The 139,785-nt window shown below is 34.2% G+C and overlaps 4 protein-coding genes, 1 long non-coding RNA gene and 1 pseudogene across 20 annotated transcripts; 2 read left to right on the top strand and 4 right to left on the bottom strand.

Annotated features, from left to right (window-relative positions):
* The first annotated feature begins 5,505 nt into the window (after positions 1-5,505).
* LOC106056239 (39S ribosomal protein L12, mitochondrial-like) lies at positions 5,506-16,461 on the top strand. Its single transcript, XM_056019535.1, has 5 exons — positions 5,506-5,670; positions 11,021-11,216; positions 13,792-13,860; positions 15,292-15,432; positions 16,224-16,461. Exons 1-5 carry the CDS (start codon positions 5,615-5,617, stop codon positions 16,338-16,340), a joined length of 579 nt encoding a protein of 192 aa, XP_055875510.1. The 5' UTR covers positions 5,506-5,614; the 3' UTR covers positions 16,341-16,461.
* A 3,374-nt stretch (positions 16,462-19,835) lies between these two features.
* Positions 19,836-28,132, bottom strand: LOC106056247 (serine hydroxymethyltransferase-like). Of its 2 annotated transcripts, none has more exons than XM_013212878.2 (8): positions 28,004-28,132; positions 25,105-25,337; positions 24,420-24,778; positions 23,954-24,166; positions 23,254-23,367; positions 22,693-22,815; positions 21,283-21,510; positions 19,836-20,828 (listed from the first exon to the last, which is right to left on the bottom strand). In XM_013212878.2, exons 2-8 carry the CDS (start codon positions 25,299-25,301, stop codon positions 20,665-20,667), a joined length of 1,398 nt encoding a protein of 465 aa, XP_013068332.2. In that variant the 5' UTR covers positions 25,302-25,337; positions 28,004-28,132; the 3' UTR covers positions 19,836-20,664. The 2 variants fall into 2 exon arrangements, with proteins under 2 accessions (XP_013068332.2, XP_055875509.1); XM_056019534.1 differs by lacking the exon at positions 28,004-28,132 and adding an exon at positions 25,795-25,850.
* A 7,839-nt stretch (positions 28,133-35,971) lies between these two features.
* On the bottom strand, positions 35,972-45,555 carry LOC106056248 (clusterin-associated protein 1-like). 3 transcript variants are annotated; one of them, XM_013212880.2, is made up of 13 exons: positions 45,305-45,555; positions 44,351-44,462; positions 43,075-43,159; positions 41,173-41,352; positions 40,668-40,763; positions 40,307-40,390; positions 40,054-40,187; positions 39,051-39,192; positions 38,828-38,930; positions 38,668-38,736; positions 38,392-38,421; positions 37,458-37,516; positions 35,972-36,248 (listed from the first exon to the last, which is right to left on the bottom strand). In XM_013212880.2, the coding sequence occupies exons 1-13, from the start codon at positions 45,324-45,326 to the stop codon at positions 36,066-36,068; spliced, it is 1,299 nt and encodes a 432-aa protein (XP_013068334.2). In that variant the 5' UTR covers positions 45,327-45,555; the 3' UTR covers positions 35,972-36,065. The 3 variants fall into 3 exon arrangements, 2 of the variants coding, with proteins under 2 accessions (XP_013068334.2, XP_013068335.2); XR_001215681.2 differs by having other exon boundaries at positions 36,148-36,248; positions 38,327-38,421; XM_013212881.2 differs by lacking the exon at positions 38,392-38,421.
* A 73-nt stretch (positions 45,556-45,628) lies between these two features.
* LOC106056252 (uncharacterized) lies at positions 45,629-49,780 on the top strand. Of its 7 annotated transcripts, none has more exons than XR_008776456.1 (4): positions 45,629-46,092; positions 46,600-47,836; positions 47,969-48,467; positions 48,637-49,710. It is a non-coding gene; the product is annotated as an uncharacterized LOC106056252 (long non-coding RNA). The 7 variants fall into 7 exon arrangements; XR_008776458.1 differs by having other exon boundaries at positions 45,632-47,836; positions 48,637-49,226; positions 49,645-49,780; XR_008776460.1 differs by having other exon boundaries at positions 45,632-46,092; positions 47,744-47,836.
* Positions 49,781-49,817: 37 nt separating this feature from the next.
* Positions 49,818-89,096, bottom strand: LOC106056240 (cholesterol transporter ABCA5-like; annotated as a pseudogene).
* A 2,691-nt stretch (positions 89,097-91,787) lies between these two features.
* LOC106056249 (cholesterol transporter ABCA5-like) lies at positions 91,788-132,898 on the bottom strand. Of its 7 annotated transcripts, none has more exons than XM_056019526.1 (37): positions 132,417-132,898; positions 127,887-127,987; positions 124,732-124,861; positions 122,313-122,477; positions 120,921-121,140; positions 119,217-119,329; positions 118,313-118,533; positions 117,273-117,624; positions 116,828-116,978; positions 115,995-116,163; positions 115,834-115,892; positions 115,011-115,144; positions 113,799-113,951; positions 113,213-113,332; positions 112,173-112,311; positions 111,664-111,754; positions 110,943-111,082; positions 109,191-109,286; positions 108,033-108,208; positions 106,607-106,820; positions 106,249-106,391; positions 105,222-105,476; positions 104,210-104,341; positions 103,781-103,933; positions 102,676-102,813; positions 102,425-102,514; positions 102,028-102,234; positions 100,891-100,932; positions 100,546-100,767; positions 99,439-99,611; positions 96,953-97,028; positions 96,717-96,811; positions 95,580-95,699; positions 95,079-95,218; positions 94,682-94,780; positions 94,060-94,115; positions 91,788-93,593 (listed from the first exon to the last, which is right to left on the bottom strand). In XM_056019526.1, coding segments are annotated over exons 2-37 (5,082 nt in total). In that variant the 5' UTR covers positions 127,889-127,987; positions 132,417-132,898; the 3' UTR covers positions 91,788-93,497. The 7 variants fall into 7 exon arrangements, with proteins under 7 accessions (XP_055875501.1, XP_055875502.1, XP_055875503.1 ...); XM_056019527.1 differs by having other exon boundaries at positions 132,567-132,898; XM_056019528.1 differs by lacking the exon at positions 127,887-127,987.
* Positions 132,899-139,785: the final 6,887 nt, after the last annotated feature.

Genomic DNA, 139,785 nt, shown 5'->3' with positions numbered 1-139,785 from the left:
ATCCATAAAGTGCGTTGGTCCGACCACATAGCCTACCAGACACATAATAGTATTATATGTACATTTGCACACTAGCGCGTCAGTGCAACACCGCTTGTGTTTACGTAATAAATGGAGTTTCTAATATGTCTTCCCTCTTAAACACTAGTTTGTTATTTGTGTAATACAAATATTCTACATGGTGTCAGAGTAAAACTTATAAAGCTGTCCAGACAAAGGTTTTTATTAATCTAATAATGGCTTATTTTTATTTTGAGCAACCAATCTTGAATTGGAATGCTATAGATCTGTATAAAGAGTTTTTAAGGTTTCAACAACAGGTGAGCTTTTGTTTCAAAGGACCGTTAGCTGGTGCCGATAGTAAACAAAAAACCGGATGGCTGGGAATGTGGATAGGTCAACAAGGCCGTGAAGTTTACAAAACTCTAAATATTACTGAGAGTGAAGAGGGAGATCCGCAATTGGTATTAAAGAAAATAGAAGACTACATAAGCCCAAGACAAAATAAAAGAGTGTCTAGATTTAGAGCACATCAGAGAAACCAGATAGAAGGAGAAAGTTTTGATAACTTTGTTAAAGATTTAAAGCTTCTCATTATGGACTGTGAGTATGACAACCCAGACGATGTGCTTATTGATTTGATCATTAGTGGAGTCATACACGAAAAGATACAATTAAGACTACTTGATCAAGGACAGAAGTTGACCCTTAGCAAGGCTATAGAAATTGGACAACAATATGAGATGTCACAAAGCCAAGTGAAAATGTTTAGGGGCCAAGAAGTTCTAGCAATCAAGAGACAGTCACACAATGTACTCAAGCAGAAGTCTAAAGACAACTCAGAAAGGTTATGTAGTAAATGCGACAAGAACCACGAAAAGGGAAAATGTCCAGAAATAGGAACCACATGCAATTTCTGCAAGAAGAAAAACCACTGGTTTCAAATGTGCAGAAAAAGACGAAACATTAATCTGGTAGAAGATGACAGCCACAGTGATGAAAATATTGTACCTATTAGCACTGCAAGTAGCCAGTATAAAAAGGGTAATATTGAGAATATCAATGTCCTTGAAGACAAGTGGACTGTAAAACTAGTAGTACATGGCAAGACATTAATTTTTCGAATTGACACTGGTGCAAGGTGTAACATTCTTGTCAAGTCAGAGTTTGAAAAGCTCAAAGACAAAGTAAAACTTGCTTATTCAGCAAAGTCGCTCAAGTCTTACTCTAATCATGTTATTAAGACTTTAGGAGCAGTGGTGCTACCTTTGAAAAATAATATCCAAGAGGTGAAAGCAAGGTTTGAAGTAGTAGACATTAGCCAAGAGAACATTTTGAGTGCTGACACAGCAGAATGTTTAGGACTACTACAACGGATAGACAGCATAGAATCCAAGGCAGAAGACGAGTTACAAAGAGAATTTCCTGAAATGTTGAAAACAACTGGAACACTGCCAGGAGAATGCAAGATTCAGTTACAGGAAAATGCTAAAGGAGTTATCCATCCAACACGTCGCTTAGCAGCATCGCTACGCAAGAAAGTGGAAGAAAAACTTAAAGAAATGCAAGCTGATGGATTTATTATTCGAGTACATGAACCTACTGAATGGGTTAGCTCCATGGTTGTTTTGTTCAGGAATGACAAAGTGATAATATGTATTGATCCAAAAGATCTCAATAAAGCTATCAGACGGGAACATCACCCGATGAAAACTATTGAAGATGTGATCTCGATGCCAAGTCAGGGTTTATGCAAATAAAGCTTGAAAGAGAATCTTCATTTCTCACAACTTTCAACACACCTCTGAGAAGATATAGATGGTTACGATTACCTTTTGGAATCAAATCAGCGCCAGAAATTTACCAAAGAATTATGGATGAAATGCTTCAAGGTATTGAAGGAGCATATGTCATCATAGACGACATTCTGATAGCTGGTAGAGATGTTGAGCATCATGATCACATTTTGAAACAAGTCATGCAAAGAGCAACGGAGTACAATCTAAAGCTGAACTATGACAAGTGCAAGATAAGGCAAAACAGAGTATCTTATATGGGCCATATCTTGTCAGAGAAAGGTTTAGAACCAGATCCAGCAAAAATAAAGGCAATTATTGACATGCTAGCTCCTCAAGACAAAGATGGAATCAGAAGATTTCTAGGTTTAATTCAGTACCTCGCAAAATTTATTCCTAATCTAAGTCAAGCAGATGCTCCAATACGAAAGCTTCTAAAAGATGATGTAGAATTTCAATGGAATCATGAACAAAACAAGAGTTTTGAAGAATTGAAACATCTTTGTACAAACCCTCCAGTTTTAGCATATTATGATGTCAACAAGAAAGTAGAGATAGAATGTGATGCAAGTAAAGATGGACTGGGAGCAGTATTACTCCAGGAAGGTCGTATAATTGCATAGGCATCAAGAGCTCTTACGGATACAGAAACAAGATATGCTCAGATTGAGAAGGAAATGCTCTCAATTGTGTATTGTACAAGCAAATTTCACTGCTACATATTTGGTAAGGAAGTAATAGTTTATAACGATCACAAACCTCTGGAGCAAATCTTCAAGAAACCTCTATTGTCAGCACCAATGAGAATACAGAAGATGCTAATAAGACTACAGTGGTATGATCTGAAAGTCTGTTACAGAAAAGGCAAGGAAATGTTTATCTCCGATACACTTTCTCGTGCACATCTACCAAATACTGATATACAGACATGTGAATTTACAGATGATTCAATGCATATGATCTCTGTAAGTGATTCGAAATACAGTGAAATTCAAGACTGTACTTGCAAAGAACTTTCAATGCTTCGGGAAGTAATTATGACTGGTTGGCCAGACACAAGAAGCGAGACTCCAATTGAAGTCAGGCCATATTGGGATTCAAGAGACCAGTTATCAACTTCGGATGGTATTATATACAAAGGTCTGAGAATAGTCATGCCACCAAGCTTACGTAAATACATGCTAAATCTGATTCACAAGTCTCACTTAGGAATAGTCAAGTGTAAGCAGAGAGCCAGAGAAGTCATGTATTGGCCAGGCATGAATGCAGACATTGAAGTGACAGTTAGGGATTGTAGCAGGTGTGCTGAACACCAGAATCAAAATGTGTCAGAACCGCTAATGCCTACCAAGACACCAGACCTTCCATACAGCATGGTTGGGTGTGATCTGTTTAACTTTGAGGGTAAAAAGTATGTGCTTCTAGTTGACTACTTCTCAAAGTTTATTGATGTCAAAGAACTGTCACAGGAAACTACTCAGATATCATCGAAGCAATGAAGAGTATATTCGCATGCCATGGAATACCTAGAAGGTTAAGGTCAGATAGCGGGCCACAGTTCTCTTCAAGGGAATTCCTGAATTTTTGTAAATCATACGGAATAGAGCATGAAATGTCGAGTCCTCATTTTCAGAGTTCTAATGGCGAGGCTGAAAGAGCTATTCAGACAGTGAAGAAACTTTGGAAGAAAAGCGAAGACAAATTTCTGTCGCTATTAGACTACAGAACTACTCCACTGAGTAATATTAATTTGTCGCCAGCACAATTACTCATGGGACGCCGACCCAGAAATTTGTTACCTTCGAGTGAGGAAATACTCACACCTAAGACACCAGATCTCAAGGTGGTGAAGAAACACTTTTGACTACGAGAAACAGTCTCAGAAACATTATTATGATAAGAGGAAAGGAGTTAAGAGTCATAATCCACTACAAGACGGAACGGCAGTCAGAATGCAACTTAATTCTAAGTGGAAACCAGGAACAGTAGTTTCGAAGCATTCTAAGCCTAGATCATATAATGTCAAAAGTGGAAATAAGGTCTACAGAAGAAACAGAAAACACATCAGAAAGTCTTCTGATAAAGCAAACAGATTTGACAATAATTATGACTTTCCAGATGACATCTCAGAACAACCAGAACCACTAGATCTAGAGAGTCCAAGATTACAAACTACACTAGATTTTGAGCCGCCACTACACACTGCTTCTTCTAACACCTCTGGACCACATGAACCTTATGTAACACGCTCAGGCAGAATAGTTAACAAACCCAAGAGACTTGATTTGTGATGAACTGAATTGACTTTTTAGTTGACTAATTTGTTAGTTATTCTGATAAATAGATTTTCTGAATTAAAGAAGAGAGATGTAACATAATAGTATTATATGTACATTTGCACACTAGCGCGTCAGTGCAACACCGGTTGTGTTTACGTAATAAATGGAGTTCCTGATATGTCTTCCCTCTTAAACACTAGTTTGTTATTTGTGTAATACAAATATTCTACAGAAATCTTAAAGCTGTCCAACATGAACATCAATATTAATGCGACAGTAAAAAGGTCACAACTTCGATGGGCGGGATATGTAGTCCGCATGCAAGACAATCGCCTTCCCGAACGACACTCTCAAGAGCTCCTTCAAGGAGTGCGATATCGACATTCACGGCTGGGAAGCACTCGTTCTCGATCGCTCCTCAAAGCGTGAAACTATGAGTCTTCATTGAAGTCTCGAGATTTGAAGCAAGAACAGTGGCCAGGGTAAAAGAGCGCCGAAACAACAAAAGGCTGAGAGGAGAAGCAGGCCTATCTGAAACTGACCAAACCTAACCATGCCACGTGTACGTAATCGGCCAGCTTTTTAAAGCGAGGATTGGACTTAATAGTCATTTTCAAGTCCATAGGATATGAGAAATGTTCTCATCTTCGATCACGAAAGCCAATATAGATCTAGATTTATTTACTTAATTTGATTTGTAACGCACTTCTAAATATATAAATCAAGTAGGCCTATATGTGCGTTGTATGCACATGTTTATTTTACACTATAACTATATTTGCAAATATTTTTTAACTTGTAGAAAACCGCATTGTTATATAGGTTTTTTTATATTATATTTTTATCTTTAAATAATGTATTTACTAAGTCTATAAACTGCGCGAAGCGGTTGGTCTTATCATTTCTAACATTATTTATTGCTTCTAAATTAAAAAATTAATCACACAATAAAAATGGCTGCTTTGTGCGGTTTGCGCACTGGACTGCTATTCCTTATCTTATCTTATCTTATATAATACAGACGTTACTTCAAAAAAGAAGATGATTACGTCCTACGCGTCATGCATTTAGTCATGCATATTAACCAATGACTTAAATTCTGCCAAGTCACTGGTTTTCCTGGCTAGCTCAGGCAACCCATTCCATGCTCTAATAGCACTAGGGAAGAAGGAGTATTTGTACAAATTCGGACTTATCAATGGACCTGGGTTAAAACCCTGCCCGCTCCTACACCCCGTCGTCTAGCGGGAGGTTTGGACTAGGAAGTAAATTATATTAAACTCTGAAGGAACATCCCTACAGTACATGTATAAAGCATTTTACAAGCAAGCAAAAGTTAGTGGTGGTTTCTTAACTTCTATATTTGCTAATGTAATAAATTTACTAAATCGGCAAAAGAGAAAATAAAGATCTTCTTGAGTCTAAAGTTACTTTCATTAACCTGAAGAGTTCTACTTTCGCCAAAGGCAAAAGTGTCATGCCGAAACGTTTAATTTCATAATATAAACTTGATAATCTAACTAGATCTATATAAGAATAATGAGGACTGCATGTGCACTAATACGGCACTCACAAATTTTAAATCATTGTAGAAGGTAGACTCTAGATTTACATTTATTGATATTCATCTCATTCAATTAATCTGATAATGATAATCTACCTCACTCCTCAGTACCTGGACTTGGAGTTGGACTGCTGGAGACGGAGTCAGCCTGGACTCGACTCAGTCACTGTGACTGTACTGTACTGTGAATCAGTGCACTTACTAAACTGATAACTCACTTCACTCAGAGTAAAGACTACTATAAAGAGTACTCAGACTGTGAGACTGTCTTAACGCTTTGACTGCTGTGTTTTGTTTTCAAAAAAATGCTACTTTTTTTTAAAAAATAAGAAAATGTTCCAAACATGGCTAAAACAAAAATTTATTGTTTAAGTACCAATGATGCTATAGTAACAAATTTGGTATCAAAGTAAAGGTAAATGAATGGAGAATGTGAAAATGTAAACATCTTTCTATTTAAATATAAGATACAAATTATAATCTAAATAATATGACACTCAGAAAAAAAAATGGATGCCAACTTTAGAACTTTTGAGACCTAAATTTAGATTTTGTTCTTTGTATTACTGTTGAAACAGCATATTTAGACTATTTACAGCATTTTCAAAAAGAAATGTGATAAAACAGTCAATAAAAGATGATGAATCATTGATTATATTATTATTTTTACCTGTTTTTTTAGTCAGAAAAAAAAGTGAAAATTATTGCGCTTTTCATTACTACCAATAACAATAGATACCAGCACTAAATCTATCAACCAAATGCACTCAAATATTATGTACATTTGAATCAATGGGATATAGATCTAGATTTGTCTTCTTTTTATTTGCATAGAACATCTTTCATTCTAATACTAGACCAGTGCAAGACATAGGCTAGCGAGAGATCAAAGCCTAAATCTCTAACTAGATGAAGGACAATAAAAATCCTAATTCATTTTACCTAAGATTTAGACATCGAATAGATCATTATTACTGTTCCTTTGTGATAAATTATGGATTTAGAATAGTTTTATATTTTACTTTTATTTAGTAGTAAACCTTTTGGAGTGCAACTTGAACCAGTATAGTGATGGTGATGATTTTTACCAAAAAACAATACTAAAAAAATTGCTAGAAAATATACCAAGAAAAGGCCCAGCATGGTGGATGAATATTGGATTTAGATCTGCCATTTCTGTTGTTTTCATTTATCTAAGGGTTAGATCTATAGGAATCTACAAAGGTGTAAAGATAAAAGCATAGATCTAGTCAACCTTGATCTACATTCAAGACCTAGCCCTAGTCTAAGGCTAAGGCCTAAGCCTAAGCATACAAGGCAATACTAGATCTAGATCTAAATCTAAATGCTAATAATGTCCAAGTCTGCTTCATCCTATGCTAAATCTTGATCAAGATCTTCATTATTACAATTCATAGAAGTATAAATAAAACAATAATAAAGCTTCTTCAGTAGTAAACATTGTGGGTGTGTCTTGGACAAGCATAGCCATGATGTTGTAGATTTTTACAGATAAACAATACTAAAAAAAAAAAAAGAAAATGGGGAAAAAATGCCCACAGTGGATGATTATTTGATGTAGATCTACCATTTCCTTTCTTTTTATTTACCAGAAGCTTAGATCTAAAGATATATCTAGATCTAGAGTCCAAGTCTAGAGATAAAAGATTAGATCTAGTCAATCTCGATCTACAGACTACACCTAGCCTACTGACAATAATAGATTTAGATCTAAATACTAATAATATAGATATAATCATATAAATACGCTAAATTTAGACCTACCTGAATCTAATCTAGATCAAATTCTTCATTATTACTATTTATTTGTGATAATTTTTAGAATAATTATAAAGTTTCTTCAGTAGTCAACATTGTGGGTGTGTCTTGGACTAGCGTAGTCATGGCGACGTTTTTTTACATTGTAAAAAAAGTAATAAATAAATGTCTAAATAAAGCCAAAAGCTTCTAATTTCTATGTAAACAAAGGATGAAGAACTCTTTTATAAATTAAAAATAGTTCCACTGTTGTTAGTTAAAATTTTTAATTTAAAAATGCAACGAAACAAAGGTAGGGTAAGAACGTCTATGGGATAGACGTTCCGTGCGTTTAGGGCAGACAGACCGTCTATGGGATAGATGCTCCGCACTCATTGAGTTAACAGTCTTTTAATCAATTAATCATAATTAATGTCACTAATGACTAAACTCTAAAACAAATCGTCAAATGAAAAATGTCTTAGTTAGAACTTCTTAACTGAATAACTCTTAAGACTAAACGGTGTAGTAAACCTACGTCAGACTCAGTTACAGATTACAGTTGTCTCAGTGTCGGGGTACTGCCACAACTGAGTTAACCTGACTATCATAAGACAAGTATCAATGCAGTTTGGTAAATTTAAAAATTGGGGGGGGGGGGGGGATTTTCTACACTTTGTGTCAACGTTTCGGCAGACGGATGGAACCACTTCGTGGGTCGGATTTTTAGCATCACTGTTATAGACAATATATATATTAATAAAAAAATTGCAGAAAGTCTCCTAAAATTTTGTCCACACTCCTAAAATTTTACCCAATATTTTTTTAAAAATATAATTTTGCTAATTTCTTGCTAAAAATGCGGGGGGAAAAAAACAACAGCGTAACTAGGCATTCTGATCGCATGACCTTGCGGGCTGACTGTGTTAATGAGCTGACCAATGACGCTTATACACCGCCTTTCACCCACGTGAAGCGTGACCTTGTGATTGAAGATGGCCTGGGTTCAAGCAAGCATTTCACCTGGCAGTATTTTTCTGAAGTCAGCCTAGAAATGTTTGTTTCCATTTATTGTTACCACTAAAGACGCACTAGATCTAGTCTGTAGTGACTATTGTCTATAATTAGATCAATTACCAGACTAATTTGTAGGCCATCCCTCATCTAAAATCTTCTTGTAAGTGTAAGAGTGACTTTGCGTGGAAAGTCAGTAAATCTTCTAGATCTAGCTAGTATCTAGTAATAGTATCTGATTTAGATTTAGATCTAAGTTAGATCTAGTGAAGATAATTCGCACCTAACATGAAAAATCAGTGAATTTTAGTCAATTTAATGATCTCAATACATCTGGATGGCTGCCTGGTCGTGCGGTTTGTGCGCTGGACTGTCGTTCGGATTTATCTATGTTCGAGGGTTCAAATACTGCCCGCTCCCATCCCCCGTCGTCCTGCGGGACTCTGAAAGAACATCCGAAATATGTAAAACATTTTACAAACATCTAATGTCTAGATTACTCTAGAAATACGCTAGATTGTAGATTTACGCTAGATTGTAGATTTACGCTAAATCACTTAGAATCTAGTGGAGATAATTAGCACAAAGAAGTGAAAAGCCCGCAAATTTAGTGACTTAGATCTAGACTCTAGATCTACGGTATATTCAGTGAAGATAATTCGCATATTGGCCGCGAAAAGTCCACGAATTTTAGTGACTTATATCTAGACTCTAGATTTACTCGAAATCACTAGAATCTAGTGAAGATAATTCTCACACAGCCATGAAAAGTCCGCAAAATTTAGTGACTTAGAGTTAAAGTACGCGAATTTTCTCGACTTTGATCTAGACTCTAGATTTATGCTAAATCACTAGAATATATACAGTGAAGATATTTCTCTCACAGTACTGAAAAGTCCGCGAATTTTAGTCTAGATCTACAGTAAATTCAGTGAAGATAATTCTCTCACAGCCTTGAAAAAATCCGCGCATTTTAGTGACTTAGATCAAGAGTCTAGATCCACTGTAGATTTAACAAAAATATTTCGCATGCAGCTGTGAATAGTCCGGAAAAATTATTTCACTCGTAAAAGCCAGGAAAACTAAATGGTTGAAAAAGATTCTGCTAGGAAAAAAAAACGCGAATAGGTCGAAATACCCCCCACCCCATCCAAAAGCCATTTTTTAGTAAGTAAATGTCAACTAAACATTCAAATAGACCTATATTGCCCTATATATTACTGGCTCTGTTTATGAGAAAGATTTAAGTTAGCTAATAAAAGAGTAAAACATTACCTCAAATGCACACCATGACTCTAGTATCTATAAGATACACATAGGAACTAATAATGTACATTTCCACCACAGAGAATACACATTATGATAGCATCTCTAAGAATGTTTCTTATTTTAAAAAATTGAAAAGCAACCATTTGTAATGTTTTTAAATAAATCTTTGAAAAAAAAAATGGTTGTTTGAGGTTTTGGTATGACAGTCAAGTTGTTACTTGATTAAAAGATAACTTTCATTACATTTTCTGTGGACACACCACAGCTTATAACATTGTTTCTGTGACATATTGGCAATATATTTATTTATTTTTAAATCAAATAACAATAATTGATTTGATAAATGCTTAGTTTTGTGTATGTTTTACTATGTATCACACAAATGGATAGGACACACACACACACATCATACATTTCATCCTTAAAAAACCTCCTAAAATCTCCTAAAATTTTGTCAAAGTGCTACTAACCCTGTGATAGCCATCACATTTCAAAATACTACTGAAAGATGTAGATAGCCATCACATTTCAAAATACTATGAAAGATGTTGAGGAAGATCCTCATTTTTTCTCCTGCAAAATCTGAATCATAAAACGATAATGAGTGGCTTTCAGTATGACGAATATTCATTGTCTCAGCAAGAATTTAAATAGATTTAGTTGATTTTATTATTATTATTATTTAAAGTTGCAATTTTTACAAACAAAGTCCTAAAATATAATTATCAAATGGCAGATAAATAAATCAATCCTCTTAAAACACAAAAAGGGACATTTTACACTCCTGTACTTAGAAAAAAACAGACAATATTCAGTCTCAAAGTATTTGTAGCCTACAGTGTATCAGTATTTTGCCTGGCTAGCACAATCATCCATAGTTAGAAGTTAAAAATTTCAACTGATTTCAGTTCATTATTAGCATTTAGCCTTCTTAGACTTAGGAACATCCTAATTATAAAGTAATAAAGTAAAGTTCCCCTGTCAGATCATGGGCTATATGGGGCAGATGATATAAAGGTCATCTGTTTTTGTGGCCTACAGTTAACAAGTGTCATGTGGCCAGCACAATGACCAACCTCCTTTACTTTTCCCCAACTTATGCCAGGTACCCATTAGAGCTAGGTAGATTCAGAGCCCCCCTAAATATCCAGAAATGAAAAATCTCAATCTCAATAGGATTCAAACCCAGGATTACTCAGTTAAGAAGCCAATTGCTTTACTTCTCAGCTACTGTTCATCAATATAAATGGAATATCCTAAATGTCCACCACAAATCAAACCCAAAAACTCTAACTAAATGTTTTTTGTTGTTTGTTTTTTTACTTATTCTGACTAAACAGGAAATTACAGCCACTGGCATCAACCAAACTCGTACATGTACAAAATGAGAATAGCTATAGTACTTCTACAGAGGTCCTGCCCCCACCTCCTGCCAACATTGCCATGAAAACCTACTCTCCGAAAATTGAAAAACTTGTCAGTGACATTGGGCAGCTCACTTTACTGGAAGTTTCAGACTTAAATGAATTACTAAAGGTATTATTTTTTTTCAAAGCTTATATCAACCTACTCTGTCTATCTGGTAAAAAGGTTAGACGTTATATCTCCCATCTTTAATTTCAGATCAAGTTGAGATTTTGCACAAAACAAGAATCAATTTAAAAAATTAGCTAATCAGTTAACTATTGGTAGCTAATTATTTTGTTTGGTATTGAACTAGGGAAAAGTAAATCCTACTTGACAGATGTGCTGCTATAAGTTGAATTAGTCCCCTTGAGGAGGCTTGAGCCCTGAGTTTGAATTCAAGTCTACTTTTTTTATGCATTTAAAAAGCAATGATGGTAACATTCACACAGATACCAGTTTCCATCCCCCCCCCCCAAACCTTTTCCCAACTAGTCTAGACAACTGATAAGATAGCTAAAAGCATGAAATTGCACTAAACAAAAACAATTGGTGAATATATTTCTAATTGCACAGATTTATTAATGTTAGTCTAGATCAAATACATATTTAATTGTATGACTGATCCAAACTAATTGATGAGTGTTTCTCCAGTACTGGTTACAACTAGGTGTTGGTTCACTAAAAAGTCCGTATTTCATAAGATTGTTATTCAAATGTGACAATTTGCATTACATTGCATTAAGAAATGGTTAATCTATAAATTTTGATATTTTGAGCTCATAAGGTGCTTGGGAAATATTGAAATTGTAAAAAATGTGTGAAATTACTACCCAAAATGGCGGCTTTTGATGTAACACGGAACACCATGGTATGATTGAATTAATATCGTACTAAAACCAAGGGGCATAAAACTTCCATCTTTGTTGGAATATGTTAACAAGATCCTCATATTTCAATGTCATTATTTAGTTTTTCTCAAGGTTATCAAAATATTGATTAAACACGGCCACAAAAAGGCGTTTGAGGCGCATCGCGATGTGTCCCACTTTATACGGAATTACAATCCTCTATGAATTGTAAACAAGAAATAAATAATATGCTCAACATTGCATTTCTGTTACAGCAAGCATTAAAGATTTCTTTTAAAGTTTTTTTTTGTTAAAAGCTTTCTAAACATGCATAACGAGCTTAAAATAGGTCGAGGTGTCCCAGATGAAGCGCCTGTGCTGCGTGTGTTAAGAATGGGATTATTTTTCCCACGACACTACTTTTTATGAATCTTTTTTTGTTTAAGTATTTTTTTTTTGTTTTGTTTTTCTTGTTTATCTTTTCATTCCTTTAGACTATCTATAGGAGTCTGGTGCTTCAAAGCTTACTGGGCAAGTTTCACAATGATGTTTTACTGACATCATGCCCCCCAAAAAATGTCATATGACTCTAACTGCAGAATGTACTCAAGAAGTTTAGTGAAACTTCATCACAGCAGCCAAATGCTGAAATTACTTTACCGCCACAATAGATAAATCTGTACAAAGCTTGTATCAACTTGCTCTGTCTGCACCAATTTTTGTACAGGTTATTTCTCCCACTTCCCATTCTCGAATCAAGATGACACTTTGCACAAATATTCATTGCCCCTAACAAAACATGAATCAATTGAAAAATTGACATTTTTTTTTTTACAATTACTCATAATTAATTAATTTTGTTTTTAAATAGAATATATTTTTAAAAAATCATCAGGAATAAGATATCTCAGATAATGGGAGATGAGCTTTAGTCAGTCATTAAGAATTGAAAAGTAGAGTAAAATAAAATACTGTAATTAAATGTTAGTGTTAAGATTACCGGTATATCTAAGATGTAAGTTGATTCAAAGATTTTAACGACTGTATATATATTAATCAATTATAAAGAAAACTTTGTATAGGATTTGTTAATTATTGTTGTCTTAATCACTATTTTCACAAATGATTTCCTTTCTTCTACAAAAATGTATGGACCAACTTACAATTGTTTCTTAATTTTAACTGAAAAAAAAAAGCCAAAGGTTTAATAAGACAACAGTTTATAGCAGTCTTCAGTAATTCAATATAAGCTTTTTTTTTTTTTTTAAGTATTTTTTTTATATTTTACTTGTTTTGACCATAGATAGATATCTTGACTTTCAACAAAGAGAGAGAACTCAAAAAAAAAATTTTTTTATATAGAATAAGAAAAAAAAAATAGAACAAATGAATTACTTCAATACCTTTAGAAGACGAAAAAGCTTTTTAAAAAAAAAAAACAAAATTTTTCTGGTCTTTATAAGCTGCAGTATTGACACTAAAAATTATTTTTTTAAATTCTTTAGGCAGAAAAGAGCTATTCTCATAAGGTATTCATAAAAAAAACAACAGATAAGCAAAGTATTTCTACTTGTTCATGTTTTAAACCATATTTAAAGAAAAAATTGGTAATTTCCTGTCACATTGAACCACCTTAGGAATAAACTATAAACCCTTCATTCTGTTCACAGTAAGAGTTAATGTGCTAATGCAAATGCAAATTGAATTAAAAGAGATAAAATGTAAACAGTAGTCACATGTGCTTAAGACCAAAAAAAAAATCTGTATCTTAATTGTAATTCTCTATAACATTCCTTTATTTTAATTATGTACATCTTTATTATGTCTTCCTTGTTCTAGTTGTTGTTGTTTTTCAGAAAACATTGAACATTAAGGAAGCTCCAATGATGGCTATGGGCTCAGCCCCTGCTGCAGTGGCTCAGAAGGTAACCATTGTGAATGAAACTAATTTTATCAGGCTTCTTCTTATGTGGAGAACACTGCTCTGATCAATTCTGTCTTTACAATCCTTGAAAGTTCTAGATATTCCAATGCACTACCCAAATCCCCATTGCTTTCCAATAAAAATGTATCTTACCCTCTCTCGTACTTTTATTTTTAATAGCTATTTATTGAACTTAAACAGTTTTAATAGAACTTAAGAATACATTTACCAATAAAAAATTATTAACAGAAAGATATAAGAAGTTGAGAGGTTATTGGGCTTTTTTCACAAAAGCTGTCTAATCAATCTATTGACAGGATGTGTTGTCAACATAATTTTTCTTTGATTGATAACATTCTTTTAACTACTCTACAATAATTTATTTTATCTTCCTATTTCTACCCCTAGGGCTTTAATTTTATAATTATTTTGACTTTATTTGACCATCACATTATGGCTCTGATATCACCAGCCTAACCATTACGTCAACTTTTAGACTAGATAAAAGCTTTATAAGAAAATCAAGAGGAACCACAACTTTAAGACTTTGCAAGCTTTATGTCCATCAGTTAAGACTTCTGCAATAGTCCCAAGTCAGAGTAGTGCAAACAGAGAAAACTTTACTATTCTGTTACTGAGTGAACTGAGTCCCAAGCCAAGAGTAGTGCAAACTTCTGATAAAACTAGAAAATGTTCATAATTTAATTTATGTCAACCCATACCAAATCTAGAAGCTGGTTATGACTCAGGATAATCTCTAAAACATGTCATTCTTTTAAGATAGGAATTTTTTTCTAAAATTACTTGTTCTTATAAAGAATATCACATTCCAAATCTGTTAACGCTCCTGCATCCAACGCTAAACTGTTTAGGTTGCCAAACAGTGTATTGTTTTCCCTCTTTCTTTGTTAATAGCTTAAATCCTAAGCTTTAGACCTACTTTTAGTTTAAGAACTTGGACCATAAAATGTATTTAGCCTACCTTTAGTTTAAGAACTTAACCATAAAACATATTTAGTTAATTGCACTTATCTTACAAGTATTACTTGTGGGCTTTGGTATCAAATCAATACAATGTCAGACAATAAATGGTTCTGTGTGTTGACAATATGCATTTTGATTCTTTTATGAATAAAACTAAAATAAATGTTGACTGCATGTGATAAAGAATTTATTTTTATTTTTTTACAAAATTTTGGTGAACACAAACTATTTTAGACTCATTGAGTTGATCAATGAGGTAAGATTATGATAAAACGTAATAAGTGATATACTGTAGGCTAAAAAGTCAGTGTAATCCTAGTAAGTACATTGATCACCAATTCAAATATGTCTGGTGATTACTAAAAGTTATTTCAAGCTACAAACTTTTCTTTTAGTGTTTTTTGCTACTGATTGGGCTTTCTTTTATTTCTACTACTTTCATTTCAAGGCTCCAGAAGAGGAGGAAGATGTTGCCCCCAAGAGAGAAAAAGTCAACTTCACTGTCAAACTGATGAAATTTGATGCAGGAAAGAAAGTACAACTTATTAAAGAAATCAAAAATTTAATTGAAGGACTCAATCTTGTTCAGGTAGTCACATTATATACCTTAAGGAAAGTAGCTTTAGAAAAAAACATTAAAACTTTTGTAACACACTTTGCATAACTTTGAACAAGGAATTATGAATAGACATTTTAAAAAGTAGAATGACAAAGGGTTAAAGTTGAAAATTTTGAAACCATAGGATATCCTTATTGTTCATTGAATTATTATTGTAAGAACTTCCAGATTTGCATTATTATTGTGATCATAATGTTTCCAAATACTGGTATTGCATAAAATTGTGGATTTAGCATCAATTGTCTGTTACATTTTTTTTTCAAAAACTTGTATCTGTATGTGTAATTTAATTCTTTTGTTTGAAAAGTGCAGACTTTGACAAATACCGAAACTTTATATATTACATAATGTTACACTATTACCTTTTTTTTTTTTTTTACATGCTTTTGGTCAGTCTACATAAATTGATACTGCATATAAAACAAAATGCAGGTTGTTTATGATATATTAATTTCCCACTTATTCAATTATTTCTTCAGGTTGTATTTCAACAATTCTAATATCTTCTAATTAATGCATATTGTATTGTAGTAAATGAAAGCTAATCTCCAGGATAGATTATTACTCTATTCTTTTGTGGTCTGAACTTATCCCATATGTCAACCTGGCATTGGTTGGGAAAACACCATTATCAAACAGTAATCTTTTCAATGCCTTTACTGCATAGAGATCAATATTTTTACATATTTTTAATATTTGAGAGAATAAAATAGTCCAGGTAGAAGTGTGTTCATTAATCTAATCATTGATCTCTTTTCTAGGCCAAAAAATTTGTTGAGTCCATCCCACAGATTGTGAAAGCAGATATCCCCAAAGAAGAAGCAGAAAAGTTGAAAGAAGCATTGACAGCAGCTGGAGCAGATATAGAAATTGAATAATGTTGAACACTTTATAGTATGAACAATTTTTGTGTTTATCATTCATCATATTGTTTGTATTGTTAGACTGAGACGTGTGAAAGTTGATTTCCAATAAAGGATTTATACATTTCAAGTAGAACATTTGTTTGTTTGTTCTTGCTTTTTTTATGCATGGAATGAAATTGTTACTTGTGTTCACTAAATATTTCTCTGTCCTCCATCATGTTTTTTTTTTTTTGTGGAATTAAAGAGGGAAAGTCTATTAATGTTATACAATTATCTGTTGTCACAATCTTTCTCTTTTAAATTTCATATCAATTCCAGATCTGATAAGATAATTTAGTTCAAGCTTGCTAAATCGATTTAGATTTTGTTTCACAAGTGAAGCTTACAGCTCTAGATGGTATATAAAATGTTTCAATAATCTAGTCTTGTTAATTACAGACGTTTCTTTGAAGGAGAAGATAATTGATTGTGTGCCTACATTTTAATTAAATTTTTTTTTTAAATTACGGTATAGGATTTATTGTTGTTGGTATTGCACAGAATGCTGATATTTTAGTTAGCGTTTATTTATAAGCCATCATGCATTTGACTGCAGTGGGAAAGGGAGCTAACATCTTGTTATAACTATAGTGGTCACGAAGCTAGGGGTAACCATATGTAATCCGTCAACACATAAGAAAGGCGAGCGGTTAACCATGGCGACGCTTCAGGAAACTACTGTGCTATGAACACTACTAGTACAAATCACCCGTTGCATGGACATGTGATAATCGAGAACTGAAGGCCTTCGGAGACCCTATATAAAGAGCGAAAGAGTCAAGACTATTCAAATAGAGTCCAGTGTAAAGTAGGTTCGGTACAGTAGAATCCAGGACAAAACGGATGCCGTTAGAGTTTGTTACAGCAGTACAGAGTTTATAGGGAAGTGTTGTTATCCACAGTGAAGCATTTGTGCTGTCAGTGTATTCATATGACAGCATTGGATGTGAATTTTGTAAAAGAATAACGTTATCTGGAGCCAGAGTTGTCAAGTTCTTTGAGTTGGTTGTGTAGTGTTTACAGAAAGCCTGATATAGAATCGTTGCAATGTATTATTTTACAGCTATATCTATTGTTTAACAAAATGTTTAACGTGTTTCAAATGTTCCTGCAGTTCAAACGATCTTATTTAAAAGTACTGATGCACCGCTAGTCTAGTGTTGTCAGGTCAACTGCAAATCACCCAGTGCAGCAGCTTGGGTGCATTATCTACGGTCAGACATTATTTTGTGTGTGTGTGCTTTGGCACACGATATGCCTTTTTAAGGAAACTAATTTCATTTTCAATAGGGCAGCAAACAGAACAATAGAGAGTTAGATCTTTTTCGCAGTATTTTCAAGATAGAGATATTAGTTATGACGTGTTTTTTGTTTTTTTAATTCTCGATTAAAAGTAAAAAGGTTATGCTAAATTTAAATCGATACGTTTTCTGCCTATATTTTTAAAGGGGGAGGGTTGGGTACGGTATGACATATCAACTAGACTCTATCATATTTATGTTGGCCCTATTTATACATTTTCACGTTAAAAAAAAATAAGAAAAAGGTGAAAGAAAACGATAAGAAAGACATGAGAAAGATAATAAGAGTGCAACAAAGTCATTGAACTATTGCCTGAGGTTTTTGTGAACTTTTGTGGGCTATCTTTGTGTCTCCTGTGCGCTAGTTTAGTAAGACACACACACGGAAAAGACTATATTGTAACCCAATGAACTGAACTCTCGAGTCTAAAATTAACTGAAACTAAGAATCGGACTATCGAAATACAACGCAGGGCCGGATTTACCATAGTGCAAACTGTGCGGCCGCCCGAAGCCTCACTATTCAAATGGAAACTCCACAAACTCAGAACTATAAACAGTTGTAACTAATGATGCATATTAAATATACGGGAAATGAGAATATATATATAAGTAAGCCATATAGTAATCTAGGGCCTACTCTACTTCTTTCTTTACAAATAGGCCTATATGTTTTTAGGCTACATATAGCCTACTAATATTGGATATATCTTGGAATTTTGTAAATAGAGTTTGGATTTTCACAAAAATGTTGCCTATAGGCTCTCCACTTAACAAAATCTAGCCATGAGACAGCACACAGGCTAACGATAGGCCTGTCTGAATCTTGACACATTTAACCTTATCTTAAGAATAAACTAAATGAACGTGGACATGATATTTGTGGAAAGCTGCGCAATTTATTATCTTATACATTACTGACGGACGGTATATGTTAAAACGTTTCCACTCCACAGTAAACTAAAAGAGTATGCCTACGCCCACTAAGGTGCTACGGAGTCTTGTAATTGAGTCAAATAATTTGAAATTTTCTACTGTACAAACTGGTACACAAAAAAAGTCTACAATAATTGAATCCTCTTCACTTTAATACAAAATCTCAGCTCAAATCAGTCACCCAATAGGATGGACGTACTCTAAAACCTAGATTGAATCCACGAACTACATAAAAACCTAGACTGCACCATGTTACACGAATGATCTTGGTTACAGTCGTTTAATGATTTTTTTTTTAAATACTCTTGTTACTGCACGCATACTGATATGCACTATTGCGTAGCTAATCATTTTTGACCGGGAAATTTGTTATCAACAAAAAAGCGTAGTATGTCCCCTTTGTTTTTATTTGTAGCTGCTTCTCTACACCTCCATTTCGGGCCCGAAAATTCTACCATTTTTCTAGTATCACTTAGGCCTATATCTTTAAAAAAAAAATTAATCCTACATCACCCTTAATAGATAAAAATCTAAGCAACAGAACTTATGACTTTGCACGAGAAATATGGGACCTCTTTTATAATTTTTTTCTTTACACAGCTCATATCAACTCACTTTGTCTGGTACAAATTTCTCCCACACTCTTTCTCGGATCAAGATGAAACTTTTCACAATTATTTATTGTACCTAACATAACGTGATTAGCCAATCGGTCAATTATTGGAAATTATTTTGTTTTAATACTGAAAAAGGGAAATAAATGATAGATTCCATTGGATTAGTTGTTTGTTTTTAATAAAGTATTTATATTTAGCTTGTTTGAAGTAAATGTAAGCTTATGTTAGTATAGCTAGTACACTTTGGATCACAAACATTCATAGTTTTGAAATCCAAGAATTAATACAGAAAGCATTTCTTTAATTTGTATAGACAGTTTTTAACCCATAAAATGAATCTTAATTTTTGTCTTTGTCACAGAATTTTGTGTATTCTGTAGAAAATGTATATATATATATGTTTAAATTTGATTTCCAAATACCTGAGTGATGTTGACAATTCACAGTGAACTTATTTTTGTTTGCAGCTTGTAATAAAGAGTAGAATTACTAATACTAATTGCTTGTACACATTTTATCAGTGTGGTCAAACAGTTTTTAGCTATGACAAGATGCTATAGAATAAAATAATACAGCTATACAAACATGAATATACTATAATGAAGGAAAAACAATTCAAAGTTTTACATGTTTTATTATTGGTCCATAACAGTAGCGCAACATTGAGATTTCATTTGTCTAAGCTCGCTCATACTGCATTACTCCACAGCTTACCACAAACACATTCATAACACATTAACACACCCTGACTGGTCTAAATATGTAGTGTTATCAAATCTACATAGACTTTAATATCATGTCACTTAATTCAATCATAAAAATGATACTATATATATCATATTACAATCAAAATGTAGAAATAGAAAGACAAACATTTGTTAGGGTCATTTGTCTTTAAATCTGAGGAGGAATTATTTGTAATCTTTGTAAAAATATTGTATTGGCCTATGAATGGGTTCCCACAAGAAATCTCAAAAGAGATTCAAACATAACATGTATTCATAAAAATTGTTGAAGTTACATTAATATTCTAATAATATCATTATTTTTGTAAATTGTAACACATATATAAAGAAAAATAATAACATATCAACATCAAACAGCTTTAAATTTCAAACTTACGCTAAATGTGGAATTATTATTTGTATTCATTTTTTATAAACTAAAATATCAAATATAAGTTTTTTTAGAGCTAAATATTTTCACAATAAAACTTACATAGCTGGCATTTCAGAAGATGTTTCAAGGAGTTAATTTAAATGCTTTAAGTTTATAACAATCACTGAAATATAGTTCTCTAAATAAATCAATTTAATTGGTCAGTAAATATTTACCCATACTATTTAAATAAAATCCATAGTGTGGAACAAAAATAATAGTAACTGAACCTAAATAACCCACTGAATAATAATCACCAAAAGACAAACTATATTTTTTTTTAAACTACCAATCCTCAAAGCCAGGTAATGGAAAGGCAATGGCAAAATTTTCCACTCTTTCTTTCAGACTTACAACTCTGTCTTTGAATTCAGGGGAGTGTAGTTTTGCTTTATAATCTTTTAGCAGTGGTCCACAGTCTTTATTAGCTTCTTGAGCAAGATGAATAGCTGCAATGACAATATGCATTCAGCTAAAATCTACTGGATATACTTTCAAAAATACACTTTTAGCAAAACCTCAATATGGGACCAAATTACATTATTCTTCATTCAAATCCATCTACTTAATATACTTTAAGATAATGTTAGCTCTAGCACTTTTAGCAAAACCTCATTGAGACTAAATTAGATTATATCTACAGATCTGAGTAGAAATTTTTTGACTTGACAGTATCCTGTAGGGAATTTGTAATTCTGTTCACCAGAACAAGTCTCATTCTAAGAACGTCTTAATTATACATTAAAGTTTTTAATTACAAAGAACTTGGGACAGCGACTGAGAATATGTAATATTTTGGCAGTAATAATTTGAAAGATAAACCTTAATTGTAATTATTTCATTTCTGTATTTTAACTATGCCCAACTGACTAGAGATTTGAAGATATTTTTAAAATAACTTACCGTCATCAAAAAACTCCATGACCTTTACAAAGTCATCATCTTTTAAGTTACGAGATGTGAGGGGTGGTGTGCCTAGCCTAAGACCACTTGGTTTCAAAGCACTTTTGTCACCTGGGCAAGTGTTTTTGTTAACAGCAATACCTATCTCTTCCAATATGTATTCACCTCTGGGCCCATCTAAACCTTTGTTCCTTAGATCCACAAGGACAAGATGATTATCTGTTCCACCTGTGGACATTTAAGAAATGTGATTAATACTAATAATAACCTTTGGTCCTTGCACTGAAAAAGCCAGCAAACTTTAACTTTTGAGGGAGAAATGTGCACAACAATAGAATTTTAGTTCAAGAGCACAAGGCTTTCTGAGGGGCTTATGGAGTGATCAGCTCACTAAGGTACAAGGGCATTTCTTTGTTGTAGATGCAATGATTACAAAAAGTGGCAACCTTGTAGTCTATTCTTGCCTTCACTGAAAGCCAATGAAGTGTACGCAAGAGAGCAGTAGCAAATCTCTTCTTGTTTTTCGTAGGACTATTTGTGTAGCATTGTTCTGAATTCACTGTAGCTTAGCGATTTTGTCATCAAGTATACCTCCTAGCATAGCATTGCTGTAGTAAAGGGGGTGGAGTATGAATGTATGAAAGCCACTGCTAGCGTTTTGTTGACTAATATGGTCAAATATGGCTTAATTTACAGATAGAGACCCTTGCAGAGCTGACTTAACTTTGGGTCAAAAGAAAGTTGTCAAAGAAAACTCAAAGATTGAAAAAAAAACAAAAAAAAACATGGACATAAGAACTCAGCATTGAAATTCTTTTTCTATTAAAAATCTTGTATTGCATCCACACATGTATATATATGGCCTTCTTCAGTGGCAAAGCAACTATGGATCATCTCATAGAAATTAATGCCTGGGCATTAACTTTAGTCAAAACAATGTTGCCCACACAGCAATTGCTTGCCTAATGAGCTGTATGTCTGGTTTCACCATATATTTTTGTGTGTGCTAAAGATTTGACAGCCATTAGTTATTGTGATGGGCAAATTATGTGTTCAGAAATTCTCAAAAAGACAATTATAAGCCCTAAGGTCTCAAATGTTCCTTTTTTTTTCTATTCAACATATTTAGAGACTTAACATTTCTAATTTAATTTAGACATTTCCAGTCCTAGAAAGAAACATTAAGTAAAATACCTGAACTAAACATTAAAATAGCAGTTCAAGAGTTTTTTTTCTTATTTTAAGATCACTGGGGTCTTTTTTATATTAAACAAAAATATATTTAACTTAACACAAACACTGCCTTCTTAACATTTGGCAGTGAAAATTTTTTAATTGAATTTCATTTTTCCTATTTTCAAAAAAAAAAAATACATTACTAAAGGAGCAAGTAAAAACAAAAATGTATACCTGATACAACTGTGTAGCCTTTCTCTAATAAAAACTTGCACATGGTCTGTGCATTGCTCTTTACTTGCTGTTGATAGGCTTTAAACTCTGGGGTAGCTGCTTGCTTTAGTGCAACTGCCACAGCTGATATAAAGTCAAAAAAATATTTCTTACATTTTATAGGCTACAATAAATTAAATCCAACTTTGCAGACTTGAATAGATTCTCTACAAATAAATTCACTTAATAAATACCTAGACATTTGATTTCAGCTGTTTATAATCAGCTTTTAGATCACTGACTAATATGCTTGGTTCAAAGCGTATAATGAGAATGTTAAGCTTGTAAAAAATATGTTTAACAAGTTTCAAAGTGTGTAAGGCACAATATAGCTCAAAGTAAGTAGCATATATGAAACAAAAAAAACAAACTTTCATAACAGTAAGGAATCATTGAAGATGTCAAGTCTTTAAAATAAGAAATGTTAAATTTAATGAATTTTGATAAGATTAAAGGTATAATAAAATAAACTGAATGTGATACTAAACTAAAAGTTCATAAATTTTTTATTGCTTAATTTACCTGCTATTTGATGATTGTGTGGGCCACCTTGTAGACCAGGAAACACAGCCTCGTTTATTTTTTTCTCTAAGTCATACATTACTTTTGTTCCATCTTTTGCTACTCTTCGTACCCCTGTAGTGTTTTTTTTTAAGTTGTGATATTAGAATAGAAACTAATAATAATTTTCTATTTTTTTAAATATTCATAAATTACATCCAATGCATCAAACTATACCAGAACATGTATACAACAAATATCTCTTTTGATACTCTTTGAATACTATTTTAATTAGATTTGACTTTGTTGCTTAGTCAATTTCAATGCTGAGTTTGCAAGCTAGATCATCAACTGCTTAATCTTGTCTGCTTTTGCCCATCTTAAAATGTAAATAATGACTTTCCAACTAGTGTGATGATCAGTTTTGTGTCCTGGATATTAAATATAATTTCTAAGTTGTCAGATATTGTATTTAGCTTTATATAAATAAATGGATGACTACATAATGTAAATGACTATGTCACATTTTTCAAGTCAAGCAAATCCTTTCAATGTGTTAAGTAAAATATGTTAGAAAGATTCTTTAAAATAAAAGAGAAAGAAGAGACATGGGCTAAAATAAAAATCAATAACCTAATTTTTAAATTTTTGGTTTTAACCTGTAATTAAATTCAGATAGAAAGAACTTATGTTCTTTTTTATTTAAAAAAAAAATTAATACCTTTTCTAAAAAAAATCATGCCAGATCTGGGTCCTCTCAAAGTTTTGTGTGTAGTAGTTGACACAACATCGCAATACTCAAATGGATTAGGAGCCACACCAGCAGCCACCAAACCACTGACATGAGCCATGTCTGCTAGCAAATAAGCTCCTACTTCATCAGCTATCTGACGGAATCGTTTGTAATCAAGATCTCTCGAATAACAACTGATGCCTTAAGAAAATAAAATTAAATGTTTGAAACATTATTGAAAACTAAGAGATGAAAAAAAAAAGGAATTGTCAGCTAAACAAGTATTACAAACAAATTCTATCTATCAACCTCTGCTTACCTTTTGAGCAATAGGTTTAGGAATTAGGTTGCACTATATTATTTACACTGTAACGTACAAGACAGTTGCCAAAGTAAATACTATATAACCTAACAAGAATGACTTGTAAATGTGAACAAAAGGTAAAAGACCAACCTGCAATAATGACTTTTGGCAGAAACATTTTGGCATTGGCTTCAAGCTCATCATAGTTGATCAAACCAGTTTTAGGGTCAATTTTATAAGGGAATGATTCAAAATATACAGATGTGGCAGACACTCTCTTTTGGTTAGTCATGAAACCATGGCTTAGATGACCACCATCAGGTAGATGGAGCCCCATGATTCGACCATGAGGCTCAACTAGGGCAGTATAAACAGCAAAGTTTGCTGGTGACCCAGAAAGTGGCTGGACATTTACTCCCCATTCATCAGGCTTTAAACCATAAGCAGCCAAAGCTCTTGCTTGACACAGACGTTCTACCTGGTCAATGATGTGGTTACCTCCATAGTATCTAGAATTATTTTTAGAATAATCATAAATATCAGAACTATTCTAAATTAATGTAATAAGTTAACACATTTAAAGGAAATTACATTATACAGTAACTTAAGCTTGGAAGAAATATGAAAATTAAGTGGTGATGACAGAAAGAATCTAGATAATATTTCGCAAAACAAAAGAAGTTTTCTCAGTGAAAATAATGTTAGTATCACTCAAGTATATTAAAATTAAATGGATATTTGTTGTCAGAAATTAAGTCTTCAACTTCACTCTCTTTATAAACCCCAATAAATCCAAAGGAATTCTTAGTTATAAAATTTTAAATCCAAATCTTACCGTTGACCTGGTTGACCTTCTGAGTATTTATTGTTGAGACAAGAGCCTAGAGCTTGGAGTACTGATTTACTTGCAAAGTTCTCAGATGCAATCATTTCCAAGCCTCGCCTCTGCCTATCTTTTTCTTTTTTTATGAGCTCATAAATTTCTGGGTCATCAACAGAAATATCATCTTGGAGATTCCAGTTGTCAGACATGATGATTTAATCTCAGCCTGTTTAGTTTTTTTTTAACTGTTGATATTGATATTTAAAACATTTTAATTTTAATTATAAATTTTCTCTTTTCTTACAACAGAAGTACTTTAAAATAAGATCATTAAGTCTACAATACAGTAATTATCCATTTCTGAGGCCGCTAAACCAGGTAGAGGGTATCTGACATGTCTGTGACACTATGTACACTTAGGTTATGTCAAACCTAGCATGTGAAGTCTGGACTTGGCGGCCTGTGCAAAACGTCACACAACTAGACAAATTGTGATTGACACTGACTTTTCGAATTGTCCTAAAAATGTATCTCAGCAGTTAAAGTAACTTAAAGAGATTCTCTAATCTTAAGATCAATTTGATCAAGACAATCTAATCTAGTAGTTGATCTATATATTCTAAATAGATATAGAAATGTATAGATCCAATACATCTAGATCTACAAGATTTAGATCTAGTTACAAAGCTTATATCAACTCACTCTGTCTGGTAAAAAGTTTGTACACATTTTTCTTCCACACCTTATCTCAAATCAAACTGAAATTTTGCATAATATAATTATTTGTTTCTTTTACCTGAAAATTTAAATCAAGAATCAATAGAAAAAAATTAATCTATTAGTTAACTATTGGTAATTAATTATTTTGTTTGGTATGAAATTTTACTTTACTGATGTGGTGGTATAAGTTGAATTCGTCCCCTTTATACTTTGAAGAGAAAAAAGTTTTGACCTAATAATAGATAACTATAAAACATTCTATTTTCATAAGCACTTTCCTGTCACAGTAGTTAGTGTATTGGCTTGAGGAGGCTTAGAGTTTGAATTAATATTATTCAACATAAAAAAAAAAACAAATTCAAATTATATAAATTATATCAGATACCACATTCTTTATCGCCCACCCCTTTCCCAACTGGTGCAGACAAGTGATAGGATTATCATGGCATAATGAGAAAGCTAAAAGCATGAAATTGCACTATGAGAAACAAAAACAATTGGTACAATTATAATCACACAGATTTATTATTGTTACTATTGATGCATTACAAATGTACTTACATAACTGATCCAAACTAATTGATATAAAAAGAAAATTAAAAAAATATATAAAAAAACTTATTAATGTTGTAACCCTGCCTTGCACCAGTGCTTGAGGTGCGCACTAGCGAACGTAAACTGGAAGACACTAGGATAGAGAGAATAACAGTGCATCAGGGATAGTGAAGAGTCTGAATGTTTGGAAACTAAGAAGCCAGCTTTTGGTGCTGCCTGAAGGTTGTAGAAGGGACCTGGAACGAAGCGGGGAAGGCTGTCGTTGGACCACATTCGGGTTGCTGTCTAAAGGACTGGTAAATTAGTAGCAAGACTCTGTTATGTGTTTGTCCTAGTGAATAAACACCTGTATTTATTTCCTGTTAAACTGTGTTAAGTTGTCTGCCTTTACGTTGAGTGCCTACCCTAGAGTTGCAACATTAAGCATATATGTCATATCATTAAATTTATAATAGAAATAGATCTAGACTAACATTAATAAAAGCATATCTATATTTCTACAAATTTTTTAATAAGGGGGATCGACCTGAATTTGAACTCATGGCTCAAACCTTCTCAAGCCAACATGTCCATGATGGTAACCACTCTGCTAGTGGAGAGCTTATGAATGAACAAGGAAGATTGTATAGTTATCCATTGTTTCTATAAATAATATCTTATTTTTCATGATAACAACATGACATAGATCTATAAAGTAGGTGACTACTTCAGCTAATACCACCACTTCCGTCAATTACAATTTCTCTCCATTGTTCAAGATACCAAACAAAATTTATTACCAATGGTTAATTAACTAATTGATGAATTTCTTTTATTGTGCTGTCAGGTAAAAGAAATAATTTAATAATTTTGCAGAATTTCAGCTTAAGTTAATCCAAGATTGGGTGTGAGACAAATATCATGTACTACACAATATTTTTACCAGACAGATGGTGAGTTGTTTTTTCTTGTTTATCTAGATTCTATATCTATTTATTCATTATAGTAAGAATACTAGACACTAGAGTCTAGATCTACATAGATCTAGATTAGAATAATCTAGCTCTATAGTTTAACAAAATGTCTTATTGAGTTACTCTTTAACTTTAGACTTTTTTTATGTGGTGACAACTTAAAAAAAAACAAAAACTGAACTAACAAAGGACTAGACTTGAGTTACTATAGTGCTATACTTAGACTTAGACTGACATGAGTCTAGAATCTAGACTAGTCTGACTAGTGACTAGAACACTTGTAACAAGTCACACAAGTAGAATCAGTAAAATCAGTTTGATTAGTGTGTTAATGCATAAGAATGTACTCAGTACTGTTAATAAATAGATATCTATCAATAAAAAATAGATCTATAGACTAATCAATCATCAACATTGAGACTTAAAAGGAAAGGTAAAGGTTGCGCCGCGCGGATGGGATTAGCCGCAATTACTCAGATTAGCGCGCGTATTTGCTTTTGACGTAGACTTCCAAGTTCAGATCTAGAATTAGAATAGAATACTAGATCATTATCAAGATTTATTTAACACAAGTTTTTCAAATAATTAGAAGTCTAGATATAAACATTATTTTTTTTTTTAAATAATGCACCATGAATAAATCTACAGTAACAGGATTAAATACACTATAGTCATATGTTTACTTTTTTTTTAACAGACACTCTTTTGTTGCCCGTCAGAGGTAAACAGAAGCGTGCACAAAATGAGACCCGTAAGCTGGAGAGTATAAAGTATTATATAAGTTTTTGTCCAATCAAAAATATCGGCAGAAAATTTTACTAGAGTAACCAATCATTATTTCTGTATTAAATTAGTGAAGGTGTTGTCAACTACAAAACCGAAACAAACTAAGTCTGCTAAGTCTATCGTTCCTCTTTCTGTGCTGATCCAGCTATGTATGTTCACGAGAATTGAGGACGTTCCTTATAAAAAACAAATAACACGTACTGTCACGTAGGCTTATATAAAAGCTTTTCACACACAACACTATCTGGTCTGGATGAAAAAGAAAAAAGGGGTGTGTGGAGGGCGCAAAAGGGGGGGGGGGGGGCTTTTTTTTTTTCAAGGGACAAATCTATACAAAAATCATCTCAACTTTTTTTTCCCCGCCAGTATTGGTTTGAGTTCTTAAGGTTTCAAGATTTCTGGAATGAAGCATGTAAAAAGCGAGTGGTTAAATATGTGTGAGAAACTTTAAGATATTGTATGACCCACTAGCTCACTATTATAGTCGTTAGCGGATCCAGAACCCTGCCCACTCCGAAAGCTGGAGAAGCGCTGAAAGCTCCGCAAACGGGGTTAGCTAAGCGTTTTGTAGCATTTTTAGATATAAAAATCTAACATTCCACTTATTTCAACGGGACCAGAAGTTGTAACATTCAGCCTACTCTTCTGAATCGTATAAGCAAGTGACGGTAGTTCATCATCAGTCACAGTTGGATTGATCTAGGTTTTTCCAGAGTGATGAGAATTTCTAGTAGTGTGTCATTTAAACAGATGTGTAGATTACTTCATTTGTTAGCCAACGTCACCTCGTCTTCCACAAGTAGTCATTCTTTTATTGAGGTACAGCGTTGAGCGTTCCACATCCTGTTTTTACAAACTAGAAGTTGAAACGACGTCACTTAAATTACTCTTTTTATTAAAATGTATTTTTACTTTACCTAATTCTTAAATATGAACGTATAACTATAATTCAAATACAAACATTTTTGGTTCGTCCTTTATAAAAAAAAAAAAAACGCTTTTGCGCCCCAGTTTGACCCTTTGCCTTAACAGAATTCCAGAACGTCGTGCATTTATGTTGCGCGCCCCACATTTTTAGAGACGCTGCCCTATTTTTTTAAAAATAGTACTTAGTCGCAACGTCTAGCTGCTTTTTGTGTTTTTAGCAAAATAAAAATAAAACAATTACCTATTTAGAGTTATCTTTTATTTGAGTGAAGCTGACTTTGTTTACTCTATAGGATGCTCTGTAATATTTTGCAGGGCCGGCCTTAGGCCACTGCAACCTATGCGACCGCAGTGGGCCCGCACGTTCAAAAGACCCGCGCTAATTCTAGGTGTATAAATTGTTAAATTAAACCATTTTATAACTTATAACAGATTTCCCGTGGCCTCCTGTCGATTTACCAGGAACTCCTGGAAATCTCCTGAAATTGCAAAATATACGAAAAAGTCCTGGAAATCTCCGGAAATTATTAAAATCTTTAGAAAGCTCATACAAATCTCCTGAAATATATAGAAAAAAAATGTCATTTTGGGGTGTCATTCGATATGGAAAACGACAATCCTACGCCCGATAAAAAAAAACGGCATTATCCCGTAATTTTGGAATCTGGTGAAAGAAGCTTCTCGCGCCTCAAACTAATGAAGAATTACTTGAGGTCAACAATTCTCGTAGATAGATTGAAATTCTTGCTATTGAGCGTGATCTATGTAGGAAATAGAAATTTTATGTATAGGCCTACTGTATGACTTCGCTACACGCAAGGCTCGTAAAGTAATTCTGTACGTAGTAAAGAATGAATAAAATGCAAAAACGAATGTATTTTTTCTAATATAAACTCTTAATTTTCACTTATAATCCGTATCCCTACCCAAACTGGGCCCCGCGAATTCCGTTTCTCCTAGGGCCCTACAATGGTTAAGTCCGGCCCTGCTATTTTATAGTGACGGGTGAATACAGAGTAGATTACTTGTTCTCCCCCCTCCTACTTTTTTCGCTTCTAAATTTACGTGAGGTAGAAATTAAAAAAAAAGATCTTTCTTGGACACAACGGTCCGGCCCTGCTATTTTGTGACGAGTGAATACCTACTACTTGTTCCCCCCCCCCTCTTTTTTTTTCGTAGGGTAACTCTAGTTCGTCCGACTTGCAGAAATAAAAGAGTGATCTTTCTTTTACTTCTTCTTGCATGTCCTAACTCTTGAGCCATGAAGAGGATTATATAGATAACATAGCCGACATTGGGCCTATAGATCTAATCTTAGAATTCAAAGGACAGTTAAATCGACCTACAATAATGTTGGAGTTGCTGTCACTGAGCGGTAAAGCGAAGCTCCTGAACCGGAGGACCCGGTTTTGAATATTAATGAAGACTGGGATTTTTAATTTCAGCATCTTTGGGCGCCCAGCTCTAATGGGCATCTGACGTCATTAGTAGGGTAAAAGTACCTTAAAAATAAAGGCGGTTGGTCGTTGTGCTGGCCACATGACACCGTCGTTAACCGTGGGCCATAGAAACAAATGACCTTTACCTTATAGATCACAAGGTCTGAAAGGGGAACTTTTTTACAATAATATGTTGACAATATTTATACATCAATATTGCATTCTTAAAAAAACAACAACTATCAAAATAAAATTGTGTATTCTTATCTAGCGTAGAACTGAAGCCTACTAAATTGTTATTGCTATGAACATAAGAAAAAACAATTAAAGCAAGATGAATGAGATAAATCTGGATATGTTACAATAAGTAAGGCTCCAGCTAGAACCATTCAAACCAATCCTGGCCTTTTGTCCTATTCTTATCAAATGCAATTTTAGGTGTACTGAAGATTTAAGCATTTAAATTACGTTGATTACAAGATAAAGACACATCAATCGACACATAATAGATGGAATAATTTAAATGATGGTTTAAATGCCCATTCATGATTGCAGATTAACCTATGACACGGGAAAGTTAATTAATGTGCATAATGTGCTGCTAGATTTAGAATACAATGAATACCAACAATGGGGGAAGGGGGGGGGGAATAAAGGGAAGTAACAGGCTACTCTAGAGTGGGACGTACAGACCACAGCACAGAACCTATCTAGAGTCCCTCCCCCAGATCGGTCTGTGTGGTTGTCTTTGCCCGTTGGCTATTTGTGGACTTCGCTCAATCAGTGTTGAACATTTCTTACCAGTGGTGTCATTACGCTTTATGATAATTGTTTGCATTCGTGTCAATGAACTTATATAGCTTGTTGCATCATTATAGACTAAGTTAAGCGTTTTCATAGGCACACAAACATTTTGTTTTATACAGCACAACGAGAGAGAGAGATAGAGAGAGAGGTGGTAGGAAGAGAGGGAGAGAAAGAGGGAAAAGTCGAAATAGTAAACAGAGAGAGAGAGAGAAAGTGAGATACGACGTGTGCGACGAAGCAGTGTGTGTGTATGTGTGTGTGTATCAAGGTATTTTCAGGGAAACGTGGGTATTAGTTATATTGTCTATGGTTAATGAGTTTTTAAAAGAAATAACTAGATCTGATTTTGTTTAGTATGCTAAATGCACACGTGTACATAGGCTACACGCAAGAGTAGTTCTTTGGTCCTACTTTGTAAAGCATGACACTGAAATCTGCTGATCCAAAACAAATCCACGTGATCATAATGTACTGGTAAAACAAAATAGTCTTAACGTTTAGACGCATAGTCCGCTGTAGGCCTGCTTAGGCTATTCTAGGCCGAAACCAAATGCAAACAAGCGTCACACGACCGAGTACATTTATCTTAAGTTAGATGTAACTGTAGGCCCAGGTCTAATTAATTGAAACAAGAGTGAAGCAAAAGAAAAATAAATAGATGGAGTGAAGCATTATTATTCTAGATTTAATAAAGATATAACAAAGAATATCTGGTACACAATTTGTTAGAATGTGTAACTTTCTTTTCAAACACAGCATAGTTCTGAGAAACAAAACAAAATAATGGAATAGCGTAAGACGTAAATTATATCTAATTATATATATTTTTTTAAAGAAACGTCTGCAATTTATAAGATATATCCAATGACATTGGCTAGCAATAAGCTTCTACTTTCAGTTGACCTTGAATCAAATAAAACTAAAAACAACCTACTAAATTTAGATGTAGTCTAGGCCTATATCATAACAACGATTTAAAAAACAAACACAATTCATAAACAAAAACAGATAATAAATAATGTTGTCAAAAAACAACAACAACTACTGAACCATTTAATGTTATGTGGCTTATCAATACTATAGCATGTAAAAATGCTTTGGATTCTTTTTAAGATGTAACAACAATATCAATAGGTCTACAATACATAGGACACAAACAAAACACAACAATACTAATATAGCATATAGATGTAATAAAATAAAAGAGAGGAAGTGAAACTCCAAATATTTGTGGAGCGAAAGCGTTCCACGTGCTTATTATTGGGTTTAAATAGAACACACTTAGATTTGTTAGAGCTTTTAACATTTTTGACGTTAGTAGGCCTACATCGCAATGCACACACAATCTGCACACAATGTAGGCCTACACACACACACTTATTTAAATAACTGCAGGCTTTCTGAAACGTTTTCTAAGATAGATCATCTAAAAGCATTAATTACTAGTCGAATCAGCCGCTTCTCTCTCACTGGGATACTCGGCAACATTTTCGTAAAAGTTTACGCTAGTCTCTGCTACATCACTTTGTTTTAATGAAATAACACGCGTCTACCAAACAGAAAGTCGCATACGTAGGTCCAACTCCTTTGTCGAGAAATCTTTTCAAGTTTTCTTGCTTCGTGCTTTCTGAAGCAATTTGTCAGTGGAAGAAGATACTTCAAGAACACTGAGATTCTGTCCCTCAATAATGTTAATAAACAGGTTTTGCAAGGAATCAGTTACAATAAACAAAATTAGAGAATGTTGAAAATAATTGGTTGTCTTCAGTTCACTTGATTCTTACCTATAACAGCTGGGTGTTCAAGTGATGTATATAGTTCCTCCTCCGTAATCGAAGATGAGCACATTTCTCATATCCTATGGACTCGACGATGACTGTCAAGTCCAATCCTCGCTTTAAAAAATCGGCCACATACGTGGCATGGGTAGGTATGGTCAGTTGCAGATAGGCCTGCTCCTTTCAGCTTTTTGTTGGTTCGGCGCTCATTCACCCTAGCCACTCTTCAAGCTTGAAATCTCGTGACTCCGAGACTCACAGCTTCACGCCATTAGGAGCGATCGAGAGCTAGCACTTCCCAGCCGTGAATGTCGATATCGCACTCCTTGTAGGAGCTCTTGAGAGTGTCTTTGTAGCGCTTGTAGTGACTTCCCTGGAAGCGCTTTCCTGCACATAACTCCCCGTAAAGAAGTCGTTTAAGAAGGCGATTATCTGGCATACGGACTACATGTCCCGCCCATCGAAGTTGGGACCTATTTACTGTCGCATTGATACTGTACATGTTGGAGAGCTTTAAGATTTCTGTGACTGGTATATGGCCAGACCAACGCACCTTATGGATACTCCTGTAGACTTTCAGTTTTGTGGATATGCTGAGTCCTCTCCATTGCCACACTTGTCCTTGAAGTCTGGCACGTGCAACACGTAAGTCTACCTCATCACCTAGATTGGCGTTTGTTGATATGGTGCTTCCAGATAGACAAACATTTTGACGTTTGCTAATTTCTGGCCATCTATAAGAATGTCTGAATCTGTGACAGATTTATTTGGAGAAGGTTGGTGCAGCACTTCTGTCTTTTTTACATTAATGGTGAGGCCAAAAGTTTTGCAGACGTTGGCGAAGAGGGACAGGCTCTTTTGAACGTCATCTTCATTTGAGGCATTTAGGGCACAGTCATCTGCAAATAGCCGGTTTCTGATGCAGTCGTATTTTACTTTAGTCCTTGCCTTGAGTCTTTGAGCGTTGAATAGACTTGCATCAGTGCGAAATCGTATACCAACTCCAATGCTTTCTGTGCGAAAGGCATCTTTCAGCATAGCGGTGAACATTATGCTGAAAAGCGTTGGAGCCAGCACACAGCCCTGCTTCACGCCATTTGAAACAGGAAAAGGCTTGGAGTAGTCTCTGTTGTCTTGGACTCTTGCTTGCATGGTATCATGGAGTTGGCGCACCATTGTTATGAATTGATCCGGGCAGCCAAATTTGGACATGATTTGGCAAAGGCCTCCACGACTGACGTTATCTAAAGCTTTAGTCAAATCTATGAGTGTAGTATAGAGATTTGAATTTTGCTCTCTACATTTCTCTTGGAGTTGGCGGACTGCAAATATCATGTCAACCTTGCCTCTACCCTGGCTGAAGCCGCACTGACTCTCCGGTAGTAGGCCAGTTTCTAGGTGGTGTTGTAGTCTGTTTAATAGCACCCTTGCCAGAATCTTGCCAGCAATGTATAGGAGGGATATGCCACGATGGTTATCGCATAACTGCCTATTTCTCTTTCTCTTGTAGATATGAATGATGGAGGCGTCTTTGAACTGTTATGGTAGTTTCTTTTGTTCCCACATTATCTGGTAGATTTCAGTTAGTTTAGCTGTCAGCTCTGAACTGCCAAGTTAGTATATTTCAGCAGGGATGGAGTCTAGTCCCCGTGCCTTGCCAGTTGAGAGGTTGGATATTGCAGTCATTACTTCATTGAGCCGGGGAGGGTCAACGAGTGAATGGTTTATTAGGAGTTTCAGGCTTGCAATGGCTTCGGCGCTAATGCTAGATGGGCAAGGACTGTACTGAAGTGTTCAGCCTAGCGAACAAGTATTTCCTCCTTGTCTGTGAGAAATTTGTTTCCACCAGCACTGAATATGGGGGATGAGCCATTTTGCTGAGGACCATAAAAGTTTTGATTCAATAAAAAAAACATTTTTGCATTTTTATTGTCAGCGTAGGACTGGATTTCTACTGCCTTTTTGTTAAACCATGACTCCTTCATTAGTCTCAGATTCAGCTTGACCTCTCCTTTGATGTAAGTGTAGCGTTCTGAGCTTTGAAAGGCATTAAAGCAGTGTTGCTTGTGTGTTAAAAGCTGTTGGATTTGCAGATTGTTTTTGTCAAACCAATCTTGGTGCTTGTGTTTTGACTGACCGAGTGAAATATATGTATGATTGTACTATTTATAAGTGTTTTAAATCTATTTCAACAAGAGATATGGAAGCCTGGGTCGAGACCAAACGTTATAGAAGGCCTGTACACTGACCTGCAACGTCACAACCTATGGGCTATGGAGACCAATCGCTTGTTGCCACGTCTGACATGGCAACGAGCTATTGGTCTCTACTGCCCACAGGCTGTGATGTCGCAGATCAGTGTTCAGGCCTAGTATAACGATTGGTCTTGGTGGTATGCACTATGGACTGTCGTCTCCATGGTCCCTGGCTTGAACTCTACTAGCCATCCTGTGGGAGGGGGCTGGGCAACAATCTTCAATTCTAAAGAACAACCAAAACATGTAAAGACAAAATACAAACAATATTATAAAATATGCATAGTTCCATTTGGTTCAAGTGAAACAAACTCACAACTTAAGATTTGTATTCTTTACTATGGTATGGGGGGGGGGGGAGGTAACAATTGCCTAGCAGCAAAGACTTAGTAGCCTTAATGGGCATTTTGACTTATGTGAAGGTTGAAATGTTTCGATTCTGCATTTCCAGACATCCCTCATAGTTTAACCCTAGAAGCAGGTATTTACCTCACTGACATATAAATCCTTACGTTTCAGAACCTCTGTACTTAATGAAGAGAACACAATGTCCAGTTTCCTTGCTTCAAACATCATTTGTCAACAACTATTTACAGCAATCAATTACCTTATATAGCAGGTGTATCAACATTTATTAAATAAATAGAAAACATGCTCAGTCTATATTGCATTGTAAATTTAATTACAGAACATTAGAATTAATAATAAATATATACAACTTAATATTTCAATAATTTATGAAAACAATTTTTCTCAGAAGTCACTATCATCCATTTCATCAGGTGGTGGCTGATTTCTGGCTTTCTGAGAGGGCATACCACTAATTGCTTTAAAGTCTTCATCATCATCATCATCGTCATCATCATCCACCTCATCATCATCATCATCGTCATCTAAATCAATGTCAGAATCACCAGAACCTTCAGAGCCACTTTCCTTAAAAAGAAAAATAAAACATTAAAACTCATTCACATAAAAAAAAATACTAGATAGCTTTTTTTTTTGTAGCTGTTAAAAACTAATGATAACTTTAATTAACTAAGTACAATCAATTGAATACAATTTTTTATAAATATAATTTTCTTCAATCAAATATTTGTAAAATGTCCTAATGAGCAGTCTACCTCTAGAAAAGGGTGTACCGTAGAATGAGGCTATATATGTTATTTAAAATAGAAACTATTGGAAAGTTGTCACTTAAACTTGAAAGTGGCAGCAGAAAACATAACTAAGGCAAGCCACAAGAAGGAATGGATCAAGGGGGATGCAATATGAGTTTGAGTTTTGAGTTAAGGCACATCGGCAAAATTTAGGCCATGTCGTGCCCGTAATCCTTTAAGGATCACTCTTCCTTTATATAACAAGGGCTAAATTCTATACAGTTAAATCATTAAAAACAAGGTCTATTCACAGTTAAAATAGTAAAGGTAGTAAAAATTTAATAATTTGGTAAAAATCTTATGTAAATATTATATGTTCACAATTCATAAATCAGATCTTCGTAGACAACCCCACCTCTTGGACAAAGCCCAGTACAATATGACATCAAGTTTTTAATCCTTTGAGCAAGTACCACATTAATCATGACAAGTGTGACCTAGACAGTGTCTAACTCACTGTAATTTTGATGCCAGGTAACCTGGCTGAACCCCAAACACTTGTCACTGTGATCTGTTGTACAAGGCTTTGAGCTTAGTGTCATCATTTCAGGTGCTGAGCATTCTGCAGCACCTTTTACTTTGAGAAATCTATTTCTTTTCTTAAATTTTTTCTTTCTTTAAGGCTTCATCAAATCTTTTATGAGATTTTTTTTATTCCGTCGGAAAGGAAGTAATATATAAGACCTTTCTGTTAAATTTAGTTTTACATTTTCATTTCTCTGTGGTAGACTGCTCACTTGGACATCATTAAAACATTCACTTCTATTGGGATAGGATTTGGTGAACTCTCAGTGATGTAGGCCTACTATGTCACATAAACAGAAGTTTATTAAAATTTGTTTTAGAAGAGCTCTTCATGTCCATACAGAAAGAGAAGATGTGCTTATCTGATATTCAGACAACTCATGACAGCGATACATAATTCATGCAAAACAAACATGATATATCAGCTTCCCTTCAAGAGCCATCATAAATTTTTTAATACCTCACTAATTTCTGGATTCATACCGCCAGCAATTTTCCCACCTTTCTGTGGCCCAGGCGCTGAAAGTAAGAAAGAAAAAAAAAAAAACAGAAATAGAATTTTTGTACGTTGATTAGATGTATATTAATAATAAAATAATAGTTATCTATATTTTAATGAAATGATGAAAATACTTTGTGTGTATTGTAGTTATAGATTGTAAAAATGTCTTTCCTAGAGACACAATATAAATACCATTAGGATTGATTTAAATGTTTCAAACATTGTAAAACAGCTTTGTTTAAATTTCTTGGGGTTTCAGTTAGAAAAAAAAATTACATAACAACTAATTTTTCAATAATGCAGACTCGTTAGCAATAACTGAAGTGAATTACATATGTATAGGATTAACTATTAAAGTAGTACTAAAGAATTTTCTTTTATCTAAGAAAGAACATTACTAAAATGACCAAAATAACTTGAAATTATTTTTTCTGTAATGAATTCAAACAACTGAAATGAAAATCTAAATGACAATAAAAATGTATTCTCAATAGGAAGTATGTTAAAAAATAACTTGAAATAAATTTAGGAGGATGTGAATTAAAACATTCATTAAAGAGAAATGAGAGAAATCACTAAAGTTAGTTAGGTGGGTAGTGCCAGAAACATTAATTGATTGATTACTTAAGAGCTTTGCAAATACATCTTAATACATTTCTATAAAAAATAATTCTGTTGTGATAAACTTCAATTAGTCGCATTTGTGTTTAACTTTACTTTTTTGTTGTTATATGATATCTTCAGTCACCTTTACTTTTTAAATGCGCATTCAAAAAATATTATTACGTGTAAAGGCTAGATTATTAAATGCTTATGATTTTAAGTACATTTATGAATTACTAAAAGTTGCCGTCATCATCTGACGTGTCAAATGCATCACAAACAAGGGTACCTAAGTTCCTAGCAGGAGCAGTATTACTTGCTGGAAATTAAAGGTAAAAAAAAATTAAATGCAATGTAAAGAATTATATTAGGAGGATAAAAAATCATAACTGCCGGAATGACATTGATGTATTATAAAACTTGAATATCTGTTTAAGAATGTGTGATGGTGGAGGGTGAATGGGACTAAATATAGATTTGTAAAATTTATTTATTCTTCAAAACATAATAATGTGAACATTTACATAGAGCTTTTTGTGTAGAATATTCATTAAAAATGTTATACCTTCAGTTCTGAAGCGATCAGCAACTCTGGCTCTTTTGGGCAATTCTTCTTCAGAGTCTTTATCATCATCTGATCAAATTATTTTGGTAAACATTTTTAGAGTACAAATTTTCAAACACACAAATATAATATACAAAATGTGAAAACAATTTTTATGTACCAAAAATATTTGTGTCATCTTCATCGTCTGGTGAAATCTGTTGATGTTTTCTTTCTTCTGTTTTGATCTTATCAGCCATAACTTTAAGTTGCTGTTCAGTTTCCTAAAAATAAAAGCAAATAATTCATGCTCATATTTCAAATCGACATTTAGAATCTATGTTTTGTAACAATTTATTAGAATTCAAAATAAATGTTTGAATTAGCCTATAAAAAAATTCTACCTCTAATTTGTCTTGTTCAACTTTGTTCTGTTCTTCAAGCTGTGTCTCCAAAAATGCTAAATTTCTAAACTTGATCATGTAAGCATCATAGAGTTTCTCTAAGTCTTCTTCCAGGCGTTCATATTCATCCATATAAGCAGGCCTTGAGGAAAGAAAGGAAATTACAGTTATATTTTACTAGCATCTTATCCCAATCAAACTTTATTGCACTTTATATAGTTTTTACAGCAAAAATCAACACAACATAGGAACAGACTGAGGTGCCAGTCAGAAAGAGCCAGCAGAGAGAGCATGGAAATCAATGGTCAAAAAGAAAAGGATGTTAAGTAGTTTGTGTCATGTCTAATTCTTGTTTTTGTGAGCATCAGTTTGAATAAAAAATATATCACTTTTTACAAAGCTTATATCAACTCACTCTGTCTGCCTGGTAAAAAGTTTGCACATGTTATTTTTCCCATTCCAAATCACGAATCAAGCTGAAATTTTGCACAATTATTTCTTTTACCTGACAACATAAGAATTAGTTTAAAAAAAACAACAAAAATTAGTTAATTTACAATTGGTAATTAATTATTTAGTTTGGTATGTCAAACAAGGGAATGAATTTGTACTTGACTGAAGTGGTGGTATCTTATCTTATAAAATACAGACGTTACTTGAAAAAAGAAGATGATTACATCCTACCCGTCATGCATCTAGTGATGCATGTTAACTGATGACTTAAATTCTGCCAAGTCATTGATTTTCCTGGCCGGCTCAGGCAACCCATTCCATACTTTAATAGTAGTGTTATTACTTAGCTTAAATATAGTCTATAGACAGATAATTAGCCTTTAGGGCCTCCCACTGCTATCAGACAGACAGTGTGAATTGATATAAGCTTTGTAAAAATCATAATTAAATTTTGAAATGAAGGATGCTGAAAGATAACAAATGTACTAAACATGGTATCTATCTGCTGGTTGTTTAACTACAATTTTAGCCAATAGACTTATCAACTTACCTAACACTCTGTAATGTTTGAAGACGTTTGTTATTTCTTTCAAGCTCACTCTTTTTCTTTTCAATCTTTATTTCTAGATTGGCTTCATCAGATGCAACATTGTCAAGCATGGTTTTTGTTTTTTGAATTTCATTCTAAATATTCAACAGATGGGAGACAAGATAAAAATATTTTCCATTTAGCACAAAAAAACAAAAAACAAAAAAAAACTAAAAGAGACCAGATCAAAAATTAAGTGAAAGAGATACCATACCCTGACAGCTTCAATGGATGCTTGAAGACCATGTTCCACTTCATTTATCTCTAGTGCTTTTGCTACAACCATAGCTCGCTGTTCCTATATAATATCAAACAGAAAACCTTAATCATTTAAACAATATACACCATAGCTCGCTGTTCCTATATAATATCAAACAGAAAACCTTTATATCTTAAACAATATACACCATAGCTCGCTGTTCCTTTATAATATCAAACAGAAAACCTTAATCATTGAAACAATATACAATCTTAACTAGACTAATAGTAAGTAAAGAAAAAAAAGAAATGATTTATATACATAATTTAAAGGCAAAAAACAGTTGTTCTAAATAAAAACTACAAAGAAATGTTACCCTGAGATCAACTTCTTTTCCTAAAAGATCATACAACTGTGCTCCTTTTACTGTGATTTCTGAAGCCAATCTTCTTGCCTCTTTAAGTTCATTTATCTATTAAAAAATAAATTGAGGCATTATATTTGAATCTGACAGAAACAAACGACACAAAAGCTAATTATGTTAATGTTTAACAATCATAGACAAAATAATACACTAATGCTATACACCTTTTTTTTCAATTCCTTCTTTCTTCATGGTGGTGAAAAGGTGGAATTTGAAGTTGGATGTAAAACTAAAAGTTAGCACATAGAAATATGGTTGGTTAGCTCAGTTGTTAGAGCATTGCACTAATAGTGTGAGTTTGATCCTCATACTGGCCATTTTTTCTCTCTTTATTTTTCATTGACAAATAAAATATGAATGTTTAGTGACTAGATTATTTGAACATTAAATAGGAATAAAAAAAAATGTGTTATGATCATAGACACATAAAAAGAAATGACACAAATTTCTCTACTACCCTTGAGGAAACATCAAAAGCAACACTGGAAACATCTCCAGCCCCTGATTCCAGTTTACCAGCTACATTACTTTTGGTGGCATTGTACAGGACATTTGTGACTTTAAGCATTTCTTTCACAGCATAGCCATCAGCTCCATAAAGCTTTTTGGTGTTTAACTTTATATGAGCCTTTGTTGCCTGAAGAGAAGACAGTGATTAATATTAAGTTTTTAAGTCTACAGAATACAAAGTGTTTATGAATTATACAAATAATAGGTAAACGTTTGCAAGAAGATTATAACAACTTGAATTTCAAGTGTCCTGGGCATGCTACCCTGCCTCATAGTGGTGGAAATGATCGTAAGAGGAAATGATTAGGCTAAAGGGTAGCAAAACAAGACTCCCATGGGGGTGCCTAAGGGGGTGCGAGAGCATCCTCATAGCACTAGGCGGAGTTGTAAAAAAGCTCCCACAACCTTGTCACAATCCAGACGCTGTTCCTCAAGGGGCCGTTACATAATAAATGGCGTGTCCTGCACGGTTAGCCTGGTATAGAAAAAAAAAATGGCGGGGGTCTTAGTAGATCTATACGCAGCCTCTTGCCGTGAGTCTGACCCACCCGCCAGACAAAACAGTGTACACTGTTTTCATACAGGCCGGTGAGAGGGAGTTCTTGTTCACTTTTGCTGACCTAGAGTTCCAAGAGCCGAAGGCTCAAGTCTACCTGACAGTTTAAGAAGAAAAAGAAGACTTTCAAGTGTCCATTAGAAATGATTTTTTCCTACTAGCCCAAACCTCTCAGAGGAGGATAGTGGATAATAGAGGGTAGGGTTTAAACTCAGGACCATGTTGATGATCATCCAAGAAGTTTACCACAGAAGCAGAATTTTTTGTTCAAGAAAGAAATAATAATAGTTTGGTATGCAAACTGGACTGTTGTTTGAATATACCCTTCCATCCCCCAATCCCCCATCATCCTCAAGAGAGGTTTAGGCTAGGATAAAATTACCTTCAAATCTGAATGCTGTGAATATGTATACTTATATCGATTTTAACCCAAAATGTTTGTTTATATTTGTGAACTCAAGTGAGATTGTGTACTAACAATCATCTGTACTATGTGTGACCAACAGCTGTAAGGAAAAAAATCTCAAGTCTAGCAGATGTCAGGAACTAGACTCAAACCTAACAGTAGCAGATGTCATGAACTAGATTCAAATCTAAATGTAGCTGATGTCAGGAACTAGACTCAAACCTAACAGTATTAGATGTCAGGAACTAGATCCAAACCTAACAGTAGCAGATGTCAGGAACTAGACTCAAACCTAACAGTGGCAGATGTCAGGAAGTAGACTCAAACCTAACAGTAGCAGATGTCAGGAACTAGACTCAAACCTAACAAATGTCAGGATCAAGATTCAAGTCTAACAGATGTCAGGAACATCAGACTTATAACGAGTTTAATGGAGCCATGAACATCCTGAAAATCAAAATGAATGTGAGTAACATGAACAAATAAATCCCTGATCTATACTTTGACTCAAATTTTGGATTTGTAACTCAGAACTCTCAAATTTAACCACACTGTCTTGCTGCTACCACAAACTACCAGAACTATCTATTTTGTTAACCTCTATTTTAATACACATTTTAAAATAATATTAATTATCTTTAAAGAAAGTATAGTATGTTAAGAGTTAACCATGTCAAGAGAAATACATTAAATTAAAACCATGCTGGACCAAAATGAAAACAAAAAACATTAAGGCCTTGGGGCCATCAGATACAAACAAAGGCTTAAAGATTATATATTATAACAATTGTCCAGTAGGTCTCCTCTATCAATGTTTATTGTATCGCACAATATACATTTACCCATCCAGCACAAAATCTTTATGTCAACCATGTCAAAATACTTACTAAGAACTCTGCAACAGTTTTAATAAATATCACACGATCTTGTTCTGTATCAATGTCGATTGCAAGATCAGCATTAGGATCATATCTAGATTTTTTCAAGAAAAAATGATATTTATAAATAGCATATAAAAAAAATACTTCACATCAAAAATAAATTAAATATCTTAAAATCCTTTTATAAGTGAAATCTCTATCTAATCTACTGAAAAAAAAATTATTGGGCCCCGTGTATTTTATGTGTTAATCTAGCCATACACACTAATAATTTAATTAATTACTTTAGAGCTGTTTAGAACAATGGTTCTCAAACTGTGTTCTGATGGGGCTTCACAGAAAGATGAAAATTGAATGCAATTAAAATAACTTCTCTGCTAAAAGCTAGTTTATCCAATTGAATAATTTGAATGATAATTTACTTGCCCCTTACTTCTGTTTATCTTATCTTATATAATACAGACATACTTCAAAAAAAAGATGATTACGTCATGTATCTAGTCATGCATGTTAACCAATGACTTAAATTCTATCATTTAATATGTCTATTACATACTCAAACTAAAGATTTGAAAATATTCTTCACTTGGATACTACCTACTGGGTATTGAATCCTTTTGCACAAGAATAAACTTAAATCCCAATCACAGCTTCTTCTTCCTCTTCATTCTCATTTATATGTTGGAAAGCTCAAACAAGTAGTCCTATATTTGTGATGAACTGCTCAGTGGTTTTTCAGATCTGGCAGCTCTCCATATATTTTTTGTTCTATTGTGTGGGGGTGCGGAGTTTGGGGCCAGTGTCTTGCTCAGGCCTCTCAAGAATATGCAGCTTTGAAGACATGGTCGGCATTCCCTAGTGAAGCTCCATAAAGGCAAATCTTACTAGTCCCTATTTTTAGCTTCTGGAACATGTGTTGTCTCTACTGTGTCCAGTTCTAAGATGCAATATTATGTGTTCGTTATGTTTGGACAGCTTCTAATAGGCATTTTTTCTCCTTGAACTTTGTGTGAGAGCTGGTCTATTACTCGTTTATTCAACTCTATTTTTTAAATTTCTTTGGATTGTTGTCACATATATAATATGCATTAATGTAGCTTTTTCACTTAGTGGTCCATAGCAAAATTTAGCTAGGTATAAAGGGGTCCCCTGGCCAAAAAAGTTTGAAAACCTCTGGTCTAGAACATCATATAAACTTTAAGTAAATATGTAGCTGTTAGAACTAACATTGATAAAAATTACAATATTTATTTTACTTCATTAAAAAAAAGGAAAATGATACCTCTTCATCAGCCAAATAAGACATTCATAAACTAATTTAAAGTTTGGGGTTCTAAAATTTTCCATAGAGATAAGACGATGGAATCCTAAAGCTCTCATCATTTCTGTAAAATCTGGATGCAAAAGAATAGCATTTGTCATGGCAATAATATAAAATACCGGTATCAAATGTTTTGCATGTTTCTGATGTTCCTTCAGAGTTGAAGATAATCTAAATCCTAGTCCAATATATAATACTAGGGCGTGGTGGCTGAGTGGTTGAGCATTAGGCTTATGAACCTGGGGTCCTGGGTTCAAATCTTGGTGAAGAATGGGACTTTTAATTTCTGGATTTTTAGGGCATCCCTGAGTCCACCCAACTCTAATAGGCTTTAGTTTGGGAAAGTAAAGGAGGTTGGTCATTGTGCTGCCTACACCACACCCTGGTCATTAACTGTTGGCCAAAGCTATCTGCATAGCCATGTAGATCTATAACTAGATCTAGACTTCTACCATGGAGGGGAGTATAGTCAAAAAGTCAGTATTGTACGTCAATCTAGTGCTAGATCTAGATTCTAGTATTTAAGAGTGTAATAGCTAGAGCATGTAATTACAATTATTTTAAATATTGAATAAAATGAATAATTAGATCAATATAACAAAATATGTTCATCATATAATATTGACATATTGTCAATTATTGATATTCAATATTAATTATTATATTATATACTATATACCGGTAAATCTAATATTGTCATTATGATTATTGACAATATTATGAATAATCAATAATGAATTAATAATATTTATATTGACAATATTGTCATTGTCACATTCACATTATGACTGATTGTCTGTGATAGTGATAGATAATCATAATGATATAGACTATTATAATTATAATAAATAAACTATAAACTTGTCTTTTATGACATTTATTATTATTTATGTCTTATCTCTCTTATAAACTCACTTCTCAGATCTCTGTAGCTCATTTTGAATTATTGTGCTGTCTTTACTTGCAGAGTTTAGTAGAAAACGTATTTCTAGATCTAAGAGGTGTAAATCTAGATTTAGTTACTGTTAAAAATAATATTGATAGATAGTAGGTTAGATCAGGAAATCTAGTCTAGTCTAGAGTTATAACTTCAAAAAATTAAAACCTATCGCAGTATCGGCATTTGACTACAGCGCCATCTATAAACATTTTACTTGTACCATGGTGAAATTTCAAGGGAAAGAACTCTAATGAGACGTTGAAGTAAAAAGTTTTATAGATACGAAACAATCTAGATCTAATTTTTTTTTTTAAATCCAAAATTAGATCTAGAGTAAAGAGTCTACTCAGCGACTCAGCTACTGTCTACACTTCTCTCATCCTTTTTCAACTATTTCAACCTAATTTAAAATACAATGGCCATTTTCTTTATCAGATCTTTATAGTAGTATAGACTTCTGATTCGTTGCTTGCAGTGGCACTGGATGATCCACATGGAGAGAGAGCATATATTTAATTATAATATTTTTTATAAGTGGCTCAAGGGTGAAAATGCAACGGCGACTGGTGATTACATATGATATGCCCAACCTGTGACGGCAGCTGTGTATCAAGGATTGGCCTCTTTTGTCACACAAGAAGTTGCAAAGGGAAAAGATCGTCTCTCGAGTCGTAAAATATCACAGAGTTGAATGGACTCTATGGAGTCATTTTTGTCTTTTCCCGATATGACGGACTTATCAACTTTTTTTTTAGTACAGTCAGTGAGTCACAGTCTACAGTATTCTACACTCAACAGTACCTTGCCTTTAGCCTTACCATATGGTTGTTTTAGTGCAGTGGCAGTAGTACTTGCCAGTACCGTAGGCCTAATTTTTCTACGTTACCATTTGAAAACTTTCTTGGCAGGTTAAAACGATAAATTAGAAAACCAAGTTTCCCACTTTCTTATAATAGTTAATTTCTAGATTGTTGGAAATATAGCATGCATTATATGCCTTATTGTCTTACATTTGAAACACTTAGTTTACATCAGAAATTTAGTCTTAAAAAGGAACATTCTAATGGCCCATTAGTTGCTGGAGATATATGTAGATCTTGTTCTCAGTTTAAGCAGGAAACTATTAATATTTGTATTGGCATTGGTTTAGATTACTTTTGTGTACAGATAGAAAAGTTGTAATAAATTGATATATGTAATTTATCAAATGTTTTGATATTGAAGTTTTTTTTATATCCTAAAGATTATAATTATATCTTATATCCATTAGAGGTGCGGTGGCTGAGCAGTAAAGTGCTTGGCTTCTGAACTGAGGATCCTTGGTTTGAATCCTGGTGAAGACTGGGATTTCTAATTTCGGGATCTTTAGGGTGCTTCTGGATCCACCCAGCTCTAACATGACACTGGTTGGGGGAAAGTCAAAGCAGTTGACGTTGTGCTTGTTAACGGTGGGTCGAAAAAAAGATGACCTTTACATCATCTGCCCCATAGATTGCAAGGTCTGAAAGGGAAACTTTACTTTACATTAGATTCTGCTTTATTGGATTTTTTTGTTGCTTCTGATCTTGACAAACATCTTAATATAGCCAGTCCAGAATCCATTGCTTGTTAATATGTTAGACTAACATATACAAATAAACATGTGTTTTTTCCATTAAGGCACACTTTGTGTGAATCAGCATCATGTTCTTGATCTAGTAGGCCTTAGATTTATAATAGTTTTAGTGTCATTAAAGAAATAAGTTCATACTTGCTTAATAAAAGTAAATGTTCAGGATTGAAAACACATACAATATGCAACAAAAGGAAAATTTAATGCACACAAAATTGAAGTTTTTGAACAGTCAAAATATAACTTAAATAATTGCTTTCTTAAATGCTATACATTCTAGACATAAAAAATGTTTATTGCACATGTGCAAAGGTATTTCAACTAATTTATTTGTAAGCTGAATTTTTTGTTATATGGTTAAATAAAAATAAGTTAAAATAAAATATTTCTTAAGATGTATGTAGAACACTAATATTTTATTGTAGAAATAAATTAGGCTAGGAGCAGCAAATATGCATATTTATTAAACACTAATTTAAATATTATTTAGAATGTTGGCTGTGGCTATTTTTAAGGAAGTAGAGGCTGTGCCTATATTACCTGGCTGTCACCATTCCAGACCATTGTGTCAAGGCTACCTTTTAAAGCGCCGAAAGTATCAAAATGTGTTAAAGAGCAGCAGCCTGCTGATAAAGCATGGCCAACCTATCACGTTAGGATCCTGAGATGCTATGGCAATTATTTAAACATGTTTCAACTAAGTAACACATTTAATTTATATCAATAATAGTAAATCTATAGTTTTGAATGACTAAATATTTTAGCATTGCCTTTTTTTAAATCTTGAAAGTGAATTTTGCAGAAAACTATGAGGATGCCAAGAAAAGATCCATTCTGACAAAAGAAACATCTGATTTGAATGACATCTCTCTTCTACATTAAGTAAGAAGGGCAGGTATGTACATTTTTAGTTGTATGACATTTTAATTTTTAAAACAATTAAAATTATTTGAAGCAATCCTTTTTCATATAGCCAATATATTTAATACATTTGTGTATGTAAATGTTTGTATTTATTTTGTTCCAGACTAAAAAGGACCTTTTTAAGTTCTGAGGAAGAAACTCTGCTGTTAAAAAAGGCTGAGAAAGCCACAGCATCTTTGCCCCTCAAGGTTTCTAAGGACTTAAGACTTCTGGGCAAAGCCTGTCAAACAAGAATTGAAAATGGAAAGATTGTTATAATCATTTAATGAATATGTTATAATCATTTAATGAATAGATGTTTTAGTTGAGATGATAAAACATCATTGCTTATTTTAAAACTATATTTTCTTCTTCAGAATCTACAATCACTATTTTGAAAACCCTGGTGAAAGTTATAAAGCACCAGGTGATGTCACTTTCTGGATTACGTGACACCATCCAGCAACTTAGGGATGAAATAGCACAGTGGGCGCATGTGATAACCTCACTGCAACCTCCACTAGTGGAAGAAAATGTTGCAGTGAGCCTGCCTCTTTCTAGCTTGAAAGAATTTGATAGCCATGAGGAGAAGTTATCTTATAATAATGTACAGAAAGTTTATGGTAGGTCATTTGATTCTATATTTATAAATGTTAGTTGACTAAATTGATAACCTTTTTTTTTTTATAACTGTTTAAAATTTTTTGTAAATGGTTTGTTTACATATTTATAAATGCTAGTTGATAGTACTGTTTTTGTTTTTTATAACTGGTCTAAAAAATGCTTTTGCAGATTGGCGAATAGTCTCATTTTGGCGGACTTTACATAAAACTCATGGTAAATAAACTATTGGACAAGGTTATGACCACAACACTCCAATGTGAATTCAATTGGGCAAGAAAACCAGGCTGGACAGAGAATGGAATGGCAAGGAGACAGAGAATGAAATGGCAAGGAGAGGGTTTCAAAAGTGTCAACTGTTATGCATTATAATTACAGGTCAGTGTAATCTACTATATCCCTATATTTTGTCAGCTTATTAGTAAAAGTAATGAAAGCATTTCAATGCAGTACTTAAACATGTTGTAAAGAATTGTTTTGTACATTTCAAGCAGAAGTATTATTTTAGTTTGTAATTTAGACACTTTATTTGTAAATATCTAATTAGTGGTAGAAATAAAAATGTCATATTCTTACATCAAATAGCTGATGCCATTGTTTCTTTTCTGGGTAGGAAGCTTGCTAAATATTTTAATGACTTCCGTAATTCAATCATAACATTTTGAAGCTAGCTCGAATGAAGAAAATATTTTCATGCATAAAAGTATATCTAAGGAACGCACATGACAGGCAAGGTGGTAGACATAGAAGAATGGAGACAGGTATGGCAATTTTTAAATTCATTTTTATATAAGCGTGGTCGAGAAGCCAAGTACACTTGAAATTGGCTTGGCTACCTAGAAGGGGGCTCGAGGTTCGACAGCCGACTCAGGCAGAGTTGTGTTTACTGAGCGCCCAAAGGCAGCACGGAAAACCAACTCCTAGATACTCCCTCCCCCCACTGGTCCACAAATGAGATTGGACTGCAGCGCTCTGAGCATGCTATAAGCATGAAAGTAGCGCTATATAAAAGCTATAATAATAATAAATTATGCCAACAAAATTTTTTTTTTACTACTTTGCAGTATGAGATTTATTGATGCTTTAGCTTTAAATTTACTTGTAAATTCCTTTTTATGAGTATATGTATATGCAAAAAAAATATTTTCTTTATCTTCCTTTTTTAATTTTTTTTTTCAGCAGCTTTTGGAGAGATGATTCAAGTGTGAAAATATGTAAAAGACTAGTACTATATTACAAACAAATACCCATTAGTCAAGTGCATTATTTAGCCTGAAAAATCATAAGGAAATATAACAAAATTCAGAGGACATCCAAAAATAATCAGAATTATAAGAACAATACAAATATGAAATTTTTAAAAATGTCTTTATTTCTGAACATTTACCAATTTCTATAAATCCAAACATCACTTTATTTTTATCCATAAAATGTGTGTTTATCCATAAAATATATGTTATTCATAAAGGCATGGTGGATTTTTAGAAAATACTCAACCTTAGATTGAGATTAATGACCTTTAAACTTAGCAGTCAAAAAATAATCTACTAACAAAACATGTCCCCCTATGATCATAAATTAGTAATAATATATATATAATATTTTTTTTTAAAGAAAATGTATTCTATGCCTTTATGATTTTAAAATGTACAAGAATATCAATGTTAAAATCTAATCTCATATCTCATTAGATTTTAACATTGATACTCTGTTATCAACTAGATAACTTATTCATGTCCCTTTTAAAAAAAATGCATGAATTAAAGTAAAGTTCCCCTTTTAGACCTTTTGGTCTATAAGGGCAGATGATGTAAAGGTCATCAGTTTATTATTAAAATAAAATAAAAATAAACGTTGAATATTTGTTGCAAAGTTATTTCTAAGTGTCTAATCTTTGATTCCATTCTCTTCATCTTATTGCTTCTTGGCAAAGTAAAGAAATACCTATTAAAAAAAACAAAACAGATTTAAAAAGCCATTTGAGTAAAAACCAAAAAAAATAAAATAAAAAATAAAATAGATTGATTACAGGTAAAAATACAATCTACAATAATATTAAAGAGTTAAAGGATTTTAATAAATATATAAAAACAAGTATTTTGAAATGACATATAAAAATTAAACAATTATATTATTAAAAAAAAACGAATACTGCTTAGTTGTTTACTGTAGAAAAATATGATAGTTCTATGTTTATAATGAAGTTGTATTTTAATAAAATATTAAACCTTGAATAATGTACAGTTGTGAGGATATAAGAATTGTACCATTATATGCTATACAATCTTTCATATGATTTTAAACTTAGTGTAAAAAAAAATCAACATGAGGTCAAGTATGCAACTGCACTGACCTGTTCCAGTGTACTCTGACTAAAACTGTACTCTTCTAGGTTGTGAGTCTCTTTACCTGTTAAAAGCACATCATTAAAATTATTTTAAACTTCCTTGATACCAAGGGCAAACTTCCTTAATCTACAGCATGCTAGCAATAAGTCATTAGTTACAGAAAATGAATGTAATAAATCTTTCAGAATGCACCACAGACTTGATCTTAAGGATCCTTATTTTACAATGTTAAAGAGCTTAACATAAAATATCACTTTACAAAATTCTGCTAGGAAAGCTGAACAGTTTTTCAGAAGTTGCAACCGTTGAATCTTACATAATCAACATAAAACTAATTGAATCTAACAAAATTTTATGTTTATACACTACAGAAACAAGTATCTTACATTTTTCTAAGTTTGAAAAAGTTACTCCTAAAGATTTGACATCATCTTTGGGTATGGCATACTGAGCTCTCTCTTGAAATCTTTCAACTTTTTGTAAGCCTGAAAATGTAAAATCATTTTTCCTTGATTACCATTTATGTTAAAACTATTTAATATTTTTGGGTAATATCTAAGCCAATGATTTAATAAAGTACACTTATACATGTATGATAACAAAACTCTCTGAAGTATCGTCAATTATATTTAGATATATAGTATATATAAAAACACATCTCCAGTTTTTTAGGATATTGTGACCTAGTAAAAAATTTGACCAATAACAGTGGTTCAGTAATGAGGCTGGAATATGATATATTAATTAAAAATGGTTATTTCAGCACAACAGACTATCTAATAAACAATGACTGATTATAAAATACTTTGTGACCTGGAAACAATTGGTTCAAATGTTCCTCCAGACTATCCATCGATAATTCCAACTGAGTTGACTCAGTGTATCGCAGCTTGACCTCTAGAATATAGCCACTTCCATATTTCGATTTTAAATGCTGAGTTGAGCCAAGACATCTAAATGACAATATTATATTATGATATAATTTTGGGAAGTGATAAAAAATAATACAGTTAAGATAGAATGAAATAAAAAAGGTCATTGATTAGTAAATAAGACAAGAAAAAAGGACACTAGATTTTTTAATCTTAAGGAGTACAACTGGGTCAATTGATGCCTTTAAAAATAAAGAAGCAGACATGTAGATAGCAAAGTCTGAAAGGGGAACTTTCTACAAATAATTTGAGATGTTAATTTAATTTAAAATAATGAACAAAATTGAAACTTTTAACTGATTATAGGTAAAGTGAAAAGAATCACCAGCAGAATAAACACATAGGAATTAAGTGTGGTCATAAACTAAAAGCCTTTACGAATACTGTCTAACCATTTAATATAGGGTACTCTTTGATACTTCAAACTAGTACAATTACTTATTACTTACTCTAACTGACCATTCACCATAATTCCTACTCTGTCACACAAAGCATCAGCTTCCTCCATGTAATGTGTGGTCAGAATAGCTCCTCTCTCTGTTTTCTTAAAACTTGCAGATATAGTGTCCCTGTTGATGAAATAGAACATGAACAGTTTAGAATAAATATCTGAAAAAACATGACTTCATTAGAGAAAACAAAATGCGTGTATGAAGTAATGAAATGTAAGACTGAAGTTGCAATTTCTGCTCTAGTTTACTTCATGACTCTGGTGCTAATTTATTGCTTTGCTCAGGGGAAGGTTAAAGTTGTTACTGCTCTCATAATGTTCTGTTTTCATCCCAATGTTTTGTCCATTTAAGAGTCTTAAATCTTTACTAAGGGAGTTGCAATTAAAGATTGCTACATTGTGTCATTAAAATGTTTGATGGTCTGACATTCCTAATAATGCTTAGATAATGTCAGAATCCACAACTATTGGATAACACCAAGGTTTTTGGCCACATATTTACAAAGCTTATATCAACTCACTGTTTGTCTCTCTGGTAAAAAGTTTGTACATGTCATTTCTCCGACACCCATCTCGGCTCAAGTTGAAATTTTGCACAACTATTTCTTTTCCCTGACGACACAAGAATAAAAAAAATTAACCAATTAGTTGATTAATTTAATTATTGATAATTAATTATTTTGTTTTGGTATTTTGAGCAAGTGAAAGATATTGTACTTGGCTGAAGTGGTGGTATAAGCTGAATTAGTCCCCATTATTGGTCGGTGCTTTAAAGTAAGTTTGAAACAAACAATACATAACCATACATCTATAGTCACAGGCACCTCCCTAGCAGAGTGGTTAGAGTGTCAGCTTGAAGAGAGGTGAGCCATATTATGAGTATGAATTCAGGTTGTTCCCTTTTTTTTAACTAATTGGTTCAATTACACATTATATAATAAGCTTTATTTTTTAAAATGTATTTTTTAAAATGTTTTTCTGGTTTTTATGACACACACTATAATGTGTTAAGCCAAGATAGGGTTCAAGATAAACTTCATTTAGTGATGAAAGAAAACTTAAAACTTAAGGAAAGCTAATTAAGCTGGTCAATGATGAAAATAAGAGCATTTAGCTAAGGTTCTAATGCTTACCAGAGGAAACGTTTTGATTGAGGATCCATTCCAGTGGAAGGTTCATCTAGCAGTACCAGCCGAGGTGACCCCAGTATGCTCATTATGTAACTCAGCTGTAATATAATAATAATAATTTAATTTATAGAGCGCTGTAACAAACAAAGTTTAGGCTCAAGGCGCTGTGATAACATTACAAACATAAACACGAGAGCTAAAATGACAAACTAATCTTAAAAAAAGTTTTGAACAGATAGGTTTTAATGTTTTTCTTGAATGCAATGAAGCATGTTGCCTGTCTGAGATCAATGGGGAGTGAGTTCCAAACCTTTAGCCTGTGTACTGAAAACAATATATTCACCAAAGAACACAACTTTTATGAATTGTATATAAAGATGACAAAAATTAAAAAAAAAGGTGATACAGGTGGTTGAAACAAACAAAAAATGTCCTGAGCAGACTTACTTTTCTTTTGGTTCCACCTGATAATGTTTTAGCACACTTTTTTCTATGTTCTTCTAGCTTTAGACTTGAAACATAGCTAACAAAGCAGGAAATTTTTTTTAACATAATGCTAAATCTAATTATGAATGTTTTTGTATGATTAAGTAGGCCTCTTCATTGTTTAAAATAAAATAGTATATTGAAAAACGATTTATATATAAGAAACATACATGTGCGTATATTATATTATTAATATATAAAGTTTGTATTTTATACTACTACACTTTGTATACACTTTTTTTTTTATAGCAAATAGCTTATATTTTTAACTTATATTTTAACTACACTGGTTGTATTCGACTCTGAAGTGAGTGGTATCATGTTTAGTAAGAGATGGGGGTAGGACATTCATACTGCCATTGTTTATTGCTCCAAAACACTAAAAATATTCCATCACATTAATAGTGATGCACTTAATTCTAGACAATGCTGACCATGAAATGTGCTTTGTGCCAAAAGATTGTTAAGAAACTATCATCTAAGGCTACCAAAGGCCATTTTTTCCTAATTATTGACTATTGTACATTTAGTTACTTCTAGTTATTACTGCTATTGAACTTATTTGACCTCCCCTGACCCAACTAATGTTCTTTAATTAAGAATGGAAATAATACATACTAATCTATCACTGCATTTAAGTGTTTAGGATCTACTCCCTTAATGGCAGCAAAGCACCTGATATGCTCCTCCAGGGTGATGTTCTCCCACAGAGCATCGTACTGTGGACAGTATCCCAGGAACTCAAGTACAGACAACATGTGACTGCGGTTGTTGTAACCAGACACAATTACCTTTGAAAATGACATAGAGATGGACATTAAATAATTTCAGAGATTAGAAGTCAAGTGCTTAAACACTTCACCAACCATCAATTACAGAAATATTGACATACTATTATAATTTTTATTCTCTAAACAATTATCTATACATACAATTTAATTCACAGGAAAAATGGTGATCTATAATTTACATACTGACTTACCCAAGTAAATTCACTGTCACAAGGGTAAACATAAGCTTTTTTAACATAAGATGTATAGTCAACTATGACATTATGTAATAAGGTTTGACAAAAGTAGCTAGTCTACATGGTAACAAAGTTTAAAATTGAACTTATGATTATTGTACATCTGTTATATTCTGATCAATTGTGTCTTTATTTCAATTAGATTAGATGGCTCAATGTCACTACTTTTTGTATGGGTCCTTAGTTTAAGTTCATAATTATAATAAATAGAACTAATATAAAAACATAAAAATAAAAGAACTTACACCAAGTGACAGAGAAAAGTACATACATATATTACATTATACCACATAACATTAACTGTGACCAATGGCACAGAAAGATAGCTTTTTGTAAGATGTTGTGGCTCATAAGTTTGGCATAGAATTAAGGATATCTACATGACCTGTCAGATCATTATCCAAAATCCAGTTTTGGTTGTTTTTATTTTGAAAAGAGACATTTTGATTTCTAAAAATAATGAGATATTTTTATATATGGAGTCTCCTGTGCCCCCTGGTTTACAAAATACAGAAATATTGATAAAATAGGTATTTTAGCACACAATTTTTTTGTACTTTTTAGCACTGCAGAATAGAATTTCTACATTGTTGCAAAAAAGTAATTTGTATTATTTAGTTTGCAAATGACCTTTTTATATGAAGCTTTAGCCCTTTATTTTGATTTCATCTCTCCCCATCTTCCATTTTAAAATGTTTCTTGTTTTTCTTTAAGTTTCATTACATTGCCTACATGCTTCTCCATATTGTTTTCTCTTCATTTTCTCTGTTTTATTGTTATGAATGTAGAATGGATCTTAAAAAGCAAATTGTAAACAAAGAACAGTTTATTTCTTTTTTACTCTAATTAATCTTAGAATAACATTTCCAATAAAGCGTATAAGTCAAAATGTTTAATTTTAAATCGAAAAGAATGAAATTAACCTTCTACATAAACTTTTAAATGACAATTTAAGTATTTTATAATTAAAACAAACTGAAACAATACAACTGGCATAAAGAATGTCCTACCTGGCCACATGTTGGTTCTGTCTCAGTTACGATCATACTCAAAACGGTTGTCTTGCCAGCACCATTGGGTCCAAGTAGCCCTATCACCTCCCCATCATTTACAGCAAGACTTAAATTTCTCACTGCCACGTTAAATAGAAAAGCAGAAGGCTGAAAACAATTGGCTTTCTTGATGCGTACATAATAAACTTTTCTCAATCCTTGTGTGTATGCTACTGGGGTCTAAATAGAAGAGATTATGTTGATATTGTCAAAGAAAATACAACATGAAGCTAATTTTGTTGTCGTCATACTGAGAATTTAATTTATAAAGCACAGTGAACAAACATAATGTAGGCTCAAGGACTATAACAGCATAACAAAACATAATGTAGGCTCAAGGCACTATGACAGCATAACAAAACATAGTGTAGGCTCAAGGCACTATGACAGCATAACAAAACATAATATAGGCTCAAGGTGCTATGACAGCATAACAAAACATAATATAGGCTCAAGGTGCTATGACAGCATAACAAAACATAATATAGGCTCAAGGTGCTATGACAGCATAACAAAACATAGCATAACAAAACATGACAGCATAACAAAACATAATATAGACTCAAGGCGCTATGACAGCATAACAAAACATAATATAGGCTCAAGGCGCTATGACAGCATAACAAAACATAATATAGGCTCAAGGTGCTATGACAGCATAACAAAACATAATATAGGCTCAAGGTGCTATGACAGCATAACAAAACATAGCATAACAAAACATGACAGCATAACAAAACATAATATAGACTCAAGGTGCTATGACAGCATAACAAAACATAGCATAACAAAACATGACAGCATAACAAAACATAATATAGACTCAAGGCGCTATGACAGCATAACAAAACATAATATAGGCTCAAGGTGCTATGACAGCATAACAAAACATAAATTATGTAGGCTCAAGATTCTATGCAAGCATAAACAAACATGATAGCTAATAAGACAAAATAATCTAAAAACATTTTGAACAGTATAGCATTATCTATTGATAACTTTGCAGTGGGTACTGAGTCACATAGGTGTCATTAGCAACAGCCTTGCAGATTCATTGGACCACCAGGGAGGGCTATCACCAGTACCAATCAGCCTGTGCATTTCCATCATGACTCTGGCGACAATCCAAATGATAAGAAATGGAAAAATGGTTTATGTGCTGAGCCAAGCCCTAAAAAAGCAGTAGAATCTGGGAGCTGATGAGGTGCCCTGACCAATCCTTGCTGTGGTGGAGGCTGCCCAGGTCTGAATATGCTGGATGGGCCACGTACTGTTGATTTGTTCTTAGCATGATTCACATCATGGTGCTCTTGCTAAGCGGAGGAGGAATAAACTGACTAATCTCCACTGTTCCAGAGTGTACGTGACGATCTCTTGTGAAGAAGGAAGCAATATTTTATCTCTGTTCCTACGCTGGTGTGCACTAGAGCACCAATTAAGATGAGTGATGAACAGAGAGTAGAGACAAGATGGTTGACTATTGATTCTGGCTAAGTAGATGGAGAAGCAGAATTAGAAATAGGTTAGAACTGCCTGAGTTGTAGAAGGGATCATTGCCAGTGTGGTCAGCATGTGAGAAGTAGTGTATGTTTTCTGGTCAGGAATAAGTCTTGTGAGGAAACCATGGAAAGGGTCATTCCTGTTAGTGGAAGACCTGCTAATCTCTGTCTTGACAGGTCTGGGGAGCCACAAGTACTTGACATGTATGGTGACATACATGCAGTACACACAACAGCAAGCAAGGGTTTGATGATGATGATAATTTATACTACAGAGGTGTGTATTTTCAAGGTCCTCATGAAAACTTTTCAATGTATTCAGGGCCAAAACCAAAGTGAAAAAAATGTTAATTAGGGAACTGCTTTACACTAATAATGCAGTTGGTGCTGCTGAATCTGCTACTCAGCTTCAGACTCTAACTGATGGCATGTCTGATGCTTGCCAGAAATTTGGCTTAAAGAATAGTCCTATGAAGAGGAGGATGCCAGGACATCTGCACTGTTACCAGAAACAGACGGCTTGGACATTATAGTGAATGCCACAAGACATTTTGTATAATGATATAATAAGGAGCTGCAGGTGCCCACTCTTAAGATACAATAATGTATGTAAGTTCACACCAAAAAAAAACAACACAGAACAGGCCCATATGATGCCAAGCATAAGGAGGGATTCTGGATCAAAAATGGTCACCACACCAAAAGTAGACAAAAGGCTGAAAACGCTGCAGTGTCAGGTGATTACAAATTCATAACCTGTGGCAATGGATGTATATCAAGGATTGGCCTCTTTAGTCAAATGTGAAGTTGCAAATGATAAAGATTGATTTTGGAGATGTAAAATGCCACACACTTAATCAATTATTCCAAAGTCATTCATTGTATGATGTTTAAAGCTTAATCCTATGCAGTTACTAAAGAAGAATAAAACTAGCAACTAGTTAAAATTTACAATTAACAATGATGAAAACAGCAGCTTACAGGATTATTAGAACTGTGTAAATTTTCCACATGAGTTCTCTCTAGTTTAACATCATCATCTTCCACCTCAATAATATCTGGGTTTATATTATTTGAGCCATCCACTGACTTTGCAAGACATGGGAAGGCGTCTTTGACTTTGCCTCCAGTTTTCTTTATATCCAGGACTCGAAGCAGCCAATACATCCAAACAAAATGTAGTACTGGCTAAAAATAGGAAATAAAATGAACACACAAGTCAATTTATTATTTAAAAAGTGTTGAAGTAATAGGTTTCAATATCAGTTTTAAATTATAACAGAAATTTTAAAATATTCATTTACAAAAATAAGTAAAAGAAAAATTAAAATGAAAAATTAAATTTATAATTGCTTGTAAAAGCCAAAGAAAAAACTTATTTATTTTAAATGCTATTTAACAAAAATAGATACCAATATTATGGTAATGATAAAGTGATTGTCCCATTGGAAGTAGTCACTGGTTGTTACTTGCAGTCCACTCCGAACAGCTATCACATTGATCTACAGACAAAAGGAAATCTGAGAGATCAAATAAACTTTGAATGAAAACTTTGTTCCTAAAAGTTTCCTGAACATTTCAAACACTCAATTATAAACTAAAAGCTCTTTAAATAAAACATAAACATACAAAACTGGTTCCACTTTGAGACATAAAAAATCAGAGAAAGTAGTTGTTTACCCTTAAGATGAAATAGATTCCTCCAAAAATTATGTAAGGTGGGTCCACAATACAGGCAACATAGTGAATAATAATGGCATTCTTACTTCTGGTAGACATGTCCAAGAATAAAACTGCTATCAAAGGCATCACTGCAGCCTAAGGAAATTAGATGAAGTTTAAAAAAGGAAAAAGATGGAATGGGAGAGGAATTCCTCTTTAGAACTCTTAGTAAATGGAGCTAAAAAATTTTGAGTAGTGATTGTTAACAAGAAAAAAAAATTAATATTGAGTATAGAAAACATGTTTATGTTAAACTTCTAAGATTTTAAAGTGCAAACAAGATAATGTTTCATTCTAGTTCAAACATGATAATTTCTAATTATGGTCCAAAAAATATAAGTCTCAATCTGGTCCAAAAGATAATGTCTCATTTAGTCCAAAAAAGATAATGCCTCAATCTGGTCCAAAAAAGATAATGTCTCATTCTAGTCCAAACATGATAATAAACATGTACACAAGTGGACTTACAAAATTCAAAAAACTACTCAGGTATGAGACACAAGTTGCTTTTTTATCAAAGATGAAGGACAGCACCAAAGCCAGCATTAAGTAGAATGGCATGTTGATAGTTAACAGTAAGATGAAGGTGCCAACTGCACCAGGGGAACTTAAAAAAGCATTCTAGATAAAAAAAACATTTTAATTATTTTTTTTTCTCTTAATTTATTAAGTATTCTGTTGTTTAGTGATAGGTTCTTGTGCAGAGTTACAGAGATAGCTATAGGGTTTAGGAAAGGCCTTATATTTTTGCCAACATTTAACAAAAGTTTGAATGTATGTGCTCCTAATACATTTTCTTAAACTTTTCTAAGTGGTGCCCTTCCAAATGAATACAAAAAATTCATTTGAGCACCCATTAACCAGCTGGGGTCAATATATACAATGTTTGGAAATCATACATAAAGAATGTTCATTAAAGTTAGTAAATTTATTCCTTTTTTCTTTGGAAAAATTGTGAAATAAAAAAAAATTTTTTTTAATACTGGAAAAAAAAATGTTTCCTGGGATATTGGAAAAAAAACACAAAAACAGCAGGTTCCTCCTCTGGCCAGTAATAAGAATGCTGGTCAAAAGAATTAATTAAAAAGGGATGGGACAGGCTTAAACAAATTAAATCTAATAAAGTAGTAGGCATCACTGGCCAATACTAGTATGCAAGGGATATTTGAGTTAAATATAGCATAGGTAAGTCTGTAATGGAGGTGACCGCCTAAGATCATCTTTATGGTAGGTAAAATGCTCCGTTGAGAACCTTTTTTGTTATATAAAAGCCTCAATATAACAATGTAAAACAGTTGGAAAAAAATTTGACCATTTAACATATCAACGTGAAGCGGAGAGGTTTCGAAATGTTTTCAGAAAGATATAGCTTTCACAAAAACAATTAAACGATACAACTTAGAAGATGGAAAAAGCTCGCTTACTTAAAATACTTTTTTTTTGAAATATTGGTAGTTATGTTATTTTACAAATAAATTTCTTTAATAAATAAAATGACCCGCCATGCCCTCGGGTCAGAGCGTCGGGGTTGGGGTGGAAAGGTGGTCTTTTGCCCTTGCCCTACTCTGTGGAATGGCTATACCCTTCACAATGACCTTTTGTAAGGCCACTAAACAGTTCTAAAATCTTTTTGGATAGAAGTGCCCTAAAGAGAAAGTAGCAATAAAACTGTGAAAATAATCTAAGAACTTTGTTTATTATAACACCTTGGTATTTTCTGTAGAGTAACAATTAGAAAATACATTTTTAACAAGAATATGTCTGTAAATAATTTAGGTATGTTACATAGTTTATTTTCTGACATTCAAAATCTAGAGTGTTAGTCTTATTTAATCTGCAAACTGGAAGAATTATAACCTAAAAATAAAAACTTGCATTACAATTATTCCATTTTCACTAAAAATAAAAAACATTTTTCAAAATGTACTTATTAATTACAAATATAAACTTAATAATAAAATATTATGTTTCACTATTTTGTTCTAACACAAACCTCCATCACTGGAACAATGATCAAAACAAGAATGAGAGGAATCAAGTATACTATGATGTCAGCAGCATAGATGGAAGCCCAATACTCCTTGAATGATACACCTGATATACGCAGCTGACCTCTTAACTTAAGCTGTTTCAGAAGGATAAACAACATAAGTTACACCTAATGAGTGGATCTTTCAAATGTTGCATATTAATACTTTAGATCTCAACATAAAAACATGTTCCAGTAAGGGCAAAGAAAATCATTTTTCTTACATTTATCATAATTATTTCCAAGGTGTTATTTATCATTCATTCTGCAATGTCATTGGTTTTCCTGGTAGGTTCAGGCAAACCATTTCATGCACTAATAATAATAATTTTATTTATAAAGCGCTGTTAACAAACAAAATATAGGCTCAAGGCGCTGTAATAACATTATAAACACAAACACGACAGCTAAAATGACAAACTAATAGCACTAGGGAAGAAGAAGAACTTAAACAAATTTGTTCTTGCATATGGAATAAGAAATATTCCTTATCTTTGTGTCTGAGTATACATTCCTATGTTACTTATTGAGCTTCATAAAACTGACTCCATTTGTTCCTATCTAATGTTCAACATAACCAACAGTAAAAGGTAAACATATATGTGCTCATACATTGGAACCATTGATTACACAGCACCATACAAATAATTCAATCTTCCTTTCTGTTAGCTGTAAATGAATAGCAGTCAATGAACCAAGGGATCTCAGGGTTTAAATCTCATTAAAGACAGATTTTGAATTTCCAAGATTTTTAGTCCAGTCAACTCTTATGGTTACCTGACATTAGTTGGGAAAGTAAAGGAAGTTGTTCATTGTGCTGGCAACATGACACCATTGTTTACCATTCTGGCATACAAACAAGTTTATCTGCACTTAAGTCTATAAGGGTCGCTTTACTTATGGCTGTATGCTATCTAGTATAATATTATAATATAATACAAGTGGATTAAAATATTTGATTGCAATTGAAGTAGAAAGCAAATGAGAAAACTAAAATGCTAAATTACCTCCCTGTCCTGAACTATTTCCCCAGCAAAGCTTGGAATGATGAAAACAAATGCTAATCCAACATAAAATAAAGCCATGAGGCTCCCAGAATTGAATTTCATACCAGATTCTACCACAGGCCATGGGAGACTACTGATGTTTATAGAGGCAGATGCGTTGAAGAAGGACAGCACTGTCTGAGTGAGCAGATTTATGGCTGCTGGTACACTGTGCAGTGCTGAATCATTGTACAGGATTACTATGTCGTTCAAGGTCTGAAAACATAAAAAAATCTTCAACTATTTACACAAATTAATTTTAAAATATAGGAAGTCGTAACTACAGTGTTAAAGAATCCTGCTGCTAAGCATAATGTAAAGGTGTGAGGTAATTGTGCTGTCCAGACAATGTCCAGTTAACTAAAAACCAGATTAACTTGACCATCATGATAGGCCTAACGTTTAAAAATAGGGTTCTTCTTTGAAAAATGTAAATTAAAAAAATGATGCTTAGTATGCACATAGTTGAATATTTCATCATCAGCAACGTTATGTGAACAAGAGATTGAGAAGCTCAAATCCTTTCATCCAAAAGCCAGGTACCAAAACCTTGTGATTGTTTATAAAGCATGCATATCTCTTAACAATACAAGAGCATATTGCTAACCAGGCCTGTTCAGATTTCACAGTCAAAAAAAAAGAGACATGGATTCCTCTTCCTCTCTGCAGTGGGGGAACTGTGAGTTGAACTTTTTCTGGCCTGGTGACCTTCAATATGAGGTGCCCCAGTTTGTGCTCTGAGAATCCATGAGCTTTATGGATTTTGTCCTGAACAAAAACCATTGATCTGTTACTGTCTTTTGTATTGTTGCTGGAGCATAATGAAGGAACACAATCTGTTCACTGAGTGGTATTTTCCTTCCCTGGTGGGCCAATGGAGTCTCCAATGGTATTACATGTCACACCTATGTGACTTGGTACCCTCTGCATTATAACCATGGTGCCAGAGTGTTGGCCTATGACTGTGATGGGGACTTTGTAAATCTGTAGTACAGATTGTGAGGCCGTTTATAACTATGTGTGTCACTATCAGGCATCCCTAGCTGAGTCAGTCAATGGTTTTCAGAGCTTCACTTGATTGCCATGACTTCTCCATTTAAGTTGCAGATGTTACCACAGGAACCATGGAGTTTTCTTGAGTCAAAAGGAAATTGTTACTCCACAATTAGCTATTCCGAAGTCTACTCATGCAATCAGTATATGTAAAGGTAACACTAAGTGGGAAGGAATAGATGGTCTCAGTAGATACATGATTAAGCTTAGTGGTGTCAGCTCTACTAGTTTCAAGAAAATATCTGGGGCTGTGGAAAGACATCAATGGGGTTTATAGTGGAAAGTTTAGATGTTTTACTTATTGGTAGAGAGCTGGCATTGTCAGAAAGTTTAGTAGCAAGATGCATAAATAACTGCATCTAGATCTATCTTCTGATCTCCATCATCTAGTTCTCTAGCTGGCAGTTATGCATCTAGTCATTTGTACTGTTCAAAGTAAGTTAGTACAGATAATTCCCTTCTAAGGGTTTAGTGGACCTACATGTACAATTATTTCAGCAACATTCACTGGACTTATCTTGAAAGTTCCACAAACCTCAGTGCTTGGGACTGAATATCATCAAGCTATGCAAGGGCTATCCTAGAGCCATAATTTTGCACAGGAAGACAGTAGTCAATTCTGTGCTTGGATTGCTCACAAATAGTGATCTTTATATCAAAGTAAATCCAAAAAGCAAAGTATAGCAATAAGTATCAAAAAAATATTTAAAGAAGATTGGATCTTGAAGGACTTTTTCTGAATAATTAGTATTTATTGTAAGGAATAATCTCAAAAATACATATGAACACCAACTGGGTGGGGTAATTCAATTATATATAGATTCAATGTATATTTGGAAGAACGGGAGAACATTAATATTATTTACAAGAAAAATGTAAACTTCAAAATTAACACAAAGAAAAAAAAATCTAATTGACCAAAATCATCTATCAATACCTTTCCAGAGATGTTCTGAACTTGTATGCCCAAATAATGAGGTGCTAGCTGACTTGTTGTATTGATACCAGCTTTGTAGACATCCAGTTTCAAATTGTAATGATTTCTCCATACATTGAACAATGCTAATGAGTCTGTTGTGTCTGTAGAAAGAAGTTAGTAATTCATTTTTTGTTCTTCCAAATGTGACTAATGTGCTATTATCACTCAACTACAGACTATCATTTAAAGCTTCAAACTTTCATCTTGCCATTCACTTTTATTGTAGGGGTCTTGTGACAATTCACATAACCGAATCACTCCACTTTTCCCGGTCTACAGCTGTTCTTAGCAGAGAATCAGGAAACTGGGAAAATCAGTTCTTTCATATTGTTCGACCTGCTTTTTTTTGACAAATCTTCATGCTCCCTCTGCTATACCTTGAAGGATGACTTTTGATTATGATTATGTTTCCTCAGCTTTTGTCTCTTCACAGTATTGAAGAGTTCCTCTAATTGCCAGCCAGAGTGTTGACTTGTAAAAGTTATCTGTAGCAATTGCTTTCGAAGACTTGAATTCTTCTATTAGCATCAACATTCAGGGTCCTATCGTATAGGAGTACAGAGATCTCGAACAAAGAATACAGTTTTAATTTTACTTGGAAACTGATTTTACTCTTCCAGATTTTCCCCAATTTATTTAATGACAGCAGATGCAAGGCTCAAAACTTTAGCCAATACAAATATTTTAATTTTATACAGCCACTCAGTGTCACTCACACAAAAAATCTTTTATTCACACAATACTTTATTTCTCAAACTTACTGACTGCATCAAAGGTTAAAAGGGGTGTTAACCCTGAAGGCTTAGTGGAAGACTCCACATAAAGGTGTGGATTGATCTCTAAAGGCTGAGGATTCTGAACTGGGTTAGCTTTGTATACTTTATCAAGAATAAAACCCATTATTAACAACATATTAGGTAAAAATATCTGTAAAAATAGAACTTGAATATTTCTTCTGATCATCAGATATCTAATCTGAAACAAAGTAGAGTCAAAGTTTCAAAAGTCAAATCAATTAAATTGCACATATGAACAATACCCTAAAAACTCAATGGTAACTATTTCTTTGTATTTCTATAGATTTTAGGGCATAAGGGGGTATTGGAAAGGGGTAGTACCTTTGATGGTCCGGCATGCTGCACCTTTAGGTGGACGGCCTCACTGGTCCCCTTCCAACCCCTAAATCTCTCACATGTGGCTCCAAGCGCCATGCCCTGGAAAACCGCTTCAGCTGGCGGACTAAACCATGTGAGGGGGTGGTGATAACATGGCACCACTGGGCGAAAGGCCTTCTAGATTAAGGTCACCGGCCAGGGCGGAAGAGTCCCAGGATGGACTACAACGGCCACGTGTTCAGGACCAAGGCGATCCACCTAATTGGAGGCATTCGGCTGTGGTCAGCATGGAGAGGGATGGGCGCCGCCATGCAAGTAAATAGCCCTTGTTACACCAAATGAGATGATGACCGTTAATAAACCCATACCGGCTCGGCCGTCGCCCGGGTTACCAAGGGCCGCGCCTACCGTTACAGACCAGGGCGGGGGTGAGAAGTATACTACTGGTCCATGCAAAACTAAAATAAATACCAGAAATAAAATCACCATAGGAACATGGAATGTGAGATCACTAAGAGACGAAGGAAAAGTTGAAGAGCTCACACATGAACTTAACCGACTCCGTTTCAACATCATAGGACTCTCTGAAATGCGATGGAAAAACATAGGTGAAACAACAACAGAAGATGGCCATAAACTGTACTACAGTGGACTACCAGATTGAGGAACAAGGAGTATGATTTCTTATACACAGGAACTACAACAACTGCGTTGTGAATTGTTACCCTATATCCAGCCGACTCATCTCCATACGTTTAAAGGCATCACCCTTCAATATCACCATCATTCAAGCCTACGCTCCTACATCAACATATGACGATGAGGCAGTAGAAGAGTTTTATGATCAATTACAGGAAGTGGTCAATAAGGTCCCGAAAAAGGACATCCTTGTTGTACAAGGAGACTGGAATGCCAAAGTAGGAAGTGACTCCTATCAAACCTGGAAAGGCACTTGTGGAAAATACAGTAACCTCTCAACCAATGAACGAGGTCGAAGACTGTTAGAATTTGCGAAATACAACAATCTCTTACTGGCTAACACACTAGGATGCCACAAAAAATCGCGTATAACCACATGGCACAGTCCGAACGGAGAGCACCACAACCAGATCGACTATATCATGGTGCAACAGCGCTTTAAGACAAGCATCCATACAGCTAAAACAAGAAGTTTTCCTGGAGCTGACATTGGAAGCGACCATGACCTTGTTATGACGACCCTTAAAGTACACCTAAAAAAGGTAACAAAACAAGGACCTACCAGGATAAAATTTGACCTGGACAAGCTGAAAGACCCCCAAGTAGCTGCCATATTCGAGGCACAAGTAGGAGGACGCTTTGCAGCCCTCAACATCTTGGACTCCAATGACCAGGATATCGATACGCAAGTCAATATGCTAAACACAGCAGTCACAGATACAGCCCTGGAAATATTAGGGAAGCTCCGCCCGCCCAAAAAACCCTGGGTAACAGAGGATATACTCCAACTCTGTGACAAGCGACGGGAGCTTAAAGGGAAAAAGCTGTCCGACCCAAAATATGTCCAAGAATACAAAAGCGTCAACAAACGGATTAGAAAGGGAATGAAAGAAGCGAAGAAAAAATGGATAGAGAATAAGTGTCAAGAAATTGAACAGGGACTTAATAGAAACAACAGCAAAAAAGCGTACCAATTAGTAAATGACCTCACTACTTCAAAGCATGGAAAAACCAACACAATACAAGACAAAAACAACAAATGCTTAACCGAGGACAAAGATGTGTTGAAAAGATGGACGGAATACTGTTCAGAGTTGTATAACTTTGAAATCTCAGGAGATCCAGAGATACTAAATGTCCCGACAGTTTCCAACATTGACGACTATCCGATTCTTCGCTCGGAAGTAGCAGCAGCAGTAAAAGACCTGAAAAAGGGAAAATCGGCCGGAGTTGACAACATTCCTGGTGAACTTCTTCAGGCGGGGGGAGAAACTATGATAAACGCACTCTATATGATTTGCAACAAGATCTGGCAATCAGGAGATTGGCCCAAACCCTGGACCCAATCACTCATAATAACCCTTCCAAAGAAAGGCAACTTACAACTCTGTCAAAACTATCGCACCATCAGCCTCATAAGTCATCCCAGCAAAGTACTGTTAAAAATCATATTAAACCGGCTAAAACCGATAGCAGACAACATCATATCAGAAGAACAAGCAGGTTTTAGACAAGGTCGCAGCACAACAGAGCAAATCCTAAACCTCAGAATACTCTGTGAGAAATATCTCCAACACCAAGAGAATCTTTTCCATGTCTTTATTGATTTCAAGAAAGCTTTCGATCGAGTATGGCACGGAGCACTCTGGGCGACAATGGAAAAGTACAACATTAATAAAAACATAATCAAAGTTATCCAGAACCTCTACAAGGAGGCCACCAGTGCGGTGTACTTCAACAATAATATTGGGGACTGGTTCAAAACCACAGTTGGAGTAAGACAAGGCTGCCTACTGTCACCAACACTCTTCAATATCTTCCTTGAAAGGATAATGGAAGATGCCCTCGAGGGCTATGAAGGTACTGTTAGCATTGGAGGAAGAAGAATTACTAACTTGCGCTTCGCAGATGACATTGACGGCCTAGCAGGGACAGAAGAAGAACTAGCTGACCTGGTGATGCGCATTGACAAGACTTCCGCAGCATATGGCATGCAAATAAATGCCGAAAAAACTCAAATTATGACCAATAGCCATCAGGGCTTTAAAAGAGGCATCAGTATTGGAGGTGAAAAGCTAACTAGTGTTAACAGCTTCAAATACCTCGGAGCTATTGTCTCAGATGAGGGAACAAAACCCGAATTATTGGCCCGAATAGCACAGTCCACAGCAGCCCTTTCAAAACTTAAAATAATATGGAAAGATAAGGGCTTAGCCCTCGGCACCAAAATTAGACTGATGCGCTCTCTGGTCATGGCCACATTTTTATATGCTTGTGAGTCGTGGACGTTGAATGCAGAGCTTGAGAGGAGGATCCTAGCAATGGAATTGAGATGCTACAGAAGGATCCTAGGCATCACATTCAAAGACCGCATCACAAACCAAGAAATCAGAGACAGGGTTACTGTAGCGATCGGAGCTCATGACGACCTGCTTACTATTGTGAAAAAACGAAAGCTTAAAACATTTGGCCACATTACGAGATCTACGGGGCTCGCAAAGACCTTTCTTCAGGGAACAGTGCCAGGGAAAAGAAGAAGAGGCAGACAGAAAAAGCGATGGGAGGACAACATTAAAGAATGGACAGGCCTGCCATTGAGAGAGGTTCTGAACAAGGCAAAAAAAAGGGAGGAATGGAGAAAGACGGTCGACAAATCTTGCCTGGTGCCCCAACGGTCCAACAGACTAAGGGATAGGTAAAAGGTAAAGGTAAAAAAGATTTTAAAATGTCAGGGATAAATATGAGGATAAGTTATTAAGAAGGTCATCTGAAATGTTATAATGATAAATGAATGATCAAATAGCTATCTGTATGTTGCTAAGGTTCTTATGTTATCTTATTAATTACAGAACTCTTCTAAACAGATGATAATTATGTCCAATCCATGTGCAAATCTAGTCATGCATAAGTCATTGGTTTTCCTGGCTGATTTAGTAGCCTGTTCTAAGCTCTAATGGCACTAGGGAAGAATGAGCACTTGTATGAATTAATCCTAGCATATGGAATGAGGAATGTGCCTTTATCTTTGTGTTTCTGAGTAGTTTATTAGGTTTTGTTTTTGTATTTGTAAATTATGATTTAGCATTATTGCTAATTTACTTTTTAGTTTTTACATACTCAAGTATCTGAATGTAAACATATTAATAACAATTTATTCTTATCCATAGAGTTAACATACATTGTGCCAGATTTTCACTTTCTTATACATTAAAAATATTAAAATGAAAACATCATCACCCTCTAACATGGCATCACACCTTCTGTCCTGGACTTCTGTCCTGAAAGCCCTAGGCATTAGCTGTTGTGCACTAGAGGTTGTGGAAGACTGATCTCTGAGGATAGATATTGGCATCCTATGCACCTTACAGCGCAGGAGCATCTAAGTCTAAATGAGCCCGGGCATGCTACCCTGCCACATAGTGGTGCCTGGGTGGAAACGATCATAGGAGGAATTGATTAGGCCAAAGGGTAGCAAAGCAAGACTCCTGTTGGGGTGCCTAAAGGGGTGCAAGAGCATCCTTATTGCACTGTGCAGGGTTGTAAAAGAGCTCCCACAACCTTGTCACAATCCGCTCCTCAAGGGGCTGTTACATAAATTGAGTGTCCCACACAGTTAGCCTGGTATAGAAAATGAAAATGGCGGTGATCTTGTGTATGCGGCCTCTGGCTGTGAGTCTGACCCCCCCCCCCCCCACCAGACAGAACAGTGCACACTATTCTCATTCAGGCCGGCAAGAGGGAGCTCTTCTCCGTTTTTGCTGGCCTAGAGTTCCAAAACCAAAGGCTCAACTCTACCTGACAGTTTCAAGAAGAAGTCTGAGTGTGTATGCATCATGCCTTATGACATGAGAAGCTTGTTCTAGATTATTCTAAAAGATCAAAGGGTAGAAATATGTTGAATATAGTTTCCACCCACCTCAAACCTTTTCTTTTTCCAATAATATTCTAAGCATGGACAGTGAATTTTTGTTTACCCAAAGCAATGTTTTAAATCTCTGTCTTGACAATTTGGCTCCAGTCAGTACAGAGTTTCCTAGTGATGTAATAGCTTGAACTGGTGCAGGCACATTTACACCAGCCAGCTTAGAGTTGGTAGCAAAGGTCATGATTTCGTCAGTCTCTGATTCAATTTCACTCAATTCTTCTGATTGTTGTGTAAGGATCAGTTGAGAAAATAAACTATTACAATGATAATATAAAGAACTAAATAAAAATGTAAGACAAGATTTGGAAGATTTAATATAGTACAAAAAGTAATGAGAAAAAGTAAAGTTTCCTTTGAGATCCAGCAGTGTATGGATTATGTAAATAATAAGTCAATATTAGAAATATGTGAAACACCTTAAATTTCTATGGAGCACTGAAATCTTTAGTTAATCCCAACTGACATTTAGATTCAAACTCAGGAAATAAGTAATTTAAAGAAAATGTAACATTTACAGATTTGTACAAATAAAAATTCAATATATTTTTTTGAAAGATTACAAAACAAATTAGCTTTGCTACTAAGTTTCTATCAAACTTCATCATAAATGCTTCATTATATTTTTTGGATGATATGTCAGTTTTGTATCTAATCCTATTTCCTGGAAACCTTCATCAGATTCATCAGGAAAGTTGAATTAATTTCTAAGCTAAATTCATATTACAATAGTTGTATGTTTCTGTCAAAATCTCCAAAAAAAAACAACCAACAAACTAACCCAGTTTGAGGAACACTTCTTCAAGTGTTGCCATGGAAACACCATAGCTTTTAATCCCAAGATTATTTGACTCTTGATCAAGATGAGCAAACAAATCTGGAAGAATTAATGCAATTTTAAAAAATAGTTTGTTTTTAAGTATACAATTTATTAAAGTTAGAGCTAATATATAAATTATATTTTTATACATTCATGATAAGCAAAAAAAACAACAGAAAACAAATTCAGATCTCATCATTCTCTCCAATATCTTCTAAGCTCTTCCTTTTGGTACAACCCCCCCCCCTCCTCTATTTGTTAGGTATGTGGTTTCATGTGAAACCAAGAGAATTAAGAGGAAAGAATGCAAGAGCTGATATTTTTCAGCCAAACAAATATGAGAGTGAATCTGATTTGAAAAGCACTATCTGTTTTTGAGATAGTTACAAGAGACCTATTACACACAAATGTAACTGCACTACATTTATCAAACATGTGAGTGTGTTGGTGTGCATGGTGAGTATGGTGGAGGGAGGGAGAGACAAAAGACAAAATTGTTTGATAATTTCCCTTTGGGTTAAAACACCGCCTACTTAGAGTCTACAGTATACAACTTTCTATAAATGCTCTAAGTGCATGAAAAAAGAGTTTGCATAATTAATTTTAAAACAAAAAGATTCTATTTGAGATGACAACATGTAAAATATAAAAAAATACTTTAAAAAAACAACAACAAAGCTTACATTGATTGAAATTGCATCATTATTTTGAATTAATTATGTAATTAATTTTTACTTGGTCCAGACTAAAAATAATAAACTTTTGCAATTGGAAATATATTTATTAATAGTTTTTGTTAAGTGCAACTTGTATGCTTACAAGATGCTCAGTGCACTATGAATCAATAACTTTTATGAACCAGTTGGGGCGGGGGGTATCTGGGAGCAGGTTTCTGTGGTGCATACGTTACTTGAGTCTGAATTTGAACTTGAGATTTCAAGCCTCCATGATGGAAGGCTGACATGTTTAGACACTGAGCTATAAAAAAATGTATAATAATAGAAGATTTTGTAGTTTATTGCTATTTTACAAGTTTTTGCAAATTATCAAATTTTTTCTATTCAAGGCTTATCTCCCCTTAGTTTTTGCAAAGTTTCAATTTGATCAAAGAATGGCAAGTGAGAGAAATAAGGTATAAAAGATTCCACCCAGACAAAACGGACAAACAGTGTGAGTTGATAATAAGCTTCATAAAAAGTAGCAGCATTACTTATTTTTGGTACAGCCCTTTAAGGATTTCAATATCAAATATGATAAACAGATAGATTGATAGCTATCACAAAAGCAATATTGATTTTGTTTATACATATTTTGATCCATTCATTAAAATTCATCCAATTCAGCAGAATAAGAGACAAAGAAAAAACTGAATATCACATCCAATTATGTAGGCTTACCTCATACTATGGCAGATCCACAGAAGATATAATCTTAGAAGATATAATCTTAGAAGATAATATGTACAGAAATAGCTGAAAATGAACTATTCACCTCTTTTTTGAGTTTATGTCTTTGATATGCATACATGACTAGATTGACACATGAAATGAGTCGGACATAATTATTTTTGAGGTAACATCTTTAATACATAAGATATAAGAAGAAGATAAGATATATCTGTGACAACACAGCTTTTAAATTTTAAATTAAAATAATATGGAAAAAAAAGATAATATATTTGCACCTGTCACAGCTTTCCTATTATATTTATAATTATAACTCGATAGAATCTACCTTAGGTCTTGATAAGTCTAGGTGTCCCTGGTTCAGTTCTAGTTAACGAAATAAAACAATGAAACCACTAGATCAAACACATAAACTTTAATCATCTTTACTGCATATCACACACGCTGGTCTCTCTCTGACAACAAAACACACTTCCGGTCATTCGAGCAGATTGTAAAAATAGATTATACATACATACACACATTCATCCGTGACATCTCGCCCCTCCTAAAATTATAATCAATTTTTACAAAGATACTTAAAAACACAATTATAAAACAAGTATAAAACATTAAAACACAATACAACAAAAATGTTAATTCAATAGGCCACAAAGGCTCTGAATATGCCACAAGGCGTTTATGTAGTCATACAGACTTAAACATAGTCACAAAGACTTCAATGTAGTCATACAGACTTCAATGTAATAGGCACACAGTCTATAGTTAAGACACACAGTCTTAGTATAAGAACCAAACCAGTCTTAGTTGAAGACACACAGTCTTAGAAGATGAAGACACAGTCTTAGAAGAGGAAGACACAGTCTTAGAAGATGAAGACACAAAGTCTTTGATGAAGCAACACATGTTTGTGAGAAGCCACATAGGCTTATATCTATGATAAGCGTGACAGAATGTCCGCTACGACGTTTCCTTTACCTGGAATATGCTGCACTTCGAACTGAAAGTCCTGAAGCATCAGGGCCCAGCGAGTTACAATGGTATTCACCGACTTACGTGTGTTTAAACAGCGTAAGGGTGCGTGATCTGTGCGGAGTACGAATGTTCTGCCCAACAGGTATCTGGCCAACTTGGTTACTGCCCAAACAACTGCCAAGCACTCTCTTTCTACGGTGCTGTATCGTTGTTCTGCTGAAGACAACTTTCTACTGACGTACATAACGGGATGTAGAATGCCCTGTGATTCCTGTGTTAGGCATCCCCTGATAGCAACAGCAGATGCATCAGTAGCTAGTATGAATTCCTTCTGACAGTCAGGTAGACGCAGGATCGGCTCCTCTGCAAATGCCTTCTTTATCTTCTGCAGTGATACTTCACAGTCATGTGACCATCTGATCACGTTGGGTGCTCCCTTTCTGTTCAGGTTTGTGAGTGGCTCAGTCATCTCTGCAAAATCCGCTATAAACCTTTGATAGAAGTTGCAGAGTCCTAATAAACTATGGACCTGTCTCTTGGTTGTTGGCTGACGAAGATTCATAATCCGTTGTCGCAGTTCAGGTTGTGGTTTCAGTGAGTGTCCTCCAATTACATATCCTAGAAAGGAAATGTTCTTGCAACCAATCTCCACTTTAGATGGTCTCACGGGTAAACCATTTTTCATTTTAAATTTACTGGTGGGACGCTTCGCCAATTCAAAAAGTTTAACCAATGTTTGGTCCTCCTTTTGTTTCAATGCATAACTGGATGTTAAATCTGATTCTGGCTGTTCAATCTGACTATGTAGGATCGGTTGTCCCATGTTATCTATTACGCTAGATTGAGATCTAGTTACCACATTTGTAACTTCTGACATTGCTGACCTTTGCCACTTTTAGATATCTGTGATGGTAGGCTCAGTTATGCCAGTCACGTTTATGTGTGTAGCATCAAATATAAACAATACAAATTACTTTGTCACTGTGTTTGACCTAGTTTCGTCTCGGCTGATTGACTAGTTTTTTTCCCCACCGTTGCACGTGAGCACACACACTTCACGACCTTCTTGGTCCTTGACCTTTTCACAATGGCAAACCGCAGTTCTGCCTAATGTCTTCCAAGACTAAGTCAAGTAACTAGATAGACGAGCCTCCAAATATGTCACAGCTTTCCTATTATATTTATAATTATAAATCGATAGAATCTACCTTAGATCTCGATACGTCTAGGTGTCCCTGGTTCAGTTCTAGTTAACGAAATAAAACAATGAAACCACTAGATCAAACACATAAACTTTAATCATCTTTACTGCATATCAAACCCGCTGGTCTCTCTCTGACAACAAAACACACTTCCGGTCATTCGAGCAGATTGTAAAAATAGATTATACATACATACACACATTCATCGGTGACAGCACCTTTGATGTTAAAGAAAAAAAAAGCTAATTAGCCACACCATGAAAACTAATTAGCCACACCATAAAGACTAATTAGCCACACCATGAAAACTAATTAGCCACACCATGAAAACCAGGGCTGGACATAGGCCACTGCAATCTATGCGGCCGCAGTGGGCCCCGCACTTTCATAGGGCCCGCAAATTCTATGTGTAAATTATTAAATTAAACCATTTTAACTTATTATCAAAGGGTTCCTGAAATTCTTCTGAAATTGTAAAATTTATGAAAAAGTCATAAAAATTATTTATTATTATAATAAAAATGTAATAATAAGGCGAATTTTAACCAAAACAAGAAGTTCAAATTCTTAATTTACTTTAATAGTCACTGGCATATAAATATCGACCTTTTTTAAAAAAAAAGCAATATTTTGCTAGTCAATAGTAAATTTGAAACGCAATCAGAATGTTTATCGGCTTTTTGTTGGAAAACTACTATCTACTGTAGATGGCTCATAAAGTTAATTTGACAGTGATTTTGTACATAGTAAAGTATGAATAAAATGCAAAGATGAATATATTTTCTAATACAAAATCTTAATTTTCACTTAGGCTTTATCACAACCCAGAATAGGCCCTGTGAAATCCGTTTCGCATAGGGCCCTGCAATCTGTAGGACCAGTCCTGATGAAAACTAATTAGCCACACCATGAAAACTAATTAGTCAGACCATGAAAACTAATTAGCCACACCATAAAAACTAATTAACCACAACATAAAAACTAATTAACCACACCATGACAACTCAGATTGAAACTGTTACTTACCAGAAAATTTTGAGACGTCTTTGAGAGGGATGGTGTAGGATACTTCTTTCCCATGAGACCTCTGTAGTATGACATCTGGTATTTTAGATTGTAAGAGAGAGGTCACTAGACTTACCTCACAGTCAGGGGTGACAACCATTCTGAAACAACAAGTTAAACAGTATATTATTAGTCCTGAGGTGACAGGCTTTAAGTCCACCCCCCCACCCCCCTAAGTTTAAACAATTTGTGCGCATATGTTAAGGGATACTTATTATGTCATCATAGCTGGCAGAACCTGTGACTCTATTGATCCCCAAATGTATCAGATATTTACCATTCATTTGGACACATGAGCTGAATGGAGTGGGGGGGGGAACGGTGTGGGTGACATCAATGTGACCAAAACTTAGTCGAAGGCTTTCATCTCATTATTCTTATTAACATATTATTATGAGAAGAGAAGGAAAACTGGTAAACGAACCAAACCTAGAACAAAACTAGAACCTTACTTATGACTAAACTGATAGCTACAAACAGAACCAAACAAACAGTCCTCACACTAATCAATTGGATTTGACATAGCCGTTGTGCAAATTTGCAATATGCACATTCTCTAAAATAGCCTACATTTCACATTACTTCATACTAAAAAGAGTCAATAGACATTAATAACATTTTAATTAACAATTTTCTTTGATTTTGTATAATACAAATTGATAATTATGTTGTGTAATCTATTTCAAAAAGTTGCCAAAGAGTTTGCTATGTGTAAGCAATGTGAATCATGGTTTTCAGTGCCCATTGGTCACACTCCAACTTAATGCATCACACATCAAAGTGATCAATGCAGAACTTGGACAATTTAAAGTTACAAGCTTTTTACCTAACAATGTGTCATCTGTCATACTAATGGTTCAGGCAGTGACAGTATGCATGATTTCAAGGCAGCTTTTCTCTCCAGCTTAGAGGAAAAAATATTATTCATCCTTTGTACCAACTTTCAACACTTTTTGTGTTGTGTTACAAATATTTTGTCCTTTAAGAATGCAGAAGACCATGAATTTTTTATTCTTAGATAATGATTAGGTCTTTTTCAACACATCAGGTGCACTCATATAGTGCACATATAGACAGTCATGAATGCAGTCATTTGGATCAAGAGACTCTTTCCTATAACAATAGAGTTGATCATGAATCAGTTGATTTACTGCATCAATGTTTTCTGTACTCTGACGGCAGCAGTTTGAATGTTTGAAGTACCAATAGCTAGTACATATAGACTATATCGATTGTTACAATACTATTGTTTTAGGGCCATTGTCAGTGTGGCTTGAAACCCTGTATATTGACTCAAGACGTGAGGAACTAGAGATTGTAGTGTGAGAAGCAGTTGATACATGTACAGCCATATACTTTCATTAAAAGAGCATCGAGTTACTACATTGATGATGATAAATTTTGAATGTTCTCTATATTCAAGTATACTTTTTTTTTCTGTAATTTTGCAAAACTGTTGAACTAATTCATATTGCTATTTATAGAATACATAAAATTTTTTTATATATTTATTTCATGTAAATAAACTTATTTTACATTCATAGAAAAACCCCTGGATGTCAGTTGTTACTACAGTAATTAGTTCCTGACACCTAACCTATCATACCAAACTAAACCCTAACTCTAACGAAACCAAATTTTATATGATGGGTTCAATTCCCATCTCTGTGTTTCTATGATTGAAGGGGACCAACAATAGAGACTAGACTTTGTAACAAACATTTTTTTCCCCATAAAATACTTACACACTCTTAAAAGAAAAATGAATCCTATCCATATTCAACCATCTTTTATTTAGGTACAACTGAAAAAGCAATATGTTCAGAAAGCAGGAATATTACACAGAACAAGGATTTCTGCTTACGTTAAATGGTAGCCAATTCCAAACTTATTTTTCAAAAACAATGACGAGCCACAACATCTTAATTTGCCTTTACTCATGAAAGCTTTTCTATCTTGGGAATGCAACAGAAAAAAGACAAAAATTTATCTCTGAGAAACTATTTGAAAACATCAATGTTTTATAGGTTGAAATTAAATAAAATATTAGCCCCTGAACAGTAACAAAGTTAATTTCTAGCTTTAGACAAATCATGTGAAAAGAGCATTTCATGTTATTTATTCATGTCATAATAACTTTAAATGAATTTAGATCTAGTTCTAATTGTCACATGAATTAACATACTAGCTAAAAGGGGGGGGGGAGATTTTTATAAGATACAATTGGAAAAAAATGTATTTAGCTTATTTAAGAAGAAACATGCCAAATTTTAGTAAAAATAAATGGAAAGATCCACTCCATTAAAATAATATCAATTGAAGCAAAAATAATTCTCGAAATTCTAGAAGAATAAAATTGTGATAGTACACAAAGGAAAAACTAGTGAGTCAGGAGAGGTCAGTAATCTTGATTTTCACTTAAATATTTGCATTTAAGGTTTTTTTACACTGTTTTATTACTGCATACCAGCGTACTGGCAATAAATATTTGTATTTGGATTGTGTCTCCTGTTCAAGTTAATTAAAACTGAAGTCATCATCTATTGCCTGTGCTCTGGTGCTTCTAAACAAACCTCTGTAGATTACAATTCAAGACAACAATAAAAGTCATTCTCTCATAGGCTTGCAGCATATAGTCTGCACCTATATTCTTTCTTTCTTTTTTTTTTTTAAGAAAGATAAAATACCTGCTGTACAAATATTAAATAACAAAACAAATCTTTAATACAGAACTTAATTGTTACCCCAAATTTTCAGTTGAACTACAATATTAACATAAACAAATGTTCATATGTATGACTTTTTACTATATTTTTCAAAGTTAGATGGACTTTCACTATTTAAGTATGGATGTAACTGAAAAAAAATATTTGTAAGTCACTTATATATTAGAAAATTGTATACCATTCAAAGGGTCTTAGTCACAAAGATTTATTTGGCTTACTAAGTAAAATAAATTCATCTAATACCAGCAAGAATATCAGCTTCATCCATAAAATGAGTTGTTAATAAGATAGCCCTTCCAGCTTTCATTTTCTTCAACAATGACCACAGGTGTCTACGAGAGAGAGGATCCATACCAGCTGTAGGCTCATCTAGAAATATCAACTGCAGAGAGAAGTGTTAGGTTCAGAGCTTTAGTTTATCTGTCAATTATGAGTTGAAAATCTCCATTTTTTGTTTTCACAATATTTGTATAGAAGAGAAACAATTATGGTCTGAATAGTTTAAAATACAATCTCATCAAAATTATTTTTGAGATAACAAAAAAAAATAACAGAGCAGGTGAAGTGGGACTTGCCAATCAATATTTGTTTAAAGACAACAGCCAATACAAAGAATACAAATTGATAATTGTAAAACAAAGGAACTCTTTTTCAATTTAATATTCCTCTATTAATCAAAAGTCCATCTAAATATGATCAGATTTGAAGTTAATCAAACTTATGTGCAAGCAGATTATATATTGGACTGCACAAATATGTCTTGATTACTTTTGGATGTCCAATCAGTGCTATTGCAACAGAAAGTTTTCGTCTCTGTCCACCGCTCAGGTCTTTTGCAAACATTCCTGCTTGAAGGGTCAAGTCAACATCTTGTAATACTGCTTCTATCTACCAGAGAAAAGACATAAATGTAGTGTTTACATACAAAGCCAATACTTACCAATAAGAATTTAAATGAGATGTAAAACTTTATTTACAAACAATGAATGAATATATTTATAATATCATAGATCTAAAAAGAAGATCTATTTTCTAACAAGTAAAGTAATGTAACTAAAATTGATGTAACACTTCATTTTATTGACAATGTTGGGTTACTTCCTGTTTGATGTTGTTTGGTGAAACACCCTTGATATTTGCAAACAATTTTAAGTGTTCAATGCAAGAGAAAGCATCATACAGTAGGTTGTGCTGTGGACATATGCCACATTGGCTTCTGATTTTTTCCAAATCTGATGTGTTTGTGATGTCCTAAAAACAAACAGCAAACAATTCATTTTTTTTTTAATGAAAGACAAGCTTAGACTAACTACAGGTTAACTCTAGTATTCAATATTCATAATGACTCTTTAAATCACAGCACTGATAGGAATTGGCATGGCTCAATCAAAACAATACAATTCTTATTCAACACAAGAAAAAAAACTACAGGGTTTTAGCCAGATTTCAAGGCAAACTTCAAATTAATTGGGCAATTTAATATAAAAAACATTATATAATCATCAAACTTTTTCAAAAACAGACATTGACATTTTCTGAAAGACTTTTCATTTCTCACACATTTATTTATTTTTATAAAATTAAGACCATTTTGAGTGGAACAGGTCAATCTAAATCAAGATCTATAAAGAAATTATTCTTGAATCTGACCTACTTTACCAAACAGACTGGTTTTAACAGACAAAAACACAATGATCTAGTTACCAGCTGCAATAATTTGGCAGTTCCTGAAGTAGGGGGAACAAAACCTGTCAACATGTTGAATAGAGTTGTTTTTCCTGCTCCATTGTGTCCAAGTAGACATGTAATATGATTTTCATAGATGTTCAAACAAAAGCCTACAAATAGTCATTGACAAACTGCTTACTGAAAATAAACTTGATATTGAAGTTGTTTTTTTTAATTTAAATTATTGGGGGGCACAAAATCTTTACAAAGCTAGACTTAACTGAAGGATACTGGCAGGTCCACAAAACTGTTGATTAACAAGACAAATAGTAGGTTTCAACATTTTCAGCTTTCTAAAGACTACCAGTCACTTCTAAACTTTGAAAGTCACAAATTATTTCAATAGCTTTTCTAGTTTTGGAGTTCTAAATGTGACAGATTTACAAACTACACATACTAAATGTGGCTTTTCCCCCTTTTGGGGAATTAAAAAAAACAACAACACATTTCCACAGTCTCTAAAACAACATACCATCAACAGCATTGAAAGTTTGACCACCTTGTTTAAATGTTTTTGTCAAGTGTGAAATTCTGAAAAGAAAATAATTTCTTTCTTGGAAAATAATATAACAACATACAAACTTTTAGATCTTATTAATTTTTTCTTAAATTTTATGTTTACATTGCTAAAAAAAACAAGCAAACAAACAACAACAACCAAACAGCTTTGGAAGCATTTCTTATCAATATAATTATGTTTCACCTCATAGCTATTTTGTCTTCTATTTCTTTAGGCACAGCTTCAACATCAGAAGTCTGAGAAAAACTCATTTGTGGACTTGTTAAGTGTATCATTTCATCACTCTTTCTTGACTTGAACCAATAGGAGCATTGCAGGAAATAATAAGGTTTGTATCGTATACCATATTCCCCTGAAACAAAATAAATACTAAGATTTTTTTAAAAGTTCAGAAAGGATATTCAATAAAATGATAAAATGTAAAGAATTAAAACTAATATACCTGGAATTACATGATCAAAATAAACTGTCAAGAGAGCATATAGTATAGTATCTACAGCAAGCATTAGGATTGGTGCATAGAGGGGAAATTTGCCGTATGTCAAGGAACTATCAAAACCAAAACCGGTTCTATGAACATCTAGAAAGATTCCCTGAAAAGAAATAATGAAAATGAAATATCTGTTTAAAATTTTTCTTTTTAATATAACAATAAAAAATAACTTTAATAGCATTTTGATCTTAGGTTATTTTAATCATTATCATTAAAGGATGTTTTAATGATTTAGGCAGCAATAAAAAACTAAACAAAATTTAGCAATTTTAAAAGCAAAACATTTGCAACAAATGTTACCTGAGATATTACAGTTGAAAATGCTATTGTCGAAATTAAGCACATCAACCACTGACCAGCTATTGGGATATTGGCATCATAGCTTCCTTCTTCCCTGGTCTGGCTGACTGCAAGGTTTACCAAGCTGATGATGACTGGGGAATACCCTGCTATGACTCCTGCCAGAGCTGCCTTTTTGAAGAATGGTGTTATCATAAATGCAAAAGTAATGGAGGACCAGCCATAAAGTACAAACATCAAGAAAAGGAGAAACATGTTGCTTTGACTAAAGAGTTTGTTAGCCACAATGACGACAATCATAAGTCCTGAAGCTACAACCACCATAGAAAAATAAATGAGAGTCCATGACAGCCTGAAATAGAGACCAAAAGGTTTGAAGTAGGACTTCTATAATTATTTTTATTTACTAGAGTATGACATAATCAACTGTAACCAATTAGCTAAAATGGAAAAACACAAGAACTCGAATTAGCTAAAATGGAAAAACACAAGAACTCTTCAAGGGCTGTACGATTGGAATATGTCCACATAATACTGAGTTTATAATTTGTTTAAAATGTTTAATAAGAACATCTGTTTTTCTTAAGAACAAATCTAATTTCATAACACATACTAATAAAACTGGTGTATATCTTTAGGTTGATGCATGCAAGTTATTTGTATAAGACTTAAAGAGAACAAAAGTTTTAATATATAAAAGTAAATTTCAAATAAACTGTTTTTTTCAACTTACCAAAATACAGAGCTTCTCAAACCCATCATGAGCATCCCTTCTTTGATCTTGTTCTCCTTCTCAGCCACAATGTTCACAGCCAAAAAATTGGCTAAGACAGAGAATGATAGGACAAAGTAAACTGATGAATGGGTTTGAATGTTATTCGTTTTAGGGGAGAGCTCTGGTTTATCCATCAGCTGCACTGAGATTGCTGGATTTGTTGTGTTCATTTTCAGCTCCTAAAAATGCAAGCAATGAGATTACAGAAAAAAAAATTATTGATCATCATGCAATTAAAATAAAGTCATTCCAGAGGCGCGGTGGCTGAACAGTAAAGCGCTTGGCTTCCAAACTGGTGGTCCCAGGTTCAAATCCTGGTTTCCTGGTGAAAACTTGGTTTCTAATTTTTGCATCTTTGGCTGCCTCTGAGTCAACCCAGCTCTAATGGGTACCTGACATTAGTTGGGGAAAAGTAAAGGCGGTTGGTCATTGTGCTGGCCACATGACACCCTTGTTAACCATAGGCCACAGAAAAAGATGACCTTTACATCATCTGTCCTATAGACCACAAGGTCTGAAAGGGGAACTTTTTTTTATTCCAGAACTATCATCAGTCAAATACTCTACATCTAAGCTACCATGTAGCTTTAAGTGAAATTTACACTGGATTCATTATGAAGATCTAGTTAGACGCAAACAAATTTACAGTATTTTTTTTTTCACAATAAGTAAAAGTTGAAAAATAAATTAAAATTGTTACCTTCATTAGGATTTTATCTATTGCCAACTGCAAGGATGTAAATCCATTGTGCATGTAGGTGTTCACATCACAATAAGAAGTAGCTGTCCCATTTTTATCAGAGCGACAAGTTTCTGACACAAAATTTAATGTAATTGTTAAAGACATTGTTGTGATTTCTTGGATCAAAAGGATTGTCATGATATTAAACAAAACAAACGAGGTCAAAAGTTCTGTAATATTACATAAAGATGCCATGGCAAATGTTCCTAAAAAAAATTACCAATTCTATTTCTCTAAAAAATCATTATCTGACCAAATTATGACATTTTAAATTACTATTTAAAAATACACAATCTTCACAAGTCAATTCATTAATACAATGGTTTTTAATTGATTTTACTTCTAAAACATTGTGATTCAAACAACATGCCTACATTGTATTTTCTAACAAACCTTTCTTAGTCTTCAAACTTTCAACTCTACTTACAATCTTGGTTGTAGAAACATTAGGACATCTATAGCTTACCTGGGATGTTGTTAAAAAGCACTTTAGTATCAGGCACATAAATAGAATTCATTCTAATGGCATAAGAGTTTGAATTTTGATCATAGTCAAATATGATACCAGCAGCCACTCTGCTGGTGTTTGATTTATATTTAGCTTCAGCTGCCTTTGATGATGAGAACATTTCATAGGAAATGGGTCGTTGCAGCTCTGCTAAAATGGAATCCATTCTATTTTTAACCTGAAATAGCCAGACAAATAGATAAACAGGTAAAGTTTCTTTAAGTGGAAGTTGAGGATGCTGACAAGTCACGCATCGATGATGAGCACCTGGCATTTGTCTTTGTTTTACATTTCAGGTCTTCATATTTGAAGATAATTAAATGGTAGCCCATACCTCCTTCAGGATGGGGGTGGTGGTGACAGGCAGGGTTCAAATCCAGGACAATTAAATGACAGTCAGAGCAATACCCCATGACAAGGCAGCCCTTTTTGTGTGGAAGTGTAAAGGCAGTTGAACAATGAGATGATTATATAAAGATAAAGTAGGCTTAGCATGACCCAAGTATTAACAATAATTTTAAAATAATTTAATTTATAAAGTGCTGTTAACAAACATAATGTAGGCTCAGGGAGCTGTGATAGCATAGCAAACAAAAACAAGAAATGACTAAGAAATCTAAAAGAGTTTTGATAGGTCTTAATGTTCTTCTTCAATGTAGTGAAGCATGTTTTCTGCTAGGGATCAATGGGGAGACAGCTCCAAACCTTTGGTCCATGCACTGAAAAAGCCCACAAACCGTAACTTGGGAGGGAAAAATGTGGCACCACTAAAAGCGTTGAGTCCATGGAACTCTCTAAGGGACATATGGAGTGATCAGTTCACTAAGGTACAAAGGCATTTCTTAGCTGCAGATGCAATGATGACAATGTGTGGCCACCTTGTAGTCAATTCTTGCATTCACAGTAAGCCAATGGAATGTACACAAGAGAGCAGTAGCAAAATTAAATATTGTTTTTCATAGGACTATTTGTGTAGCAATGTTCTGAATTAGCTACAACTTAAAAATTTTGTCATCGGGCATACATGCTAGAAAAGCATTGCAGTATACAGGGCAGGGAGTATATATGCCACAGCTAACTTTTTGTTGACTCCATTATCAAATATGGCCTCATCTATGCAGCTGGAGAGCTGACATATGTGTGGTTCAAAAGACAGCTAAGTCAAGGAAAAATCCAAAACTGCAAACTACATGGACAAAAAGAACCTGGCAGTTCATGGTAAAAAATGAATCTGTTCTCTCTACTTTTGTCTTGTTGTTTCATTAACCACAACACTGTGGTAACATTCAGTCAGGTAGAATCCAAGCTATTTAGTACGATTCCTCAGAAACAAAAAGTAGCAGAGAATCTGGCCATCATGGTGTAGCGAAAGCAGCGGACGTCCAACATGGAATGGAAAGGACTGATATGTGACCTAGGTGGAAGTAGGTCAGTTAGTACCCTGAACCACTATTGTCTCTGTGCACTTCCGGTATGCAGGTTGAAATTCTTCCAAGAGACAGTATTGGGCTTCAGAAGCTTTGAAGGAAGGGATTATTTGATACCAAGGGATAGATTTATAGATTCTCTGGGTCAAGATTTGATTTCTTTAGTAAAGGCGTGACAAGAGCATGCTTGAATTGCAGTGGCACAATGCCTTAATTCAGTGAACAGTTTATATCTTAACTGTTGAAACAAATTTGTCCATACATTCGAGCACGGAAGTTGGAATGGGATCAAGGTCACATCACATATTTGGCATCTTTAAATAAGACTCTAACATAATCTTCAGAGACACATTGAAATTACTCGCAAAAAGGAGTATTTCAAAAGATTGTAGCGTGATCAAGCTGTGATGAAAAGGATGTCATTTCTTATCTGTTCAATCTTGCCGATGTAAAATTGATTAAAAGAGCTAGAGAGCTCAGAGACTTGGATAGATGAGGGCAAAGATTCTTTATCTGCTACACCAAACATTTCAGCACTGATCCTATATAGCTCCTTGCATGGCTATCTAGCAACTTTTCCCAGCTAAAGTTGTAACTGTTCAGCATGTGTTGCTCTGATGTAACAGCAAAGAGTCCACATTAAGCTTACAAGAGGCAATGTCTAAATCTTTTAGTTTATGGGAACTCACATTTTTCTTGGGCCTTCTTGGTTTTGATAGGCGCATTTCTAAGCATATAAGAAAATGATCTGACGAGCCCTGGCGTAGGATGTTGAGTTTGGTTATAAGTTAAGTTCACTTGTATTTGTGAATAGCTAATCAAGAGTATGGCCATTCATGTGTGTTTCGACATTTACCAGTTGGTTTAAGTTGCAATCATTTAGCATATTTTATAACACCTGATGTTTACACTTTCGAAATGCTGATTCACATCGCCTATAACAAATAGATCTTTTGTTGTGATGTGACTGTTAAGGAGATCTTGAAACTCCTTAAAGAAGGTTTTTGTTGGCAATTTATTCCTCTTGCTTGGTTCCTCTTGATAGGACTTTCTGAACTTTAAAAGCATAAAACTAATTTTAATGACTAATAGTTCAAACTCTTTTGATTATTCCTTTTAATATGATCAAAAATGTGAAAAAAAAATGAATGTATTAGCTTTTTTTTTTTTTCATTTGCTGTGTGTAGGGCTTCTGGAAAAGGATGGGCTTAGGGCGAGAGAGTGAGGTTGATGTGTTGCAGAAATCCTCTTCACTTTAATAAAATTTTTTAGTGCAAGTCACTCAGTCACTTAGTATGGCTTGAACTTCAAATACCATCTTTCTATGCACAAATAAATATACTTTTATTTGATGCTATAAAACAACAGTGTCAAAGCCCTTAGAGATGAAAAATTGAAAGGCTTTCTCCCAAAGGTCAAAAGGAAAGTATGTCTCAAGTGAAAACTCATCACAGCATTTCATCAAGGTGACATCTACATAAGCTTCTCTTAATTCCCCTAAATGAGAAGTATAGACCTATGTCAAGTATCTTACAAAGTCTTTTTTAAGTTCCTAAATTTTATCACCATTACCTTGGCAGGACAATCAATATAAAAAAACAGGCCATGGTTCATAGAGGAGTGGGGGGCGGGGGGGGGGGGGGGGGAGTTTAGCAAGCCATTTTTACATTTCCATCACATATAATGCACTCAAAACTGTGACAGGCTACAGGGAGCTATTACCTGTTTAACTGATTTAAACAATTTTTATAGATGCTTCCACCAAGAAGCCATAATGAGGCCAGAGACATGCCTAGAGTACAATCTGAAAACTTTCACATTTACTAACACCTTACCTGACTTGTATTTGGCGACACATAGATGTATCCTCCCAGTAAACTGTAACTAAGAAAACTACTAATATTAATGGCTGGAAAACTCATTGCTGGCTGCTTCTCTTGCTTCATGGAGTTTTTTACAAAGACAAGTAGAATTACAAAATAGACTGGAAATAACAGTTCCTGGAAATAAAAATGTTTAGTCATAGTTAATGTGTTGTGGAAGAATATTTACAATGATAAGAAAAAAAAGTCACCCATATAAACACATTTAACAATATGACTGTTTAAAAATGTCCAAGCATGAGAAAGGCTTTTAACTCAGCAAAGGTGCTGAAAATTGAAAAAATTTAGAAACTAATTAATTAGATATCTATTTATAGTTTTGTTTGCCTGAACTGAATCAGTAGTGCATTACCATCTTCCAACTGCCAAATAAATCAACGATAATAGTAATAACTGCCCTTTAGAAACTTTAAGTTAAACTTTCAATAAATGAAGGTTAAATCCATGAATCTGATAAGATGAACAATGTAATGAAGATAATATAATTAAACCATAATGGGTTTTTTTACTTATTTTTTTTTTCATTACTTGAAATAGCTGGGGCTTATTTCTTTTTTTCAGCAGTATATTACGCCAGAGCAGAGCTTTCAGCTGTTGCCAAAAGGAAGCCATTTTTATTTTTGAGGTTGTAGTTTATCTGACTGTCCTCAAGCCTGAGAAAGAGGAAACCAGAAGCTTTGCAGTAAAATAAAAATACATAATTATAAAGCCTATATCAATTATTGCCTATGTCATACTTAGGAGAATAAATTTAGAAAAATATTATGCTCTTAAGGCAAGTGACAAACTGTTAAATCAGAAGAATATATTATGCCTTATACAGGACCTTTTTTTTTTTCAAATCTAGTTAATTTTTTGTCATTTCATCTTTACTTAAAATGTGTCAATCTACTCATTCATGTTAATCAATGACCTTAACTCTGCTAAGTAATTGGTTTTCCTGACTGATTCAGATCATGTATAAAAACACAGTATGGAGGGATGATTTCTGGTTTCTTTTCGTATCTGTGAAGCATTTAAACAGGTAAAATGACTCCAATAGCAATGGCAGAGGCAGCTCTAATGATAGAAGGAATCATTGCATTAATAGCATTTTTTCATCCTACTGAAAACAAAAGATGAACTCAAAAGTACTTGCAAATTAATATATATAGGGCGAGAGAGTGAGGTCGATGTGTTGCGCAAACTCTCCTCTCTTAAATCCAAATTACAGCGCAAGTCACTAGTCATCCCCCAATTAATATATATAGTTCATCCATTATGGTTCGAAGATGACCACTTTTGTCATCCAGGGGGATGAGGGCTTTGCACTGTGCCTCCTCATGTGGCTGGTGAGACCTATGTAAGCCCAGAATGTTTGGCTGCACACTGGGCAGGTTATTCCAGCTGAAGCTAGTGTCATTGACCTTGCTTTTTTTCTCTGACACTATCTTCTGTCAGTGCTGTTCTCTTGTCCTCTGCAATTTGTGTGCCAATTTTCACTGCGCAATGCCATGATGCTCTATCCTGTGCTTCCATTGCCCAGGTGGCATGTTCATAACTAGGACTTTTAGAGAAGCTTCAAGGGTATCCCTGAAGCATTTTCTTTGTCTTTCTTGGTAAGGGATGCGGGAATCTTCCATTTTGCAGATGTGGCCTGCCCATCGCAACTGGTACTGTGTCAGGATTGTGTGGATGTTAATAGCAACTACTTGGTCAAAGGCATGGTTTTTAAATCATCACTATGCAGAGGATTTAAACAATCACCTGCATGCTACTGTTTCCAAATGAAATTGTCATTAAAGTCTTTAAGATGCTTTTTCACTCAATACAGGAGTGATGAGTGTTGGATGTTACTAAATGAGCTGTCAAGCAGAATGAAAGAGCTTTACAAAACTTGCATTATCATATCTGTAAGGTTATAAACAGTAGGTAAGTAAGTTGACTGTATTTGTTACTTTGTATAAAATCTACGTTAGTCGACAGCTACAGTAGTCTACACTCATCATGATGAGATGCAGATACGTCTGAAATATAAAGGTAATAGGGATGGAGAGTTACATCCTCTTAAAAACGTAGTAAACAAAATGGCGTATTTTTCATTACAACAATGATAAAAGAACTTGAAAACAAAATTATTTTTTTTCGGCTTAATATTAGTTTGCGATGGTACAGCTTTGGAGGGTAGGTTTAGGAGCTTATTGTCTACAGTAAGACCACAGAAAGAACCGGATCAGGCGTGGGCGGCATAATATCGCCTATTACCAATATAAATATATAGATCTAGATCTACGATCATCTACTCACGAGTCACTACTGACTGTGATCTATGATCTATGATCTACTTACTTAATAACTTACTACTAGACTAGATCTAGATTTACATCACGTCATCAGTAACATCTATATCTAGATCTGGAATCACTAGAATCTTAGATTAGGTGATTGGTTGAAATACGGTAAATAGATTATAGATATAAATTATCTAGATCTACATATCTAGATCTTAATCTATCTATTAGATCGATCCTCACTAATTGAGAAAATTAAAAACTGCCGGCATTTCGCTAGAGTGCCATCTATAAACATTTTATCTGTACCATGGTGAAATTTCAAGGGAATGAACTCTGATAAAAACGTTGATTTTTTTTTTATCCATAGAGGGGATACTAGCAATGGAAATGGGATGATACAGAAAGGTCCTATTCCTAGGTATCACTTACAAAGACCGAAGAGATTAGAAACAGGGTTGACACAGCAATTGGACCCCACGATGACCTGTGAACTACTGACAAAAAAAAAACAACAACATCGCAACGGCGCAAGATTGGGCCATATCACAATTAAGGTCCTTATTTTAGGGCTTGTAAAAATCTTAATTAATTAAAGAAACAGTACAAGGGGGAAAACAAAAGTAGAGGCAGTCAGAGAAAACAATGGGAAGACAGCCTAAAAGAATGGACGAGCCCATCATTGAAAGAGGTTCTATCAAATGCAAAAATGGAGAAAGATCATGGTTAAAGATCCTGTGTGGTTATACCCAAAACGGCTCAACAGACTAAGGGATATGTGATGGTAAACAGTAAACTCAGGTGTACCTCAAGGAACAGTGTTAGGTCCACTATTATTTTTAATTTACATAAATGATTTACCAAATTGCATTACTTCAGGAACAAAAGTCAGATTATTTGCAGACGATTGCATTATATATATAACAATAAAAACAACACAAGACACATATATTTTACCAAGAGAATTAGATGAAGTACAGAAATGGGAATCAAATTGGAGCATATCTTTCCACCCAGAAAAATGTCAGTTGTTAAGAGTAACAAAAAAACTAAAACAAATTAATTCCACTTATCTTATTCATGGCAAACCAGTAACACAGACTAAAAACGCAAAATACCTAGGTGTTATAATAAATGAAAAACTGTCATGGAATCCACATATTGATGAAACTATAAAAAAAAAATCAAACAAAGCAATAGGGTTTATTAAAAGAAATTTCTATAAATCAAATAAGAACATAAAACTAAAATGTTATTTAACCTTGGTTAGGCCAATAATAGAATATGCATCCTCCGTTTGGGACCCCTCAACTCAAGAAAACATTAAGAAACTGGAACAGACATAAAATAGAGCAGTGAGATTCATAACAAACGAATATTCACATTTGACTAGAGTAACACCATTAGTAAAATCACTAAATTTAGAAAGCCTTCAAGACAGAAGACTCAAAAGTAAAGTAGCAATTATACATAAAACACTGAACCATAATCTTCAAATACAAAAACAAAATTTAATAAAATACTCTGAAAGACACAAAGATAAAGGCACATTCCTCATCCCATATGCTAGGACAAATTTGTACAAATACTCCTTCTTCCCTAGTGCTATTAGAGCATGGAATGGGTTGCCTGAGCTAGCCAGAAAAACCAGTGACTTGGCAGAATTTAAGTCATTGGTTAATATGCATGACTAAATGCATGACGCGTAGGACGTAATCATCTTTTTAGAAGTAACGTCTGTATTATATAAGATAAGATAAAGGAAACAAGATTGTAGGCTAGATTGGTGTAGACTGTAGAATGTAGAATTCCTGCACCACCGTAAGTGTGTGATTTCCAGTAGGCCATCGCTAGTATTTCTGCGACATCTTGTGACAGGATTTCGGTCTTCGAGAGGCTTATTGTAAGGCTAAACTCTTGACAAGCAGCTGCCAAAGCATTCACAAGCCTCTGTAATCCATCTTGTGAATGAGATATGAGTGCCGCATCATCGGCGAACAACAATTCCCTAATCAAGATACGCCGTCTCTTCGTTTTGGCTTTAAGGCGTGCCAGGTTAAGTAGCTTTCCATCGGATCTACTGTGGATATATACTTCATCTTCCAGGGATTTAAAAACTGGTGAGTAGGCTACAACTGAAAAGAAGACGCCGAATAGTGTTGGAGCCAGAACACATCCTTGTTTTACTCCGATATTTGTACAAATACTCATTCTTCCCTAGTGCTATTAGAGCATGGAATGGGTTGCCTGAGCTAGCCAGGAAAACCAGTGACTTGGCAGAATTTAAGTCATTGGTTAATATGCATGACTAAATGCATGACGCGTAGGACGTAATCATCTTCTTTTTTATAAGTAACGTCTGTATTATATAAGATATAAGAGAATGGCCTAAAGGCGGAACTATCAAACTATACAGTGCCCTGCATATTTTCATGAAAAGCTGACACTAGATTCCGTAGCTTGTTTGGTATTTATTTTTCTCTAATGTTTTTAGGTTTCTTTTAATGAAATTCCAGAGGTCATCAACTTGTTGGTTAATGTCTTTTTCTGATAAGAATGTTTGTTGAAAGTTTAATACAGCTTAGTGTAGTTGTTGTAGGTAGCATTTGTTCCTGAGTAATATCCTTCTTTTGGGTTTTATATTGGTTACGTTTTTTTTTATTTGACTGTATATTTTAATGATATCATGGTCAGATAGTCCAGGAATTATTTCATAATTTACCATTAATTCAGGTCTGTTAGTTAGAAATAGATCTGTGTTGTTTAATATAATTTTTTTAAAATGATTTAATATATTTTAAATTGTGTAATGTTTCTAAGAATAGTTCATTAATATCTTTAAGGGTTTCGATAGTGGACTAAGTTTAATGATTTCCAATTAATATCGGGGAGGTCACCCATGATCCAGAAAACCAATCTTGGGATATGATGTTGTTATCAACAAAATTAAAGAGTCAGAGAACAAAAAGTGAATGGAACAAAAAAATAGAAACACTTTGAAATATGGATAATATTTAATATTTGTTGAATCACATTAAACAAATATGAGCGAAAAACATTAATGACAGGATTTAATCAGTTGATATATAATGATTAGATTGGCACATATGATATGATAATGATTTAGTTTTATCACAGATGTAAAATAAAATCTATGGTTACTAAATATAAAATGCTAAAATAAGAAAGTTGGTAAAACAAACAAATTATGTGTATGTGAATATAATATATATATATTAGCTGGATATTACCATCAGCCTGTGGACCTTAGTTTGGGTATTAATGAGGTAATGGATTAGATTTAGTTATATTGCAAACATAAAGAATGTTGCCTTCACATTTATTTATTTTGCCCTGAAAATAAAAGTAGTGTGTGAAAATGGGCTTACATGTTAAGCCAACATATTCTTATCAAATATAAAATACTGTGAAAACGGGTTTTTTCGATTTGTTAAAAGTTTTGTTCTTTAATAAATAGAGATAAAATTAGTTGTTGTTTTTTATTTATAGGGCTCTCTGGATATATCATGGCACATTTTTGTCAAGTTTCATTAAGATTGGTCAAACGGTTTTGTTTTTCATTCAGGATATATCCCCATATGTACACCTTACATTCATTATATATATATATATATTATATATTATATATATATATATATATATATATATATATATATATATATATATATATATATATATATAATTACTAGTTTATACATCAAATTTGTTTCAAAATTAAAAAAAAAATAACCATGTCAATGATGCATATCGGTCATGTCTACAATACATTCTTCAGCAAAACTCAAGTTTGCTACACACACACACACAAACAAAAGAAATCTAAAATAAGGCACTATAAATGTCAACTTATAATTTGGACAGTAGAATGTAAATAAATGATTTTTTAAATAAAATATTCTAAAGCTGTGGTGCATTAAAATGTAGCCACACAAAAAAAGGAAAGTGAAAGACTAGCATTATATTACAAAAAAGTACCCTCTGGCTGTGCATTATTTAGCCTAATAAATCACAAGGTAATATAATAAAGTCAGAGAGCATTAAAAAATAATCAGAACAGTAAGTGCAATCCAAATATTCAACATAAAAATGTCACAGTTCTATATGAAACTTGTATCAAAGATATTCATCCAAACTTAAAAACAGACTCAAAATGTAAAATTGCATTTAAGGAAGGACCTTTGAACTTTGCAGCCAAGAAATGCAAATACTTACCCTAGCAAAACATGTCCCAAAATGACGAACTGATGGGCCTTAATTCTGAATGACTTACTACTTCAACATTTTAAAACAAATCTATTCTATGCCTTATATTTTACAGGGTGCTGAGATGTAATTTATTCCCACCATTCTTTCCAGCCAGCAGCTGTTCTTAGCAGAATATCAAGAGAGAGGCTAGTCCATTCTTTCTCGTATGCCTCATTGATAAATGCAATAGTAGATTATGACATCACTATTCTCTCATCAACCAGATACCGTTTGTATGACTCCACTTTAAAAAAAAAATGAAATGCCCAAAACCTAATACTGAATATAATATTAAATCTACTAGGAAACAAATCCTGTTAGCTATAATACAGCATGGTCAAATAAAATGCATTCTGAAAAGGATTTCTCTTTTAAAAACAATTTCAATTTTAAGAAAACAAAAAAGTCTAATGTACTGATTCACAAAATTTTTTGTTTAAATGTTTGTTGGAAAGTTATTTGTAAGTGTCTGCTGTTTGATTTCATTCTCTTCATCTTCATCTTGTTGCTTCTTGGCAAAGTAAAGAAACACCTATTTGAAAAAAAAAAAAGATACACCTAATGAGTAAAAGGAAAGCACGCATAAATGAAGAAACTTGAATTAATTCTAAGTGAATCTATTTTATCTATATAGATATGGTTGATGAATCATTAGATTTAATTAAATATTTAAAATCAAACATTTTGAAATGAATATAAATACCCCCCCCCCCCCCCAACTCAAAACAATAAGTGACAAAAAAAAAAATAAAAAAAAATTAAAATATTGCTTAGTTTTAACCTAATATACTTTTATGTAGAATTTGATAGTTCTGTGCTGCATTCATAATAAAATTTTATTAAAACAAAAAAAGACTAAAATTTTCTTCAACGCTTGTTATACACAGCAGTGTAGCAGTGTAGTGTAACATTATATGCTATACAATTTTTCCTAAGATTCAAAATTTATATAGATGAAAAGAAATCAGCATTGAGGTTGAGTAAGCAACTTCACTGACCTGCTCCAGTGTACTCTGACTAAAATTGTACTCTTCTAAGTTGTGAGTCTCTTTACCTGTCAGAGAATACAAGCAAACTTTTATTACTTTTTAACATACACATCATTTAATATATTTTTAACTTGTCTGGTACCATGAGTCTTACTTCTCACAAACTGGCAATCCAAATATTAAATAAAATTCAACTATCTGATATAAACATTTCACATGTAAATTATGAGTGAGTCTGGTGTGAATGTATATTTTGGTTTTCTATAGTTGTTTTGTTTGGTGTAATGCACAAATTGTAAGACAAATTTCTTTATGGATAATAAAGATTATTATTATTATTAAACGTCCTTAATCTACAACATGTTAGCAATTAAACATTTGTAAAAGAGAATACAAGAATATAAATATTATACTTCATAAATACTACATAAGAAAAAAAATTAAAAGATTAAAACAAAAAGTTGTATAAGGGAGGTATTGTCTTTAAAAAAAAAATATTTTTTATGTTTTGTTTGCTCACAATTTTGAATGTTTATAAAATACACCTGCTTGATATGCTAAACATTTTATTAAAAGCTGCACAAGTTATATCTTATAAAATCAAGCCCAAACATATAAACAAGTTTCTTACATTTTTCTAAGTTTGAAAAAGTTACTCCTAAAAATTTGACATCATCTTTGGGTATGGCATACTGAGCTCTCTCTTGAAATCTTTCAACTTTTTCTAAGCCTGAAAATGTAAAATCGTTTTTCCTTGATGACCATTTATGTTAAAACTAGATACTATTTTGTACCATCTAATCCAATGATTTAATCAAGTACACTTAAACATGTATGATACCAATTCTCTCAGGGGTATTGTCAATTAGTTTATAGATTTTTTAGGACATTTTATCAGCAAGAAAAACTTCAACACAGTAGACTACTATAATGAGACTGGATTATGATTTAATGAAAAAGGATATTTCAGTGATGTATTATAAACTAGGTAACAAAAGTAATGATTAGCTAAAAACAAAATTTGTGACCTGGAAACAATTTGTTCAAATGTTCCTCCAGACTATCCATCAAAGACTCCACTTGAGTTGATGCATTGTATCGCAGCTTGACCTCTAGAATATAGCCACTTCCATATTTAGATTTTAAATGCTGAGTTGAGCCAAGGCATCTGCCAAATGACAAATAACTTTATATTGTTGATTAGTGATAAAAAAAATGAAGTTTACATACAGTTAAATAAAAGGAGGATCATAGATTAGTAAATGAGACATGGAAAAAAAAAAAGGTCTGAGATAATAAAAATGTCACCTGATGCACTGAACAATTAAAATTAAACAAGCAGACAACATTCTACACAGAATTTGATTATGTCAAAAATAAAAAGAACAAAGTTGATCATTTAAAAAATATAGGTTATAAAAATAGCAAAAAGAAGATTGCTTGCAGAGTGTTCACCACCAAACTAAAAACATTTAGTACAGGGTTAATGGATTTTCAGTCTAGAAAAAAGTTCTTATCTAATTACTTACTCTAATTGGCCATTCACCATAATTCCTACTCTATCACACAAAGCATCAGCTTCCTCCATGTAATGTGTGGTCAGAATAGCTCCTCTCTCTGTTTTCTTAAAACTTGCAGATATAGTGTCCCTGTTGACAAAATGGAATGTGAGTATAATATATGTAATAAAACTTGTGAAATAAACAAAACGTTTGTATGGATCAATCAAGTTTTAATGGAATGGAAGACCAAGGACCAACAGTAGCTGGTGCTGCAGTTTCTGGTGTAGTTAACTTCTTGATTATTCTGGGAAAGGTGAACACTCTCACAATATTCTATTCTAATGTTTTGTCAGTATTCTTTAGAAGTTTCTATGTGCTACATCTTAAATAATGAAGTTGAGGATTAGAGATTACCACAAAGGGTATATTCTTTAATTCTGTTTCCCCTTAAAAAAAAAAAAAGAAATGCCCAAAGCATAATACTGAAAATATTATATTTACTTGGAAAGCGTCCTGTTAGCTATAATATTATTGTAATACTGTATGGTCAAATAAAATACATTCTAAAAATTATTTAACTTTTGATACTTCAATTAGGGGAAAAGAAAACAAAAGTCTAAAGCAGTGTTTCCCAAACTGTGTTCCACAGAACCCAATTGTTCCATGAGGCTTAACTAGGTGTTCCCCAAACTACTGGAATAATGCACTAATAGGCCTACACATGAAGTAATCTCTAAGAAAATTCAAAAAAAAAAAAGATTCTTGGTAACAAAATAAATTCTATAACCTCACTACATATATATATACATATTAATTTTGAATATGGTTTAATTTTTTTAAAAATATATATATATAAACCATAGAAAAAAAAAAAGCTAAATACTTTAAATGTGCAAAGTGTTCCATTAAGGAAAAAGTTTGGGAAACACTGGTCTATTTTAAATATTTGTTGGAATGTTATTTGTGAATGTCTGATGTTTAAATGATGTTCTGGTCACAGAACTATAAGCATTAATATGATGAAAACTGGTCTAGCTAAGTATGCTTAGATAATGTTAGAATTTACAACTATTGAGGAACACTAATGACAACTTAACTTAAGGAAAGTTAATTAATCTGGACAATTATGAAAATAATAGTATTTAGCTGAAACATTTTATTTACCAGAGGAAACGTTTTGATTGCGGATCCATTCCAGTGGAAGGTTCATCTAGCAGTACAAGCCGAGGTGACCCCAGTATGCTCATTATGTAACTCAGCTGTAATGTATCACCACTTTGGTATAGTATTGACATTGCAGCAAGAATACAAGTTTCAACGAAATGGCTAAGCTAATTGATGAACAAACAAAGTGATACAAGAAGATAGATAAATGATCTAAAAATCTGCTAAAAATTTACCTTTCTTTTAGTTCCTCCTGATAATTTTTTAGCACGCTTCTTTTTATGTTCTTCTAGCTTTAGACTTGAGACATAGCTAACAAAGACAGAAATTATACTTCATATAACAACATGTATGTGTTATTATTCTTACTAGATTTTAAATTTATTTAAAGCAAAAGATTATAAATATTTTTAAAGCTAATATTTCAAATACACTGATAGTATTATACTCTGATGCTAGAGGTATCTTGTTTAGAAGATGATGAGGATAGGACTTTTAAACAATTAATGACATTTTGTGCACATTCTTAACCACTCTTAAGTGGTGGCCCTGTTTCTACTCTTGCATTGCTATTGTCTATAGCTCCAAAACACAAACACATTCCAACACATTGATATTGATACACTTCATTCTAGACCAGTGGTTCTCAACCTTTTAAGCTCTGCGATCCCCTAATATAATTTTCCACTAATCAGCGATCCCCAACCATAAAAATGTTTTTCGTTCATTGGCTTAGGTAAATGTGATTTAGCTAGTGTTATAAAATTGTCATCAAAATGTATATTTCTGATATCCATGATGTTCATTCCCTTGTTAGAAACTGAATGTAACAAAAGCTTTATTGAGTGTCAAATAAATTTGGTTTCCGTACTGGTGGTCCTGTGTTCAAATCCTGTTGAAGACTGGGATTTTTAATTTCGGGATTTTTGGGAGCCTCTGAGTCCAACCAGCTCTAATGGGTACCTGACATTAGTTGGGGAATAGTAAAGGCAGTTGGTCATTGTGCTGGCAACCATGAAACCCTTGTTAACCGTATGCCACAGAAACAGATGACCTATAGACCACAAGGTCTGAAAGTGGAACTTTACTTTTTTCTTTTTAAATAACTAAAAAAGGTGTATCTTTCATGACTTTCATTTATATATTTTTCTATTGCGTGTCTATAATATTCATACAAAATTTAAAAAGTAGGCATATTGCTAAGCATGAAAAAGGTAGTTTTCAACCCAGTAAACTTCATAGCTACAAAATTGTTGAGACAGTATTTACAAACACACCAAACAAACACACCAAAGTTAATGTGAAGGTTGAGCTTGTTTTTATTTCACATGATTAGAAATTCACATCTCTTGCATCAGTTTATTTCTATATTTATTTATTAGACTTGATAACTAATAGGTAGAAAAACTTTATTTCACAAAGATATATTACTGGAAAATGGATGTCGTGAAAAAAAAATCAAATAGAACAGAGTGACTGCAAACAATTGATCCAGAATTGTGTAACTGACATTGAAGAGAAATCATATAAGATCACGATATGTGGAGACAACACAAATATTTTTCCAAGAGGTCATTTACATTTCAAAAAAATTAAACAACTTTGTCAGTCACTAGTACATGACGTGCTGTAGAAGTCGTTTCAACAGGTTTGCATAGAAACTAAACTCGCCATTATGTATATACCTCAAGTAAACTAGTAATTGTGAACAATTTAAAACGTCCTGTGGATTCATCAAGCTGAATGCTAAATATTGGTAAAGGAGCAGACATCGTTTCCTGAATGACCTGATTGATAATATCAGAAGACATGTCAACTATTCTCCAATGAACAGTGTCATTACATACAGAAATTGCAAAAAATTTATAAACAAATTAGGCTCCTATCATAACTCTGGTAATTCTGAAATCCACCAAATAAGAACTTCAAGGGCTGACATGTTTTAATTATGGTATTTGCCACCTGAGTCAAGTCTGAATTTCTTGACTCTATCAGCCTTCAAAACTAAAATAATGGATGTCCTTATCGGTGAAGCTCGGACATTTGTTTGGCTTCATACCTTGGGCAGAGAGAACTTCATTACTATTGAAATAAAAACATGGCGCAAAAAAAAATATCATTTGTTTTCTTTTGACTTTGTTCATAGGTTGTTCCATAATGAATTTATTAAGTGACTACCAATAAAAATCATGTATACTCTCAAACAATAATGTTACATTGACTTCAAGTGCCATCTGTGTCATTTGGCTTTATGTCCGTGTTTTTAGATCTATATTTGTTACCCCCATTTTTTATTTTATTCTATTGATACTTGATGATCGTTTCATAATTTTTTTTTATAATAATGTAATCTGCACAATCTTTCTTTCACATGGCATTACAAATTTAAATGAATATCAACTAAAGTACAAATAAAGAAACAAAAAATACAAAAAAAAAAGAAAAAAAATTCAGATGGTCTTAGGCGACCCCTAGAAAATGGTCATTCGACCCCCAAAGGGGTCGCGACCCACAGGTTGAGAACCCCAGTTCTAGACAATGCAGACCATGCCTTGGTATGTGCTTTATACCAAAAAATTAAGTACCCATCAAGATGGAGACCCTTATCATAGGCCAATTTTTTCCCCATGAGTCAGAGATTTCTGTACAATATTGATGTTGAACAGATTTGACCCCCCTACCCCTTCCAAAATAATTTTATTATAATAGAAATAATACATACTAATCTATCACTGCATCCAAGTGTTTAGGGTCTACTCCCTTAATGGCAGCAAAGCACCTGATATGCTCCTCCAGGGTGATACTCTCCCAAAGAGCATCATGTTGTGGACAGTATCCCAGGAACTCAAGTACAGACAACATGTGACTGCGGTTGTTGTAACCAGATACAATTACCTTTGAAAATGACATAGAGATGGACATTACATTTTTAAATGACTAACTGGCTTACTAGTTGTGTGCTATGCACCTCGGACTGGTACAGAGTTTGAACACAGCCGCCCTACTGGAGGTTGGGCTAAGAAGTAATTATTTTCATTTTTGAAGGAGCATCTGAAACTTTTGAAATATAACAAACATTTCAGCCTAGGTTTAAAATACTGGAAAAAAAAATGCCTGTGCCAACATCAGCCCATCACTTTTCAATTACAGATTCACTAGGATGAATCCCATAAAGCCCATGGAGTCTGAGAGCACTTGAGGCACCCCCCAGGGTCTCTGGTGGTGGAGGCTACTCAGGCCTGAACAAGCTATTATAGCACTGTGCAGGATGTGCAATTGTCCCATAGGTTTTTATTTTGCATTGTTCAGGCCAAGTTTGGACAAGGATTTGAACCTCTTATGCACTCACTCACATAAAGTTAAATGAAGATATGTAAAGTTTCACTTTGTGTTTGCTACCTGAGATGAACTCCTATTGAAAAATCAGAGCAGGAAGGACTAATCCTCCCATAGTGCTCTGGCAAGAAACTTAGCCGTCTGGTGTAGTGCCTCATAGCTACTATACAAGTCGAGTGACTGCACAGGCAAGTCCCCCCTTAGCTCCCGGAGCTGGGGACACTTGTACAAGACATGCGACACTGTTGTGTTTGCTACCAGATGTAGCCAGGTACTCATTAACATGAATATATCATTAATCCAGTTGTAGTTATTTTTTGTTTGAAAAGATTAATCTTGATTTCTAAAAGTAGTTATTTCAAAGAAATTGTAAGTCAAAATATTTCGTTTTAAAACTATACTGAATGCAGTTAACCTTCTATATAAATTTTAAGTGACAAATATTTTAAACTAAAAACAAACTGAAACAATACAATGCATTAAAAATCTCTACCTTGCCACATGTTGGTTCCGTCTCAGCTATGATCATACCCAGAACAGTTGTCTTACCAGCACCATTGGGTCCAAGTAGCCCCATGACCTCTCCCTCATTGACACCAAGACTTAAATTTCTCACTGCAACCTTTGACTGAACAGCAGCAGAATCAAAACAATTTGCTTTCTTGGTGCGTTTATGATAAACTTTCCTCAATCTTTGTGTGTATGCTACTGGGGGCTAAATATAGAATCATCTATTGAAATATCCAAGAAAATACAACATAATCTCATTTTACAAAAAAATTTGTGCTTGGATTCTCTATTATTTAAAATAAACCATTTATTTAAACAAGATCATTACCTTAGTATCAGCAATACTTGTGCCGGATGTGTTGCAGAAAGTCTAGAATAGTATTGAACAAATGAATAAGATAATCTCATCTTTTTTTTTTAAAGAATAGATTTATTTGTAGCAATGCAATGCCAGAAGAATAAAAGGGTTGATTTATCCTTATAAGATTTGGTTTAAAATTGTGTGTTTTACAAAACTACTTCTGCAACTAAGATATTATTAAAAACAATTGTGGACGTTTAAATCTAGATTTGCTCAATAAAAACTCAAGTGTAGTTTGATGATTATTTTGAAGTAAGACTGAAATGTTAAACAACAAGCAATATTTGTGAGACTATATGCTCAATCATTTATATAAAAAATGTTCCAAAATTTAAAAAAATAAAAAAATACATTCCTAAAAAATTAAGTTTCATGTAAATTAAGTTTAATTTTAGAGATCGCAAATTTGCAAAGTGTTGATTGGGTTAGGTTGTAGCTCCAAACAGCTTTTTCAACAAAACAATTGTAGGCGTACTGATCTTTAAATGTAAAACTTGAGCAAACCTCTTTTCAAACAACAATGAAGACAACTTTTATTGACAATATATACTGTTTTTGTCATGAATGTAGATGTATTGAAAACACAAGTGAAATATTGTCATGAACAATTGAAACAAATCCACTCACTCTAAAAACTTCAGCTCTTTCTGTCACTCAACTTTCACACCACTATTTGTAACCTCAACTACGACAGACTTCCTTGTTTCATCAGAATCTATTCAGCCAATACAACCAAATTATCAGCTTAATTTTACTCTTGGTAAATCAGGAACACACACACAGTCCAAAACACATGATAATTAAAATAGATTTTTTGTGAGACCTTGATAAAAAAGGGAGATGAAATGAAGTCTTCTTCTTGGTACAAGAGGGTGACCTACAGCCAGATCAATGACTAATCCTTTTTTTCTTTTCAAGGTGAGGCCAGGTAACTACTTGAAGATGGAGCTTTGAGCCAGACATTATTAGAAGCTAATTGCTTACCAACTCAGTCCCCTACTTTATATTCAATAATTAGCAAAGATTGTTATTGAAAGCAGAATGAAACTAATGAAAAACTCGTAAGAATGTATACAATAAACAATGATGAAAACAGCAGCTTACAGGATTATCAAAACTGTGTAGATTTTCCACATGAGTTCTCTCTAGTTTAACATCATCATCTTCCACCTCAATAATATCTGGGTTTATATTATTTGAGCCATCCACTGACTTTGCAAGACATGGGAAGGCTTCTTTGATTTTGCCTCCAGTTTTCTTTATATCCAGGACTCGAAGCAGCCAATACATCCAAACAAAATGTATTACTGGCTAAAAATAGGAAATGAAATGAACACACAAGTCAATTTATTATTTGAAAGTTTTCAAGTAATCAGTTTTAACAGTAATTTAAAAATATTAATTTACAAAAAGGAAATTTTTTGTTAATTACAAAATAAAATTAATGCATATGGAGAATGAAAACCTTTTTATTTTAAAAAGTATTAAAAAAAATAAATACCAATATTATGGTAATAATAAAGTGATTGTCCCATTTGAAGTAGTCACTGGCTGTTACTTGCAGTCCACTCTGAACAGCTATCACATTCACCTAGAGACAAACAAACAATAAACTGAGCGATTGAATACAGTTTTTAATGTCTGTGCCTACAAAGATTTTAAACTCTCCGGATCTTGTAATGAAGTATAATTAAAATTAAAAAAAAACATTATATAAAAAGTAAAAAAAATGAAAGTGTTTGAGTTGTTTACCCTTGAGATGAAATAGAAGCCTCCAAACATGATGTAAGGTGGGTCCATAACACAGGCAACATAGTGAATAATAATGGCAGCTTTACTTCTGGCGATCATGTCGACCAGTGAAACTGTGATGAAAGGTATCATGGCAACCTAAGAAACAGACAAACAGAGGAAGTTAAAAAAAAAGGCAGGGCAGGGAGGAAAATTTCCAATAAGAAGCACGAGCAAATGGACCTCCTAAAAATGATCTGAAGATATATTTAAGATAAAATAATTTTTATTGGTCCAATCAAATGGAAATGCAGTTTGACTACAACTGACCACCTCAAGCGTACTACTGTAACAATATAGATGCGAATAACATTCACACACGAAACACATACACACTCACAACCAGTGCTAATTGAATTAGACTTTTATGTACTTCTCGAAGACGACAGATGATCTTGTAGCACTCTGACCAAAAGTGGGATAAAGGAGTTTTTAAATCTTTCTGTTGTAGTCCTAATGAAAAGGAGACAACCACTTTGTTCAGATCTGATGTAACAGTGGTTTAATAGGTGCAGGCTGTCTTAAAGAATTGTGAGTCTTATGGAAAGGCATTTTTCATGAAAAAAAGCTCTCCAAGAGATGGTAGCTGTGTTCTGTGTTCGAGAAATATATGATGCTTTTTAATTAGTCTATTTAGTCACTTTTGTGAAATAATTCATATACTATTACAAATTGTCATAGAAAACGTTTTTGTATTAAACATCAGAGACTACACATTGGATAAGCACAGATTTGTAAGCCTTTGATAATGCTAATTTTATTACAACTAAGGCTCAAGAGAATGTCTCATTTTTTCATTCTCTCTCTGACTCCCTTGAAACAATATGCAACATTAGTTTTAATTATTGTTGACTGAGTTCAATACAAAGATCGGTAGAAAACAAATGTCAGTGAAGAACTTTTTGACAAGGCTGGAGAATCTAAGTTTTAAATACACTAATATGTTGTCCTTAACCAAGTACACTTTGTATGTTTTTATCACAATTTGAACTAAGTTCATAAATCATCATCTATTGTCAGATTTTGCAAAGTTTGCCTGTCTAAAAGTGTACATAAGTGGACTTACAATGGTCAAAATCTGAGGCAAGTATGAAATACAAGATTCTGTTTTATCAAAGATAAAGGATAACACCAGAGCCAGTACTATGTAGAATGGCATGTTGATAGCAAACAGTAAGACAAGGGAGCCCACTGCACCAGGTGAACTCAAGCCATCAATCTAAAGAGAAAACAAAATACATTTTAAAACTTTCCTTTCAGCATTTTAAAACAATATTCTGCATCTTAGTTCTTAGGGAGATTGTGCTACGGAGAAATAGAAAAATCTGAACTGTTTAGGAAATGCTTTTTATTTTTCTAGCATTTCAATGACATTGTTAGTCACTGAATATAAATATTAAATTATAACAACAGTTACATGTTATTATATTACCTTGAATATAGATGTGAAATTATAACAACAGTTAAAAATATATTACTTTGTCCTACTACAAACCTGCATAGCCAGAACAATGATCAAAACAAGAACAGAAGGAATCAAGTACAGTATGATATCAGCAGCATAGATGGAAGCCCAATACTCGTTAAAAGATACCCCTGATATACGCAGTTGACTTCTCAACTTCCACTGTTAAAGAAGTATAAACAACAAAAGTTACACATAGTAGTTGTATAGTTCAAATGCTACATATTAAATTAATATATACCACCATCATCATCTGTCTCTTGACTTTCATTGCAAGGGGGCTGTTGCTATTCACATAACAAAATCCATCCACTCTTTCTGTTCAGCAGCAGGTCAAATGTTTCAGAATTAATTAGATATTGAGTGATATGCATTCCAATTAATTAAGTTGACTCAATTTGTTTCTTCAACAAGGTAATATTTTAATATGTTATTTATACATAGATCCATTTGTAACACTTGCAACATACAATACTTAATCCTCCAATTGGTAAACAAATAGTCTTGTACAACATGACTATCAGCAAATAGTAAGTGTCTAATTAAATGGTTACTTAGCAATGTGGTATGTGCTTTGAACATCATGATGGCCATCCTCTAAGCCATCCTACAGGAGGTATGAGCCAGGTTGGCATTGTTTTTATTTCAAAAGGAATGCATGAAACGTAGGAAACGAAACAAATGAAGACCTTTTCTAGTAATGTGTTTTTGTCAACCAGATGGTACTTAGAAGTGAGTATGGCTGTATTTACACTACTACATCTCAATCATTAGTACTCTGATACAACAGAAATCAAGTATAAAGTCATACTGGAAATTTATGACAAGTCTTCTCCATACATATGTCCTTTCCCAATCCAGATTTCAGAATAACTAACTTACAGAGGTCTTCCCATCAACCTAGTACATCAGCTAATTTATGTGGCCTAATCAAGAGTTTCATGCGAGGCTGTGACAATAGATACAAAAATTTGATATATTTAAAAGAACTGGTAACTTAAGTAAGTAGAAAGCAAATGTGAACTAGAAAATGCTAAATTACCTCCCTGTCTTGAACTATGTCTGCAGCAAAGCCTGGAATGATGAGCATAAAAGCCAGGCCAACTAAAAGTGGAGCCATGAAAGCCCCTGAATTAAAGAGAATACCAGATTCTGTCTGAGGCCATGGGAGACTACTGATGTTTATAGAGGCTGATGAGTTGAAGAAGGACAATACTGTCTGAGTGAACAAATTTATGGCTGCTGGTACGCTGTGCAGTGCCGAGTCATTGTACAGAATTACAAAGTTGTTCAAGTTCTGAGGACATAAAAAAATATATAGATTCTAGTATTTATATGACTTTGCTTTTAAAACTATAGGACATAATGGTTTCAATTTCAGGACATCCTGCTGCCAAGCTCAGTTTGTAGTCCAACGGAAGGTAGAGATTTTACTTTGAGGAAATTCATGAGTCCACTTAGCTTTAAAGAACAATTGAGATGAAAGTAAAGGTGACTAGTCATTGTGCTGGCAACAGAATACACTAGTTAATTTAAGACATGGGAACTTTAGCGTTACATCATTAGAATTATAGTCCTAAAGGTCTTAAAGGAGAATTTTTTATAAATAATTTTATATTTTGAAAAAATGTAAGTGAAAACAAAATTGTTATCCATGGATTAGTCTAATTACTTAAAGCTTGATAAAAGTTACTTAACCCATACTAAAAATGCATTTTGTACTAAGCATGTTTTATTCTATGAAATGTAACTGACTTTAATATCAAGCAATGTTTCTTCTGCTGAGGAATTTCTTGCACAAAAAAAATAATTAATTTGCAATAAAAAAAGAAGGCTGTTTTAGGTGCAGGCAAATCATATTAAAAAATTTAGCAACGAAACAACAACAAAATTATTTTTATATTAGTTATAACCCAAAAGTTATTAATTTAACTAAAGAAAAAAAAAAGGCTACAGGCTTAAATATAGAAAAAACGTTGCTAAAATTTTATTTAATAAAGACAAGAACATTGCAATTATTCACAAAAAAATGCTAAACTTTATAATCTGCAGCAGGCTTAGTCCAATACCTTTCCAGAAATGTTCTGAACTTGTATGCCCAAGTAATGAGGTGCTAGCTGACCTGTTGTATTGATACCAGCTTTGTAGATGTCTAGCTTATAATTGTCATGATTTCTCCATTCATCAAACAATGCTAATGAATCTGTTGTGTCTGGCCAAAGAAATTTGGAAATATCAACACATTCTTTTCAAATTTCTGTTCCAAATGTCTAAGCACATCCATACTAATCTCTAAGCTACTGACTAACGTATTCAACGCATTCATGCATAAACCAATACAAATAGTTAAGTATTATACAATTAAACAGGATTGTTAGAAAAAAAAGGAATCTTTTATTCACACAATATTTTCTTGCTCAAACTTACTGACAGCATCAAATGTTAAAAGGGGTGTTAACCCTGATGACTTGGTGGATGACTCCACATACAGGCGTGGGCTGATCTCTAAAGACTGAGGATTCTGAACTGGGTTAGTTTTGTTCACTTTAGCAAGAACTAAGCCCACTACTACAAACACAATAGGTAAAAATATCTGGAAAAATAGAGCTTGAATATTTCGTCTGACCAAAAGATATCTAATCTGAAACAAAATAAAGTCAAAGTTTCAGAATAATCCAACATGTGAATGATACATTACAAATGCTATATTTTTTGGGAAAAAAATGGATAAGTATGAGATAAGGATAGATTGAGAAGGTCATCACAGGAGTATCTTTATGTCCAATACAAACATAAATAAAAGACAATATCTTGATAATTGCATGTGATGACCTACAAAAGATCTAGTTATCTAGGTTACCACGTTACAGTACAAGTGCCAATAGAAATAAAAAAGAAGGGCATCTGACAAAGAAAGAAGTATCATAAGAACCTCATTAGTATAACACTCTGGCATTTTCATTGAAATTAAAGTCTTTTTAAAAACTGCAGCAATGATCTTTTTTTGATCATGTGTAATATGTAGACATTTTGTTTTTATATTCAGCTTGTCAAATGCTTCTCTAGATAGTTAAAAAAAAAAAAAATCAAAATATGAGATGAGCTGACAATGGTTGGGAGAGAAATGGTATGTAAATGTCTATTGTAAGTGTCACATTTAAAGTGAAAAGTAAGTTCATTAACAATTGTGTGTATTTTTTCTGGGGAACAGTTCCTCTTGATGATTATGACAGACATTTCATATAGCCATGTGTCATATTTCCACTTTCTTATCCCAGACCCTAATGTAGACAGTATTGGATAGTAACAGAATAGAAGTATGTGATTTTTTGAAAATTGCATTAATTTTTTAAATAATACTCAATGATAGTGAATGTTTTTGAGTACCAAATAAAGTTTTAAGAACTGTTTTATGGTCTTTTCTTTTTTTCACATTACTTAGACTTAGGTCCTCCTGTGCCGTATTGGGCAGCAAGCTGTCTCCATAAAGATCTGTTGTTGGCAATGCCTGAATCCTCCTCCCACCTGGTGTCCACTGTTTTTAGGTCATTGGACTTCCAGTTGGGTTTGATCCAACACCGTCATCGGTGGTTGGCCGCCCTCCGGCATGTATAGTTTTCTTTATGTGTCAAGTTTGCTGTTTCTGTAGCTATAAACTAAATAATTTTATTGCTGTTTTATTGTTTTTCTTATGAATTTAAAAGTAATTATAATATTTTGAAAAGTTATGCATCTTGTCTTATGACATAGAGAGTTTGTTCTGGAAGGGCTTATGGGAGAAAGGATGTTGCTCCAACTCCAATTTTTTTCTTCTTCACCATATAGTCAAATAGGAACACTGAGAAATGTTTACCCAAAGCAATGTTTTAAATCTCTGTTTTGACAAACTGGCTCCAGTCAGTACAGACTTTCCTAGTGATGTGATTGCTTGAACTGGTGCAGACACATTCACACTGGCCATCTCAGAGTTGGCAGAGAAAGTCATGATTTCCTCATTCTCTGCTTCAATTTCACTCACTTCTTCTGATTCTGTGTTGTACAGAGAATATATTCAGATCAGTAGAGAAATGATAATAAAGTAAGTAAAAATAAAGAACAAGATGCTAGAGGAGACACTTTACTTGTCATGAAAGTTATGAGAGAAAGTAAAGTTTCCTTTTGAGTTCATGAGAGAAAGTAAAGAAAGTAAAAAGGCCAAAAAATATGAAAGCTGGTGTTTGAGTGTGTGAGATGGGGTTACGGTCAAATAACAATGATATAGAGTATATAAAGTAATCAGAAGCCAAAGAAAAGTCAGAGATTGTATTTTGGACTAACATTTTTTGTTGTGGGAGGGAGGTTGTTAAGAGGGGAGCAGATAAGTCAAATTGATAGGCCCTACTAGAATTCACAGTCTAAAAGCATATGTGCGTATGTGTGTCTATAGGGGCATTATGAAGTGGGTCCTTGTAAATCAAGTCAAACGTCTATATCAGAGAAATCATGATGCCCAGGGTGAAAAACCAAACCAAAAAATAAGGGTCCTAGAAAGAGAAAGAGAGGGAAGAGAGCAGGGCATTAAATTTCATTGTAAGACACTAATTTACTGGCTGAAGAGTATGTTAAAATGTGACTCGTTTATTGAAATTTTAAAAAAGAAAAGGAGGGCAAGTTCTGGCTGGTGTAGCTGGTGGGTACTGCTAGTACTTAAAAGCTCAATGGACACAGGGCTGTAGTAAAACTATTAAAAAAATATTTGCAACCTTTACTGAGATTTGAATCCAAGAACTAGGTCACAAAAGTGTAAATATTTAAGTTTTTTTTTTAAAAGTTAAATCCTTTCACTAAAGGAGTTTAGCTACTAAATTTCTGTCTAAATTTATCATTAAAACATTAATATGTCATAAATTCCAATTTTTAACATACAAGTACTACAGCCAGCCTTTAATAAGTAAAGCTGAAATAATTTCTATGCCTAATTAATTAAACAATGATGTGCATTTCTAACAACAAAAATCATTAGAGAACTAACCCAGTTTAAGGAACACTTCTTCCAGTGTTGTCATGGAAACACCATAGCTTTTAATCCCAAGATTATTTGACTCTTGATCAAGATGAGCAAATAACTCTGCAAGGATTAATACAATGTCAATAACAGTTAAGTAACATTTTAACAAATTTAGAGTTAAGCTTATAAAAGCAAATATAAGGATATATTTGTAAACATACAAACAGACGAGAAAAGCCAATATAACTCTTTTTTTTTTTAAGAAATTAAGATATCATTCCCTCAACTAGCTTCTGAGCTATTCCTTTTAACAATGTAGGATTAAAAAACTAACTCTTTTATTTGGCAATGTGGTTGAATAAAGCCTGCTACAATGCTACATAACAACAGTTCAATATTTAAATTATAATTCCTAATAAGACTATATGACTAAGCTAGCAACCTCCACAGACATATATATTCCAGATGATGTAAATATGTCATGAGAAACCCCAAAGCAAGAGATTCACTGGGTGAAGAAGTGTTGTTCTCCAACTGGGATACTTCTAAATCTAATTGAAAAGGTAACTAGAGAAAGCTAAAATGTTCTCAAATAGAGGCTGACGGCAACAAGTAGAGTTCCAATTTTAATATTAGAAGAAACCAAGAGAATGAGGAAGCAGAAAGGCAACAGCTGATATTTGTCAGCACAAAAAACTTCTGATTTCAATAACACTTTTATTTTAGAGATACTAACACATGCATATTATCTATTACAATAGAATTTTTAAAAATTTAATTTAAAGAATAAAGCATACCTTTGAGTTTACAAAAAGTACCACAAAAACCTTATTGTGTTTATATCAGAAACTATACAATATAAGTTATCAATGAAGAAATAGTTTAAGTTTTCTGTTTGTTCATTTTTATTCCTTCAAAAAAAAAAAGAATAGACCAGGAAAACAGTCACTCTTTGCAATAAACTATTTAAAAGTATATGACATAACAATCCAGGTACTATTTGTTTAATGGCAATAGAGTATGGCGAGAGAGTGAGGTCGACGTGTTGCGTGAATCATCCTCACTTTAATCCAAATTCCAGCGCAAGTCACTTGTCATCCCCCCCCCAACACAACCAGCCCTCAGCCCCCTGGATGACAAAGTGCTCATCATCGAACCACGATGGACGAACTATATATATATATATATATATGTAATCCATCAAACCATTGCACAGTTTAAAATGTCAAATTTTAGTCTTTTAACAATAATAGCAAGAAAACTGTTCAATCCTAATAGAAGAAAATGAAAAAGTTGACTAATATGGGAGAATGAATAAACAATTGAAAATTTCTCTTTCATAAATATATGAAAAAAATAATAGAGACCAGTTCTTATCCAAACTTCTAGAGAAATGATGCATACTACAAGCTGTCCTGAAACAATCAACTGAATTTTTTTGCCTCTGAACATGACACAAACAGCATGAGTCAAAACACGTTCGGGAAAATGAAAATTGATACAGAGTGAAATATGCCCAAGTGAAGTGTCAGCAGAGAATGTCAAAAATGTCTCATTAAAGTGCATACTTTATTGAGAGGACTGAACAAGAATCTGGCCCCAAAACACTCCTATTAAAGAAAGTCTGTATGTAAAGCTGCCTGATCTGGAAACCACTACACAGTTCATCTCAGATATAGAACTAGTTATCTGAACCCTACAACCTCATCATGAGAATGCAGAAAAAGAAGATGTATTTTAAAGAAGTATTTTAAAATTCAGTTTAATTGTTCTTACCAGAAAATTTTGAGACATCTTTCAGAGGAATGGTGTAGGATACTTCTTTCCCATGAGACCTCTGTAGTATGACATCAGGAATTTTAGATTGTAAGAGGGAGGTCACTTCATTTACCTCACAGTCAGGGGTGACAACCATGCTGAAAATAGATGGATACATTTATACTTATACTTGGTGTGTGTGTGTGTGGAGGGGGGGGGGGAAAGCTTAAATCACAATTTCACTTTTAATCCAATCCAAAGTTTAAAAAATTAGAAAATGATAAAATTAATAACATGTATGTATATCTTTAATGATGCTAATAATGTCATCAAACCTGCCTTACCATACTAGTTTCCTAAAATATTTTTTTTTACTAAAAAGAATGTGTGAGAATTATCTCTATTTACCATGTTATATTATTCTACTTAGAATTTATAACAACATGATCCAGGGAATCTGAAATTGTGAAAACAAAATTATGCTAATATTACCCTAAAACTGACAAACTCCTTACGTCTTATGTCAAAGACCAAATCTGTTTGCGTTACATTCTACTAGCCTTATTTTACATCAAGAGCATACAATGAAGAAGTGATATGCAGCCAACTCAGATGTATTAGCACAACTTTAACAAAATTATGGTGTTGAATCTTATGCATATTCAAATCTTATGTACTCAACATTAAATGTATTTCTCTAACAGCCCAATTATAACACAGAACAAGGGTTCCTACTTACGTTAAATGATAGCCAATGCCAAACTTATTTTTCAAAAACAATGAGGAGCCACAACATCTTAATTTGCCTTTACTTATGAAAGCTTTTCTGTCTTGAGAAAACAACAGAAAACAAAAGCAAATCAATGTTCCATAAGTCTAAATGAAATGAAATTTTTCCCCATGAGAAGATGGAGGCAAACTAATGTGAAAAGTGCTTTATCATGTGACTTGCAACTTTAATAAAACAAAATTGAATCAAAATCTAGAATAACTTTGAATTTAATTTAAAATAAACAAACTTTTGGTTAATAGATTTGTTAAACAGAACTATGTTAAAAATATATTTAAAAAAATGCTAAGAGACATAACACTGTATATATTATTCACTTCTGGTTTGGTTTTCACCACAAGAAAATAATGAAAATATTTAAAATATATATATTCTCAACTTCAGTACAATGTCAAGGGACTTATTCACAACTGTTACAAGTATGCTTGCTACTAAAGAAACATTAACTAGGAATTTACCAGCAAGAATATCAGCTTCATCCATAAAATGAGTTGTTAGTAAGATAGCCCTTCCTTCTTTCTTTTTCTTCAACAATGACCACAGGTGTCTACGAGAGAATGGATCCATACCAGCTGTAGGCTCGTCTAGAAATATCAACTGTAGAACATAGAGAAATGTTAAGTTCAGAACAGATGTTTCTACTTATCTGCAAAGAAAATGGACAAAAGTTTCAACTGTAATTTAAGTTTATCTTGGAGCTCAAAATCCCATTAGGGCAGGAGAGGATGAGCTTAGCAGTCAACTTTTTTTTAAATGTCTGAAAATTATCCAATTAATCAGAGGCAGGAGTCAGAAAGCTTCACCTATCTAGGCAGTATCCTAGACCACCAAGGAGGAACAGATGTAGATGTCAGAACACACATTGGTAAAGCTCAAGCAGTCTTCCATCAGCTGAAGAACTAAAAATCCAGGGAAATAAGCAGCACCTCTAACATCACAATTGTTAAGCCAATACTACTTTATGGAACAGAGGGCTCCAGAACCAACATGAAAAAAAATAAAGGTATTCATTAGTACCTGCCTGAGGAAGATTCTTATGATCTTCTGGCCAGACAAAATTTTGAATGATGGTGAACAAAGTTGCTCAACAAATTGAAGTAGATATCCTTCAGAGACCTTAGGTCACACCCTTCGTAAACCTATATCTAACATTACACGGTAAGCCCTCACCTGGAAACCCCAAGGAAAGAGGAAGATGGGATGAACTAAGAATACTTGACGCCACAATTTGGAAACAGATGCCAAGCAGATAGGCAAGATATGGGGACAGTTGGAGAGACTTGCCCAGAACCGAGACATATGTAGGAAGCTGATTGGTTGCTTGTGACCCAGACGGATCCACAGGTAGGTAGCAATGAATACCTTTATTTTTGTCTTGGTGGTGATGGTGGTTCTCCACGTCTGTGTTCCATAAAGACAATTGTCTAAGCAGTGCATGTAAATAAAACTAAAGTTCAACTAATTTCTCCACTACAAAATACAAATGTATCGTCATTACTTTTGGGTCACCAATCAGTGCTATTGCAACAGAAAGTTTCCGTTTCTGTCCACCGCTCAGGTCTTTAGCAAAAGTTTCTGCTTGACTGGTCAGATCAACATCTTGCAGTACTGATTCTACCTAACAGAGAACATAAACATAGTCGCAAATAAGTTAAATATCATCATCTGTGACTAAGAAACATAAACAATATTTAAAACTTTAGTTAGAAACTAGATTTGCTACATCGACTGCATACATTTATACAGAATTCATTTTTAGAAAAAAATGGAATTGAATACACATGAGCTAAAATAATGTAACTAAAAAATATTGCAATTATTACTAACAATGTGGAATGTGTGGCTGAGTGATTTAACCTTGCTACTTGAAGGGATTTGAGTTCAAATCTTGATGTAGACTTGGAAATTTTAAAATCAAGACTTGACTCAAGCTGATTGTGTTTGCCTGAAACCTTGTTTCTCATGTCCAAGTGAGTGGACCAGAGTGCCCTCACCATGCTTTAGGAGCACAGAAGACATACTTTGCTAAATGCAAGAATAATAACACTGTAGAACAAGAAAACTGATTACAAACGTTAACTAACTTTCTTCTGGATCTTTTCTGGCCGCACACCTTTGATGTTTGCAAACATTTCTAAATGTTCAACACAAGACAAAGTATCATACAGTATGTTGTGCTGTGGACATATGCCACAATGGCTCCTGATTTCTTCCAAATCTGATGAGTCTGTGATATCCTAAAATAAAAAACAGCAAACAAGTCAGAGTGATTTCTTTAATAAAAGACAAACTTAGTTATATTAGCTTGTCAGGATTATGGCACATAATTTTATATATGTTTATTTTTGACAGGAAAATTAATGCCGGTGTGAAGAAACAAATCCCTTTAGTTATAAGATGCCTTTAATTGTGAAGCATTTAAACGTAACATATATACAAGGTAAACATTATATACAAAAAAACTCTACTAGATGACTTCCTTCTTCTTGTTTACAACACACTTGTCACTTCCTGCAAGTCCCTTAACTCCCAGGTACCCAACACTTGACTATGTGTCACGGTTGACCACACATAGTAACCGTGTCACACAGCCGGCAACAGTGACATAAATGAAAAGTAACAAAATACAAAACAGAAAAAAAAAAAAAGTCAAAATAAGACAGTTGATACTTGAGTGTTTTAGAAGAAACATCTATAGCTTTGTTTAGACAGTTTGGAATTACTGATAGTGATGACAGAAAACAATCCCAGTCTTCATCAGTTATTCAATGTATTCATCTTCAATGTTGACTCTTTCTTGTTCATCTGCTCGTTGTGAGGTTAACAAATACTAGTTGTAAGTTGACTATATAGTACTGAACACAATCTACCTCAGGGGAAGTAACACAACACACTTCACATCTCAACAGCATAAAAGAAAGTTTTTTTTCTTACATTCACTATTCATAGAACCTCGTCAATGAGAACTTCACTGCACTTCACTGGTTTGTTTAATTAGACCAAATACAGAGCTTTAGCAAGATTAGACGACACATTTTTAAAAATTAACTGGGTATTTTAAAAAAAAAATGTTTATAGTATAGAATGATGCCAAACTTTAAAAAAAAAAAAATACCAATAAATATATTTTCTGATGACTTTCATTTCTGACATTTTGGTTCATTTTGATTCAATTCTAAATTATGACTAATATGAATAAACTTAGATCAATCTAAAACAAGACAATATTTTTGAATGTTGATGTAAGTTACCCATAGATTACTTTTATTAGGGAGAAAAAACAATCATTTAGTTACCAGGTGTAATATTTTGGCAGTTCCTGAAGTAGGGGGAACAACTCCTGTCAACATGTTCATTAGAGTAGTTTTTCCTGCTCCATTATGTCCAAGTAGACATGTAATGTGACTTTCATAGATGTTCAAACAAAAGCCTACAAATAGTCATTGACAATCTTTCAATTTTTGTTTATTAAAAAAGAAATACTATAAATAAACTCTTTTTTTCCTTCCGTATAATGTAAACAGGGATTAAAGAAAAAGCCACCAACTATGATCTGATTATGTATAATAAGCTTTAGTGTTAATAGAGCCTGCACAGAACATTATGTTCTAATGGACCTCATTCACCAATCATAAACAAACAGCATTTAGCCACGTGGTGCTCTATCTCTTCTATATAATTTACGATCTAATGTTTAATTCATAATGGTTGTCACGTGACATTTTTTTTCGTTGTTTTATCAATAAGATCACATGACTAAATGTTGTTTGTTTACAATTGGTGAATGAGGTCCATTGAGGGGTGACTGAAAGAGGTTTTGAGGTTGCCTTTAGGACCTCTGTAACACATAATAAGAGGATTTGAACTTGAGTTCTTGATTGCAGAGCCATGATGTTTGTGCCACTCATCAAAACCTTGTGGTTTCAAGCCTTGACATTTTTATCTTTTAACTCCCAATTAAAAACTGTTCATAGCAATGCAGAAATAGATAAATAAAATATCTATGTATATAGCTGCAACACAGCCAAGCCATGCCAAAGAGTTTTAAAAAGACTAATAAAACTCTTAAGCTAAATAGTTGATTAAAAAACACAATAAGCAGTTTCAAATGTAACATACCATTAACAGCATTGAAAGTTTTATCATCTTGTTTAAAAGTCTTTGTCAAATGTGAAATTCTGAAAAAGTACATATTTGTTTAAGCATTTTTTGTTCTTAAATTAAATATTTTACATTACTCAAAATAAGAAACAAATATAAAAACTTTAGAAGCATTTCACCTTATAGCTACTTTGTCTTCTATTTCTCCAGGCACAGCTTCAACATCAGAAGTCTGAGAAAAACTCATCCGGGGAATTGTTAAGTGTGTCATTTCATCACTTTTTCTGGACTTACACCAATAGGAGTATTGCAAGAAATAATAAGGCTTGTAGCGTACACCATATTCACCTGAGACCAAAACAATATCATGATTTTAAAAAATTATAGGACACTAATTGAGAAAATATTGTAATAAACCTGTTGGTGGCACAGATGAGGGTGGTGGTGTGTGTAAGACAGCTGACGCAAAATGCGCCAGGCCACCCCTAAACAAGCAATCAACCGTGACAAGTTGCAATGGTCAACCACAACGACGGGAATGATCTATTGTGTGAATTGTGCTCAGAAGTGTCATGAGGGATGTGGTCATGTGATTAACCAGAGTGATGTTCCGTCCGGTTCTAGATAGCCAGTAGGGACCCTATATAAAAGCGAATGTGTCAGATTCAAGTTGCTTCAAGTTACCTAGCAAGTCCAGGTGAAGTCGGTCCAGAACAGAGAATCAAGTGCAAGTCTAGGAAGAGGTGGGGAGTTGATACAGCGTTACAGAGTTGATACATCAGAGTGTTAAGCTTTTGTACAGTCAGTGTTACTTTGTTGCCTATTGTGCAGTATTGGCTGTGATTCATTGAACATTAAAGTGTTACATTGTTTTGGAGCCCTGAGTTGTCAAGTTCTTTAAGTTGGGGGTGTCATGCAGTGCAGTTGCAGAGAGCCTGAATAGTGAGAAACATTACAGTATATAAAAAAAATCTTCATATTTAATCTTGTCTAAAAATCAAAAGTAACATACCTGGAATCACATGATCAAAATAAACTGTCAAGAGTGCATATAGTATAGTATCTACTACAAGCATTAGGATTGGTGCATAGAGGGGAAATTTGCCGTATGTCAAGGAACTATCAAAACCAAAACCGGTTCTCTGAACATCTAGAAAAATTCCCTGAAAAGAAAAAAATGTCATTCAAATATCATTCAAATATTTTTTTTTTATAACTTGATAAAAAACAAAACAACTTAAAAGCAGTTAGGTTTTATTCCAAATATTTTAATCCTGACTAGACTTATATATTTTCAGTCATTCTTTCAAAAATAAATGTTATACCTTCTGAGGCCCAGACCATTAAGTTTAAGTGTACAATTAGATTTAAACAAACAAATTAAGTTTAAGTGTACAATAAGATATAATAAAAGTTTGAATCTTAAGAAACAAATTTTCATTTGCAATGAATGTTACCTGATCTATGATAGTTGAAAATGCTATAGGAGAAAACAGGCACATCAACCACTGACCAGCTGCTGGGATGTTGGCATCATAGCTTCCCTCATCTCTGGTTTGGCTGACTGCAAGGTGGACACAGCTGATTAGAACCGTGGAAAACCCAGCCACGACTCCAGCCACTCTGGCCTTTTTGAAGAATGGTGTTATCATGAATGCAAAGGCAATGAAGGAGCAGCCATAAAGTAGGAAGGTCAAGAAAAGGAGAAACATGTTGCTCTGACTAAAAAATGTGGTAGCCACAATGATGATAATCATAAGTCCTGATGCCACAACCACCATGGCCAAATAAATGAGAGTCCATGACAGCCTGAAATAGAAACCAAAAGTTTTGAGAGTAAGACATCTAATGTTAATTATTACTGGTCAATGCCATGAACTGAATTACAATTACATTCTGTAGTTCAAATTGTAGACACGGTGGTTAAAATTACATATAAACATAGCTTGAAATGTAATCAAACCTTAAGCTTTTAGCCCTACTTAAATAGCGCAGTCCATATCAACCACACTTATATAGTGTAATCCATATCAGCCACACTTAGTGTAATCCATATAAGTCACACTTATATGGAGCAATCCATATCAGCCACACATATATAGTGTAATCCATATCAGCTGCACTTATATGGTGGAATCCATATCAACCACACTTATATAGTGTAATCCATATCAGCTGCACTTATTAAATGTAATCCATAACAGCCACAAAAAGTGGACTATTTCTATTTACTCTTGTATAATGTAACCAATGAGTTAAAATGGGAAAGCTTTATAATTTGAATTGTTGTTTTTTTCCACAAAATCTGTACTTAAAATCTAATTTATATGTTGGTGTTTTTTTTTTCCTTCCTTTTTTACAGGAACATCTGAACGATATATCTCTGTAATTTATTTTAGAATTCATATTTTACAAATGTATGTATATCTTGAGGTTGATACATGTACTGTAACATTTAAATAACAATTTAAAAAAAAAGTTTTGAAACATTACTTACCAAAATACAGAGCTTCTCAAACCCATCATGAGCATCCCTTCTTTGATCTTCTTTTCCTTCTCAGCCACTATGTTCACAGCCAAATAATTGGCTAAGACAGAGAAGGAGAAGACAAAGTATACAGATGAAAGAGTTTGGATGTAATTTGTATTAGGAGAGAACTCTGGTTTATCCATCAACTGCACCGTGATTGTTGGATTTGTTGTGTTCATTTTCAGCTCCTAAAAATGTAATTAATGAAGCCCATTTAAATCATTCAAAACTAAAGACGGTTACTGCACAATTAAGTCAAATTAGTTTTTGCTAGCATATGCAGCATCTGATGGGATGAAATTACTCTAGTAAGCATAATGGGAAAATTTTTTAAATGGTATATGCAGCACTGTTGAAAGAATATTATTTTAGCGTTCAATTCACTATATTGTGATAACTTAAGGGAGGCTACTCAACGATATAGAGGTTTATTTACATGGGGAAATTACAAATATGTAGAACAAGTAGAACAACGTCTGCCTTGAGCACAGCCTCTTCATAAGCTCTAGACTTGGGCGAACTTCGTTATCTTCTGACATAAACATCCTTTTGTTTAGTCTCTAACAGTGTGCAACTTATGCACTAGCTTGGATGCAGGTGTGCATGGCAGGGTTATAACATTGCCCCCTTCTTAGAGCTTTTTTTCCCCATAAATAAAAATCTGTATAGTGTTGAGTCACCTCCCTTAAGTTGTTTCAACGGTGTCAGCATTTAATTAAAATAATGACTCATTATCAAGTCATATAATGTATAACTTAGCCATCATGCACCATAAAAGGAAATTTCCACTTGATTAATTTTTAAGATATTGTCACAGTATTTTTTGTGTGGCTAATAATTAATAATTCAAGCATGAATTGAAAACTCTTACTTTCATTAGAACTTTATCTATTGCCAACTGTAAGGATGTAAATCCAGTGTGCATGTACGTGTTCACATCACAATTACCAAATGATCTCCCACTTTTATCAGAACGGCAGGTCCCTGACAAATGGACACAAAATTTAATGCAATTGTTGATGACAATGTTGTGCTTGTTTCAATCAAAGTGATTGTCTGGATATTAATGGATGAAAATAAATCTCAAAGTAAGTGATGAGGTCAAAATGTCTGCAATATATACATAAAGATAAGTGATGGCTACTGCCAACTGCTTCTAAAAAATAACAAGCCCTACTTAAAAAAAAATAAAAAAATATCAAGGCAAATTATGACATAATTAAAGAGCGTAGAAAAAAACTTTTTTTTAACTAATATTCAAATGATAGTTTAGTTGATACATAAAGTAAAGTAGTTTCAGACCTTGCAATCTATGGGGCGGATGATGTAAAGATCATCTGATTCTGTGGCCCACGGTTAACGAGGGTGTCAAGTGGACAACATCCCCATCCCAGTGGTGCTACAGCCTATGGAGGGCTCTGGCCTGCTTCAACACATCCTTTCATTCAGATCTCTCCTGGGCCTTTCGTCTCCACGCCCTAACCCCAAGCTGTTGCAGATCTGCATCCACATCATCAATCCATCGCATTTGGGGTCTGCCTTTGGGTTGCCTGCCTGTATATGATTTTCGCTCCTCTATTATCTGACATTCATTCAAGGTGACCTGCCCAACGTAGTCTGTTCTCTTTTATTTCGGTCACTGTTGGTGGGTCTTCATACAATTGATATAACTCATGGTTGGTGTGTGTCCTCCACCCTGTTTCATCCTGTATGTTAAGTGGCCAACACAACAATTAAACGCCTTTTCTTTTCCCAACTAATGTCAGGTACCCATTAGAACTGGGTGGACTCAGAGGCGCCCAAATGATCCCAAAATTAAAATCCCAGTCTTTGAACCTGGAACCCTTGGTTTAGAAGTCAAGCACTTTAACCAAGACCAACTGTTAAAGAAAGCCTGAACACTGACCAGCAAAATCACAACATGTAGGCAGTTTAGACCAATAGCTCGTTGCCACATTGCCACATCGTACAGACCTGTGGCAATGAGCTATTGGTCTAAACTGCCCACTGCATGTCAGTGTTGAGGTCTTCTATAAGGAATGGTCTCGCTTTAACACTCAGCCACCATGCCTCCTTTAACTAATAAACAGAGCACAAAATATAAATATTTTATCTGTATACAAAAATAAGAATAATGAAAAACTTTGCCCTGAAAAATATTTTTTGTAATTTTATTTTTCAACATGATTTGTAAAACACTGACAAGTAATAGCAACATTTGATGAAAAAGTGCAAAAAAGTTTTCTTGGACAAGTTTTCATTTATGTATCAGATAATGATCAGAAGTTCATCAATTGGAATTAGCAAAATAATGATAAAGCTAGAGGTGGTTGTTACTTCTCAGACCACACAATACTTATTTGTTCATTCAGTTTGAGCTGATCTTACTTGACTTCTTAATCTTTATAACTCATATAACATTCTATGATTGTATTCTTTAATATTGTGACTCCCAAAACAATCCTTTTTTTTTTATTTTAACACCTGTAACATAGTTTTGTTAAAGTTAAAAAGACAGTGACATCTATGATAAACCTTGGTTATAGTTAAAGACATTAAGATACTTATAACATACCTTGGTTATAGTTAAAAACTCCTTTAGTGCCAGGTACAAAATTATAGTTCATTCTAATGGCATAAGAGTTTGGATTTTGTTCATAGTCGAATATGATACCAGCAGCCACTCTGCTGGTGTTTGATTTATATTTAGCTTCAGCTGCCTCTGACGATGAGAACATTTCGTAGGAAATTGGTAGCTTGAGTTCTGCTACAATAGCATCCATTCTATTTTTAACCTGAAATAAGAAAACAGTACAAGTTTATAGGTGTTTAAAGATGCTTACAAGCCAATCAGCATTGATGAATACCAGACATTTGCCTGGAAGAGTAAAGGCTGTTAACCATTGTGATGATGTTATTACATCAAACACAGCAACTTTTAAGTTGTTTGAAAGTTCCAATTTACCTGCTCAACTTCATAATAAAGTAATGAATGGATTTTTTTTCTCTGGCTCTCTTGAACATTGTAAGTATTGAACTTAGGCAGTCTTATGAAATTCAATATTACTGTTAATTTTATTATAACAAAGTTTGACTGTATCTTCCAAGATTTGAACCTGTGACTTTTATGGTATAGCAGCCAGCCTTTTTATTTTTTTAATCTAATTTTTGAATGAATTAGAAATAAACTTTTAGGACATCTTAAATTAAAAGTAACACCCCATTTTGTATGCTGGCCATATTAAAAAATTCCATTAAATAGTTGTCCTTTGAGATGACAAAGTGAAAGGCTTTCTTCTACAGTTCCGAAATGAATGTCTCATCAAGCTCTCTCATTAGTGAAAACTCATCTGATCACAGCAAAATCTACTTAACTCTTTCTCTCCGTAATTATTTCCATATTCCGGTGGAATTATTCATTTTGTTCATTTGTGTTTCCCTACCCTGTTATGATTTAACGTCAATAGTTTTTTTGTATCTAATCAGGAAATTTTATATTAGGTATATAATTATAGAACAATGCATGCACTTTTTTCACAAATTAAAGTTAATAAAACCAAAAATTAATGTAATGGGGTCAAATCAACGTTGGTATTGTCAGTTAGGAGAGAAAGAAGGAATAAAGCCTCCTCTAACTCCTTCAACACAACTATCAAATAATTTATTAGACATATTTTTTTAAGGGGCCCATATTGTGAAACATTCAGCTTTCGGAGGTAAGGCCAAAGGCCAAGTACCCTGAGGAGACCCTCTCAAATTGATTCTTTATACCACATCTTCAGTGCAGCCCATGGAGGAACAGTGCATGGATTATACTTTGATCCCTGATAGTGCAATGAACTCTGTTCACTTTGGCACAACAATGGGGGATTCTGTTTTTTCCTTTCCCTATTAGTCTTCTATAACAAACATTTTCACCCAGGCATCACGTTGAGGCTAAGAAGTGTTGGCCGGGTTAAGATCTTACCTGAGTTGTATTTGGCGACACATAGACTACACGGCCTATTAAACTGTAACTAAGAAAACTACTCATGTTGTTGGCTGGAAAGCTCATTGCTGGCTGTTTCTCTGGTTTGGTGGTTATTTTTATGACAGCAAGTATAGCCACAAAATAGATAGGAAAGAAAAGTTCCTGCAAATAAAAATGTTCAGTTAGATTTAATGTCTACACAATGTAGAAACATATGGTCAAAGGTTAAGGAAAACAAAAAGTTTCCCATCTCTACACATATCATCAATATGACCCATTTTAAAGAAACCCAAGCATGAGAGAGACTTGACCTCAACAAATGTAATGAAAAACTGAAACAAGTTTGGAGACTATTATCTAATAGGCTGCTGTGGTATCTATTTATAGTTTTTACTTTGAAATCAATGGTAGTACATTACCACCAAATGAATGAACAATGACAATGATAGCAATACAGGAACGTTACATTAATCTTTACACATCTCTTTACATCCCATCTCTACACATATCATCAATATGACCCATTTTAAAGAAACCCAAGCATGAGAGAGACTTGACCTCAACAAATGTAATGAAAAACTGAAACAAGTTTGGAGACTATTATCTAATAGGCTGCTGTGGTATCTATTTATAGTTTTTACTTTGAAATCAATGGTAGTACATTACCACCAAATGAATGAACAATGACAATGATAGCAATACAGGAACGTTACATTAATCTTTACACATCTCTTTACATCCCATCTCTACACATATCATCAATATGACCCATTTTAAAGAAACCCAAGCATGAGAGAGACTTGACCTCAACAAATGTAATGAAAAACTGAAACAAGTTTGGAGACTATTATCTAATAGGCTGCTGTGGTATCTATTTATAGTTTTTACTTTGAAATCAATGGTAGTACATTACCACCAAATGAATGAACAATGACAATGATAGCAATACAGGAACGTTACATTAATCTTTACACATCTCTTTACATCCCATCTCTACACATATCATCAATATGACCCATTTTAAAGAAACCCAAGCATGAGAGAGACTTGACCTCAACAAATGTAATGAAAAACTGAAACAAGTTTGGAGACTATTATCTAATAGGCTGCTGTGGTATCTATTTATAGTTTTTACTTTGAAATCAATGGTAGTACATTACCACCAAATGAATGAACAATGACAATGATAGCAATACAGGAACGTTACATTAATCTTTACACATCTCTTTACATCCCATCTCTACACATATCATCAATATGACCCATTTTAAAGAAACCCAAGCATGAGAGAGACTTGACCTCAACAAATGTAATGAAAAACTGAAACAAGTTTGGAGACTATTATCTAATAGGCTGCTGTGGTATCTATTTATAGTTTTTACTTTGAAATCAATGGTAGTACATTACCACCAAATGAATGAACAATGACAATGATAGCAATACAGGAACGTTACATTAATCTTTACACATCTCTTTACATCCCATCTCTACACATATCATCAATATGACCCATTTTAAAGAAACCCAAGCATGAGAGAGACTTGACCTCAACAAATGTAATGAAAAACTGAAACAAGTTTGGAGACTATTATCTAATAGGCTGCTGTGGTATCTATTTATAGTTTTTACTTTGAAATCAATGGTAGTACATTACCACCAAATGAATGAACAATGACAATGATAGCAATACAGGAACGTTACATTAATCTTTACACAAAGCAACAGAAAAAAGAATACTATTTAAAACCAAAGCTTATCTAGGGGGAAATAACCACTAATTACTACCATTTATCTTAAAAGTACAGGCCTTAGCTCCCTTTCTGATATATAAAACAAAATTAATGAATTAATACTAATTGATTAATTTTTGGGTCGATTGTTTTCGACTATAAATAATTAAGCAAAATTTCAACTAGATCCAACAATGGGAAGTGGGAGAAAAAACATGCCAAAACATAATATGGGGACTAAATCCATATATATATATATATATATATATATATATATATATATATATATATATATATATATATATATATATATATATATATATATATATATATATATATATATATATATATATATATATATATATATATATACACACATCTCTCATTAAGTAGCATTTATTCCCCTTATTTCAAAATTTGAAAAAATAATTAATCATAAACAATTAATTAACTAATTGTTTTATTTTTTTGATTGATTTACATGTTGTTAGGTTTAATGAATAATTGTGCAAAGTTTTAAATTGATCTGAGAATGAGAAATGTTAGAAAAAACATGTGCAAACTTTTACCTGACAGACAGAAAAAAATTTAAGGTAAATTGCTTTTGAAACTTACAGAAGAATACAATAAGAGATGATTTTATTAGAACATATATATACATTTTATAGGCTTTCTTAAGATGTTACCTGAAACAACTGGGGCCTATTTCTTTTTTTCAGCAGTATGTTACGCCAGAGCAGAGCTTTCAGCTGTTGCCAAAAGGAAGCCATTTTTGCTTTATTTAGAGGGTGAATTTTAACTTGCCTGTTCTCCAGCCTGAAGAAGAGGAAATAGAGACTTTTCAATTAACAAAAACTTTTATCAATCATCTTCAATGTTGCTCCAGCCTGAAGAAGAGGAAATAGAGACTTTTCAATTAACAAAAACTTTTATCAATCATCTTCTATGTTGTACTTAGTAGAATTTTTTTAGAAAAAAAAGATTACGTTCTGAAGTCAAGAGCTAAATTGTTAAATCAGAAGAATGCCTTTTAAAGAGTTTTTCCAATCTTTTCATTTTTCTGAGACACTCTGTATGTACTCAAATTTAAAACTTATTTCTTCCCCAAATAGATACATTAAAATATTTGCTTAAACATTATTAAATTTTCCAAACTGAAGTAGATACGTCAGTTCAATATTCTAAAAAAAAAAAAAATCAAATGAAAAAAACAAAAAGAAAAATTGTATTCTTTAATTCTGCATTAACTTTAGCTTTGATTATCTTTCATGCTTAATTTAGATCTTACTAGTACAAATCTAGAGATATAAATTCACTAGATAAATATACAGATGTCTATATGTAGGAGAAATAGTTTGGCCACTTCAAGATGAATCAGTTCTATAATAAAATTATGATGTTCACAAATTAGTCTAATACTATAGAACTAGATAGTTCAAATTTACTCACTTCATACACATGGATTGACACGGAATCTATATTTATAATGTATATTTATATCATATGCCACAGTATTTTAGAGTAAATGGGCAGTATCTAATCTAGTTCCAGATTATTGTGACATAGATCTTGTTCTAGATCAATAAACTATAAATTGGGTATAGACATAGTATTTCTAAAGGCCTAAAGTTTCACCCGTACTGATCTAGTTATTATATCTATACGAGTATTAATTCTACCTATCTACAATATAGATTTATAGATATCTAGTCTCTAGATAAAGATAGAGTCTATAATCAATGTATCTAATTAATGCAGTCTATAAAATGTAGATTTCGATCTAGATTAATAGATCTATATTAGTATATATTATTACTGAATCAAGACTCTAGATCTAGAATATTATAATGAATCTCACTATCCAGGCTCTCTGCAAACTGCACCACACCATACAATAAATTACAAAAACTTGACAACTCAGGGCTCCAAAGTAACTTTTCTTGAAACTTCTCAAGTCATCACTGTGGACCATTGCTACTCGTCATAGTCTACCGCTGGCCTGGGGGCGATTTGTGCCAGCTGATTACACTTACACACACACTACTACCCCTATCCGCACCATCACCAAAGTTAAGACTAAGACTAAGACTGCTTTATTGATCCATATGGAAATTTGTTTTGATTACAAGGACTCTTTTCTCATATAATAATAAAGACAACACAACAGAAAAATACACATAAATACAACAGTAAGTAAACAGTAAGTAATAGTAGATCTATATTATCTTATATAATAGATAATGAGATATCTCAGATAATCTTAGATGATATCAGTACAATCAAAATGCTACTACTTTACTACTAGATATCTAATCTATTATATAATCTAATACTAGATCTAGATCTACTATTCTACTCATCACTCATCTAAAAACTAGATCTAGACTATACTATGAATTGAATGACCTATAAATTTTTACTACAACTACAGACAGTGTACAGTTGTACAGTTACACTAGTTACAGTATGACGAGTATATATACTATAATAATATACTATATAAACAATATTCTAGATCTATAATATAGTAATGTTACATGTAGGCTACCATTTATACTTAGTTATACTACCAACAATACCATGAGACTGATGAGTAACCTAGTTTAGTAGTTACACTAAGTGTGACTAAGTTCACTAACGGTGTCACTACTTAGACTACTACTACTCTAGTCTAAGTCTAAGTAGTAACTAACGTCCAACTTGAGTAACAAGAAACAACTATGAATTAACTTATTAATTATTAACTACAGTGCAGTAATTGGTAAATAATACTTTAAAAGTAACTTTTTAAATAGGTTAATACTAATAGATCTAGTAATAGTCTAAATAGATCTATTATATAATGGTAATCAGATTTAGATTATCATTATGTTTTTGTTGACATTTCACAATTTTAAATTTGCTGCTTCCCGTTCCATATTTTTAATGTATGCCTATCTCACCTCTAAATCTCTAATGATGATGGAACACATAGAACTAGATCTAGACTCTAGGTCTTACTACTAGATCTAGAATGAGGATGAGAATATAGATAAATAAATAATAATTCAAAAAAAAGGTTCTGAAATCTACTATTAAGATCTGACTTACAATAATTAAAATGAAAACTTTGTCTCAGTCAGAATCAGTTGGGTGTGCGGGCCGCATTGGATGACACCCAGCTCAGTGGTCACTAATTCGAACCATATAAGATCTAGATTTAGTTTAGATCTAATTTTTATAGCTTTAAAACCGAGTAGGAAGGGGTGATACCCGAATGAACAGCAGCTTAAAGTTAAAAAAGGCAATTGCTTATCGCACGGCGAAATCATCAAGATTCGCCGAGATGAAAGATGACAAAATTCGATCAAATAAAGTGTAGGCCTAATCCTTTTCCGATGAGCTAAAATACCAATAGGCCTAGGGCTTCAATCAAACGTCATCTCAATTACAATTTGATGGTGAATAAAGCTTGGTGAAAGTTTCTCTGGAATATTCTTAAGCTAAGATGTCTAAAAGTGCTAATAAAATGAGTCGAATTAAAAAAAAAAGAAAAAAAAAGTAACAACTTGCTGAAATCAAAGCAGGGAGATTTTAAAATATCACAATGCAATTAGTGTGAAACACAGAACTGGCTTTGGAGAGGGGGGGGGGGGACGAAGAAGCGATAGGAGCTCCTGGTTAACATAGAACAAGCGTATAGAACAACTTATACATGTATGTAAATAATATTGTATTTGTTTTGTTTTTTTAAAAGTAGCCTACCTTATCGTTTAGGATAAAGTCCCACATTCCCTGAACTCCCCCCTCCCTCCCACAACGCCGAGTTCTGTGCTTGGCATAACGTGAGTAGCCTACTTACATCACTAAAAAACAGGATTGGTAATAGTCGCTGTAGTGTTTACTTCTTCTGACTTGAGAGGTTTTAAAGAAGCAGGCTCATTCTAAGGTGAAGGTCACGAACTGAAAGATACAGCAATCCATATGCTTTATACTAGCTACAGAGGCGTCGCTAGAGTTGGTGTTTGTTACCCAATAACATAAAATTATCATGTCACCAGCCATCCTCAAGTTATTCCTTCCCAATATATATATATATATATATATATATATATATATATATAGGCCTATATATATATATATATATATATATATATATATATATATATATATATATATATATATTGTTACGAATCTCACTATCCAGGCTCTCTGCAAACTGCACCATACACCACCAACTTAAAGAACTTGACAACTCAGGGCTCCAAAGTAACGTAACACTTTAATGTCAATAAATAACAGCCAATACTGTACAATTGGCAACACGTACACTGTACAAATATCTCTCCGATAACACCGTTCCGCAGTATCAACTCTTGCACTGGCCTCTCCGTCTCGTTCCGGGCTTGCACTGGGTTCAACAGTTCAGGACTGACTTCACACACTAGGCTCGTTGTGTCGGACTCGATCGCAGACCAAGATCAAGACGCCAGTCGTCTCAACTGTACTCCGCACTGAACCGTCGTAATGCTCCGTACAGAACCACACCGCTGAACTGTGCTGTAGTCGACCGGACTGTAGTGAACCGGGCTCTGAACCCCTACCGTGAACCTTGCTGTAATGAGCCCCTTTTCTCGACCGTCTTGACTGCGACACCTCCGCTCTTATATAGGGTCCCTACTGGCCTTCTCGAACCGGACAGAACGCCGCTCGACGTTTCCAGGTGATCAGATGACTACAACTCTCGTGACGCTCCTGAGCTCTGTTCACGACGTCGATCCTTCCCGAACCGCCGTCGATCCTTCCCGAACCGCCGTGTTGACACTCGTCTCGGCTGACCGTTGTAACTCGTCACGGTTGACCGCTCGTCTAGCGCTGGCCTGGGGCGATTTGCGTCGGCTGACTACACTCACACCACTACCCCCATCTGTGCCACCACCAGGTTTATAACACTGCCCCCTCCTTAGATCTGTCCGTCCCGGACAGAATCAACATCATGAGATTGGCTGTAAAGTTTCATCGCTGCAGGCGGGGGTCGATCAGTGGCAGTTGGCTTGCCTCTTGAGCTTGATGGAGCCATCCATGTTGCAGTCAGCAATGGTCGCTTCCTTCTTCTCCTCCAATTGGCCTTCACCTGGTTGCATGGACGTCGTGCTTTCATCGCCATCCACGTTGAATTCAGAAAACGTTTTCTTCTTCTCCTCCAGTTAGCCTTCATCTGGTTGCATCGATGTCGTTGTCGCATCGTCATCCACGTTGCACTCAACAAAAGTAGCCTTCTTCTTCTTCTCCGCCAGTTGGTCTTCATGTGGCTGCAGTTATTTCTTGGGAGAATCACCATGCACGTTGGACTACGCAAACGCCGCCTTCTTCTTTTCCTCCAGTTGATCGTCGTCTTGTTGCAGTGACGTTGTGGTTGCATCGCTCTTTTGTCGGTCGGTACCGAGGACAGCCACTTGACACATGGAGAGGTATAGGATAAAAGGGCAGGGGATACCAAGATCGTTGGCAAAAGAGGTGGCTTCATAGGGCTTTGCGAAGAAGGACTGGGATGGGCTTCAAATCCACAGGGCGGGGAATTGTGGGACAGGTCATAATCTTCAGCCTTGTCTGGAGGGCATGCTCGTGGGGCAGGTTGGTAACACTCCTCGTGCAAAGGTCCCTCGTCTTCGGCTTCAGGCTCCATTCGGCTTTCTTCACCACCATCAGGACCTCTTTCTCTCGTCTCAGTATCGGGCCAATCGCTTGTTGGTTTCAGACCCTGTCGATGACTTTCGTCTTTCAAATGTCAATCAACGTCAACGTCAGACTGCCTTGGATTCTCTTTACCACCTTCAGGACTTTCCTCTCCAGTCTTGGCAGCTGAACCAACGTCTGTTAGGTTCGGACCTGGCTGGTATCTCTCGACTTGCATATGTCTCTCAACAGCTTCGTCAGGTTTCAATGGGTCCTCGTGATCACCAACAAGGCTCCTCTCTCTGGTTTTAGCATCTGAACGAACGTCTGAGTTGATGATTCTCTCCTCCACAGCAGGTATGCGTTGGTTCATAGCGGCTATCTTGGTGTTCATGGCATCTATCTTGGAATTGATCTGTTCCAGCAAGTTAGGTTCGACTTCAAAAAGATATGTGTCCGGATCTTCTTTTTCTTCCAAAATGTCATCTCGGAGGCGTGCTTGTAAGGTTTCTTTATTTCCGCTCGTTTTCAGATTTCGATCACGGAGTTCTTGCTTCAGTTCTCTGAATTCAAGTTCGTACAGCAGTTTCAGACGAGCCATAGTAGATCCGATCCAATCCGATTCCGATCCGATCCAATCCGATTCCGATCCGATCCCACTTCTGACACCAGTGTTACGAATCTCACTATCCAGGCTCTCTGTAAACTGCACCATACACCACCAACTTAAAGAACTTGACAACTCAGGGCTTCAAAGTAACGTAACACTTTAATGTCAATAAATAACAGCCAATACTGTACAATTGGCAACACGTACACTGTACAAATATCTCTCCGATAACACCGTTCCGCAGTATCAACTCTTGCACTGGCCTCTCCGTCTCGTTCCGGGCTTGCACTGGGTTCAACAGTTCAGGACTGACTTCACACACTAGGCTCGTTGTGTCGGACTCGATCGCAGACCAAGATCAAGACGCCAGTCGTCTCAACTGTACTTGACAGTACTCCGCACTGAACCGTCGTAATGCTCCGTACAGAACCACACCGCTGAACTGTGCTGTAGTCGACCGGACTGTAGTGAACCGGGCTCTGAACCCCTACTGTGAACCTTGCTGTAATGAGCCCCTTTTCTCGACCGTCTTGACTGCGACACCTCCGCTCTTATATAGGGTCCCTACTGGCCTTCTCGAACCGGACAGAACGCCGCTCGACGTTTCCAGGTGATCAGATGACTACAACTCTCGTGACGCTCCTGAGCTCTGTTCACGACGTCGATCCTTCCCGAACCGCCGTCGATCCTTCCCGAACCGCCGTGTTGACACTCGTCTCGGCTGACCGTTGTAACTCGTCACGGTTGACCGCTCGTCTAGCGCTGGCCTGGGGCGATTTGCGTCGGCTGACTACACTCACACCACTACCCCCATCTGTGCCACCACCAGGTTTATAACAATATATATATTATATATATATAGGCATTGTCTTCGATATCGAAGATTAAAGATGAGTGCAGTATTTCGCTAGATTTTTAAAAAAATCCAGATATAGCGTAATGTTTTGTAGATAATTTTACAATGCTTCCGAAATTCATTCTCTTGGCGTCGACAACGCACTTTTCTCATAGTAAGAGCATATGTACAAAAAAGGTTAAATTAAAAATGGGTAGGACCGACCAATACGCATCTCAAATTTAGTCTTATAAAGAAAGATGCAGCATTGGCCAATAATAACATTCGATGGACATTCAAACTACACATATTGCACGCAGGTCAGTATTGGACATGATAGTCGTACCATCATCTACGTGTGAAATTAAAGTTCATGTCTTGCACCTTTTTTTTGTCACGCAAAAGTCGACTACGTAAAGCTGCACCACAGTCGGGATAAATTAGACCGTTCTGATATAAGATAGGATGGCTGCCTGGTCGTGCGGTTTGTGCGCTGGACTGTCGTTCGGATTTTTCGATGGTCGAGGGTTCAAATCCTGCCCGCTCCCATCCCCCGTCGTCCTGCGGGAGGTTTGGTCTAGGAAGTAAACTATCTTCAACTCTGAAGGAACATCCGAAACATTTTACAAACAAACAAAACAAGATAGTCCAGAAGAATCTTCTTCCAAAAGTTTGAAGTCAATATTGCTATATAGCCTACGCTACGTCTCTCATGAAAACGATATATGGATCTAGATTTTAAAAGGTTCTTTTTAAAAAGATACAAAAAGAGACTAACTTAAAAAAAAAGATTTTTGAATGTTTGGTAGTAATGTCATTTTACTTGGTTAATATTCAAACATGGATTTGTAACTTAAAGATTTTTTTGTCCCATATAAAGTAAATTAACCGGCCCTCGCCGGTCAACGATCAGATTATACCCAGGAATGCAGAAATGAAATTGAACAATGATCTTCAGAAACTCATATCAAAAGTTTCTTTTCACCGTCTTTGTTCATACAAATGTTCATAACAAGTCAGGTTTAAAAACAAATACAGACTCCAAAAAAAAAAAAAGCACTTTTTGTTTCTTGTGAGTTTGTGTGAGTGTGTGTGCTTAAACCAGAAGATTTGAATTATTGAATTTTATACATTGATACAATGATATTACAGTAAACATCAAAGTGAAAGTCGGACTTTTTCAGATTTTATATCCCGCAAAAGGAGGACATGCCCTCCTTTTGCCGGACGCCTGGTAACTCCAATCAATAGATCACAGGAAGCATGCTCACCAGTTCTAGATAGTACTTTCACTTTTAAGAAACTACTCCCGCTCACTAAACATTTCTCATGAAAAAGAATTCACACTACTACTTAAAACACCTAAATGTAAACATTATAAGACTTCTATTGTATTTTTAACTCCAGATATACTCTTATACCTAAACATTACGCGACGCATTCTAAATATAGTCTCAAGAAATATCCCCATACGACCGTCCGTTGTGTAATCAGTCTTAAGACACATCTCCCACACACATGACGATGACTATGTAGACACAGTCACACAAGCGAGCAAACACACGTGAACATTAGCCTACAAAGAAACCTAATCATTCACATTTAATCTTAAACATTATAAGGTGAAGGCCTTGGCGTTCTATATTTGTCTATAAGTCTCATCTGAAAGTGACAAAGAATTTACAAATAATTTTTTTCTTGTTTTCGCGGTTGATATACTAATAATCTAATAATATACTAAAATTCTTTAGTCAAGGATAACCACGTCTACTAATATCTAGAGCCTGATATCTCTAGTCTAAAATGTAAGAACAATAATGTAATACATCTCGGAGTTTCACGAAAAGAGATCGCTTTGCACGAGACAGCCAGTTGAATGTTTTCATATCTCAACCAAGATATGGCTAAACTTTGGTCCAAGAGAGAGAGAGAGAAAGAGAGAGAGAGAGAGAGAGGCAAAATAAACAAAGGACACAAATGATATTTAAAAGATAACAGCACATTTAGTAACTACATATTTGTTCTGCCGTGAGATAAGCCCATACCTGCGGTACTCACAGATTATGTGGGGTAATCAGTTGAGGGTATTTGGAAACCTTTGGTAATTGGTAACAGCAATAATGATGTTGGACTCCTAAGCTTTAAGAAGAGTGCAGTATTTCATTTGTTTGATGTCAATCTGGGCCCTGGCGTTTCAATATTACACCACAAACTTGACCTTCTTTTTATTCAGCGATAACGCGTCAAAAGAAAAAAAAAAGATTAAATTTTTGGGTAACAAGTTAAGGGAAGATACCATTCACTAAAGTAAACTAAAACAACACTCTAGTTTGACCGTTATAAGTTTTGAAAGTGAAAAGATCCAACATCTGTTTTGAAAGGACTATCGGGTTTGGAAATTTCCGAATGTAAGGCATTATTGATTCAAGAGTGTAGACTAAACGAAACAATAATTTTACGCACCGTCTGTTAATGAGTATCAGGTTTTGATGACGCAATGAACCTCAATTCCAATGTAACCCACTGGCGGATCCAGGGGGGGGGGGGCGGTAGGGGCGATCGCCCCCCCCCCCCACTCGGCCGACCGGGGGGGGGGCGGACGAACTTTAGTATAGGATTCACACAATTTGTATACGAATTTATTACTTATGTTAAAAATATATACTAATTATTTATATTTCAACCTATTTTTAGATTATTTCGCCCCCCCCCTCTAGTATGTTGGCCGATTTGGTGGGGTCGGGAGGGGGCGATGGTATCAATCCCCCCCCCCCCCCCCCCTTACACTTTCGAGTGGGGGGGGGCGGTCCAATTTATTGGTAGAAATGACAGCCTGCTAACAAAATCAATTAAATATCTTTATCCTTGTAACTTGTTATTGATATTTTAACTGATCTTTATATTATGTCGTTCCCTGTTTGCCGATGGTGGGGGGTGGGGGAGGGACGAATACCTCATCTGCCCTTCCCACCTAAACCCTTTGAGTGGGGGGGGGCGGTCCGTTTTTATGGAGAAATCATAGTTTGTGAACAAAATTAGTTGAATTAATATATACATTTTATATTATGTCGCTCCATTTCTGGTATTTTGGCCGATTCGGCGAGGGGGGGGGGGCGATTGCATGTACTGCCCTCCTCACTCTAGCCCTCTGAGTGCTGGGGGGGCGGTCCTATTTTTGTGGAGAATCATAGTTTGTGAATAAAATTAGTTGAATATCTATATAATATAAACTACGTATTGATATGTGACCCATTGTAAATATGTCGTACCATGGCTGCCTGGTCGTTCGGTTTGCACGCTGGACTGTCGTTCAGATTTATCGATGGTCCGGGGTTCAAACCCTGCCCGCTCCCATCCCCCGTCGTCCTGCGGGAGGTTTGGACTAGGAAGTAATTATCTTCAACTCTGAAGAAACATCCGAAACATGTAAAACATTTTACATAACATTTTTACACTCTAATCTCAAATTGTATCATTAGTAAATTTTAAATGAAAAAGGGTTGTACCAGGTGGGAGGGGCGATACATGCAATCGCATTTCCCCCATCGGACAAATCAATACTTTTTCTTTTTGTATTATAGTTAAGAAATTACAAAATTAAAAAAATTGTCACTGATATAATTTATATATGCTATAAATTAAATTCTTATATCGAGTCGCCCCACCCCTATTCTTTAATGCCAAATGCAATCATTAGCAGAAATTATAAAAAAAAGCGAGGATAAGTCGTTTTCACTCAATCGCCCCTCCCCTTTTCAGACAGATTTTATGTAATTTCACATGAATTTATCATAAGTATTTTAAGAAAGACTTTGCATTGGAAAAGTTAGAATTCAAACGAAATTTTTCAGTATAAGAGTCATGATTGAGATGAGTTCTAAACTCAAATAACATTTTCATAGTCGCCTTTTCCCAACCTTTACTCAATCTGATATTTTTCTAGCTAAATAAATTTGGGACTATTACTCACAATTTACACTGGAGTTTTCTTGAATACTATTTATCGAATAAGTTTTTTTTCGGCGGCGATCCTGAAAGCAAAAATCTAAATACGTGGGATATCCTATCTTTTCAAGGAACAAATTGGTTTTATTTGCAATGTATTATGGGCCTATAAATTCAAATTAGAATATTTTTCAAGTACAACATTATTCGAAAGGTCGTTTTTTAATAGTATGAATAATGAGCTTCAGGTCAGGAGAATGCGTTTCTGCAGTGAAGAATGCAAGAAAACGCTTTTGGCGTCGGGGCTTCGCCCCGAACTCCATATATGAGTAATGAGTTGTAGATGTCAGGAGAATGCGTTTCTGCAGAGAAGAATGCAAAAAAACGCTTTTGGCGTCGGGGCTTCGCCCCGAACTTCATTTATGGGTAATGAGTTGTAGATGTCAGGAGAATGCGTTTCTGCAATGAAGAATGCAAGAAAACGCTTTTGGCGTCGTGGCTTCGCCCCGAACTCCATTGATGAATAATGAGCTGTACTTGTCAGGAGAATGCGTATCTGCAGTCAAAAAAGCAAGAAAACGCTTATGGCGTCGGGGCTTCGCCCCGAACTCCATTGATGAATAATGAGCTGTACTTGTCAGGAGAATGCGTTTCTGCAGTGAAAAAAGCAAGAAAACGCTTATGGCGTCGGGGCTTCGCCCCGAACTTCAACAGAGAACCTTATAGCGCTGCCCCATTTGTTTTGTTTTTCGCCGAAGGTTGAGAAATGCTGCTTTTTTTTTTCTCATATATATATATATATATATATATATATATATATATATTATATATACATATATATATATACACATATATATATATATATATATATATATTATATATATATATATACATATATATGTGTGTGTGTGTGTGTGTGTGTGCGCACGCGCTGTATGCACGTTTATGCGTAGGGTTAGGGTTTACTGGGCGTTAGGGTTAGGGTTTGGAAAAAAATCGCCCCCCCCCCCCCACTCCAAAGTTCTGGATCCGCTAGTGATGTAACCTACATGTATGTAAACATATCAACAAGTTTTTTCAAGAGTTTTTCTTTCAGTTACATTTAGGCTATTACTACAAATATCGTAAGCCTCAATACTTTAAAATACTAGACTAGTTCTTATGTTTATTAATAGCTTAGGTTGGACTACTTAAACAAGTAAAAAATAATTGACATAGTAGATCAAGGAGAATGAAGAGAGGTGTTTGCTCTTTCAATGTCTTCAAATACTAACACTCATTAGTTATTAAATCGCTCTGTCAGAAAAGTAAGGATGGCTGCATGGTCGTGCGGTTTGCGCACTGGACTGTCGTTCACATTTATCGATGGTCCAGGGTTCAAATCCTACCCGCTCCCATTCCCCGTCGTCCTGCGGAAGGTTTGGACTAGGAAGTAATTATCTTCAACTCTGAAGGAACATCCGAAAGATATAAAACAAAGTTCTGCTCTATACGTTGCACTTGTCATTAATCTTCGGACTCAAAGACTATAGGCCTAGCCTACTTATAGGTTGTAAAAAGAAGTTTTTTTTTAAAGCACTTTTTAAAAAACTTTTACAGTATGTCCTAGAATAATTTTTTTTTGTTTCGGTCAAAATATTAGAATTGTGAGGTGTGTTGAATCGCTCATGAAAACACGTATTTTTAATTTTAAAGAATACGAGACATGAACTTGAATTCTTTGGCTGTAATGACAAATCACTTTCTGTTTTGTCCCTCTCTGATCTGTTCCTATCGTTCAAAGATTCCCCCCCCCCCCCCCCCAAAATGTTGTGTCCGCACTGAATCTTTATGTCCATGTTATCTTGTCCGGGTTCCTGGTACGTTCGCTTCACTGGTCAATAATCTTCCCAGAGATTTCAAATCATCATCTGTGGAGACACAGAAATCAAAGCTTTATTTTCCGTTCAGTTTTTTTTCTACATGAGCTGAACAAAAGTGTAGAGAAAAAGAAAAAGATAAAAAAGGCGATGCTTAGAGACATCTAATGTTTGTGTTCACCATGCTTAGAGACATCTAATGTTTGTGTTCACCATGCTTAGAGACATCTAATGTTTGTGTTCACCATGCTTAGAGACATCTACTGTTTGTGTTCACCATGCTTAGAGACATCTACTGTTTGTGTTCACCATGCTTAGAGACATCTACTGTTTGTGTTCACCATGCTTAGAGACATCTAATGTTTGTGTTCACCATGCTTAGAGACATCTACTGTTTGTGTTCACCATGCTTAGAGACATCTACTGTTTGTGTTCACCATGCTTAGAGACATCTAATGTTTGTGTTCACCATGCTTAGAGACATCTAATGTTTGTGTTCACCATGCTTAGAGACATCTAATGTTTGTGTTCACCACGCTTAGAGACATCTGATGTTTGTATTCACCATGCTTAGAGACATATGATGTTTATATTCAGTCAGTGTTTACCATGCTTAACATGGGCGTAGCCAGAGGAAGGGGGGTTTGGGTTCACCCCCCCCAAATGAAATCCCCCCCCCTGGGGGGGATCGGAATTTAGTGACTGATTTTTTGCTTTGATTTTGTTTATTTTAGGTGAGATTTTAATACTAAACCATCACTTGTCCCAGTACAGCCAAGGGTTTTTGAGTTTAACTAACTAACTCCAGGAAGAAATTCTAGGGTACAATAAACATCTTCCGAAAGAATGAAAAGTCAGAAAGTAATAAAGATTATGTACACACACACACACAGATACATATAATATATTTTTTCGCGGGGGGGGGGGGGAGGGAGAGAAAAAAATCCCCTCCAACTCCCCCTTCCCCCCCCCCCCCCCCCCCGAAAAAAAGTCCTGGCTACGCCCATGATGCTTAATGACATTTGATGTTTGTATTCACCATGCTTTAAGACATCTGATGTTTAAGTTCACCATGCTTAGCGCCATCTGATGTTTAATTTCACCATGCTTGGCGCCATCTGGTGTTTGTATTCACCATGCTTAGATATATATAGTGTTTATATTTGTTTACTGCTCAATTTATTTTGTAAATTTTAGTTGGCAACATCGAAGCTCAATTTAGCGTCCTTAACGAGAAGAGAATCCTAGCAATAGATGCTATAAAAAGATCCTAGGCGTCACTTATTAAGACCGCATCACAAATGAAGAGATTAGGAACGGGATTAATACAGCAATTGGACCACTGCAAACTACTGTCAAAAACAACAAACAGACAAAAAAACAAACTTAAACTCTATAGCCACATCACAATGTTCTTAGAGCTTGCAAAGCCCTTCCTTCAGGGAACAGTATCAGGTTAAGGAAGAAGCAGACAGAGATAACAATGGAAGACAATATTAAAGAATCGACAGGCCTGCCTCTGAATGAAATTTTATCTAAGGCAAAAGACAGAGTGGAATTGAAAAAGACGGTCAACAGATTATGTGTGGTGTCCCAAGGGTTCAATAGACTAAGGCAGGGGTGGGCAAATTACGGGCCGAGGGCCACATGCGTCCGCCAGAGTCTTTTAACCGGCCCGCGGACACCAAAGGAAACCAGGAATGCCCACAGGTTATGCACATAAAATGCCAATATATTTAAAAATAAATAATTCTAAATATCTATATAAATTTTAGAAAGTTCTGATGCTTATCACTTATAAGGAAGAGGCTTAAGAAACATTGTCTCTACATGTCAATTTAAATCGTTCAAAACGAAGATTATTCTTATTGGCAATATTTCAAAACAGTCAAAGACAAAATGAGGCCAGTATTTATTTAATGTTATGAAGAACTGAGTGAAAGTGCTGAGTTGGCTTGTAACAAGATGCCAAGTGTAACAACTGATGGAGCCCGTTCTTTAACTGAGAAAAATAGAACAATATCCCAACCATAAACTCTTAACGAGAAAGTTGGCACAAAGCTGCTTTGAATACCCAACACATTGTGCGATATACTATAACAGCGATCGAGCCTATCAGAGCTAAGGGACTTATCCACGGGTAGTTCCTAGAAGTTCCAAAGATTTGGAAACAAAAAATTCCGATGTTCGGTACCACAGCAGTATGCGCCGCCCCAGCATGGGCAAGATGGTATCGAGAAGAATATGGTATCTCAAAGGAGAAACTATTTTCTTTGAAAGACTTGGCTGTGACTAATATTTCTAATAAACAGTGGCCCTCACTTTTTACATCGGGATATAGCAGCAGGTTGCTTCCACATCAAATGCATGTGCATTTTAAATCAATTTCAAATAAAGCTTTCCCATTTCTCCAGCAATCAATGTAAACAGGTTTTGTAATTTTCCTTTACTGAAAGGTGAAACACTTTCTAATGAAATGGTTAAAATGTACAAGACTTATTAGGATTTGAAAACAAATTTTAAGAAGTCCAAGAGCTTGTAACCAGTTTTCAATACCCTCAGCTCACCATTTGGTGCAGAAGTTGATTCAGCTCCAGAGGACATACCTCCAAGCAAATCATGACCTAAAACAGACATTCCAGTCAGTTCTTCCACGGGAGTTTCATTGGTGCCAGAGCTGTATTTCCACATTAAAAAAAAAATTTTGCTGCTAAACTTTCACATTATTTGGGTTCACATACAATGAATTTTTTTTTCTTGTTTGAAAATAAAATAAACAAGTGCAATCACAGGTCGATTCTGAATGACTGTAATTTGAAAGCCGTCAAGAGTATTC

This window comes from Biomphalaria glabrata, chromosome 2 (genome assembly GCF_947242115.1).
Source record: "Biomphalaria glabrata chromosome 2, xgBioGlab47.1, whole genome shotgun sequence".
Classification (NCBI taxonomy): domain Eukaryota; kingdom Metazoa; phylum Mollusca; class Gastropoda; family Planorbidae; genus Biomphalaria; species Biomphalaria glabrata.
The sequence above is the reverse complement of the archived record's forward strand: the minus strand, read 5'-3'. Positions and strand labels throughout refer to the sequence as shown.

Excerpts from the sequence above, each read along its gene's own strand:
- LOC106056239 (XM_056019535.1), top strand. The coding sequence starts at position 5,615 with ATGAGGACTGCATGTGCACTAATACGGCACTCACAAATTTTAAATCAT. Across the intron at positions 11,217-13,791 it reads ACTTAAATGAATTACTAAAG|AAAACATTGAACATTAAGGA; the intron begins GTATTATTTTTT and ends GTTGTTTTTCAG. Across the intron at positions 15,433-16,223 it reads AAGGACTCAATCTTGTTCAG|GCCAAAAAATTTGTTGAGTC; the intron begins GTAGTCACATTA and ends TCTCTTTTCTAG.
- LOC106056247 (XM_013212878.2), bottom strand. The coding sequence starts at position 25,301 with ATGTCTGACAACTGGAATCTCCAAGATGATATTTCTGTTGATGACCCA. Across the intron at positions 24,779-25,104 it reads GAAGGTCAACCAGGTCAACG|ATACTATGGAGGTAACCACA; the intron begins GTAAGATTTGGA and ends AAATAATTCTAG. Across the intron at positions 21,511-22,692 it reads AGGCTACACAGTTGTATCAG|GTGGAACAGATAATCATCTT; the intron begins GTATACATTTTT and ends AAATGTCCACAG.
- LOC106056248 (XM_013212880.2), bottom strand. The coding sequence starts at position 45,326 with ATGAGCTACAGAGATCTGAGAA. Across the intron at positions 40,764-41,172 it reads CTTTTGATGTTTCCTCAAGG|ATAAATGAACTTAAAGAGGC; the intron begins GTAGTAGAGAAA and ends ATTTTTTAATAG. Across the intron at positions 38,931-39,050 it reads TTGAACAAGACAAATTAGAG|GAAACTGAACAGCAACTTAA; the intron begins GTAGAATTTTTT and ends TTTTATTTTTAG.
- LOC106056249 (XM_056019525.1), bottom strand. Across the intron at positions 118,534-119,216 it reads TAGATAAAGTTCTAATGAAA|GAGCTGAAAATGAACACAAC; the intron begins GTAAGAGTTTTC and ends TTACATTTTTAG. Across the intron at positions 95,700-96,716 it reads CAATCAAAACGTTTCCTCTG|GGACACTATATCTGCAAGTT; the intron begins GTAAATAAAATG and ends TTTTGTCAACAG.